Source organism: Lycorma delicatula, chromosome 6 (genome assembly GCF_047948215.1).
Source record: "Lycorma delicatula isolate Av1 chromosome 6, ASM4794821v1, whole genome shotgun sequence".
In the NCBI taxonomy this organism is placed as follows: Eukaryota; Metazoa; Arthropoda; class Insecta; order Hemiptera; family Fulgoridae; genus Lycorma; species Lycorma delicatula.
Genome location: NC_134460.1, coordinates 1631767 through 1762302, shown reverse-complemented (window position 1 = coordinate 1762302; position 130536 = coordinate 1631767). Strand labels below are relative to the sequence as shown.

Genomic DNA, 130536 nt, shown 5'->3' with positions numbered 1-130536 from the left:
TACTTTGTTTTAAAAGAAGAGTTAGCTTCCACTTAAAAAGATTATTCCCTTTCATTTTTGACTGTAGAAAAGTGGGCTGCTGAATTTAAACATGGTCGTATATATTCCATTCAAGATGTTGAATACTCAGGACATCCCAAAAATCACTATGACTGACTAAACCATTAAAAAAATTCAGTGCCATATTAAATTTGATTGCCGACTGAAAGTACTCAACCCTAGTGTAAATAGTTTAGAAAATAAAATATAAATAGTTTAGATTGTTAAATATTAAATAGTTGAGAAGATATGAAATAAGATCAACAGCCAAAGTGACATTTAATAAAGTTGTTCTCTTAGAGCTTTCAAGTTAAAGTTAGTTTGCTGCTATTTATTAATAACTAATGACCATACCAATTCAATGAGACACTTATATGAATAATACAGTTAGTATTATTGATTAGGTCCAGGATTAATAACTGCTGTATATTGTAATATTTATGTTACAATGAAGCAGTTTTCATTATTTTTAATTTTTAATTGGGTCTTTGTTCAGATGGTCAACAGTATGTGGAATCTAGACTAGTTAAACAGTTAGAAGCGATGGGATTTTCTCGTTTTATGGCGATCGAAGCTTTAAGGCACACTAATAATGCTGTAAATGATGCAATAAATTTAATACATCAACAACCAGAGTTATTGCAAGCGACATTGTCTGGCAATATTGACAGTCCTTTTTTTAAAGAACTTATTAATCGGGTAAGCATATCGGTTTAATTCATGGTTTTTAATTATCTGCTGAATGAATAAAAACCTGTTATTTAACTTTTTTTTTTTGTTTTGAAACAATTATTGCTGCATATTGATTTCAACCTAACATTTACATTTCAGATGTCCTGATTCTTTGAACTTTTCTTTATTTCCTTTTTTTATCTATCATTCTTCAACTACTGTTTCTGGAAAAAATTTTAAATTCCACTGATATTAAGGATGTTTTATTTTTAAGGATCCAAGTAATAGCATTTTGGCGGTTAACCAAAAGGCTGAAGCAGATTACAATATAAAAGTTTGTTTACCATCAAAGTAAGTCACCTTTTAGAAGCTGAATTAAAGTCATAGATTGTTTCTTGTTACCTTACAGTTCCAGTAAATTAAAGAAACTTTATCACACAAAATCTCAGAACATTTTATAAAAGGATATGCAATCTTTATCTCCAAATGAAACTTTATAATTTTGTTTTAAAAGGGAAATATATTTTTTTGAAATGTAAGTTCTATGAGGGCTGTTCAGAAAGTAACTTCCGAATCGTTTTAAAAAAAAACACCAATAAATAAATAAATTTATTATAAATTATATATATATATATATATATTTATGTTATTATTTTTATTTAGCTACTTTTCTTCATAATTGCCATCTAAATTAAGGTACTTGTCATATCTGTAAACAAGTTTTTGAATACCCTCATCATAAAACTACTGTCTGAATTAATCCAGGTAACAACACTGTTTTTCAACTCCTCACAATACCGAGTCCTAGAAGTTAATTTCTAAATAACCTTGAACTGAAATAATCCTGAAACTTATTGTGAGATGTTGCAGAAATTAAGAAAGGTCATACAAAACAAACAACGCGGCATGCTGAGTTCAAGCATTGTTTTCTTCATGACAACGGCAATCTGCAAACTGCCGTATGCACTCAACCCTAAATTAACAGTATCAAATGGGAGATGTTTAACCATCCTCCCATTTTTGGGAAAAGGTTTTGGTGTTAGAGTTTTGTGAAATTCATCTGCAGGTCACGTATTAAAAACTTGGGCCATTAATTACGATTTTGAGTAGTGAAAGACAAATTTAATTACATACAGAGGATGTAAAACGTTACGTATATAAATAATAAAAACGTACATTTTTTATTTTTATTTTTTACTTTGTTGAAAATGCCTGCTTATAATCGAAAAATTCATTTTTTGAATAGCAGTTTAATATGATTTTGAACTGAACCTAAAAAAATTACGAAAGATACTAAAAGCTGCATCGGCAGCCTCTATCTTATTTTAGGATTATTTTACTACGCTTCAGACGAGATATTCGCAGAACATATAGAGATATCTAAATAGTTCAATTTTTGCCGGCCTCCGTATCGCGAGAGGTAGTTCTCGGCCTTTCATCCGGAGGTCCCGGGTTCGAATCTCGGTCAGACATGGCATTTTCACACGCTACAAATTATTCATCTCATCTTCTGAAGCAATACCTAGCGGTGGTCCAAGAGGTGAAAGAAAAAAAATGCAATGTATGTACGATAGGTTTCTGAAGTCCATTAAAAGATGTGTATAAAATGGACATAATTGAAATAACTTAGATTAATTCTCTTGAACTGTGCTATGTTAATTATATCTAAAAAAATCTAAATTTATAATAAAATGTAATATGTAGTTCGGTATATTTGCAAATATATTTTCATTAAAATTAACTAAAAGATTGAGCCATATTAATCTTTTTTTCACGTAATTTAATAAAACAATATTTAAATAGCGAGATGGTTCTGGGTTCGAATCCCGGTCAGCTACGGTAACTTTTCATACGCTATCGATTTTCACCGGGCTAATGACCGTAGCTGTTGATACTCATTCTTTCATAAAAAGAAAAAAGTATATATATTTAAATATTTGTCGTTGTTTTTCGGAAGCTTACATAAACCTCTAAGTTTCAGTGATTTTAAAAACAACTCGTTTCTAATAATAAAAATAAAAATACTTTTTCAAAACCCTAATCAAAATAAATTTGAGAAAATTATCAATATTTGTCATTGAATCTGCAATTCTAAACAAGTTTTCAAGATGGCTCGTCAGGATCAAAATTTGCTGTTTGTAAATTAAGCCAATTTTTAAGTATTTTTCTTAAATAATTAATGAACAATAGATGTGTTGTTACGCATCAAATACGATTAACAAATTTAAAACTGTCCACATTCGTTGTGATCTGTGTAAATAAACAGATTTAAAATATTGCACTTTAAATAACTTCCTCAGTGTTCCATATATTGTTTGCTATTGAATTAAAGGCTTGTTGTTTAGCGATGTCAAAACTTAACAAGTAAATTAGAATAAAGTAAAACTGTACAATACAAGTACAAGTACCGGGCAAGTATTATTGTTATTAAATTTTTATTCTTTATTCATTATATATTGTTGGTTTTAGTTATTTCCAAAGAATTTCCATTTACGCCTGGTTTTATTGATTTCACATACCTATTATACGCCGTTCTCTCCTTGTATTGTATTTGCATGGGACTTGAGGTTCGATCTGTTTAAACTGGATGCCTATACTCTGAAATTTTTTAATTAAAAAATATATATATATATATATATATATATATAATCCTGAATAAATTTTTTTTAGTTTAAAATTTTATTGAACGTAAAATATTATTATTAGTAACAAAATGTAAATAATTTAAAGCTAGGATAAATAAAATCTAACTGAAATAGATTTTTGTATTGAGCATTTTTAAAAATTGCCTAAAATTGGTACCAATATTAATTAAAAAAAAAAAAAAAAACTATAATAATTAGTATACTACTTAATAATGCAAAGATTTGTACTTTAACATGGGCACCCCACTCTTTGGGCCATTCATCACGCGTATGAAAAAATTGACAAAAACATCAAATTTTTAACTTGAAGCTATGACTTTCACATAATCTTACATATCATCATCAAAGCTTGTTGTCAAATCCATTCTGAGATATCGTCCTAAAATTATTTTTTACCTTTTAGCACGTTTAATTTAAGAGTAATGTGTTTAATTTTTTTTTAATTTCTATGTTTTAGTTCATTTAATATAACACTGTTTTTTAAAAAAGTTGTTTTTATTTATTTTTTCATTTCTACTTCTTAGTCTTCAAAAGTTGATACTTTACAGCTGCACTAGCGCACAGGTTTGAACGATTATATGAAATTTGAATTTTTTTCTCGGCGGTAGAAAAAATACGTTCATTCAATCTAATCGATTGAAACGACAATATCATGTTACGAATTATTCATGTTTAATGGATAAATTAAACACGGATAATTCTTTCACTAAGAAAATATGCATGTAAACGAGGTTGCGTAAGTTCGAGAGGCATTTTTTTTCAGTTAGCAACTTAGGGGCGTCTTAGAGACTTGTAAATATTGTTAAAATATGTCATCAGGAGCAAACCTGTATGGAAAATTACAGAGCGAATGGTTAAGCGGAAGGGCTTCAAAATTCGATCGGAAGGTTCCGTACCGTGAATTTCACGTATAGTCGAAGACCGAGTTAATATAAGAGCGGTAAAAAATAACAGTAGAATAATTCATATTTTCACAGAAAACTAGTTACAATCAAATTTTTGTGTCGTAACTAATATACATGTATACATGTCTGTGTATTTGTACCGATATTTGTTGTAAATTATATGATTTGAAACGATCTAAATGGTTCTGTAAGTACGTATTTTTTACCATCTAAACTGCTTAATTTTAAATTTATTTGGATAACTTCATAATTTTTTAAGTAGTAACTTAAATCGAGATAATCACAAGTTTTAAACGTTTATTATTCGTGTAGTGATATTTTAAAACGCCGAGTAAATTACTTTCTCTAAGAAAAAAGTCAATGATTACACGACTGTCATAATTAATATTTACGATACGAACTTAAGCTTTTCTTTTTTGCATTGTTACTTTAAAAAAAAGCTATCCGTTCTGAAAATATAATACAAAATTAATTATTTCTATCTTCATAAGTAACAGGCAAGCGAGACGGTTTTTGTAGTCGACTCAAATATATTTATTCGTATAAAACAAAAGTTTTATTTTTCAGTAAGATAAAAACCCGTAACGTAAAACCGTAATGTAAAAGTCCATTTCCTCGACTTTCTTATTAGAGATTATAGACGAAAATATGTACAAATTTTAATAAAAATTTTTAGATAAATCTATTTTAATCCTGTTTAAAATTTGAGAAAAATTTCAACATGAAATTAGTAGGAGTCTCGTACAATTCGTAACAAAAAAATATTTTTCTCCCGCTTTTTGGTTAAAAGTTTAGAGAAAAAGAAGTAGGACAAAAATGTTAAACCTCCATGACGTTTTTTCACACGCTAGATAATATGTATTTCATCATCCCATGCCCAAGCTTCGAGCTTACGTGGTGAATTAATCATCAACCAAAAACAAAACAAAAAAAACTTAAATATTTATCAATTATTATCATTCGAAAAAGTTGAAAATACATAAATACATTCACGTAAATCCTGACCCTCGTAGAGGAAGATCTCGGACGCCATAACACCCCTTACGTTCCTAGTTCTGATGGGCTTTACCGGAGATCATCTTATAGACCCTCTGACTTTGATTACGTATCACAGTATTAGTTTGGCCTCTGTCGGGATACCATCGATGCGAATTCCTGGGCAGACATTTCCAGTGTTTTAATTCAACTTTACTATCCCTTTCGTTACTGGCTTTTCCAAATTTTTGCTCATCTACTCTTATTTGTAACTCTCAACTAATTAAATAACCGTTTCGCGGAAGCGTGATCCACGCGCCTAACTGAGTTATGGGAAATTTTGATTATATAACAGGAAAATGGTTATTTTGTGACCGAAGGTAACAAAATAACCGTTTCCCATAACTCAGTTTCAAACTAGACATCGTTATCTATATATAAGATTTCATTCGACTTTACTAGAAACATCTACATTTTTATTCTTATACTTCTTTAATAAATGATTATTGCAACAACGACAGTTTTGTTCAACATATATCCAAATCCATCTCAGTCTGTCAAAGACAATTATGAAATCTTAACACGAAACAAACACTAACTTACTCTGTTCTGATTCGTTTTTGGGAACGAGGAAACCTTCACCCTCCCGCACTTTAGCTCCATCACCGAATTTCTAACTTATTCTACTTCTGTCTTGAAGACGAATAACTAAACTAACCGTGGCTCGATGCCAAAACGCCTACCTTGGTGAAGTAAACGCCCAAACCGGCCCCTAGCCATCCGGGTTTCACTCTGTCTATTAGAGCAACAAACTCCTTTAGCCATCCTCTGCGAGGCCAGAAACCTAAGGAAGCGAGCAACTTTATTCTACACCCTTTGGGGTTTTCATTTGACAAATCTAAATTATAATTAATTCTCGGAAGTTCTCTTAACTATTCTAGTTCAGATTCGTATTTGGACAGACATACAGAAAACGATTACTTATTTAGAACATTTTAACTTTCTTTTTCCTGTTTAGCATCCCGTAACTACCGTTTAGATAATACTTCGGAGGATGAATGAGGATGCTGCTTATGAGTTTCAATGGAGTGCAGTCTTGTACAGTCTCAATTCGGCTATTTCCGAGATGTTTGGGTAATTGAAAAAACCCAACCGCCAAAGAACACCGATATCCACGATCTAGTATTTAAATCCGTATAACAGTAACTGACTTTACTAAGACTTGAACGCTGGAACTCTTGACTTCCAAATAAGCTGATTTGGGAAGACTCGTTCACCACTAGACCGACCCGGTGAGTTACTAACTTAGAACAAAATGAGGTAAACTGTTTTTGTTATACAAATCGGTTACAGTTTTGAGATTATTTAAAATTTAATTTCCGTTAGACATCTAGTCATAGATATCAGTGTGACTTATTTGTGAAAAAGGATAGGGCTATATATGAAAACTTTACAAAAACTCTTCTGTTGTTACGCATCTGGTGACTGACGATTGGCTGTTAGATGGGAGAATGTTTAGGTCAAGTGATGGTTTAAATTTCGTACATGGAGTCGATGCATCGCATGATGTTACTGTTCGCGACTGTGAGGTACGTTTTGCGATTCGTTATCTGTAACCTAGCAGAAGTTGTTTAATTACATAATCTGTCGCAATCACAATGCGGTGATGCATATAAAGCACAACACATGCAAGAGATAAAATTGCTTTCGCTTTCATTAAGAATATTGATTTACATACGCGACCGGTCCCAGTGTTGAACAGAGCGAAGGTGTCGCTTGTACAGGTGAAAGATTTCCTGCGTTTTAGTGGGGTGGCCTACTCTGGGTAGAAGACAACGGGTAATCGCTTCAGCCCTCGCTTTCCTTATTATGCCCGTCGTGAAATGCTTTTTTCTTGAGAACGGCAATGCCGTCTTGTGGGACTTGTATCACGTATCTTGTCGCATTCGATCCTTTGTTTACGGCAAATAAGCAAATGGACATGTATAAATGTCTATAAATATTTTATTGACTTTTTTCAAACTACAATTTCTTCTTAAGCAATTAGAAATAAAAAAAAAAATTATCGTATCGGCTGCGATTATCTATCGTGTTTTAAAATAAATATCTAAACTTCAATCGGGTTTAATGTAATTCTTAATTACAAAAAATTGTTCGGCTCTTCTTATGCGATGTTAGGACAAACGGATAAAAACCGGCAAGTTTTACTTTAGTAAAAATCTAAAGCTATCGTGAAAAGTCCTTTCTCCTCAATGTATAGAAAAATGTAGCATGTTTATGATTTCTGGTAATAAAAAAAAAAAACGTTGTCTAAATATTTTGTTATTTGGATCGCTATATCTTACAAACATATCTGCACTAAACTTTCGTCTAGTCGCTTTCCACTCTCGGGTACTTGTTGCACCACAACACCGACTTTTGTAGAAATGAATTTTGAAATGCACCACCCGTCCATTTCTGAGCACCTTGTTAGTTCATTATACCGATTAACAGACAAATCTTTATCTTAATAAAGAGAAGGTACTCAAGCATGTCCGGACAATAAAAATCTCCAACTTGAACCGACAACTAAAGTCTTTAAGTGGCCTACAGGGTAAGATTATGCATTTTCATTCAGACGAATAACAGCCATCGAGAGCAGCCGGCACCGTTTGATTTGTTTAGCATCCTTCAATTCATAATAAGATTCTGATATCGCTGCAGTCCCAAGCTCCATCAATTCTGTTAGTAGATTCTTTTGTTCCCGAAATGTTGCGACAATCGTTTTTCAGTTCAATAATATCATCTGAATCTGTACGGCTCACTTCTCTCTGATTTTCTGGCGTCATGTCGCGCTCATAATATTAGTATGAACATGAGATTATCATCTACCGATTTTAGTTTCACTGCTCGCTTGCTCACAAAAAATGAATTACAAAACACAGAATTACAATTTGGAAACGACGATATCATCGTGTCTTTCATCGATTGCTTCTTTACCAGCGCTAAACAGAATGAAGAAGCGTTTGAACAAGTTATTACATAATAAATTCCTGATCTGTGACTTCTGTGTTATACAAGTCGTGCAAGATATATAAGTGATAACATATAAAGTTGATTTCTTTACGTTTATTATGACACGATATAACCGTTCGATGCGATGAACAGAGTAAAAAGACTAATTTCAGGGCTGAATATCAGCTATAGTTTAGTCGGCTTCGTGCTGGTATGCAATCATTTTTGAGGGAAAGGCATCAGAAAAAAAATTAAAATAATATAAAATTAAATAATATCATAAAGCTTTACTTAGATAAGTTTAAAAAAATCCTTATCCAAAGAATAGTAAAAACTTTTCGATATTTTACTTAATAAGACAGTTACAGCGATATTTTGTTTTTTCGAAAGGCCCTCCCCCATTTCCAGTCCCATGATCCGATTTTGGCCGTTAACGAACTAGACCGAGATTTTCTGACGGGTTATTTTTAAGGAACAATTTGAAAAATTACGGCGGTTATAGTGTTCACAAGAAATTGAAATATACATATATAAAATTTTGAGTTGACGGTGGTTTTGGGGTCTGAGGCTGTGAAACGCCAAGATATGTCGAAATTTTCCTGAAATCAAATCATTGTATCCATTACAATACGTAGCTATCTTTTGAAATCTACTTAAAACATTAGATTGCAGAAAAAAATACTGAAATAAACCGTTTTGTAATTCGTGGGGTTGATAATTCATTCGCTTCGAAAAATAGATATTTTTCGTTTAAAACATCGTTTTAAAAGATGTGTTTCGCGACACATCGTTTAATTTCGCTCTGCTATTCAGGAACGGTGTGAGGATGAGTTTTGTAAGCGGCATCCTTAAGGTATCCCCCCACAAGAAAAAGTCAGGAAAGGATAAATCAGGAGACCGAGGGGGCCACAATCCCTTCGAAATCTATTGTCCACGAAAACACCGATACAAGAAAGTCGGCTATATGAGCCGTAACTTTGTGCTATTAAAACCACGTGTAATCTATCCGGTCTGCAGGTATAGTGTTTACAAATTGTTGCACCGTCTGTATGTAGCGCTCATATTTCACAGTGCCGGAAAGAATGTATGAAGTTTCGACTGCTGATATTGCACGCGAAACTCCCATTTTTTGTCCGCGGAGAGGAGACTAGTGCACCGATGTGGATTTCCGTACGCGAGATGCGTGAATTCTGTGCGTTCATGGTAGTTCCGTATTGCTGGAACCGTGCCTCGTCGGATCGAAACCGATCGTCAAATTCATCCCCGTCCGAGTTATGACGTGAACCGCTGACAGAAAGCTACACCTTTTCCAGTGTCTTCAGGTAACGACTCGTGAACGACAGCAATTCTGCGTGAACGCATCTTTAAACGCTTGTTCCATGCCGTGCGGGCGTTACCAAAAAAGATCAAAACGGTTAGATAGACGTAGCACAGATTTCTTGGCACTAACAGAATATAAAGCTTGCACGTCGATCGACTTTTCTGATGCTACCGTTTTCGGTCGAGCGCTTTTGGCTGCGTCTATCGCATTCCCTGTCTCTTGATTCTGCCGCTTGATGGAGAACTACTTTTCTGTGAAGGCGTTCTGGGTCTGGGCGTAACTGGCACATCTAATGTATCGGGAGACGACGAATATATTCTGCTGCATTTTGTAACCCGTTTTACCCGATTAAACTTGCAACAAAAGAAGAAAACATTCTTCCGTGAGATTGTGTCGCTCCTTGAACCGTCTGTATTTTAAATAAATGGCTCTAAGATTTTTTAAATCGTTTGATAATTTATTAAAAACGGCAAAGTAAACACGTATGAAGTATTTTATAAAACTTTACGCTTGACAATTATTAAATATGTACTATACTTATGTATATTGAATTTTAAAGTATAGTAAACCTCTTTACGGTTTCCCTAAAAAGTTAAAACAAATTTTCAAAATGAATAAATAGGCGCTAGAAAATTGTTTGGCGACGATAAATATGAATCGTGTAGATTGATATTTAGAAAATGAAATATTTTTAGTTATCCTTGAGTTTATATTTATGAATGTGCATTCTTTTCCAAAAATAGTCCCTTTTTAAAAAAATAACAATATCCGTGCTATCAAATCTGATAATAGAACTCTCTTTTTCTGTTTAGCTTCTGGAACTACTGTAAGGTATTACTTCAGAGGATGATATGTATGAATGTAAATGAAGTGTAGTCTTGTACAGTCTCGCATCAACTATTCCTGAGATGTGTGTTTAAATGAAACTCAACCATCAAAGAACACGGTATCCACAATCTAGTATTCAAATCCGTATAAAAGTAACTGCCTTTACTAGGATTTCAACCTTAGAACTCTTGACTTCGAAATCAAATGATTTACTATGATAAGTTCACCGCTAGACCCCGACCGGTTAATGCCGATAAAGAACTTCTTTCTTTTTCTGTTTAGCCTCCAGAACCACCGTAAAATATTACTTCAGAGGATGAATGAGGATGACGTGTATAAATGTAAATGAACTAAACTCTTTTAAAGTCTCTGGTCAGCCGCTCCTGAGATCGTTGTTAATTGAAACCCAACCACCAAAGAACGACGGTATCCGTGATCTCGTAATCAGATCTGTAGCCGATATTAGAACCGGTTTCATTTAACTCAGCGCAATACTTTGGCTTACGACAAAGGGCCTTATGCTTCTGTTGCGATTTTAAATAGATTACCAAATCGTTTAAAAACTTCTCCCGACAATTTATTTTAAATAGAATTAAAATATTCTGTTTTACTAAAACATAATATTAATTCTGAAAATAAATTTCTAAATAATAATTGAAAATGTTTAAAAAACTCTAAATTTTCTGCACCTTATTCAGCTTATTATTAATATGTACGTAAATATGGAGTAAAATAATTTTCGTTATGCCTTCTAAATTGTTAGTTATTTTTTATACTTTGTATCTCTATTAAAATACCATAACATTATTTCATGATTTTATTTTTTGCATTTAGGCCGACTACAAACCACACAAATGTCATTTCTTCCGCTTTCTTTTTCATTTCCTTCAACATTCTTTTGTTCTTTATATATGTTTGGCATTTATTTTTTTTTTACCGTTTCACTTTGGTATGTCTTTTCCTTCATCGCACATTTCTAACTCAATTTTACGTATTTTTTGTCAGATTAGCTTTCTATCTTTCGTTTCCTGTTCACGGATCCCTAAGTTCTGTAATTCTTTTTTCATCGTTGTAGGTCCCAAAGTCGCTCTTTTGTTCACAGATTTTAATGAAAATCTGTTTATTTAGTCGCTGTTCGTCCATTCTGTACACACGACCCAGGAATTTCAATCTCCACTTTCTTATTAATAAACTTAAAATATAAATACATGTAAACGGTTATTTTGTGACGCTAATCTGGATGGTTTTACTTTGGCTTTCTACGATTCATCCTGCAAAGGCTGCCACAGTTCCTTTTCTTTTTACACGGAATAGTATACGAGTACCGTTTATGAAATCATCTATATAATGTGTTGTTATGAATCGATCAGGATAAAAATTTTATTTATTTATGCTTCAGTTCAACAGAGGATTATTCTGTCTTTAACAAAATTTCTACAAAAAAACCTCCTTAATATTGCATAATTACAATGCGCGTGTTAAATCTTATAATTCACAATATATTACAAACAAACTGAATTATAATCTTTTTTTTCAGATATGTTTTTTAAAGAATGTAATTTAACTCATCTTAACGATTGCTTTATTACAATGTAATAATTCAGATGAGGATATTGCAGTCTGGTATGGAATTGATATATTTACACACCGAGGGGGACCTCGGACATTTCTTTAGAAATTATATTAGAAATGTTATGATGCCTGTATATCAACATCCACTAGCTATTATAAGGTCAGTAATATATTTGTTTTTATATTATTTACTACGTTTTTTCTTAATTTTTACGTAAATATTAGAATTTCCTGTTTAATTATATTATATTTTCTGTAAAAGACCCTGAAAAAGATATTTTAATTTTTTTATACTGTTAACAGCCTATGATTATCTTTGTCATTCTTTAGTACTTCTCTTCGTTATGATACTTTTCTATCATTTTTCTTAAATTGTTCTCATATATATATATAATTTTGATTATGGATTATTTGAATTTAAATTAACATACCTGAAGATGGAGTTACAGCTCCGAAAGTACTAGGATTTACACTTTTTAAATTGTTGGTTAGTAGAAATTAATTTATACAAAAATAATTTTCATTACAAAAATACTGTAGCCAACGTGATATAATGTGTTGATTTCCGGGACAGTTCGATTGCAGGGAAGTCCTGCATTTTATAAATTTGATTTGTTTATAAAGTCAAAGCCAAATTTTGTGTTGTTAATCTATAAAAATGGTGAAATTAGAAGGTCAGATCAGAATGTCAAAGTAACGTATTATTTGCTGTTAATAGATCGGTCGAGTGGCCGAAAACAAAATAAAACAAACTTAAGAAAAATAATAATGAAACCGATTTCAAAAGAAACACACTAGAGATAAAAATTGCTTTCTTAAATCTTTCAATTTTAACGTATTAGAAAAGTTTTAATTATTTTATTTTAACGTTTTTATAATTTTATTTTTATTTAAAATAAAAATATATCTACAAAAATTTGTCAGAAAAAATCAAAAGAAGCCAAGAAACTGCTACCTTCTGAGTTTGACATATGGTTCTGGTATGTAGAAATCTATATTATTTTTCTGTTGTACTAATTTTCTTGAATTTTGTTTGAAAATATATCCGACAGAAAATGACAACAAAATGTACGTTAGCATGTTATTATATTATAACATTCCAGTATTAAGTAATGTTAACGATAAATCTTATGTACAAAGCCAAAATTTTGTCTGTTTTAAGAAAAGAATTTCATCGATTATTATACGAGGGTTATTTTTTTTTCAAGGTCGATCGGTCACGAAATTAAAACCACGGTGATAATAAAAAATTTTTTATTTGTAACAAGTACTTACATAGTTACGCTATTTCTTTACATAGTCGCCACTCCGATTTAGACATTTGTCGTAGCGCGGTACAAAGTTTCCAATACACTCGTCATAGAACGGAGCCGCCTGTGTTTTCAGCCGTGTTTCTACGCCGGTCTGCAGCTGGATGTCTGTGCCAAAATTTTGTCCTCCTAGCCGGCGTTTCGTGTGAGCAAAGAGGTGAAAATCGGACGGAGCCAAGTCCGGGCTGTACGGTGGGTGATCAAACACTTCCCGACGAAAACGCTGCAGGAGCTTCTTTGTTACACAGCGCAGTGTGCGGCCGAGCATTGTCGTGGAGAAAGACAACGCCTGATGACTACATTCCTCTCCGCTTATTCTGAATCGCCCTTCGTAGACGTTGAAGAGTAACGCAGTATGAGGCTGCAGTGATGGTCGTGCCGCGTTCCATGAATTCCACCAAGAGAATTCCATTCCGGTCCCAGAACACAGTAGCCGTACGCTTTCTGTTGGAGAAGGTTCGCTAGAACTTCTTTGATTTACCGGGAGAATGAGAATGCATCCGCTGTTTGGATTGTTCTTTTGTTTCTTCAGTTTCGAAATGGACCCGTGTCTCGTCCATTGTGACAATTTTGTTTAAAAAAACTTTTTCATTGTGGTAACCCTGGAGAAACGTTAGGGAGGCGTCCGTTCTCATTGTTTTGTGATGGTCGGACAGCGGCCATCTCAAGACCCATCTCGCACACAGTTTACGGTACTGAAGTCTCTCACTCGCAACGGTGTAGAGAGCTGACCTTGAAATTTCAGGAAGCGAATCGGTCAATACAGAAATTGTGAACGACGATTTTCTCGAATCGCCTCATCCACTCGCTCAACGAGATCATCGGTTGACACTCGCTTCCTTCCCAGATCACCTGCATCATGAACATCTGTACGTCCTGTTTTAATGTTACTGCACATTGTCGCACTTTGCTGTCGCTCATTAAAGTTTCACCGTACACGTTACTTATTCGTCGATGAATTTAAGCCGCATTACACCCCTCAGCCTGAAGAAATCGAATTAACGCACGCACCTCACACTCGGCGGGAGATGCTATTGTTGTAGACATGTTTACGCGCTAGCTGCGTGTTCAGAACAAAACGAAGTGACGCGGCGTGATTGAAGGCCTTACTAGAAACGCTGCGTAACACATATGCGCAAAGGTTCATCCGATTTTTGCGAGGGTTTTTATTTCGCGACCGATCGGACCTTGAAAAAAAATAACCGTCGTAGATGTAATATGCCAAAGTTTGGTCAAATTCGGTGGAGTAGTTCTGGAAATACGAAGTGATTTAGGGTGTGAGACTTTTTTTTTGGTTTGTTTTACTTCCGGGTCCGCAGTTAAGCGATTCAATCCGCAGAGATGAGATGAATGTTTTGTATCGTGTGTGAAAAATGCCATGCCTGACCGGGATTCGAACCCAGGACCTCCGAGTGAAAGGCCGAGTTGCTACCACTCGCGCCACGGAGGCCGGCAAGGGTGTGAGACCTAACACCGAACACACACACACGTACATACCAACAACCGGAAAATTTCCATCCGGATTTTTGTTTTTTTCCGGTGAAAACCGCATACCCCAAAACTGGACCGATTACTATACTTTCCCTTCTGTAGTTATAGCTCTGTTATAAGCGCAAGGCGGGAAAGTAATAGTGAATATTTATATTTTCAGAAAGTGGAATAATTAAAACCTTTCGTATCAGTTTAAACGCATTAAATAATCCGAAATGTTTTTCTCCTGCCAAAAACTGATGCACCGATCATATAAACAGATTTAAAGAAATCTCTATTATAAATACTTCTTTTATTTATTTCTTGTAACAGATATTTCTTGTAAAAATGTTTATAATTTTGTTATTTGCTGTTCAATTGCGCAAGAGATAAAACATATTCGTTATCAGAAGACAATATCACTACGACTGAAAGCTTGTAAATTCTTTTACCCACCTACTCGACGTACACCACTATCACCACGTTATTTCCACACTGCGCCCACATCACCTCTTGGACGCCAAACCTAATTGTTCCAAATACGATTTAATTTTTAATGTAGAGCGTTTTTCTAAATATGTTTGTCTATTATTCAAGATTATAGAGAGGGAAGTAAGATTATAATAAATAATTGTATAATAAAATCTTACAGAAGAATTGAGAGGAGAGTGGAAGAAGTGTTAGGAGAAGACCAATTTGGTTTCAGGAAAAGTATAGGGACAAGGGAAGCAATTTTAGGCCTCAGATTAATAGTAGAAGGAAGATTAAAGAAAAACAAACCAACATACTTGGCGTTTATAGACCTAGAAAAGGCTTTCGATAACGTAGACTGGAATAAAATGTTCAGCATTTTAAAAAAATTAGGGTTCAAATACAGAGATAGAAGAACAATTGCTAACATGTACAGGAACCAAACAGCAACAATAACAATTGAAGAACATAAGAAAGAAGCCCTAATAAGAAAGGGAGTCCGACAAGGATGTTCCCTATCTCCGTTACTTTTTAATCTTTACATGGAACTAGCAGTTAATGATGTTAAAGAACAATTTAGATTCGGAGTAACAGTACAAGGTGAAAAGATAAAGATGCTATGATTTGCCGATGATATAGTAATTCTAACCGAGAGTAAAAAGGATTTAGAAGAAACAGTGAACGGCATAGATGAAGTCCTACGCAAGAACTATCGCGTGAAAATAAACAAGAACAAAACAAAAGTAATGAAATGTAGTAGAAATAACAAAGATTGAATGTGAAAATAGGAGGAGAAAAAATTATGGAGGTAGAAGAATTTTGTTATTTGGGAAGTAAAATTACTAAAGATGGACGAAGCAGGAGCGATATAAAATGCCGAATAGCACAAGCTAAACGAGCCTTCAGTAAGAAATATAATTTGTTTACATCAAAAATTAATTTAAACGTCAGGAAAAGATTTTTGAAAGTGTATGTTTGGAGTGCCGCTTTATATGGAAGTGAAACTTGGACGATCGGAGTATCTGAGAAGAAAAGATTAGAAGCTTTTGAAATGCGGTGCTATAGGAGAATGTTAAAAATCAGACGGGTGGATAAAGTGACAGATGAAGAGGTATTGCGGCAAATAGATGAAGAAAGAAGCTTTTGGAAAAATATAGTTAAAAGAAGAGACAGACTTATAGGCCACGTACTAAGGCATCCTGGAATAGTCGTTTTAATATTGGAAGGACAGGTAGAAGGGAAAAATTGTGTAGGCAGGCCACGTTTGGAGTATATAAAACAAATTGTTGGGGATGTAGGATGTAGAGGGTATACTGAAATGAAACGACTAGCACTAGATAGGGAATCTTGGAGAGCTGCATCAAACCAGTCAAATGACTGAAGACAAAAAAAAAAATAATTGTATAGAATATAGGAATAACGGTCTTCACCGCTAGCCTTAACTGTTATTTCATCGACTAAAACCATCGTTCCATGTTACGATATAACTTTATTAATAATAATTAAAGGTTACTTAACGATCACATCCTTTGTTTTTGCTACAGCTTGTAGCGAAAAGCAGGACTCTTATTTCATTTTCCCTTTTACAGTGGACTTATTAACAAATAGAAGATAACGAAACGATTTTATAATCTTTAGATATAAACCTGAAGTATAATTTGAATAACAGCGCTTGCGTAGCTACTTTATTGAACGTTTAATAAAGTTAACTCTAGCAGCTGCTTATCAGATGTTTACGTTTCATATAATCCCAAATTAAATTAACTTATTTTCTCGTCATGCGTCTCCGTATTTGCCCGGGAAATAATACAGATTTTAATGAAACTTGTAAAGATTACATACATGCTTTCAGCTATATTATTAAAATATTTATAGGGTGTCCAACCACTTATAATATTGTCAGCATGACAAAAAAAAAAAAAAATTAAATAAATTGAGAAATATTTAAAAAAAAATTTCTCTCTTCTCTCTCTCTCTCTATTTATCTATCTATCTGTGTCTGTCTCTCTGTTTCTCTCCTGTGAATGTGTAACTGTTTGTGTAAGCCGCGCATCAGAAAACAGTTTTCTGTTTATCGGTAATATTGTGTGTGTGTATTTTCGGTGTTAGTCCTCGCATATAATATCGGTTAAAAACACATGTATTTATATTTATGTACGTACGTAAATAACAGTAAATAATTTTTAACGGGATTTTTAATCGGTACCAACGGAAAGCTTTTATTCGTGATCTATTCACCGAGAATAATCGTAGGAAAACTTTAAAGAAACTTTTTACAACTTTTCAAGAGTAATTTTTTTATTTTTTATTTAACCGCTAAGGGTGAAGTTTGTTAAAATAAAATTTCAGTAAATAAAACAGGAAATGTTTCAAACACGGATTCTACAGATTGATTTTCACGAAAATTTTCATTTCGAACAAATCGCTAAGTAATAGACAAATAAAAAAACAAAAAAAAAAACATAGGAATAAAAATTGAACCAAGTAGAATTAAAAAAAACAATCTTTATGTGGATATGAGTATTACGCGTGATTGCGAGACGGTTTTTATTTACGAATGTTTGTTTTGTTAATGTAGCTTTGAGTTGCACACCGGTCTAATGACCGATGAAGAATGGTGGATCCTTGGTTTTATTGGAGTTTTTTGTGTTACAGTCAACTTTGTTATCGAAAAGTATTTGCATAATTAAATTAACTACTCGTCAATAAAGATGTTTGGTAATACTCGCATTATTTTTCATCTAAATATGCATTAATATCTTTAATAGGAACATTTCTGATATTTCAAAAACGTCTCTTTTTGGTAGAACGTTGTGTTTTTGTAATCCACTAGTTGGCGTCACAGATTTCACACGATAATAATAATATCGATTTTTTTAAAATTTAAATGAATGTTTTCTTTCCGGTTGGAAATTAAATAAGTTCTTTAAAGGACGCTGTTTATTTCAGTTAGTATATGAAGTATAATGTACCGATCGAACTGGAACTATAAAAGTCGAAATAATATAACTGAAATGGAGTGATCGATTGTTATATCTCATTTTTCTATTTGAGAGCCTCACGCCCCTCACGAGAAGTAACTGACTGTTAGTAATTATAAAGTAGGCGGAGGGGGATTTTATAGCTTAAATTACAGATAAATTTCATTAGAAATTTTATATTAAATCACGATCGGTGGTCAGTTACACGCGATCAGAATATTATTTTACTATTGCGATTACTAAACTTTAACGTGAGACTTCCTTAGGATGTGAAATGTAAATAAAATCAAAAAGTATAACCTTATAAAAATTCCTCTTACTATGTTGCCGCTTAGGTGAATAAATTTTTGTTTAAAATCAGGCTTATTGAGAATCGCTGTTTATCCTTTAAGATATAGGTAAACTTTGAAAAATATTATCCCGCAGCAGTGCAAGTTAATATTGCTAGTCGTACTGCCTTAACTTTATTTAAATCCAGGAATTAAAAAAAAAATCCCTTTCGGCACGCCGGAAGGCGGAGGTAGATTTCACCGGTGCTAAGTAAAAAGAAAAAAAGATTTCCTTCCTCCTTAAAGTTAAGAAAAACTTCAAATTTACTCGATACGACAACGGATGCATGTGAAAAAAAGTTTCACATGTTTAGCATACGACAGCCCCTTTTTTTACAATTGCAGCAAGATTTTGGTCTGCCTTGCCGTAAGGGTTGGTCATATCAAAAATTATTTCAGTTAAAGTTTTAGGTAATGTTTAGAGGACTAACGACCACTTTAAACCGATTCGACACAGCCTATTAAGGGAGGTATGATTCTTTTTTGTCTTCGAACCCCCATTTTTTCCACCCCCTAGGCCGACGGTTGCTGACATCAAATTTATATAAGTTTTAAGCCCTTATCCAAAGAATAGTAGGATCTTTAAACGAATTCGATATTTTACTTAATAAGAAAGTTGTAGCGATATAACTTTCCCGAAAAAGGTTTTCCCACTTCCACCCTCACGGTCCGATTTTGGCCATTCGACTGAGATTTTGGGACGAGTTATTTTTAATAAACAATTTGAAAGTGATTGCGGCAGTTATCCTGTCCACAAGAAACTGAAATATAACATGTATAAATGTATTTTAAACTTTTGAGCTGACGGTGGTTTTGGAGTCTGCGGGATGTGAAACGCGAAGATATACAGAAATTTTTCGGATGTCGAATCATTGTACCCGTTACAGTACCTAAAAAAGAATAAACATATGAAATAACTACTATTTAGTAAACGAAAGCATCGTAAACAAGTAATATATTTTATTTTTATTCATTACTGTACACCGATGATATAATTATTTTTCGAAATTATTAATTAATATTTAATTTTTTCATCCCAATTTCAACAATATACATGTAACATAACTTAAATTAGCTTTTTAATTATTAGATTTACGATAATTTACATTTAAGTTCATAGAATCTTTTTTTTATGGACGGGCGAAGAATAACAAAAAAAAATTACTAATACGTATTACAATAAAATTAAAATTAATTATAAAATCGACAAATAATAAAAGTAATAATTAAAATTGCTAACAAGCAGTGACAGCGACTTACAAATTCAAAAAGTAACAATTCAGAAATTATACAAATGAAAAAAGTAAAAAAAATAATTAATCAAAGCTAATATTATATTAATGAATGCAATTGAATCAAGAAATGAAAAAAAAAATTAAAGTAATCAGCTGAAATAATAAAAAAAAAACTCCCGTTCAAGTTCAAATATAGTAAATAATTAAATTAATTATTTAATTAGAAGAGAGAGTGCTAATTTGTTCCCATTCTCTAAGTGCACTTGTTGCAATTCGGAACAAAAACATTAAGGATGTCTTAATTTCAAACATCCTGTCCATTTTATACGTTTTAAATCAACGAGGACAGCGATGCATATTTGTATGGACTCCAGGGCATGCTGGTGTTACAGGTAATGAGAGCGCAGACGAAGCAGCCAGAAAGGCAACAGTCTGCGATGATTTGGATGCATTTCCTGTAAGAGTGGCAGACGTTAAAAATTGTCTAACTAACGTAGTAAAAGAACAAGTGGAATACTGAGTGGAGGAGTTTAAATACAAAATTAAACTCGGTGAAAACTTCTCCATATAAATGGAAAAGCGACGTGAAGTTGACTCGCCGAGAACAAGTAGCTGTGACCAGACTTAGAATCGGTCACACGCGATTAACAAATTCATATTTGTTAACCGGCGATGAGAGACCGATGTGCGGTGTTTGCAATAAAACACTTACAATTAAGCATCTAATAGAAGAGCGTACAATATATGAGGACCTCAGAAAGAGGTTCCGTCTAAGAAATTATATTACTACGTTGAACCTACGAGAACTACGTTGGTTGAACCGTTGCGTTATATATCGTCTCACCCTTCAAAAATTTTCAAAAACCCGAAAATGGTTTTTAGATATTTATCTGAACAGTATTTGCAAGCTCCAATCTAGTGAATATCGTGTTTAGTATAGTCGGGAATGGGGAAAATTTGTAATAAGTGTTAAGTGTAATAATTTTGAAAAATCTAGAAATTGTTTCTTTTTTTTTAGATATGTACATGAAAATTAAGCACTCCAAAACTCAAGTTGATATCTTCATCTCTTACCAAAAAGTTAAAAAAAAAATAACAGCCGTTTTTGAAAAAAAATTCAAAATCAATTTTAACTCTTTAAACTTGTAATTTCGAAAAATCTAGATGTTAGCTTTTAGATATTCATATGAAAATTAGACGAATCAAAAATCAAGTTGATACCTTAATTTATTACCAAGAAATTATAAAAAAGTAAATTTCATTGTTATTACATTTGAAACATAAACACTCTGAATTTCAAAAAATTATTTCTTAGTGTGTTCTTCCTAAGAAGAACGTGCATTAATTAAAATTTTCAATAATTTATCTTTAGTAGTTTTTACTGGGCGTTAATGATGAATCAATCGATTAGGTACAGTCAATGTTTTACAGATACAGATATTATTTATATGGTAAATGAAAATTGTTTTCCAAAATAATAATAATAATAAATAAATAAATAATTTTTAGTTAAATATATTACAAAAATTAATTTTTATTGAATAATTTAATAATTATTTGACCTCTTGAAAAAAAGATTTATTAATTTAAAAATATAATTTTATTTTCCTTCTCTTGAAATAAAGTAATAAAAACAATTTGTTATGTACATCTGGAACTCGGCTAACAAGATGAGTCAACAGTTGTATAGTTAAGAACGAAGATGACCGATTGTACGCGGAAGGGAACGAATGTAACAAACAGCCGACTCGGTCTAGTTAGTCATCGCTGGATATACAACGAAGTACGTGTAGTTAAATAAGGTACGTTTATTGATATATATATATATATATATATATATATATATATATATATATATTTCATAATTTCAACTCTTCTATTTTTTTTTGTTTGTTAATATTTAAAGGTTTTTTTTATTGTAACAGTAAGATGTACACTTTTTTGTCTGTATTTCATGATGTGTATGTTGCGCGTGTTTATGTGTGTGTGTGTGTGTGTGTGTGCGCGCGCGCGTCCACGTGTGTATATAGTCAAAAATCAAATTATTTATACTACTTATTTGTTGTATCCCCAACTATTACTTTGAATACCCCCCGGAACTGAGTACGCGTACACCACTTTCGAGACCACTGCTCTAAAGCTGTGGTGAAGAAAGAAATTATGGTAATAAGTCAAAAAATGTGGTATGGGTTATTTCACATTTCTTTACGTTTCATCACCCAGGAACCCCAGAAAACCTAATTAACTGTTGCGGGGAGGGGGGGTAATGTTCATACGTATATCAGTGCGTCTGTTGGCGTGTCGGAAGCTTAATAATTTTTGAATGGATAAATAGAGTTTGATGAAATTTTGTATAGAGATTCGTATGTCAGAGAATTTATTGGTAGAAGTTTTGGATCAACACCTCCGATGTGGAGTGGGTGTGCGGGGGCGGGGGGTTGAGGGTTCATTTTTCAAAATTTTGTAAACATAATGACACCGCTTTATAATAATTTCAGTACTTACGTGAGCGCAAGTATTTGTAAAATATATGCCATATTTTAAAAATTTTGCCGCAGAAATCGAAGAAAGGCCGAATTCTCGGTCTTCCGAAAAAAATACGCCGATGCAGAGGGCATAGGCATCACCGGGGCGGCCGTACGGTCTAAATGGCGTCGGTCCCGGTCGAATAGCTTCGATGCTGGCTGACATATACTTGTTTACGTCAATTTTCGTTTCGGCCGAATTCTCGGTTTTCCGAAAAATATACGCCGATACAGAGGGCATAGGCATCACCGGGGCGGCCGTACGGTCTAAATGGCGTCGGTCCCGGTCGAATAGCTTACATCCTGGCTGACATATACTCGAATTCGTCAATTTTCGTTTCGGCCGAATTCTCGGTTTTCCGAAAAATATACGCCGATACAGAGGGCATAGGCATCACCGGGGGGGCCGTACGGTCTAAATGGCGTCGGTCCCCGGTCGAATAGCTTCGATCCTGGCTGACATATACTCGAATTCGTCAATTTTCGTTTCGGCCGAATTCTCGGTTTTCCGAAAAATATACGCCGATACAGAGGGCATAGGCATCACCGGGGGGGCCTTACGGTCTAAATGGCGTCGGTCCCCGGTCGAATAGCTTCGATCCTGGCTGACATATACTCGAATTCGTCAATTTTCGTTTCGGCCGAATTCTCGGTTTTCCGAAAAATATACGCCGATACAGAGGGCATAGGAATCACCGGGGGGGCCGTACGGTCTAAATGGCGTCGGTCCCCGGTCGAATAGCTTCGATCCTGGCTGACATATACTCGTTTACGTCAATTTTCGTTTCGGCCGAATTCTCGGTTTTCCGAAAAAAATACGCCGACGCAGAGGGTATAGGCATCACCGGGGCGGCCGTACGGTCTAAATGGCGTCGGTCCCCGCTCGAATAGCTTCGATCCTGGCTGACATATACTCGATTACGTCAATTTTCGTTTCGGCCGAATTCTCGGTTTTCCGAAAAAAAATACGCCGATACAGAGGGCATAGGCATCACCGGGGGAGCCGGACGGTCGATATGGCGTCGGTCCCGGTCGAATAGCTTCGATCCTGGCTGACATATACTCGTTTACGTCAATTTTCGTTTCGGCCGAACTCTCGGTTTTCCGAAAAAAATACGCCGATGCAGAGGGTATAGGCATCACCGGGGGGGCCGTACGGTCTAAATGGCGTCGGTCCCCGGTCGAATAGCTTCAAAGCTGGCTGACATATACTTGTTTACGTCAATTTTCGTTTCGGCCGAATTCTTGGTTTTCCGAAAAAAATACGCCGATACAGAGGGCATAGGCATCACCGGGGCGGCCGTACGGTCTAAATGGCATCGGTCCCGGTCGAATAGCTTCGATCCTAGCTGACATATGCTCGAATTCGTCAATTTTCGTTTTGGCCGAATTCTCGGTTTTCCGAAAAAAATACGCCGATACAGAGGGTATAGGCATCACCGGGGCGGCCGGACGGTCTAAATGGCATCGGTCCCGGTCGAGTAGCTTCGATGCTGGCTGACATATACTTGTTTACGTCAATTTTCGTTTCGGCCGAATTCTTGGTTTTCCGAAAAAAATACGCCGATACAAAGGGTATAGGCATCACCGGGGCGGCCGGACGGTCTAAATGGCATCGGTCCCGGTCGAGTAGCTTCGATGCTGGCTGACATATACTCGTTTACGTCAATTTTCGTTTCGGCCGAATTCTCGGTTTTCCGAAAAAAATACGCCGACGCAGAGGGTATAGGCATCACCGGGGCGGCCGTACGGTCTAAATGGCGTCGGTCCCCGCTCGAATAGCTTCGATCCTGGCTGACATATACTCGATTACGTCAATTTTCGTTTCTGCCGAATTCTTGGTTTTCCGAAAAAAATACGCCGATACAGAGGGCATAGGCATCACCGGGGCGGCCGGACGGTCGATATGGCGTCGGTCCCGGTCGAGTAGCTTCGATGCTGGCTGACATATACTCGATTACGTCAATTTTCGTTTCTGCCGAATTCTTGGTTTTCCGAAAAAAATACGCCGATACAGAGGGTATAGGCATCACCGGGGCGGCCGTACGGTGTAAATGGCGTCGGTCCCCGCTCGAATAGCTTCGATCCTGGCTGACATATACTCGATTACGTCAATTTTCGTTTCGGCCGAATTCTCGGTCTTCCGAAATAAATACGCCGATGCAGAGGGCATAGGCATCACCGGGGCGGCCGTACGATCTAAATGGCGTCGCTCCCGGTCGAATAGCTTCGATTCAGGCTGACATATACTCGATTACGTCAATTTTCGTTTCGGCCGAATTCTCGGTTTTCCGAAAAAAAATACGCCGATACAGAGGGTATAGGCATCACCGGGGCGGCCGTACGGTCTAAATGGCGTCGGTCCCCGCTCGAATAGCTTCGATCCTGGCTGACATATACTCGATTACGTCAATTTTCGTTTCTGCCGAATTCTTGGTTTTCCGAAAAAAATACGCCGATACAGAGGGCATAGGCATCACCGGGGCGGCCGGACGGTCGATATGGCGTCGGTCCCGGTCGAGTAGCTTCGATGCTGGCTGACATATACTTGTTTACGTCAATTTTCGTTTCGGCCGAATTCTTGGTTTTCCGAAAAAAATACGCCGATACAGTGGGTATAGGCATCACCGGGGCGGCCGTACGGTCTAAATGGCGTCGGTCCCCGCTCGAATAGCTTCGATCCTGGCTGACATATACTCGATTACGTCAATTTTCGTTTCGGCCGAATTCTCGGTCTTCCGAAATAAATACGCCGATGCAGAGGGCATAGGCATCACCGGGGCGGCCGTACGATCTAAATGGCGTCGCTCCCGGTCGAATAGCTTCGATTCAGGCTGACATATACTCGATTACGTCAATTTTCGTTTCGGCCGAATTCTCGGTTTTCCGAAAAAAAATACGCCGATACAGAGGGCATAGGCATCACCGAGGGAGCCGGACGGTCGATATGGCGTCGGTCCCGGTCGAATAGCTTCGATCCTGGCTGACATATACTCGATTACGTCAATTTTCGTTTCGGCCGAATTCTCGGTCTTCCGAAATAAATACGCCGATGCAGAGGGCATAGGCATCACCGGGGCGGCCGTACGATCTAAATGGCGTCGCTCCCGGTCGAATAGCTTCGATTCTGGCTGACATATACTCGTTTACGTCAATTTTCGTTTCGGCCGAATTCTCGGTTTTCCGAATAAAATACGCCGATACAGAGGGCATAGGCATCACCGGGGCGGCCGGACGAACTAAATGGCGTCGCTCCCGGTCGAATAGCTTCGATCCTGGCTGACATATACTCGTTTACGTCAATTTTCGTTTCGGCCGAACTCTCGGTTTTCCAAAAAAATACGCCGATGCAGAGGGTATAGGCATCACCGGGGGGGCCGTACGGTCTAAATGGCGTCGGTCCCCGGTCGAATAGCTTCGATCCTGGCTGACATATACTCGAATTCGTCAATTTTCGTTTTGGCCGAATTCTCGGTTTTCCGAAAAAAATACGCCGATACAGAGGGTATAGGCATCACCGGGGCGGCCGGACGGTCTAAATGGCATCGGTCCCGGTCGAGTAGCTTCGATGCTGGCTGACATATACTTGTTTACGTCAATTTTCTTTTCGGCCGAATTCTTGGTTTTCCGAAAAAAATACGCCGATACAAAGGGTATAGGCATCACCGGGGCGGCCGGACGGTCTAAATGGCATCGGTCCCGGTCGAGTAGCTTCGATGCTGGCTGACATATACTCGTTTACGTCAATTTTCGTTTCGGCCGAATTCTCGGTTTTCCGAAAAAAATACGCCGACGCAGAGGGTATAGGCATCACCGGGGCGGCCGTACGGTCTAAATGGCGTCGGTCCCCGCTCGAATAGCTTCGATCCTGGCTGACATATACTCGATTACGTCAATTTTCGTTTCTGCCGAATTCTTGGTTTTCCGAAAAAAATACGCCGATACAGAGGGCATAGGCATAACCGGGGCGGCCGGACGGTCGATATGGCGTCGGTCCCGGTCGAGTAGCTTCGATGCTGGCTGACATATACTTGTTTACGTCAATTTTCGTTTCGGCCGAATTCTTGGTTTTCCGAAAAAAATACGCCGATACAGAGGGCATAGGCATCACCGGGGGGGCCGGACGGTCGATATGGCTTCTGTCCCGGTCGAATAGCTTCGATCCTAGCTGACATATGCTCGAATTCGTCAATTTTCGTTTTGGCCGAATTCTCGGTTTTCCGAAAAACATACGCCGATACAGAGGGTATAGGCATCACCGGGGCGGCCGGACGGTCTAAATGGCATCGGTCCCGGTCGAGTAGCTTCGATGCTGGCTGACATATACTTGTTTACGTCAATTTTCGTTTCGGCCGAATTCTTGGTTTTCCGAAAAAAATACGCCGATACAGAGGGCATAGGCATCACCGGGGGGGCCGGACGGTCGATATGGCTTCTGTCCCGGTCGAATAGCTTCGATCCTAGCTGACATATACTCGAATTCGTCAATTTTCGTTTCGGCCGAATTCTCGGTTTTCCGAAAAATATACGCCGATACAGAGGGCATAGGCATCACCGGGGGGGCCGTACGGTCTAAATGGCGTCGGTCCCCGGTCGAATAGCTTCGATCCTGGCTGACATATACTCGAATTCGTCAATTTTCGTTTCGGCCGAATTCTCGGTTTTCCGAAAAATATACGCCGATACAGAGGGCATAGGCATCACCGGGGGGGCCTTACGGTCTAAATGGCGTCGGTCCCCGGTCGAATAGCTTCGATCCTGGCTGACATATACTCGAATTCGTCAATTTTCGTTTCGGCCGAATTCTCGGTTTTCCGAAAAATATACGCCGATACAGAGGGCATAGGAATCACCGGGGGGGCCGTACGGTCTAAATGGCGTCGGTCCCCGGTCGAATAGCTTCGATCCTGGCTGACATATACTCGTTTACGTCAATTTTCGTTTCGGCCGAATTCTCGGTTTTCCGAAAAAAATACGCCGACGCAGAGGGTATAGGCATCACCGGGGCGGCCGTACGGTCTAAATGGCGTCGGTCCCCGCTCGAATAGCTTCGATCCTGGCTGACATATACTCGATTACGTCAATTTTCGTTTCGGCCGAAATCTCGGTCTTCCGAAATAAATACGCCGATGCAGAGGGCATAGGCATCACCGGGGCGGCCGTACGATCTAAATGGCGTCGCTCCCGGTCGAATAGCTTCGATTCAGGCTGACATATACTCGATTACGTCAATTTTCGTTTCGGCCGAATTCTCGGTTTTCCGAAAAAAAATACGCCGATACAGAGGGCATAGGCATCACCGAGGGAGCCGGACGGTCGATATGGCGTCGGTCCCGGTCGAATAGCTTCGATCCTGGCTGACATATACTCGATTACGTCAATTTTCGTTTCGGCCGAATTCTCGGTCTTCCGAAATAAATACGCCGATGCAGAGGGGATAGGCATCACCGGGGCGGCCGTACGATCTAAATGGCGTCGCTCCCGGTCGAATAGCTTCGATTCTGGCTGACATATACTCGTTTACGTCAATTTTCGTTTCGGCCGAATTCTCGGTTTTCCGAATAAAATACGCCGATACAGAGGGCATAGGCATCACCGGGGCGGCCGGACGAACTAAATGGCGTCGCTCCCGGTCGAATAGCTTCGATCCTGGCTGACATATACTCGTTTACGTCAATTTTCGTTTCGGCCGAACTCTCGGTTTTCCAAAAAAATACGCCGATGCAGAGGGTATAGGCATCACCGGGGGGGCCGTACGGTCTAAATGGCGTCGGTCCCCGGTCGAATAGCTTCGATCCTGGCTGACATATACTCGAATTCGTCAATTTTCGTTTTGGCCGAATTCTCGGTTTTCCGAAAAAAATACGCCGATACAGAGGGTATAGGCATCACCGGGGCGGCCGGACGGTCTAAATGGCATCGGTCCCGGTCGAGTAGCTTCGATGCTGGCTGACATATACTTGTTTACGTCAATTTTCTTTTCGGCCGAATTCTTGGTTTTCCGAAAAAAATACGCCGATACAAAGGGTATAGGCATCACCGGGGCGGCCGGACGGTCTAAATGGCATCGGTCCCGGTCGAGTAGCTTCGATGCTGGCTGACATATACTCGTTTACGTCAATTTTCGTTTCGGCCGAATTCTCGGTTTTCCGAAAAAAATACGCCGACGCAGAGGGTATAGGCATCACCGGGGCGGCCGTACGGTCTAAATGGCGTCGGTCCCCGCTCGAATAGCTTCGATCCTGGCTGACATATACTCGATTACGTCAATTTTCGTTTCTGCCGAATTCTTGGTTTTCCGAAAAAAATACGCCGATACAGAGGGCATAGGCATAACCGGGGCGGCCGGACGGTCGATATGGCGTCGGTCCCGGTCGAGTAGCTTCGATGCTGGCTGACATATACTTGTTTACGTCAATTTTCGTTTCGGCCGAATTCTTGGTTTTCCGAAAAAAATACGCCGATACAGAGGGCATAGGCATCACCGGGGGGGCCGGACGGTCGATATGGCTTCTGTCCCGGTCGAATAGCTTCGATCCTAGCTGACATATGCTCGAATTCGTCAATTTTCGTTTTGGCCGAATTCTCGGTTTTCCGAAAAACATACGCCGATACAGAGGGTATAGGCATCACCGGGGCGGCCGGACGGTCTAAATGGCATCGGTCCCGGTCGAGTAGCTTCGATGCTGGCTGACATATACTTGTTTACGTCAATTTTCGTTTCGGCCGAATTCTTGGTTTTCCGAAAAAAATACGCCGATACAGAGGGCATAGGCATCACCGGGGGGGCCGGACGGTCGATATGGCTTCTGTCCCGGTCGAATAGCTTCGATCCTAGCTGACATATACTCGAATTCGTCAATTTTCGTTTCGGCCGAATTCTCGGTTTTCCGAAAAATATACGCCGATACAGAGGGCATAGGCATCACCGGGGGGGCCGTACGGTCTAAATGGCGTCGGTCCCCGGTCGAATAGCTTCGATCCTGGCTGACATATACTCGAATTCGTCAATTTTCGTTTCGGCCGAATTCTCGGTTTTCCGAAAAATATACGCCGATACAGAGGGCATAGGCATCACCGGGGGGGCCTTACGGTCTAAATGGCGTCGGTCCCCGGTCGAATAGCTTCGATCCTGGCTGACATATACTCGAATTCGTCAATTTTCGTTTCGGCCGAATTCTCGGTTTTCCGAAAAATATACGCCGATACAGAGGGCATAGGAATCACCGGGGGGGCCGTACGGTCTAAATGGCGTCGGTCCCCGGTCGAATAGCTTCGATCCTGGCTGACATATACTCGTTTACGTCAATTTTCGTTTCGGCCGAATTCTCGGTTTTCCGAAAAAAATACGCCGACGCAGAGGGTATAGGCATCACCGGGGCGGCCGTACGGTCTAAATGGCGTCGGTCCCCGCTCGAATAGCTTCGATCCTGGCTGACATATACTCGATTACGTCAATTTTCGTTTCGGCCGAAATCTCGGTCTTCCGAAATAAATACGCCGATGCAGAGGGCATAGGCATCACCGGGGCGGCCGTACGATCTAAATGGCGTCGCTCCCGGTCGAATAGCTTCGATTCTGGCTGACATATACTCGATTACGTCAATTTTCGTTTCGGCCTAATTCTCGGTTTTCCGAAAAAAAATACGCCGATACAGAGGGCATAGGCATCACCGGGGGAGCCGGACGGTCGATATGGCGTCGGTCCCGGTCGAATAGCTTCGATCCTGGCTGACATATACTCGTTTACGTCAATTTTCGTTTCGGCCGAACTCTCGGTTTTCCGAAAAAAATACGCCGATGCAGAGGGTATAGGCATCACCGGGGGGGCCGTACGGTCTAAATGGCGTCGGTCCCCGGTCGAATAGCTTCAAAGCTGGCTGACATATACTTGTTTACGTCAATTTTCGTTTCGGCCGAATTCTTGGTTTTCCGAAAAAAATACGCCGATACAGAGGGCATAGGCATCACCGGGGCGGCCGTACGGTCTAAATGGCATCGGTCCCGGTCGAATAGCTTCGATCCTAGCTGACATATGCTCGAATTCGTCAATTTTCGTTTTGGCCGAATTCTCGGTTTTCCGAAAAAAATACGCCGATACAGAGGGTATAGGCATCACCGGGGCGGCCGGACGGTCTAAATGGCATCGGTCCCGGTCGAGTAGCTTCGATGCTGGCTGACATATACTTGTTTACGTCAATTTTCGTTTCGGCCGAATTCTTGGTTTTCCGAAAAAAATACGCCGATACAAAGGGTATAGGCATCACCGGGGCGGCCGGACGGTCTAAATGGCATCGGTCCCGGTCGAGTAGCTTCGATGCTGGCTGACATATACTCGTTTACGTCAATTTTCGTTTCGGCCGAATTCTCGGTTTTCCGAAAAAAATACGCCGACGCAGAGGGTATAGGCATCACCGGGGCGGCCGTACGGTCTAAATGGCGTCGGTCCCCGCTCGAATAGCTTCGATCCTGGCTGACATATACTCGATTACGTCAATTTTCGTTTCTGCCGAATTCTTGGTTTTCCGAAAAAAATACGCCGATACAGAGGGCATAGGCATCACCGGGGCGGCCGGACGGTCGATATGGCGTCGGTCCCGGTCGAGTAGCTTCGATGCTGGCTGACATATACTTGTTTACGTCAATTTTCGTTTCGGCCGAATTCTTGGTTTTCCGAAAAAAATACGCCGATACAGAGGGTATAGGCATCACCGGGGCGGCCGTACGGTGTAAATGGCGTCGGTCCCCGCTCGAATAGCTTCGATCCTGGCTGACATATACTCGATTACGTCAATTTTCGTTTCGGCCGAATTCTCGGTCTTCCGAAATAAATACGCCGATGCAGAGGGCATAGGCATCACCGGGGCGGCCGTACGATCTAAATGGCGTCGCTCCCGGTCGAATAGCTTCGATTCAGGCTGACATATACTCGATTACGTCAATTTTCGTTTCGGCCGAATTCTCGGTTTTCCGAAAAAAAATACGCCGATACAGAGGGTATAGGCATCACCGGGGCGGCCGTACGGTCTAAATGGCGTCGGTCCCCGCTCGAATAGCTTCGATTCTGGCTGACATATACTCGATTACGTCAATTTTCGTTTCTGCCGAATTCTTGGTTTTCCGAAAAAAATACGCCGATACAGAGGGCATAGGCATCACCGGGGCGGCCGGACGGTCGATATGGCGTCGGACCCGGTCGAGTAGCTTCGATGCTGGCTGACATATACTTGTTTACGTCAATTTTCGTTTCGGCCGAATTCTTGGTTTTCCGAAAAAAATACGCCGATACAGAGGGTATAGGCATCACCGGGGCGGCCGTACGGTCTAAATGGCGTCGGTCCCCGCTCGAATAGCTTCGATCCTGGCTGACATATACTCGATTACGTCAATTTTCGTTTCGGCCGAATTCTCGGTCTTCCGAAATAAATACGCCGATGCAGAGGGCATAGGCATCACCGGGGCGGCCGTACGATCTAAATGGCGTCGCTCCCGGTCGAATAGCTTCGATTCAGGCTGACATATACTCGATTACGTCAATTTTCGTTTCGGCCGAATTCTCGGTTTTCCGAAAACAAATACGCCGATACAGAGGGCATAGGCATCACCGGGGGAGCCGGACGGTCGATATGGCGTCGGTCCCGGTCGAATAGCTTCGATCCTGGCTGACATATACTCGATTACGTCAATTTTCGTTTCGGCCGAATTCTCGGTCTTACGAAATAAATACGCCGATGCAGAGGGCATAGGCATCACCGGGGCGGCCGTACGATCTAAATGGCGTCGCTCCCGGTCGAATAGCTTCGATTCTGGCTGACATATACTCGTTTACGTCAATTTTCGTTTCGGCCGAATTCTCGGTTTTCCGAATAAAATACGCCGATACAGAGGGCATAGGCATCACCGGGGCGGCCGGACGAACTAAATGGCGTCGCTCCCGGTCGAATAGCTTCGATCCTGGCTGACATATACTCGTTTACGTCAATTTTCGTTTCGGCCGAACTCTCGGTTTTCCAAAAAAATACGCCGATGCAGAGGGTATAGGCATCACCGGGGGGGCCGTACGGTCTAAATGGCGTCGGTCCCCGGTCGAATAGCTTCAAAGCTGGCTGACATATACTTGTTTACGTCAATTTTCGTTTCGGCCGAATTCTTGGTTTTCCGAAAAAAATACGCCGATACAGAGGGCATAGGCATCACCGGGGCGGCCGTACGGTCTAAATGGCATCGGTCCCGGTCGAATAGCTTCGATCCTAGCTGACATATGCTCGAATTCGTCAATTTTCGTTTCGGCCGAATTCTTGGTTTTCCGAAAAAAATACGCCGATACAAAGGGTATAGGCATCACCGGGGCGGCCGGACGGTCTAAATGGCATCGGTCCCGGTCGAGTAGCTTCGATGCTGGCTGACATATACTCGTTTACGTCAATTTTCGTTTCGGCCGAATTCTCGGTTTTCCGAAAAAAATACGCCGACGCAGAGGGTATAGGCATCACCGGGGCGGCCGTACGGTCTAAATGGCGTCGGTCCCCGCTCGAATAGCTTCGATCCTGGCTGACATATACTCGATTACGTCAATTTTCGTTTCTGCCGAATTCTTGGTTTTCCGAAAAAAATACGCCGATACAGAGGGCATAGGCATCACCGGGGCGGCCGGACGGTCGATATGGCGTCGGTCCCGGTCGAGTAGCTTCGATGCTGGCTGACATATACTTGTTTACGTCAATTTTCGTTTCGGCCGAATTCTTGGTTTTCCGAAAAAAATACGCCGATACAGAGGGCATAGGCATCACCGGGGGGGCCGGACGGTCGATATGGCTTCTGTCCCGGTCGAATAGCTTCGATCCTAGCTGACATATGCTCGAATTCGTATATTTTCGTTTTGGCCGAATTCTCGGTTTTCCGAAAAACATACGCCGATACAGAGGGTATAGGCATCACCGGGGCGGCCGGACGGTCTAAATGGCATCGGTCCCGGTCGAGTAGCTTCGATGCTGGCTGACATATACTTGTTTACGTCAATTTTCGTTTCGGCCGAATTCTTGGTTTTCCGAAAAAAATACGCCGATACAGAGGGCATAGGCATCACCGGGGGGGCCGGACGGTCGATATGGCTTCTGTCCCGGTCGAATAGCTTCGATCCTAGCTGACATATGATCGAATTTGTCAATTTTCGTTTTGGCCGAATTCTCGGTTTTCCGAAAAAAATATGCCGATACAGAGGGTATAGGCATCACCGGGGCGGCCGTACGGTCTAAATGGCGTCGGTCCCGGTCGAATAGCTTCGATTCTGGCTGACATATACTCGTTTACGTCAATTTTCGTTTCGGCCAAATTCTCGGTTTTCCGAAAAAAATACGCCGACGCAGAGGGTATAGGCATCACCGGGGCGGCCGTACGGTCTAAATGGCGTCGGTCCCCGCTCGAATAGCTTCGATCCTGGCTGACATATACTCGATTACGTCAATTTTCGATTCGGCCGAATTCTTGATTTTCCGAAAAAAATACGCCGATACAGAGGGCATAGGCATCACCGGGGGGGCCGGACGGTCGATATGGCTTCTGTCCCGGTCGAATAGCTTCGATCCTAGCTGACATATGCTCTAATTCGTCAATTTTCGTTTTGGCCGAATTCTTGGTTTTCCGAAAAAAATACGCCGATACAGAGGGTATAGGCATCACCGGGGCGGCCGTACGGTCTAAATGGCGTCGGTCCCGGTCGAATAGCTTCGATTCTGGCTGACATATACTCGTTTACGTCAATTTTCGTTTCGGCCGAATTCTCGGTTTTCCGAAAAAAATACGCCGATACAGAGGGCATAGGCATCACCGGGGCGGCCGTACGATCTAAATGGCGTCGCTCCCGGTCGAATAGCTTCGATTCTGGCTGACATATACTCGTTTCGTCAATTTTCGTTTCGGCCGAATTCTCGGTTTTCCGAATAAAATACGCCGATGCTGAGGGTATAGGCATCACCGGGGGGGCCGTACGGTCTAAATGGCGTCGGTCCCCGGTCGAATAGCTTCGATCCTGGCTGACATATACTTGTTTACGTCAATTTTCGTTTCGGCCGAATTCTCGGTTTTCCGAAAAAAAATACGCCGATACAGAGGGTATAGGCATCACCGGGGCGGCCGTACGGTCTAAATGGCGTCGGTCCCCGCTCGAATAGCTTCGATCCTGGCTGACATATACTCGATTACGTCAATTTTCGTTTCTGCCGAATTCTTGGTTTTCCGAAAAAAATACGCCGATACAGAGGGCATAGGCATCACCGGGGCGGCCGGACGGTCGATATGGCGTCGGTCCCGGTCGAGTAGCTTCGATGCTGGCTGACATATACTTGTTTACGTCAATTTTCGTTTCGGCCGAATTCTTGGTTTTCCGAAAAAAATACGCCGATACAGTGGGTATAGGCATCACCGGGGCGGCCGTACGGTCTAAATGGCGTCGGTCCCCGCTCGAATAGCTTCGATCCTGGCTGACATATACTCGATTACGTCAATTTTCGTTTCGGCCGAATTCTCGGTCTTCCGAAATAAATACGCCGATGCAGAGGGCATAGGCATCACCGGGGCGGCCGTACGATCTAAATGGCGTCGCTCCCGGTCGAATAGCTTCGATTCAGGCTGACATATACTCGATTACGTCAATTTTCGTTTCGGCCGAATTCTCGGTTTTCCGAAAAAAAATACGCCGATACAGAGGGCATAGGCATCACCGAGGGAGCCGGACGGTCGATATGGCGTCGGTCCCGGTCGAATAGCTTCGATCCTGGCTGACATATACTCGATTACGTCAATTTTCGTTTCGGCCGAATTCTCGGTCTTCCGAAATAAATACGCCGATGCAGAGGGCATAGGCATCACCGGGGCGGCCGTACGATCTAAATGGCGTCGCTCCCGGTCGAATAGCTTCGATTCTGGCTGACATATACTCGTTTACGTCAATTTTCGTTTCGGCCGAATTCTCGGTTTTCCGAATAAAATACGCCGATACAGAGGGCATAGGCATCACCGGGGCGGCCGGACGAACTAAATGGCGTCGCTCCCGGTCGAATAGCTTCGATCCTGGCTGACATATACTCGTTTACGTCAATTTTCGTTTCGGCCGAACTCTCGGTTTTCCAAAAAAATACGCCGATGCAGAGGGTATAGGCATCACCGGGGGGGCCGTACGGTCTAAATGGCGTCGGTCCCCGGTCGAATAGCTTCGATCCTGGCTGACATATACTCGAATTCGTCAATTTTCGTTTCGGCCGAATTCTCGGTTTTCCGAAAAATATACGCCGATACAGAGGGCATAGGAATCACCGGGGGGGCCGTACGGTCTAAATGGCGTCGGTCCCCGGTCGAATAGCTTCGATCCTGGCTGACATATACTCGTTTACGTCAATTTTCGTTTCGGCCGAATTCTCGGTTTTCCGAAAAAAATACGCCGACGCAGAGGGTATAGGCATCACCGGGGCGGCCGTACGGTCTAAATGGCGTCGGTCCCCGCTCGAATAGCTTCGATCCTGGCTGACATATACTCGATTACGTCAATTTTCGTTTCGGCCGAATTCTCGGTCTTCCGAAATAAATACGCCGATGCAGAGGGCATAGGCATCACCGGGGCGGCCGTACGATCTAAATGGCGTCGCTCCCGGTCGAATAGCTTCGATTCTGGCTGACATATACTCGATTACGTCAATTTTCGTTTCGGCCGAATTCTCGGTTTTCCGAAAAAAAATACGCCGATACAGAGGGCATAGGCATCACCGGGGGAGCCGGACGGTCGATATGGCGTCGGTCCCGGTCGAATAGCTTCGATCCTGGCTGACATATACTCGTTTACGTCAATTTTCGTTTCGGCCGAACTCTCGGTTTTCCGAAAAAAATACGCCGATGCAGAGGGTATAGGCATCACCGGGGGGGCCGTACGGTCTAAATGGCGTCGGTCCCCGGTCGAATAGCTTCAAAGCTGGCTGACATATACTTGTTTACGTCAATTTTCGTTTCGGCCGAATTCTTGGTTTTCCGAAAAAAATACGCCGATACAGAGGGCATAGGCATCACCGGGGCGGCCGTACGGTCTAAATGGCATCGGTCCCGGTCGAATAGCTTCGATCCTAGCTGACATATGCTCGAATTCGTCAATTTTCGTTTTGGCCGAATTCTCGGTTTTCCGAAAAAAATACGCCGATACAGAGGGTATAGGCATCACCGGGGCGGCCGGACGGTCTAAATGGCATCGGTCCCGGTCGAGTAGCTTCGATGCTGGCTGACATATACTTGTTTACGTCAATTTTCGTTTCGGCCGAATTCTTGGTTTTCCGAAAAAAATACGCCGATACAAAGGGTATAGGCATCACCGGGGCGGCCGGACGGTCTAAATGGCATCGGTCCCGGTCGAGTAGCTTCGATGCTGGCTGACATATACTCGTTTACGTCAATTTTCGTTTCGGCCGAATTCTCGGTTTTCCGAAAAAAATACGCCGACGCAGAGGGTATAGGCATCACCGGGGCGGCCGTACGGTCTAAATGGCGTCGGTCCCCGCTCGAATAGCTTCGATCCTGGCTGACATATACTCGATTACGTCAATTTTCGTTTCTGCCGAATTCTTGGTTTTCCGAAAAAAATACGCCGATACAGAGGGCATAGGCATCACCGGGGCGGCCGTACGGTGTAAATGGCGTCGGTCCCCGCTCGAATAGCTTCGATCCTGGCTGACATATACTCGATTACGTCAATTTTCGTTTCGGCCGAATTCTCGGTCTTCCGAAATAAATACGCCGATGCAGAGGGCATAGGCATCACCGGGGCGGCCGTACGATCTAAATGGCGTCGCTCCCGGTCGAATAGCTTCGATTCAGGCTGACATATACTCGATTACGTCAATTTTCGTTTCGGCCGAATTCTCGGTTTTCCGAAAAAAAATACGCCGATACAGAGGGTATAGGCATCACCGGGGCGGCCGTACGGTCTAAATGGCGTCGGTCCCCGCTCGAATAGCTTCGATCCTGGCTGACATATACTCGATTACGTCAATTTTCGTTTCTGCCGAATTCTTGGTTTTCCGAAAAAAATACGCCGATACAGAGGGCATAGGCATCACCGGGGCGGCCGGACGGTCGATATGGCGTCGGTCCCGGTCGAGTAGCTTCGATGCTGGCTGACATATACTTGTTTACGTCAATTTTCGTTTCGGCCGAATTCTTGGTTTTCCGAAAAAAATACGCCGATACAGAGGGTATAGGCATCACCGGGGCGGCCGTACGGTCTAAATGGCGTCGGTCCCCGCTCGAATAGCTTCGATCCTGGCTGACATATACTCGATTACGTCAATTTTCGTTTCGGCCGAATTCTCGGTCTTCCGAAATAAATACGCCGATGCAGAGGGCATAGGCATCACCGGGGCGGCCGTACGATCTAAATGGCGTCGCTCCCGGTCGAATAGCTTCGATTCAGGCTGACATATACTCGATTACGTCAATTTTCGTTTCGGCCGAATTCTCGGTTTTCCGAAAAAAAATACGCCGATACAGAGGGCATAGGCATCACCGGGGGAGCCGGACGGTCGATATGGCGTCGGTCCCGGTCGAATAGCTTCGATCCTGGCTGACATATACTCGATTACGTCAATTTTCGTTTCGGCCGAATTCTCGGTCTTCTGAAATAAATACGCCGATGCAGAGGGCATAGGCATCACCGGGGCGGCCGTACGATCTAAATGGCGTCGCTCCCGGTCGAATAGCTTCGATTCTGGCTGACATATACTCGTTTACGTCAATTTTCGTTTCGGCCGAATTCTCGGTTTTCCGAATAAAATACGCCGATACAGATGGCATAGGCATCACCGGGGCGGCCGGACGAACTAAATGGCGTCGCTCCCGGTCGAATAGCTTCGATCCTGGCTGACATATACTCGTTTACGTCAATTTTCGTTTCGGCCGAACTCTCGGTTTTCCAAAAAAATACGCCGATGCAGAGGGTATAGGCATCACCGGGGGGGCCGTACGGTCTAAATGGCGTCGGTCCCCGGTCGAATAGCTTCAAAGCTGGCTGACATATACTTGTTTACGTCAATTTTCGTTTCGGCCGAATTCTTGGTTTTCCGAAAAAAATACGCCGATACAGAGGGTATAGGCATCACCGGGGCGGCCGTACGGTCTAAATGGCATCGGTCCCGGTCGAATAGCTTCGATCCTAGCTGACATATGCTCGAATTCGTCAATTTTCGTTTTGGCCGAATTCTCGGTTTTCCGAAAAAAATACGCCGATACAGAGGGTATAGGCATCACCGGGGCGGCCGGACGGTCTAAATGGCATCGGTCCCGGTCGAGTAGCTTCGATGCTGGCTGACATATACTTGTTTACGTCAATTTTCTTTTCGGCCGAATTCTTGGTTTTCCGAAAAAAATACGCCGATACAAAGGGTATAGGCATCACCGGGGCGGCCGGACGGTCTAAATGGCATCGGTCCCGGTCGAGTAGCTTCGATGCTGGCTGACATATACTCGTTTACGTCAATTTTCGTTTCGGCCGAATTCTCGGTTTTCCGAAAAAAATACGCCGACGCAGAGGGTATAGGCATCACCGGGGCGGCCGTACGGTCTAAATGGCGTCGGTCCCCGCTCGAATAGCTTCGATCCTGGCTGACATATACTCGATTACGTCAATTTTCGTTTCTGCCGAATTCTTGGTTTTCCGAAAAAAATACGCCGATACAGAGGGCATAGGCATAACCGGGGCGGCCGGACGGTCGATATGGCGTCGGTCCCGGTCGAGTAGCTTCGATGCTGGCTGACATATACTTGTTTACGTCAATTTTCGTTTCGGCCGAATTCTTGGTTTTCCGAAAAAAATACGCCGATACAGAGGGCATAGGCATCACCGGGGGGGCCGGACGGTCGATATGGCTTCTGTCCCGGTCGAATAGCTTCGATCCTAGCTGACATATGCTCGAATTCGTCAATTTTCGTTTTGGCCGAATTCTCGGTTTTCCGAAAAACATACGCCGATACAGAGGGTATAGGCATCACCGGGGCGGCCGGACGGTCTAAATGGCATCGGTCCCGGTCGAGTAGCTTCGATGCTGGCTGACATATACTTGTTTACGTCAATTTTCGTTTCGGCCGAATTCTTGGTTTTCCGAAAAAAATACGCCGATACAGAGGGCATAGGCATCACCGGGGGGGCCGGACGGTCGATATGGCTTCTGTCCCGGTCGAATAGCTTCGATCCTAGCTGACATATACTCGAATTCGTCAATTTTCGTTTCGGCCGAATTCTCGGTTTTCCGAAAAATATACGCCGATACAGAGGGCATAGGCATCACCGGGGGGGCCGTACGGTCTAAATGGCGTCGGTCCCCGGTCGAATAGCTTCGATCCTGGCTGACATATACTCGAATTCGTCAATTTTCGTTTCGGCCGAATTCTCGGTTTTCCGAAAAATATACGCCGATACAGAGGGCATAGGCATCACCGGGGGGGCCTTACGGTCTAAATGGCGTCGGTCCCCGGTCGAATAGCTTCGATCCTGGCTGACATATACTCGAATTCGTCAATTTTCGTTTCGGCCGAATTCTCGGTTTTCCGAAAAATATACGCCGATACAGAGGGCATAGGAATCACCGGGGGGGCCGTACGGTCTAAATGGCGTCGGTCCCCGGTCGAATAGCTTCGATCCTGGCTGACATATACTCGTTTACGTCAATTTTCGTTTCGGCCGAATTCTCGGTTTTCCGAAAAAAATACGCCGACGCAGAGGGTATAGGCATCACCGGGGCGGCCGTACGGTCTAAATGGCGTCGGTCCCCGCTCGAATAGCTTCGATCCTGGCTGACATATACTCGATTACGTCAATTTTCGTTTCGGCCGAAATCTCGGTCTTCCGAAATAAATACGCCGATGCAGAGGGCATAGGCATCACCGGGGCGGCCGTACGATCTAAATGGCGTCGCTCCCGGTCGAATAGCTTCGATTCTGGCTGACATATACTCGATTACGTCAATTTTCGTTTCGGCCTAATTCTCGGTTTTCCGAAAAAAATACGCCGATACAGAGGGCATAGGCATCACCGGGGGGGCCGGACGGTCGATATGGCTTCTGTCCCGGTCGAATAGCTTCGATCCTAGCTGACATATGCTCTAATTCGTCAATTTTCGTTTTGGCCGAATTCTTGGTTTTCCGAAAAAAATACGCCGATACAGAGGGTATAGGCATCACCGGGGCGGCCGTACGGTCTAAATGGCGTCGGTCCCGGTCGAATAGCTTCGATTCTGGCTGACATATACTCGTTTACGTCAATTTTCGTTTCGGCCGAATTCTCGGTTTTCCGAAAAAAATACGCCGATACAGAGGGCATAGGCATCACCGGGGCGGCCGTACGATCTAAATGGCGTCGCTCCCGGTCGAATAGCTTCGATTCTGGCTGACATATACTCGTTTCGTCAATTTTCGTTTCGGCCGAATTCTCGGTTTTCCGAATAAAATACGCCGATGCTGAGGGTATAGGCATCACCGGGGGGGCCGTACGGTCTAAATGGCGTCGGTCCCCGGTCGAATAGCTTCGATCCTGGCTGACATATACTTGTTTACGTCAATTTTCGTTTCGGCCGAATTCTCGGTTTTCCGAAAAAAAATACGCCGATACAGAGGGTATAGGCATCACCGGGGCGGCCGTACGGTCTAAATGGCGTCGGTCCCCGCTCGAATAGCTTCGATCCTGGCTGACATATACTCGATTACGTCAATTTTCGTTTCTGCCGAATTCTTGGTTTTCCGAAAAAAATACGCCGATACAGAGGGCATAGGCATCACCGGGGCGGCCGGACGGTCGATATGGCGTCGGTCCCGGTCGAGTAGCTTCGATGCTGGCTGACATATACTTGTTTACGTCAATTTTCGTTTCGGCCGAATTCTTGGTTTTCCGAAAAAAATACGCCGATACAGTGGGTATAGGCATCACCGGGGCGGCCGTACGGTCTAAATGGCGTCGGTCCCCGCTCGAATAGCTTCGATCCTGGCTGACATATACTCGATTACGTCAATTTTCGTTTCGGCCGAATTCTCGGTCTTCCGAAATAAATACGCCGATGCAGAGGGCATAGGCATCACCGGGGCGGCCGTACGATCTAAATGGCGTCGCTCCCGGTCGAATAGCTTCGATTCAGGCTGACATATACTCGATTACGTCAATTTTCGTTTCGGCCGAATTCTCGGTTTTCCGAAAAAAAATACGCCGATACAGAGGGCATAGGCATCACCGAGGGAGCCGGACGGTCGATATGGCGTCGGTCCCGGTCGAATAGCTTCGATCCTGGCTGACATATACTCGATTACGTCAATTTTCGTTTCGGCCGAATTCTCGGTCTTCCGAAATAAATACGCCGATGCAGAGGGCATAGGCATCACCGGGGCGGCCGTACGATCTAAATGGCGTCGCTCCCGGTCGAATAGCTTCGATTCTGGCTGACATATACTCGTTTACGTCAATTTTCGTTTCGGCCGAATTCTCGGTTTTCCGAATAAAATACGCCGATACAGAGGGCATAGGCATCACCGGGGCGGCCGGACGAACTAAATGGCGTCGCTCCCGGTCGAATAGCTTCGATCCTGGCTGACATATACTCGTTTACGTCAATTTTCGTTTCGGCCGAACTCTCGGTTTTCCAAAAAAATACGCCGATGCAGAGGGTATAGGCATCACCGGGGGGGCCGTACGGTCTAAATGGCGTCGGTCCCCGGTCGAATAGCTTCGATCCTGGCTGACATATACTCGAATTCGTCAATTTTCGTTTCGGCCGAATTCTCGGTTTTCCGAAAAATATACGCCGATACAGAGGGCATAGGAATCACCGGGGGGGCCGTACGGTCTAAATGGCGTCGGTCCCCGGTCGAATAGCTTCGATCCTGGCTGACATATACTCGTTTACGTCAATTTTCGTTTCGGCCGAATTCTCGGTTTTCCGAAAAAAATACGCCGACGCAGAGGGTATAGGCATCACCGGGGCGGCCGTACGGTCTAAATGGCGTCGGTCCCCGCTCGAATAGCTTCGATCCTGGCTGACATATACTCGATTACGTCAATTTTCGTTTCGGCCGAATTCTCGGTCTTCCGAAATAAATACGCCGATGCAGAGGGCATAGGCATCACCGGGGCGGCCGTACGATCTAAATGGCGTCGCTCCCGGTCGAATAGCTTCGATTCTGGCTGACATATACTCGATTACGTCAATTTTCGTTTCGGCCGAATTCTCGGTTTTCCGAAAAAAAATACGCCGATACAGAGGGCATAGGCATCACCGGGGGAGCCGGACGGTCGATATGGCGTCGGTCCCGGTCGAATAGCTTCGATCCTGGCTGACATATACTCGTTTACGTCAATTTTCGTTTCGGCCGAACTCTCGGTTTTCCGAAAAAAATACGCCGATGCAGAGGGTATAGGCATCACCGGGGGGGCCGTACGGTCTAAATGGCGTCGGTCCCCGGTCGAATAGCTTCAAAGCTGGCTGACATATACTTGTTTACGTCAATTTTCGTTTCGGCCGAATTCTTGGTTTTCCGAAAAAAATACGCCGATACAGAGGGCATAGGCATCACCGGGGCGGCCGTACGGTCTAAATGGCATCGGTCCCGGTCGAATAGCTTCGATCCTAGCTGACATATGCTCGAATTCGTCAATTTTCGTTTTGGCCGAATTCTCGGTTTTCCGAAAAAAATACGCCGATACAGAGGGTATAGGCATCACCGGGGCGGCCGGACGGTCTAAATGGCATCGGTCCCGGTCGAGTAGCTTCGATGCTGGCTGACATATACTTGTTTACGTCAATTTTCGTTTCGGCCGAATTCTTGGTTTTCCGAAAAAAATACGCCGATACAAAGGGTATAGGCATCACCGGGGCGGCCGGACGGTCTAAATGGCATCGGTCCCGGTCGAGTAGCTTCGATGCTGGCTGACATATACTCGTTTACGTCAATTTTCGTTTCGGCCGAATTCTCGGTTTTCCGAAAAAAATACGCCGACGCAGAGGGTATAGGCATCACCGGGGCGGCCGTACGGTCTAAATGGCGTCGGTCCCCGCTCGAATAGCTTCGATCCTGGCTGACATATACTCGATTACGTCAATTTTCGTTTCTGCCGAATTCTTGGTTTTCCGAAAAAAATACGCCGATACAGAGGGCATAGGCATCACCGGGGCGGCCGTACGGTGTAAATGGCGTCGGTCCCCGCTCGAATAGCTTCGATCCTGGCTGACATATACTCGATTACGTCAATTTTCGTTTCGGCCGAATTCTCGGTCTTCCGAAATAAATACGCCGATGCAGAGGGCATAGGCATCACCGGGGCGGCCGTACGATCTAAATGGCGTCGCTCCCGGTCGAATAGCTTCGATTCAGGCTGACATATACTCGATTACGTCAATTTTCGTTTCGGCCGAATTCTCGGTTTTCCGAAAAAAAATACGCCGATACAGAGGGTATAGGCATCACCGGGGCGGCCGTACGGTCTAAATGGCGTCGGTCCCCGCTCGAATAGCTTCGATCCTGGCTGACATATACTCGATTACGTCAATTTTCGTTTCTGCCGAATTCTTGGTTTTCCGAAAAAAATACGCCGATACAGAGGGCATAGGCATCACCGGGGCGGCCGGACGGTCGATATGGCGTCGGTCCCGGTCGAGTAGCTTCGATGCTGGCTGACATATACTTGTTTACGTCAATTTTCGTTTCGGCCGAATTCTTGGTTTTCCGAAAAAAATACGCCGATACAGAGGGTATAGGCATCACCGGGGCGGCCGTACGGTCTAAATGGCGTCGGTCCCCGCTCGAATAGCTTCGATCCTGGCTGACATATACTCGATTACGTCAATTTTCGTTTCGGCCGAATTCTCGGTCTTCCGAAATAAATACGCCGATGCAGAGGGCATAGGCATCACCGGGGCGGCCGTACGATCTAAATGGCGTCGCTCCCGGTCGAATAGCTTCGATTCAGGCTGACATATACTCGATTACGTCAATTTTCGTTTCGGCCGAATTCTCGGTTTTCCGAAAAAAAATACGCCGATACAGAGGGCATAGGCATCACCGGGGGAGCCGGACGGTCGATATGGCGTCGGTCCCGGTCGAATAGCTTCGATCCTGGCTGACATATACTCGATTACGTCAATTTTCGTTTCGGCCGAATTCTCGGTCTTCTGAAATAAATACGCCGATGCAGAGGGCATAGGCATCACCGGGGCGGCCGTACGATCTAAATGGCGTCGCTCCCGGTCGAATAGCTTCGATTCTGGCTGACATATACTCGTTTACGTCAATTTTCGTTTCGGCCGAATTCTCGGTTTTCCGAATAAAATACGCCGATACAGATGGCATAGGCATCACCGGGGCGGCCGGACGAACTAAATGGCGTCGCTCCCGGTCGAATAGCTTCGATCCTGGCTGACATATACTCGTTTACGTCAATTTTCGTTTCGGCCGAACTCTCGGTTTTCCAAAAAAATACGCCGATGCAGAGGGTATAGGCATCACCGGGGGGGCCGTACGGTCTAAATGGCGTCGGTCCCCGGTCGAATAGCTTCAAAGCTGGCTGACATATACTTGTTTACGTCAATTTTCGTTTCGGCCGAATTCTTGGTTTTCCGAAAAAAATACGCCGATACAGAGGGTATAGGCATCACCGGGGCGGCCGTACGGTCTAAATGGCATCGGTCCCGGTCGAATAGCTTCGATCCTAGCTGACATATGCTCGAATTCGTCAATTTTCGTTTTGGCCGAATTCTCGGTTTTCCGAAAAAAATACGCCGATACAGAGGGTATAGGCATCACCGGGGCGGCCGGACGGTCTAAATGGCATCGGTCCCGGTCGAGTAGCTTCGATGCTGGCTGACATATACTTGTTTACGTCAATTTTCTTTTCGGCCGAATTCTTGGTTTTCCGAAAAAAATACGCCGATACAAAGGGTATAGGCATCACCGGGGCGGCCGGACGGTCTAAATGGCATCGGTCCCGGTCGAGTAGCTTCGATGCTGGCTGACATATACTCGTTTACGTCAATTTTCGTTTCGGCCGAATTCTCGGTTTTCCGAAAAAAATACGCCGACGCAGAGGGTATAGGCATCACCGGGGCGGCCGTACGGTCTAAATGGCGTCGGTCCCCGCTCGAATAGCTTCGATCCTGGCTGACATATACTCGATTACGTCAATTTTCGTTTCTGCCGAATTCTTGGTTTTCCGAAAAAAATACGCCGATACAGAGGGCATAGGCATAACCGGGGCGGCCGGACGGTCGATATGGCGTCGGTCCCGGTCGAGTAGCTTCGATGCTGGCTGACATATACTTGTTTACGTCAATTTTCGTTTCGGCCGAATTCTTGGTTTTCCGAAAAAAATACGCCGATACAGAGGGCATAGGCATCACCGGGGGGGCCGGACGGTCGATATGGCTTCTGTCCCGGTCGAATAGCTTCGATCCTAGCTGACATATGCTCGAATTCGTCAATTTTCGTTTTGGCCGAATTCTCGGTTTTCCGAAAAACATACGCCGATACAGAGGGTATAGGCATCACCGGGGCGGCCGGACGGTCTAAATGGCATCGGTCCCGGTCGAGTAGCTTCGATGCTGGCTGACATATACTTGTTTACGTCAATTTTCGTTTCGGCCGAATTCTTGGTTTTCCGAAAAAAATACGCCGATACAGAGGGCATAGGCATCACCGGGGGGGCCGGACGGTCGATATGGCTTCTGTCCCGGTCGAATAGCTTCGATCCTAGCTGACATATACTCGAATTCGTCAATTTTCGTTTCGGCCGAATTCTCGGTTTTCCGAAAAATATACGCCGATACAGAGGGCATAGGCATCACCGGGGGGGCCGTACGGTCTAAATGGCGTCGGTCCCCGGTCGAATAGCTTCGATCCTGGCTGACATATACTCGAATTCGTCAATTTTCGTTTCGGCCGAATTCTCGGTTTTCCGAAAAATATACGCCGATACAGAGGGCATAGGCATCACCGGGGGGGCCTTACGGTCTAAATGGCGTCGGTCCCCGGTCGAATAGCTTCGATCCTGGCTGACATATACTCGAATTCGTCAATTTTCGTTTCGGCCGAATTCTCGGTTTTCCGAAAAATATACGCCGATACAGAGGGCATAGGAATCACCGGGGGGGCCGTACGGTCTAAATGGCGTCGGTCCCCGGTCGAATAGCTTCGATCCTGGCTGACATATACTCGTTTACGTCAATTTTCGTTTCGGCCGAATTCTCGGTTTTCCGAAAAAAATACGCCGACGCAGAGGGTATAGGCATCACCGGGGCGGCCGTACGGTCTAAATGGCGTCGGTCCCCGCTCGAATAGCTTCGATCCTGGCTGACATATACTCGATTACGTCAATTTTCGTTTCGGCCGAAATCTCGGTCTTCCGAAATAAATACGCCGATGCAGAGGGCATAGGCATCACCGGGGCGGCCGTACGATCTAAATGGCGTCGCTCCCGGTCGAATAGCTTCGATTCTGGCTGACATATACTCGATTACGTCAATTTTCGTTTCGGCCTAATTCTCGGTTTTCCGAAAAAAAATACGCCGATACAGAGGGCATAGGCATCACCGGGGGAGCCGGACGGTCGATATGGCGTCGGTCCCGGTCGAATAGCTTCGATCCTGGCTGACATATACTCGTTTACGTCAATTTTCGTTTCGGCCGAACTCTCGGTTTTCCGAAAAAAATACGCCGATGCAGAGGGTATAGGCATCACCGGGGGGGCCGTACGGTCTAAATGGCGTCGGTCCCCGGTCGAATAGCTTCAAAGCTGGCTGACATATACTTGTTTACGTCAATTTTCGTTTCGGCCGAATTCTTGGTTTTCCGAAAAAAATACGCCGATACAGAGGGCATAGGCATCACCGGGGCGGCCGTACGGTCTAAATGGCATCGGTCCCGGTCGAATAGCTTCGATCCTAGCTGACATATGCTCGAATTCGTCAATTTTCGTTTTGGCCGAATTCTCGGTTTTCCGAAAAAAATACGCCGATACAGAGGGTATAGGCATCACCGGGGCGGCCGGACGGTCTAAATGGCATCGGTCCCGGTCGAGTAGCTTCGATGCTGGCTGACATATACTTGTTTACGTCAATTTTCGTTTCGGCCGAATTCTTGGTTTTCCGAAAAAAATACGCCGATACAAAGGGTATAGGCATCACCGGGGCGGCCGGACGGTCTAAATGGCATCGGTCCCGGTCGAGTAGCTTCGATGCTGGCTGACATATACTCGTTTACGTCAATTTTCGTTTCGGCCGAATTCTCGGTTTTCCGAAAAAAATACGCCGACGCAGAGGGTATAGGCATCACCGGGGCGGCCGTACGGTCTAAATGGCGTCGGTCCCCGCTCGAATAGCTTCGATCCTGGCTGACATATACTCGATTACGTCAATTTTCGTTTCTGCCGAATTCTTGGTTTTCCGAAAAAAATACGCCGATACAGAGGGCATAGGCATCACCGGGGCGGCCGGACGGTCGATATGGCGTCGGTCCCCGCTCGAATAGCTTCGATCCTGGCTGACATATACTCGATTACGTCAATTTTCGTTTCTGCCGAATTCTTGGTTTTCCGAAAAAAATACGCCGATACAGAGGGCATAGGCATCACCGGGGCGGCCGGACGGTCGATATGGCGTCGGACCCGGTCGAGTAGCTTCGATGCTGGCTGACATATACTTGTTTACGTCAATTTTCGTTTCGGCCGAATTCTTGGTTTTCCGAAAAAAATACGCCGATACAGAGGGTATAGGCATCACCGGGGCGGCCGTACGGTCTAAATGGCGTCGGTCCCCGCTCGAATAGCTTCGATCCTGGCTGACATATACTCGATTACGTCAATTTTCGTTTCGGCCGAATTCTCGGTTTTCCGAATAAAATACGCCGATACAGAGGGCATAGGCATCACCGGGGCGGCCGGACGAACTAAATGGCGTCGCTCCCGGTCGAATAGCTTCGATCCTGGCTGACATATACTCGTTTACGTCAATTTTCGTTTCGGCCGAACTCTCGGTTTTCCAAAAAAATACGCCGATGCAGAGGGTATAGGCATCACCGGGGGGGCCGTACGGTCTAAATGGCGTCGGTCCCCGGTCGAATAGCTTCAAAGCTGGCTGACATATACTTGTTTACGTCAATTTTCGTTTCGGCCGAATTCTTGGTTTTCCGAAAAAAATACGCCGATACAGAGGGCATAGGCATCACCGGGGCGGCCGTACGGTCTAAATGGCATCGGTCCCGGTCGAATAGCTTCGATCCTAGCTGACATATGCTCGAATTCGTCAATTTTCGTTTCGGCCGAATTCTTGGTTTTCCGAAAAAAATACGCCGATACAAAGGGTATAGGCATCACCGGGGCGGCCGGACGGTCTAAATGGCATCGGTCCCGGTCGAGTAGCTTCGATGCTGGCTGACATATACTCGTTTACGTCAATTTTCGTTTCGGCCGAATTCTCGGTTTTCCGAAAAAAATACGCCGACGCAGAGGGTATAGGCATCACCGGGGCGGCCGTACGGTCTAAATGGCGTCGGTCCCCGCTCGAATAGCTTCGATCCTGGCTGACATATACTCGATTACGTCAATTTTCGTTTCTGCCGAATTCTTGGTTTTCCGAAAAAAATACGCCGATACAGAGGGCATAGGCATCACCGGGGCGGCCGGACGGTCGATATGGCGTCGGTCCCGGTCGAGTAGCTTCGATGCTGGCTGACATATACTTGTTTACGTCAATTTTCGTTTCGGCCGAATTCTTGGTTTTCCGAAAAAAATACGCCGATACAGAGGGCATAGGCATCACCGGGGGGGCCGGACGGTCGATATGGCTTCTGTCCCGGTCGAATAGCTTCGATCCTAGCTGACATATGCTCGAATTCGTCAATTTTCGTTTTGGCCGAATTCTCGGTTTTCCGAAAAACATACGCCGATACAGAGGGTATAGGCATCACCGGGGCGGCCGGACGGTCTAAATGGCATCGGTCCCCGGTCGAATAGCTTCAAAGCTGGCTGACATATACTTGTTTACGTCAATTTTCGTTTCGGCCGAATTCTTGGTTTTCCGAAAAAAATACGCCGATACAGAGGGCATAGGCATCACCGGGGCGGCCGTACGGTCTAAATGGCATCGGTCCCGGTCGAATAGCTTCGATCCTAGCTGACATATGCTCGAATTCGTCAATTTTCGTTTCGGCCGAATTCTTGGTTTTCCGAAAAAAATACGCCGATACAAAGGGTATAGGCATCACCGGGGCGGCCGGACGGTCTAAATGGCATCGGTCCCGGTCGAGTAGCTTCGATGCTGGCTGACATATACTCGTTTACGTCAATTTTCGTTTCGGCCGAATTCTCGGTTTTCCGAAAAAAATACGCCGACGCAGAGGGTATAGGCATCACCGGGGCGGCCGTACGGTCTAAATGGCGTCGGTCCCCGCTCGAATAGCTTCGATCCTGGCTGACATATACTCGATTACGTCAATTTTCGTTTCTGCCGAATTCTTGGTTTTCCGAAAAAAATACGCCGATACAGAGGGCATAGGCATCACCGGGGCGGCCGGACGGTCGATATGGCGTCGGTCCCGGTCGAGTAGCTTCGATGCTGGCTGACATATACTTGTTTACGTCAATTTTCGTTTCGGCCGAATTCTTGGTTTTCCGAAAAAAATACGCCGATACAGAGGGCATAGGCATCACCGGGGGGGCCGGACGGTCGATATGGCTTCTGTCCCGGTCGAATAGCTTCGATCCTAGCTGACATATGCTCGAATTCGTCAATTTTCGTTTTGGCCGAATTCTCGGTTTTCCGAAAAACATACGCCGATACAGAGGGTATAGGCATCACCGGGGCGGCCGGACGGTCTAAATGGCATCGGTCCCGGTCGAGTAGCTTCGATGCTGGCTGACATATACTTGTTTACGTCAATTTTCGTTTCGGCCGAATTCTTGGTTTTCCGAAAAAAATACGCCGATACAGAGGGCATAGGCATCACCGGGGGGGCCGGACGGTCGATATGGCTTCTGTCCCGGTCGAATAGCTTCGATCCTAGCTGACATATGATCGAATTTGTCAATTTTCGTTTTGGCCGAATTCTCGGTTTTCCGAAAAAAATATGCCGATACAGAGGGTATAGGCATCACCGGGGCGGCCGTACGGTCTAAATGGCGTCGGTCCCGGTCGAATAGCTTCGATTCTGGCTGACATATACTCGTTTACGTCAATTTTCGTTTCGGCCAAATTCTCGGTTTTCCGAAAAAAATACGCCGACGCAGAGGGTATAGGCATCACCGGGGCGGCCGTACGGTCTAAATGGCGTCGGTCCCCGCTCGAATAGCTTCGATCCTGGCTGACATATACTCGATTACGTCAATTTTCGATTCGGCCGAATTCTTGATTTTCCGAAAAAAATACGCCGATACAGAGGGCATAGGCATCACCGGGGGGGCCGGACGGTCGATATGGCTTCTGTCCCGGTCGAATAGCTTCGATCCTAGCTGACATATGCTCTAATTCGTCAATTTTCGTTTTGGCCGAATTCTTGGTTTTCCGAAAAAAATACGCCGATACAGAGGGTATAGGCATCACCGGGGCGGCCGTACGGTCTAAATGGCGTCGGTCCCGGTCGAATAGCTTCGATTCTGGCTGACATATACTCGTTTACGTCAATTTTCGTTTCGGCCGAATTCTCGGTTTTCCGAAAAAAATACGCCGATACAGAGGGCATAGGCATCACCGGGGCGGCCGTACGATCTAAATGGCGTCGCTCCCGGTCGAATAGCTTCGATTCTGGCTGACATATACTCGTTTCGTCAATTTTCGTTTCGGCCGAATTCTCGGTTTTCCGAATAAAATACGCCGATGCTGAGGGTATAGGCATCACCGGGGGGGCCGTACGGTCTAAATGGCGTCGGTCCCCGGTCGAATAGCTTCGATCCTGGCTGACATATACTTGTTTACGTCAATTTTCGTTTCGGCCGAATTCTTGGTTTTCCGAAAAAAAAACGCCGATACAGAGGGTATAGGCATCACCGGGGCGGCCGGACGGTCTAAATGGCATCGGTCCCGGTCGAGTAGCTTCGATGCTGGCTGACATATACTTGTTTACGTCAATTTTCGTTTCGGCCGAATTCTTGGTTTTCCGAAAAAAATACGCCGATACAGAGGGTATAGGCATCACCGGGGCGGCCGGACGGTCTAAATGGCATCGGTCCCGGTCGAGTAGCTTCGATGCTGGCTGACATATACTTGTTTACGTCAATTTTCGTTTCGGCCGAATTCTTGGTTTTTCGAAAAAAATACGCCGATACAGAGGGTATAGGCATCACCGGGGCGGCCGGACGGTCTAAATGGCATCGGTCCCGGTCGAGTAGCTTCGATGCTGGCTGACATATACTTGTTTACGTCAATTTTCGTTTCGGCCGAATTCTTGGTTTTCCGAAAAAAATACGCCGATACAGAGGGTATAGCCATCACCGGGGCGGCCGGACGGTCTAAATGGCATCGGTCCCGGTCGAGTAGCTTCGATGCTGGCTGACATATACTTGTTTACGTCAATTTTCGTTTCGGCCGAATTCTTGGTTTTCCGAAAAAAATACGCCGATACAGAGGGCATAGGCATCACCGGGGGAGCCGGACGGTCGATATGGCGTCGGTCCCGGTCGAATAGCTTCGATCCTGGCTGACATATACTCGATTACGTCAATTTTCGTTTCGGCCGAATTCTCGGTCTTCCGAAATAAATACGCCGATGCAGAGGGCATAGGCATCACCGGGGCGGCCGTACGATCTAAATGGCGTCGCTCCCGGTCGAATAGCTTCGATTCTGGCTGACATATACTCGTTTACGTCAATTTTCGTTTCGGCCGAATTCTCGGTTTTCCGAATAAAATACGCCGATACAGAGGGCATAGGCATCACCGGGGCGGCCGGACGAACTAAATGGCGTCGCTCCCGGTCGAATAGCTTCGATCCTGGCTGACATATACTCGTTTACGTCAATTTTCGTTTCGGCCGAACTCTCGGTTTTCCGAAAAAAATACGCCGATGCAGAGGGTATAGGCATCACCGGGGGGGCCGTACGGTCTAAATGGCGTCGGTCCCCGGTCGAATAGCTTCAAAGCTGGCTGACATATACTTGTTTACGTCAATTTTCGTTTCGGCCGAATTCTTGGTTTTCCGAAAAAAATACGCCGATACAGAGGGCATAGGCATCACCGGGGCGGCCGTACGGTCTAAATGGCATCGGTCCCGGTCGAATAGCTTCGATCCTAGCTGACATATGCTCGAATTCGTCAATTTTCGTTTTGGCCGAATTCTCGGTTTTCCGAAAAAAATACGCCGATACAGAGGGTATAGGCATCACCGGGGCGGCCGGACGGTCTAAATGGCATCGGTCCCGGTCGAGTAGCTTCGATGCTGGCTGACATATACTTGTTTACGTCAATTTTCGTTTCGGCCGAATTCTTGGTTTTCCGAAAAAAATACGCCGATACAAAGGGTATAGGCATCACCGGGGCGGCCGGACGGTCTAAATGGCATCGGTCCCGGTCGAGTAGCTTCGATGCTGGCTGACATATACTCGTTTACGTCAATTTTCGTTTCGGCCGAATTCTCGGTTTTCCGAAAAAAATACGCCGACGCAGAGGGTATAGGCATCACCGGGGCGGCCGTACGGTCTAAATGGCGTCGGTCCCCGCTCGAATAGCTTCGATCCTGGCTGACATATACTCGATTACGTCAATTTTCGTTTCTGCCGAATTCTTGGTTTTCCGAAAAAAATACGCCGATACAGAGGGCATAGCCATCACCGGGGCGGCCGGACGGTCGATATGGCGTCGGTCCCGGTCGAGTAGCTTCGATGCTGGCTGACATATACTTGTTTACGTCAATTTTCGTTTCGGCCGAATTCTTGGTTTTCCGAAAAAAATACGCCGATACAGAGGGTATAGGCATCACCGGGGCGGCCGTACGGTCTAAATGGCGTCGGTCCCCGCTCGAATAGCTTCGATCCTGGCTGACATATACTCGATTACGTCAATTTTCGTTTCGGCCGATTTCTCGGTCTTCCGAAATAAATACGCCGATGCAGAGGGCATAGGCATCACCAGGGCGGCCGTACGATCTAAATGGCGTCGCTCCCGGTCGAATAGCTTCGATTCAGGCTGACATATACTCGATTACGTCAATTTTCGTTTCGGCCGAATTCTCGGTTTTCCGAAAAAAAATACGCCGATACAGAGGGCATAGGCATCACCGGGGGAGCCGGACGGTCGATATGGCGTCGGTCCCGGTCGAATAGCTTCGATCCTGGCTGACATATACTCGATTACGTCAATTTTCGTTTCGGCCGAATTCTCGGTCTTCCGAAATAAATATGCCGATGCAGAGGGCATAGGCATCACCGGGGCGGCCGTACGATATAAATGGCGTCGCTCCCGGTCGAATAGCTTCGATTCTGGCTGACATATACTCGTTTACGTCAAATTTCGTTTCGGCCGAATTCTCGGTTTTCCGAATAAAATACGCCGATACAGAGGGCATAGGCATCACCGGGGCGGCCGGACGAACTAAATGGCGTCGCTCCCGGTCGAATAGCTTCGATCCTGGCTGACATATACTCGTTTACGTCAATTTTCGTTTCGGCCGAACTCTCGGTTTTCCAAAAAAATACGCCGATGCAGAGGGTATAGGCATCACCGGGGGGGCCGTACGGTCTAAATGGCGTCGGTCCCCGGTCGAGTAGCTTCGATGCTGGCTGACATATACTTGTTTACGTCAATTTTCGTTTCGGCCGAATTCTTGGTTTTCCGAAAAAAATACGCCGATACAGAGGGTATAGCCATCACCGGGGCGGCCGGACGGTCTAAATGGCATCGGTCCCGGTCGAGTAGCTTCGATGCTGGCTGACATATACTTGTTTACGTCAATTTTCGTTTCGGCCGAATTCTTGGTTTTCCGAAAAAAATACGCCGATACAGAGGGCATAGGCATCACCGGGGGAGCCGGACGGTCGATATGGCGTCGGTCCCGGTCGAATAGCTTCGATCCTGGCTGACATATACTCGATTACGTCAATTTTCGTTTCGGCCGAATTCTCGGTCTTCCGAAATAAATACGCCGATGCAGAGGGCATAGGCATCACCGGGGCGGCCGTACGATCTAAATGGCGTCGCTCCCGGTCGAATAGCTTCGATTCTGGCTGACATATACTCGTTTACGTCAATTTTCGTTTCGGCCGAATTCTCGGTTTTCAGAATAAAATACGCCGATACAGAGGGCATAGGCATCACCGGGGCGGCCGGACGAACTAAATGGCGTCGCTCCCGGTCGAATAGCTTCGATCCTGGCTGACATATACTCGTTTACGTCAATTTTCGTTTCGGCCGAACTCTCGGTTTTCCGAAAAAAATACGCCGATGCAGAGGGTATAGGCATCACCGGGGGGGCCGTACGGTCTAAATGGCGTCGGTCCCCGGTCGAATAGCTTCAAAGCTGGCTGACATATACTTGTTTACGTCAATTTTCGTTTCGGCCGAATTCTTGAATTTCCGAAAAAAATACGCCGATACAGAGGGCATAGGCATCACCGGGGCGGCCGTACGGTCTAAATGGCATCGGTCCCGGTCGAATAGCTTCGATCCTAGCTGACATATGCTCGAATTCGTCAATTTTCGTTTTGGCCGAATTCTCGGTTTTCCGAAAAAAATACGCCGATACAGAGGGTATAGGCATCACCGGGGCGGCCGGACGGTCTAAATGGCATCGGTCCCGGTCGAGTAGCTTCGATGCTGGCTGACATATACTTGTTTACGTCAATTTTCGTTTCGGCCGAATTCTTGGTTTTCCGAAAAAAATACGCCGATACAAAGGGTATAGGCATCACCGGGGCGGCCGGACGGTCTAAATGGCATCGGTCCCGGTCGAGTAGCTTCGATGCTGGCTGACATATACTCGTTTACGTCAATTTTCGTTTCGGCCGAATTCTCGGTTTTCCGAAAAAAATACGCCGACGCAGAGGGTATAGGCATCACCGGGGCGGCCGTACGGTCTAAATGGCGTCGGTCCCCGCTCGAATAGCTTCGATCCTGGCTGACATATACTCGATTACGTCAATTTTCGTTTCTGCCGAATTCTTGGTTTTCCGAAAAAAATACGCCGATACAGAGGGCATAGGCATCACCGGGGCGGCCGGACGGTCGATATGGCGTCGGTCCCGGTCGAGTAGCTTCGATGCTGGCTGACATATACTTGTTTACGTCAATTTTCGTTTCGGCCGAATTCTTGGTTTTCCGAAAAAAATACGCCGATACAGAGGGTATAGGCATCACCGGGGCGGCCGTACGGTCTAAATGGCGTCGGTCCCCGCTCGAATAGCTTCGATCCTGGCTGACATATACTCGATTACGTCAATTTTCGTTTCGGCCGAATTCTCGGTCTTCCGAAATAAATACGCCGATGCAGAGGGCATAGGCATCACCAGGGCGGCCGTACGATCTAAATGGCGTCGCTCCCGGTCGAATAGCTTCGATTCAGGCTGACATATACTCGATTACGTCAATTTTCGTTTCGGCCGAATTCTCGGTTTTCCGAAAAAAAATACGCCGATACAGAGGGCATAGGCATCACCGGGGGAGCCGGACGGTCGATATGGCGTCGGTCCCGGTCGAATAGCTTCGATCCTGGCTGACATATACTCGATTACGTCAATTTTCGTTTCGGCCGAATTCTCGGTCTTCCGAAATAAATATGCCGATGCAGAGGGCATAGGCATCACCGGGGCGGCCGTACGATATAAATGGCGTCGCTCCCGGTCGAATAGCTTCGATTCTGGCTGACATATACTCGTTTACGTCAATTTTCGTTTCGGCCGAATTCTCGGTTTTCCGAATAAAATACGCCGATACAGAGGGCATAGGCATCACCGGGGCGGCCGGACGAACTAAATGGCGTCGCTCCCGGTCGAATAGCTTCGATCCTGGCTGACATATACTCGTTTACGTCAATTTTCGTTTCGGCCGAACTCTCGGTTTTCCAAAAAAATACGCCGATGCAGAGGGTATAGGCATCACCGGGGGGGCCGTACGGTCTAAATGGCGTCGGTCCCCGGTCGAATAGCTTCAAAGCTGGCTGACATATACTTGTTTACGTCAATTTTCGTTTCGGCCGAATTCTTGGTTTTCCGAAAAAAATATGCCGATACAGAGGGTATAGGCATCACCGGGGCGGCCGTACGGTCTAAATGGCGTCGGTCCCGGTCGAATAGCTTCGATTCTGGCTGACATATACTCGTTTACGTCAATTTTCGTTTCGGCCAAATTCTCGGTTTTCCGAAAAAAATACGCCGACGCAGAGGGTATAGGCATCACCGGGGCGGCCGTACGGTCTAAATGGCGTCGGTCCCCGCTCGAATAGCTTCGATCCTGGCTGACATATACTCGATTACGTCAATTTTCGTTTCGGCCGAATTCTTGATTTTCCGAAAAAAATACGCCGATACAGAGGGCATAGGCATCACCGGGGGGGCCGGACGGTCGATATGGCTTCTGTCCCGGTCGAATAGCTTCGATCCTAGCTGACATATGCTCTAATTCGTCAATTTTCGTTTTGGCCGAATTCTTGGTTTTCCGAAAAAAATACGCCGATACAGAGGGTATAGGCATCACCGGGGCGGCCGTACGGTCTAAATGGCGTCGGTCCCGGTCGAATAGCTTCGATTCTGGCTGACATATACTCGTTTACGTCAATTTTCGTTTCGGCCGAATTCTCGGTTTTCCGAAAAAAATACGCCGATACAGAGGGCCTAGGCATCACCGGGGCGGCCGTACGATCTAAATGGCGTCGCTCCCGGTCGAATAGCTTCGATTCTGGCTGACATATACTCGTTTACGTCAATTTTCGTTTCGGCCGAATTCTCGGTTTTCCGAATAAAATACGCCGATGCTGAGGGTATAGGCATCACCGGGGGGGCCGTACGGTCTAAATGGCGTCGGTCCCCGGTCGAATAGCTTCGATCCTGGCTGACATATACTTGTTTACGTCAATTTTCGTTTCGGCCGAATTCTTGGTTTTCCGAAAAAAAAACGCCGATACAGAGGGTATAGGCATCACCGGGGCGGCCGGACGGTCTAAATGGCATCGGTCCCGGTCGAGTAGCTTCGATGCTGGCTGACATATACTTGTTTACGTCAATTTTCGTTTCGGCCGAATTCTTGGTTTTCCGAAAAAAATACGCCGATACAGAGGGTATAGGCATCACCGGGGCGGCCGGACGGTCTAAATGGCATCGGTCCCGGTCGAGTAGCTTCGATGCTGGCTGACATATACTTGTTTACGTCAATTTTCGTTTCGGCCGAATTCTTGGTTTTCCGAAAAAAATACGCCGATACAGAGGGTATAGCCATCACCGGGGCGGCCGGACGGTCTAAATGGCATCGGTCCCGGTCGAGTAGCTTCGATGCTGGCTGACATATACTTGTTTACGTCAATTTTCGTTTCGGCCGAATTCTTGGTTTTCCGAAAAAAATACGCCGATACAGAGGGCATAGGCATCACCGGGGGAGCCGGACGGTCGATATGGCGTCGGTCCCGGTCGAATAGCTTCGATCCTGGCTGACATATACTCGATTACGTCAATTTTCGTTTCGGCCGAATTCTCGGTCTTCCGAAATAAATACGCCGATGCAGAGGGCATAGGCATCACCGGGGCGGCCGTACGATCTAAATGGCGTCGCTCCCGGTCGAATAGCTTCGATTCTGGCTGACATATACTCGTTTACGTCAATTTTCGTTTCGGCCGAATTCTCGGTTTTCAGAATAAAATACGCCGATACAGAGGGCATAGGCATCACCGGGGCGGCCGGACGAACTAAATGGCGTCGCTCCCGGTCGAATAGCTTCGATCCTGGCTGACATATACTCGTTTACGTCAATTTTCGTTTCGGCCGAACTCTCGGTTTTCCGAAAAAAATACGCCGATGCAGAGGGTATAGGCATCACCGGGGGGGCCGTACGGTCTAAATGGCGTCGGTCCCCGGTCGAATAGCTTCAAAGCTGGCTGACATATACTTGTTTACGTCAATTTTCGTTTCGGCCGAATTCTTGAATTTCCGAAAAAAATACGCCGATACAGAGGGCATAGGCATCACCGGGGCGGCCGTACGGTCTAAATGGCATCGGTCCCGGTCGAATAGCTTCGATCCTAGCTGACATATGCTCGAATTCGTCAATTTTCGTTTTGGCCGAATTCTCGGTTTTCCGAAAAAAATACGCCGATACAGAGGGTATAGGCATCACCGGGGCGGCCGGACGGTCTAAATGGCATCGGTCCCGGTCGAGTAGCTTCGATGCTGGCTGACATATACTTGTTTACGTCAATTTTCGTTTCGGCCGAATTCTTGGTTTTCCGAAAAAAATACGCCGATACAAAGGGTATAGGCATCACCGGGGCGGCCGGACGGTCTAAATGGCATCGGTCCCGGTCGAGTAGCTTCGATGCTGGCTGACATATACTCGTTTACGTCAATTTTCGTTTCGGCCGAATTCTCGGTTTTCCGAAAAAAATACGCCGACGCAGAGGGTATAGGCATCACCGGGGCGGCCGTACGGTCTAAATGGCGTCGGTCCCCGCTCGAATAGCTTCGATCCTGGCTGACATATACTCGATTACGTCAATTTTCGTTTCTGCCGAATTCTTGGTTTTCCGAAAAAAATACGCCGATACAGAGGGCATAGGCATCACCGGGGCGGCCGGACGGTCGATATGGCGTCGGTCCCGGTCGAGTAGCTTCGATGCTGGCTGACATATACTTGTTTACGTCAATTTTCGTTTCGGCCGAATTCTTGGTTTTCCGAAAAAAATACGCCGATACAGAGGGTATAGGCATCACCGGGGCGGCCGTACGGTCTAAATGGCGTCGGTCCCCGCTCGAATAGCTTCGATCCTGGCTGACATATACTCGATTACGTCAATTTTCGTTTCGGCCGAATTCTCGGTCTTCCGAAATAAATACGCCGATGCAGAGGGCATAGGCATCACCAGGGCGGCCGTACGATCTAAATGGCGTCGCTCCCGGTCGAATAGCTTCGATTCAGGCTGACATATACTCGATTACGTCAATTTTCGTTTCGGCCGAATTCTCGGTTTTCCGAAAAAAAATACGCCGATACAGAGGGCATAGGCATCACCGGGGGAGCCGGACGGTCGATATGGCGTCGGTCCCGGTCGAATAGCTTCGATCCTGGCTGACATATACTCGATTACGTCAATTTTCGTTTCGGCCGAATTCTCGGTCTTCCGAAATAAATATGCCGATGCAGAGGGCATAGGCATCACCGGGGCGGCCGTACGATATAAATGGCGTCGCTCCCGGTCGAATAGCTTCGATTCTGGCTGACATATACTCGTTTACGTCAATTTTCGTTTCGGCCGAATTCTCGGTTTTCCGAATAAAATACGCCGATACAGAGGGCATAGGCATCACCGGGGCGGCCGTACGGTCTAAATGGCGTCGGTCCCCGGTCGAATAGCTTCAAAGCTGGCTGACATATACTTGTTTACGTCAATTTTCGTTTCGGCCGAATTCTTGGTTTTCCGAAAAAAATACGCCGATACAGAGGGCATAGGCATCACCGGGGCGGCCGTACGGTCTAAATGGCATCGGTCCCGGTCGAATAGCTTCGATCCTAGCTGACATATGCTCGAATTCGTCAATTTTCGTTTTGGCCGAATTCTCGGTTTTCCGAAAAAAATACGCCGATACAGAGGGTATAGGCATCACCGGGGCGGCCGGACGGTCTAAATGGCATCGGTCCTGGTCGAGTAGCTTCGATGCTGGCTGACATATACTTGTTTACGTCAATTTTCGTTTCGGCCGAATTCTTGGTTTTCCGAAAAAAATACGCCGATACAAAGGGTATAGGCATCACCGGGGCGGCCGGACGGTCTAAATGGCATCGGTCCCGGTCGAGTAGCTTCGATGCTGGCTGACATATACTTGTTTACGTCAATTTTCGTTTCGGCCGAATTCTTGGTTTTCCGAAAAAAATACGCCGATACAAAGGGTATAGGCATCACCGGGGCGGCCGGACGGTCTAAATGGCATCGGTCCCGGTCGAGTAGCTTCGATGCTGGCTGACATATACTCGTTTACGTCAATTTTCGTTTCGGCCGAATTCTCGGTTTTCCGAAAAAAATACGCCGACGCAGAGGGTATAGGCATCACCGGGGCGGCCGTACGGTCTAAATGGCGTCGGTCCCCGCTCGAATAGCTTCGATCCTGGCTGACATATACTCGATTACGTCAATTTTCGTTTCTGCCGAATTCTTGGTTTTCCGAAAAAAATACGCCGATACAGAGGGCATAGGCATCACCAGGGCGGCCGGACGGTCGATATGGCGTCGGTCCCGGTCGAGTAGCTTCGATGCTGGCTGACATATACTTGTTTACGTCAATTTTCGTTTCGGCCGAATTCTTGGTTTTCCGAAAAAAATACGCCGATACAGAGGGCATAGGCATCACCGGGGGGGCCGGACGGTCGATATGGCTTCTGTCCCGGTCGAATAGCTTCGATCCTAGCTGACATATGCTCGAATTCGTCAATTTTCGTTTTGGCCGAATTCTCGGTTTTCCGAAAAACATACGCCGATACAGAGGGTATAGGCATCACCGGGGCGGCCGGACGGTCTAAATGGCATCGGTCCCGGTCGAGTAGCTTCGATGCTGGCTGACATATACTTGTTTACGTCAATTTTCGTTTCGGCCGAATTCTTGGTTTTCCGAAAAAAATACGCCGATACAGAGGGCATAGGCATCACCGGGGGGGCCGGACGGTCGATATGGCTTCTGTCCCGGTCGAATAGCTTCGATCCTAGCTGACATATGATCGAATTTGTCAATTTTCGTTTTGGCCGAATTCTCGGTTTTCCGAAAAAAATATGCCGATACAGAGGGTATAGGCATCACCGGGGCGGCCGTACGGTCTAAATGGCGTCGGTCCCGGTCGAATAGCTTCGATTCTGGCTGACATATACTCGTTTACGTCAATTTTCGTTTCGGCCGAATTCTCGGTTTTCCGAAAAAAATACGCCGACGCAGAGGGTATAGGCATCACCGGGGCGGCCGTACGGTCTAAATGGCGTCGGTCCCCGCTCGAATAGCTTCGATCCTGGCTGACATATACTCGATTACGTCAATTTTCGTTTCGGCCGAATTCTTGATTTTCCGAAAAAAATACGCCGATACAGAGGGCATAGGCATCACCGGGGGGGCCGGACGGTCGATATGGCTTCTGTCCCGGTCGAATAGCTTCGATCCTAGCTGACATATGCTCGAATTCGTCAATTTTCGTTTTGGCCGAATTCTTGGTTTTCCGAAAAAAATACGCCGATACAGAGGGTATAGGCATCACCGGGGCGGCCGTACGGTCTAAATGGCGTCGGTCCCGGTCGAATAGCTTCGATTCTGGCTGACATATACTCGTTTACGTCAATTTTCGTTTCGGCCGAATTCTCGGTTTTCCGAAAAAAATACGCCGATACAGAGGGTATAGGCATCACCGGGGCGGCCGGACGGTGTAAATGGCATCGGTCCCGGTCGAGTAGCTTCGATGCTGGCTGACATATACTTGTTTACGTCAATTTTCGTTTCGGCCGAATTCTTGGTTTTCCGAAAAAAATACGCCGATACAGAGGGTATAGCCATCACCGGGGCGGCCGGACGGTCTAAATGGCATCGGTCCCGGTCGAGTAGCTTCGATGCTGGCTGACATATACTTGTTTACGTCAATTTTCGTTTCGGCCGAATTCTTGGTTTTCCGAAAAAAATACGCCGATACAGAGGGCATAGGCATCACCGGGGCGGCCGTACGGTCTAAATGGCATCGGTCCCGGTCGAATAGCTTCGATCCTAGCTGACATATGCTCGAATTCGTCAATTTTCGTTTTGGCCGAATTCTCGGTTTTCCGAAAAAAATACGCCGATACAGAGGGTATAGGCATCACCGGGGCGGCCGGACGGTCTAAATGGCATCGGTCCCGGTCGAGTAGCTTCGATGCTGGCTGACATATACTTGTTTACGTCAATTTTCGTTTCGGCCGAATTCTTGGTTTTCCGAAAAAAATACGCCGATACAAAGGGTATAGGCATCACCGGGGCGGCCGGACGGTCTAAATGGCATCGGTCCCGGTCGAGTAGCTTCGATGCTGGCTGACATATACTCGTTTACGTCAATTTTCGTTTCGGCCGAATTCTCGGTTTTCCGAAAAAAATACGCCGACGCAGAGGGTATAGGCATCACCGGGGCGGCCGTACGGTCTAAATGGCGTCGGTCCCCGCTCGAATAGCTTCGATCCTGGCTGACATATACTCGATTACGTCAATTTTCGTTTCTGCCGAATTCTTGGTTTTCCGAAAAAAATACGCCGATACAGAGGGCATAGGCATCACCGGGGCGGCCGGACGGTCGATATGGCGTCGGTCCCGGTCGAGTAGCTTCGATGCTGGCTGACATATACTTGTTTACGTCAATTTTCGTTTCGGCCGAATTCTTGGTTTTCCGAAAAAAATACGCCGATACAGAGGGTATAGGCATCACCGGGGCGGCCGTACGGTCTAAATGGCGTCGGTCCCCGCTCGAATAGCTTCGATCCTGGCTGACATATACTCGATTACGTCAATTTTCGTTTCGGCCGAATTCTCGGTCTTCCGAAATAAATACGCCGATGCAGAGGGCATAGGCATCACCGGGGCGGCCGTACGATCTAAATGGCGTCGCTCCCGGTCGAATAGCTTCGATTCAGGCTGACATATACTCGATTACGTCAATTTTCGTTTCGGCCGAATTCTCGGTTTTCCGAAAAAAAATACGCCGATACAGAGGGCATAGGCATCACCGGGGGAGCCGGACGGTCGATATGGCGTCGGTCCCGGTCGAATAGCTTCGATCCTGGCTGACATATACTCGATTACGTCAATTTTCGTTTCGGCCGAATTCTCGGTCTTCCGAAATAAATATGCCGATGCAGAGGGCATAGGCATCACCGGGGCGGCCGTACGATCTAAATGGCGTCGCTCCCGGTCGAATAGCTTCGATTCTGGCTGACATATACTCGTTTACGTCAATTTTCGTTTCGGCCGAATTCTCGGTTTTCCGAATAAAATACGCCGATACAGAGGGTATAGGCATCACCGGGGCGGCCGGACGGTCTAAATGGCATCGGTCCCGGTCGAGTAGCTTCGATGCTGGCTGACATATACTTGTTTACGTCAATTTTCGTTTCGGCCGAATTCTTGGTTTTCCGAAAAAAATACGCCGATACAGAGGGTATAGGCATCACCGGGGCGGCCGGACGGTCTAAATGGCATCGGTCCCGGTCGAGTAGCTTCGATGCTGGCTGACATATACTTGTTTACGTCAATTTTCGTTTCGGCCGAATTCTTGGTTTTTCGAAAAAAATACGCCGATACAGAGGGTATAGGCATCACCGGGGCGGCCGGACGGTCTAAATGGCATCGGTCCCGGTCGAGTAGCTTCGATGCTGGCTGACATATACTTGTTTACGTCAATTTTCGTTTCGGCCGAATTCTTGGTTTTCCGAAAAAAATACGCCGATACAGAGGGTATAGCCATCACCGGGGCGGCCGGACGGTCTAAATGGCATCGGTCCCGGTCGAGTAGCTTCGATGCTGGCTGACATATACTTGTTTACGTCAATTTTCGTTTCGGCCGAATTTTTGGTTTTCCGAAAAAAATACGCCGATACAGAGGGCATAGGCATCACCGGGGGAGCCGGACGGTCGATATGGCGTCGGTCCCGGTCGAATAGCTTCGATCCTGGCTGACATATACTCGATTACGTCAATTTTCGTTTCGGCCGAATTCTCGGTCTTCCGAAATAAATACGCCGATGCAGAGGGCATAGGCATCACCGGGGCGGCCGTACGATCTAAATGGCGTCGCTCCCGGTCGAATAGCTTCGATCCTGGCTGACATATACTCGTTTACGTCAATTTTCGTTTCGGCCGAACTCTCGGTTTTCCGAAAAAAATACGCCGATGCAGAGGGTATAGGCATCACCGGGGGGGCCGTACGGTCTAAATGGCGTCGGTCCCCGGTCGAATAGCTTCAAAGCTGGCTGACATATACTTGTTTACGTCAATTTTCGTTTCGGCCGAATTCTTGGTTTTCCGAAAAAAATACGCCGATACAGAGGGCATAGGCATCACCGGGGCGGCCGTACGGTCTAAATGGCATCGGTCCCGGTCGAATCGCTTCGATCCTAGCTGACATATGCTCGAATTCGTCAATTTTCGTTTTGGCCGAATTCTCGGTTTTCCGAAAAAAATACGCCGATACAGAGGGTATAGGCATCACCGGGGCGGCCGGACGGTCTAAATGGCATGTGTCCCGGTCGAGTAGCTTCGATGCTGGCTGACATATACTTGTTTACGTTAATTTTCGTTTCGGCCGAATTCTTGGTTTTCCGAAAAAAATACGCCGATACAAAGGGTATAGGCATCACCGGGGCGGCCGGACGGTCTAAATGGCATCGGTCCCGGTCGAGTAGCTTCGATGCTGGCTGACATATACTCGTTTACGTCAATTTTCGTTTCGGCCGAATTCTCGGTTTTCCGAAAAAAATACGCCGACGCAGAGGGTATAGGCATCACCGGGGCGGCCGTACGGTCTAAATGGCGTCGGTCCCCGCTCGAATAGCTTCGATCCTGGCTGACATATACTCGATTACGTCAATTTTCGTTTCTGCCGAATTCTTGGTTTTCCGAAAAAAATACGCCGATACAGAGGGCATAGGCATCACCGGGGCGGCCGGACGGTCGATATGGCGTCGGTCCCGGTCGAGTAGCTTCGATGCTGGCTGACATATACTTGTTTACGTCAATTTTCGTTTCGGCCGAATTCTTGGTTTTCCGAAAAAAATACGCTGATACAGAGGGTATAGGCATCACCGGGGCGGCCGTACGGTCTAAATGGCGTCGGTCCCCGCTCGAATAGCTTCGATCCTGGCTGACATATACTCGATTACGTCAATTTTCGTTTCGGCCGAATTCTCGGTCTTCCGAAATAAATACGCCGATGCAGAGGGCATAGGCATCACCGGGGCGGCCGTACGATCTAAATGGCGTCGCTCCCGGTCGAATAGCTTCGATTCAGGCTGACATATACTCGATTACGTCAATTTTCGTTTCGGCCGAATTCTCGGTTTTCCGAAAAAAAATACGCCGATACAGAGGGCATAGGCATCACCGGGGGAGCCGGACGGTCGATATGGCGTCGGTCCCGGTCGAATAGCTTCGATCCTGGCTGACATATACTCGATTACGTCAATTTTCGTTTCGGCCGAATTCTCGGTCTTCCGAAATAAATATGCCGATGCAGAGGGCATAGGCATCACCGGGGCGGCCGTACGATCTAAATGGCGTCGCTCCCGGTCGAATAGCTTCGATTCTGGCTGACATATACTCGTTTACGTCAATTTTCGTTTCGGCCGAATTCTCGGTTTTCCGAATAAAATACGCCGATACAGAGGGCATAGGCATCACCGGGGCGGCCGGACGAACTAAATGGCGTCGGTCCCCGGTCGAATAGCTTCAAAGCTGGCTGACATATACTTGTTTACGTCAATTTTCGTTTCGGCCGAATTCTTGGTTTTCCGAAAAAAATACGCCGATACAGAGGGTATAGGCATCACCGGGGCGGCCGGACGGTCTAAATGGCATCGGTCCCGGTCGAGTAGCTTCGATGCTGGCTGACATATACTTGTTTACGTCAATTTTCGTTTCGGCCGAATTCTTGGTTTTCCGAAAAAAATACGCCGATACAAAGGGTATAGGCATCACCGGGGCGGCCGGACGGTCTAAATGGCATCGGTCCCGGTCGAGTAGCTTCGATGCTGGCTGACATATACTCGTTTACGTCAATTTTCGTTTCGGCCGAATTCTCGGTTTTCCGAAAAAAATACGCCGACGCAGAGGGTATAGGCATCACCGGGGCGGCCGTACGGTCTAAATGGCGTCGGTCCCCGCTCGAATAGCTTCGATCCTGGCTGACATATACTCGATTACGTCAATTTTCGTTTCTGCCGAATTCTTGGTTTTCCGAAAAAAATACGCCGACACAGAGAGCATAGGCATCACCGGGGCGGCCGGACGGTCGATATGGCGTCGGTCCCGGTCGAGTAGCTTCGATGCTGGCTGACATATACTTGTTTACGTCAATTTTCGTTTCGGCCGAATTCTTGGTTTTCCGAAAAAAATACGCCGATACAGAGGGTATAGGCATCACCGGGGCGGCCGTACGGTCTAAATGGCGTCGGTCCCCGCTCGAATAGCTTCGATCCTGGCTGACATATACTCGATTACGTCAATTTTCGTTTCGGCCGAATTCTCGGTCTTCCGAAATAAATACGCCGATGCAGAGGGCATAGGCATCACCGGGGCGGCCGTACGATCTAAATGGCGTCGCTCCCGGTCGAATAGCTTCGATTCAGGCTGACATATACTCGATTACGTCAATTTTCGTTTCGGCCGAATGCTCGGTTTTCCGAAAAAAAATACGCCGATACAGAGGGCATAGGCATCACCGGGGGAGCCGGACGGTCGATATGGCGTCGGTCCCGGTCGAATAGCTTCGATCCTGGCTGACATATACTCGATTACGTCAATTTTCGTTTCGGCCGAATTCTCGGTCTTCCGAAATAAATATGCCGATGCAGAGGGCATAGGCATCACCGGGGCGGCCGTACGATCTAAATGGCGTCGCTCCCGGTCGAATAGCTTCGATTCTGGCTGACATATACTCGTTTACGTCAATTTTCGTTTCGGCCGAATTCTCGGTTTTCCGAATAAAATACGCCGATACAGAGGGTATAGGCATCACCGGGGCGGCCGGACGGTCTAAATGGCATCGGTCCCGGTCGAGTAGCTTCGATGCTGGCTGACATATACTTGTTTACGTCAATTTTCGTTTCGGCCGAATTCTTGGTTTTCCGAAAAAAATACGCCGATACAGAGGGTATAGGCATCACCGGGGCGGCCGGACGGTCTAAATGGCATCGGTCCCGGTCGAGTAGCTTCGATGCTGGCTGACATATACTTGTTTACGTCAATTTTCGTTTCGGCCGAATTCTTGGTTTTTCGAAAAAAATACGCCGATACAGAGGGTATAGGCATCACCGGGGCGGCCGGACGGTCTAAATGGCATCGGTCCCGGTCGAGTAGCTTCGATGCTGGCTGACATATACTTGTTTACGTCAATTTTCGTTTCGGCCGAATTCTTGGTTTTCCGAAAAAAATACGCCGATACAGAGGGTATAGCCATCACCGGGGCGGCCGGACGGTCTAAATGGCATCGGTCCCGGTCGAGTAGCTTCGATGCTGGCTGACATATACTTGTTTACGTCAATTTTCGTTTCGGCCGAATTTTTGGTTTTCCGAAAAAAATACGCCGATACAGAGGGCATAGGCATCACCGGGGGAGCCGGACGGTCGATATGGCGTCGGTCCCGGTCGAATAGCTTCGATCCTGGCTGACATATACTCGATTACGTCAATTTTCGTTTCGGCCGAATTCTCGGTCTTCCGAAATAAATACGCCGATGCAGAGGGCATAGGCATCACCGGGGCGGCCGTACGATCTAAATGGCATCGGTCCCGGTCGAATAGCTTCGATCCTAGCTGACATATGCTCGAATTCGTCAATTTTCGTTTTGGCCGAATTCTCGGTTTTCCGAAAAAAATACGCCGATACAGAGGGTATAGGCATCACCGGGGCGGCCGGACGGTCTAAATGGCATGTGTCCCGGTCGAGTAGCTTCGATGCTGGCTGACATATACTTGTTTACGTTAATTTTCGTTTCGGCCGAATTCTTGGTTTTCCGAAAAAAATACGCCGATACAAAGGGTATAGGCATCACCGGGGCGGCCGGACGGTCTAAATGGCATCGGTCCCGGTCGAGTAGCTTCGATGCTGGCTGACATATACTCGTTTACGTCAATTTTCGTTTCGGCCGAATTCTCGGTTTTCCGAAAAAAATACGCCGACGCAGAGGGTATAGGCATCACCGGGGCGGCCGTACGGTCTAAATGGCGTCGGTCCCCGCTCGAATAGCTTCGATCCTGGCTGACATATACTCGATTACGTCAATTTTCGTTTCTGCCGAATTCTTGGTTTTCCGAAAAAAATACGCCGATACAGAGGGCATAGGCATCACCGGGGCGGCCGGACGGTCGATATGGCGTCGGTCCCGGTCGAGTAGCTTCGATGCTGGCTGACATATACTTGTTTACGTCAATTTTCGTTTCGGCCGAATTCTTGGTTTTCCGAAAAAAATACGCCGATACAGAGGGCATAGGCATCACCGGGGCGGCCGTACGGTCTAAATGGCATCGGTCCCGGTCGAATAGCTTCGATCCTAGCTGACATATGCTCGAATTCGTCAATTTTCGTTTTGGCCGAATTCTCGGTTTTCCGAAAAAAATACGCCGATACAGAGGGTATAGGCATCACCGGGGCGGCCGGACGGTCTAAATGGCATGTGTCCCGGTCGAGTAGCTTCGATGCTGGCTGACATATACTTGTTTACGTTAATTTTCGTTTCGGCCGAATTCTTGGTTTTCCGAAAAAAATACGCCGATACAAAGGGTATAGGCATCACCGGGGCGGCCGGACGGTCTAAATGGCATCGGTCCCGGTCGAGTAGCTTCGATGCTGGCTGACATATACTCGTTTACGTCAATTTTCGTTTCGGCCGAATTCTCGGTTTTCCGAAAAAAATACGCCGACGCAGAGGGTATAGGCATCACCGGGGCGGCCGTACGGTCTAAATGGCGTCGGTCCCCGCTCGAATAGCTTCGATCCTGGCTGACATATACTCGATTACGTCAATTTTCGTTTCTGCCGAATTCTTGGTTTTCCGAAAAAAATACGCCGATACAGAGGGCATAGGCATCACCGGGGCGGCCGGACGGTCGATATGGCGTCGGTCCCGGTCGAGTAGCTTCGATGCTGGCTGACATATACTTGTTTACGTCAATTTTCGTTTCGGCCGAATTCTTGGTTTTCCGAAAAAAATACGCCGATACAGAGGGTATAGGCATCACCGGGGCGGCCGTACGGTCTAAATGGCGTCGGTCCCCGCTCGAATAGCTTCGATCCTGGCTGACATATACTCGATTACGTCAATTTTCGTTTCGGCCGAATTCTCGGTCTTCCGAAATAAATACGCCGATGCAGAGGGCATAGGCATCACCGGGGCGGCCGTACGATCTAAATGGCGTCGCTCCCGGTCGAATAGCTTCGATTCAGGCTGACATATACTCGATTACGTCAATTTTCGTTTCGGCCGAATTCTCGGTTTTCCGAAAAAAAATACGCCGATACAGAGGGCATAGGCATCACCGGGGCGGCCGTACGATCTAAATGGCGTCGCTCCCGGTCGAATAGCTTCGATTCTGGCTGACATATACTCGTTTACGTCAATTTTCGTTTCGGCCGAATTCTCGGTTTTCCGAATAAAATACGCCGATACAGAGGGTATAGGCATCACCGGGGCGGCCGGACGGTCTAAATGGCATCGGTCCCGGTCGAGTAGCTTCGATGCTGGCTGACATATACTTGTTTACGTCAATTTTCGTTTCGGCCGAATTCTTGGTTTTCCGAAAAAAATACGCCGATACAGAGGGTATAGGCATCACCGGGGCGGCCGGACGGTCTAAATGGCATCGGTCCCGGTCGAGTAGCTTCGATGCTGGCTGACATATACTTGTTTACGTCAATTTTCGTTTCGGCCGAATTCTTGGTTTTTCGAAAAAAATACGCCGATACAGAGGGTATAGGCATCACCGGGGCGGCCGGACGGTCTAAATGGCATCGGTCCCGGTCGAGTAGCTTCGATGCTGGCTGACATATACTTGTTTACGTCAATTTTCGTTTCGGCCGAATTCTTGGTTTTCCGAAAAAAATACGCCGATACAGAGGGTATAGCCATCACCGGGGCGGCCGGACGGTCTAAATGGCATCGGTCCCGGTCGAGTAGCTTCGATGCTGGCTGACATATACTTGTTTACGTCAATTTTCGTTTCGGCCGAATTTTTGGTTTTCCGAAAAAAATACGCCGATACAGAGGGCATAGGCATCACCGGGGGAGCCGGACGGTCGATATGGCGTCGGTCCCGGTCGAATAGCTTCGATCCTGGCTGACATATACTCGATTACGTCAATTTTCGTTTCGGCCGAATTCTCGGTCTTCCGAAATAAATACGCCGATGCAGAGGGCATAGGCATCACCGGGGCGGCCGTACGATCTAAATGGCGTCGCTCCCGGTCGAATAGCTTCGATCCTGGCTGACATATACTCGTTTACGTCAATTTTCGTTTCGGCCGAACTCTCGGTTTTCCGAAAAAAATACGCCGATGCAGAGGGTATAGGCATCACCGGGGGGGCCGTACGGTCTAAATGGCGTCGGTCCCCGGTCGAATAGCTTCAAAGCTGGCTGACATATACTTGTTTACGTCAATTTTCGTTTCGGCCGAATTCTTGGTTTTCCGAAAAAAATACGCCGATACAGAGGGCATAGGCATCACCGGGGCGGCCGTACGGTCTAAATGGCATCGGTCCCGGTCGAATAGCTTCGATCCTAGCTGACATATGCTCGAATTCGTCAATTTTCGTTTTGGCCGAATTCTCGGTTTTCCGAAAAAAATACGCCGATACAGAGGGTATAGGCATCACCGGGGCGGCCGGACGGTCTAAATGGCATGTGTCCCGGTCGAGTAGCTTCGATGCTGGCTGACATATACTTGTTTACGTTAATTTTCGTTTCGGCCGAATTCTTGGTTTTCCGAAAAAAATACGCCGATACAAAGGGTATAGGCATCACCGGGGCGGCCGGACGGTCTAAATGGCATCGGTCCCGGTCGAGTAGCTTCGATGCTGGCTGACATATACTCGTTTACGTCAATTTTCGTTTCGGCCGAATTCTCGGTTTTCCGAAAAAAATACGCCGACGCAGAGGGTATAGGCATCACCGGGGCGGCCGTACGGTCTAAATGGCGTCGGTCCCCGCTCGAATAGCTTCGATCCTGGCTGACATATACTCGATTACGTCAATTTTCGTTTCTGCCGAATTCTTGGTTTTCCGAAAAAAATACGCCGATACAGAGGGCATAGGCATCACCGGGGCGGCCGGACGGTCGATATGGCGTCGGTCCCGGTCGAGTAGCTTCGATGCTGGCTGACATATACTTGTTTACGTCAATTTTCGTTTCGGCCGAATTCTTGGTTTTCCGAAAAAAATACGCTGATACAGAGGGTATAGGCATCACCGGGGCGGCCGTACGGTCTAAATGGCGTCGGTCCCCGCTCGAATAGCTTCGATCCTGGCTGACATATACTCGATTACGTCAATTTTCGTTTCGGCCGAATTCTCGGTCTTCCGAAATAAATACGCCGATGCAGAGGGCATAGGCATCACCGGGGCGGCCGTACGATCTAAATGGCGTCGCTCCCGGTCGAATAGCTTCGATTCAGGCTGACATATACTCGATTACGTCAATTTTCGTTTCGGCCGAATTCTCGGTTTTCCGAAAAAAAATACGCCGATACAGAGGGCATAGGCATCACCGGGGGAGCCGGACGGTCGATATGGCGTCGGTCCCGGTCGAATAGCTTCGATCCTGGCTGACATATACTCGATTACGTCAATTTTCGTTTCGGCCGAATTCTCGGTCTTCCGAAATAAATATGCCGATGCAGAGGGCATAGGCATCACCGGGGCGGCCGTACGATCTAAATGGCGTCGCTCCCGGTCGAATAGCTTCGATTCTGGCTGACATATACTCGTTTACGTCAATTTTCGTTTCGGCCGAATTCTCGGTTTTCCGAATAAAATACGCCGATACAGAGGGCATAGGCATCACCGGGGCGGCCGGACGAACTAAATGGCGTCGCTCCCGGTCGAATAGCTTCGATCCTGGCTGACATATACTCGTTTACGTCAATTTTCGTTTCGGCCGAACTCTCGGTTTTCCAAAAAAATACGCCGATGCAGAGGGTATAGGCATCACCGGGGGGGCCGTACGGTCTAAATGGCGTCGGTCCCCGGTCGAATAGCTTCAAAGCTGGCTGACATATACTTGTTTACGTCAATTTTCGTTTCGGCCGAATTCTTGGTTTTCCGAAAAAAATACGCCGATACAGAGGGTATAGGCATCACCGGGGCGGCCGGACGGTCTAAATGGCATCGGTCCCGGTCGAGTAGCTTCGATGCTGGCTGACATATACTTGTTTACGTCAATTTTCGTTTCGGCCGAATTCTTGGTTTTCCGAAAAAAATACGCCGATACAAAGGGTATAGGCATCACCGGGGCGGCCGGACGGTCTAAATGGCATCGGTCCCGGTCGAGTAGCTTCGATGCTGGCTGACATATACTCGTTTACGTCAATTTTCGTTTCGGCCGAATTCTCGGTTTTCCGAAAAAAATACGCCGACGCAGAGGGTATAGGCATCACCGGGGCGGCCGTACGGTCTAAATGGCGTCGGTCCCCGCTCGAATAGCTTCGATCCTGGCTGACATATACTCGATTACGTCAATTTTCGTTTCTGCCGAATTCTTGGTTTTCCGAAAAAAATACGCCGATACAGAGAGCATAGGCATCACCGGGGCGGCCGGACGGTCGATATGGCGTCGGTCCCGGTCGAGTAGCTTCGATGCTGGCTGACATATACTTGTTTACGTCAATTTTCGTTTCGGCCGAATTCTTGGTTTTCCGAAAAAAATACGCCGATACAGAGGGTATAGGCATCACCGGGGCGGCCGTACGGTCTAAATGGCGTCGGTCCCCGCTCGAATAGCTTCGATCCTGGCTGACATATACTCGATTACGTCAATTTTCGTTTCGGCCGAATTCTCGGTCTTCCGAAATAAATACGCCGATGCAGAGGGCATAGGCATCACCGGGGCGGCCGTACGATCTAAATGGCGTCGCTCCCGGTCGAATAGCTTCGATTCAGGCTGACATATACTCGATTACGTCAATTTTCGTTTCGGCCGAATGCTCGGTTTTCCGAAAAAAAATACGCCGATACAGAGGGCATAGGCATCACCGGGGGAGCCGGACGGTCGATATGGCGTCGGTCCCGGTCGAATAGCTTCGATCCTGGCTGACATATACTCGATTACGTCAATTTTCGTTTCGGCCGAATTCTCGGTCTTCCGAAATAAATATGCCGATGCAGAGGGCATAGGCATCACCGGGGCGGCCGTACGATCTAAATGGCGTCGCTCCCGGTCGAATAGCTTCGATTCTGGCTGACATATACTCGTTTACGTCAATTTTCGTTTCGGCCGAATTCTCGGTTTTCCGAATAAAATACGCCGATACAGAGGGTATAGGCATCACCGGGGCGGCCGGACGGTCTAAATGGCATCGGTCCCGGTCGAGTAGCTTCGATGCTGGCTGACATATACTTGTTTACGTCAATTTTCGTTTCGGCCGAATTCTTGGTTTTCCGAAAAAAATACGCCGATACAGAGGGTATAGGCATCACCGGGGCGGCCGGACGGTCTAAATGGCATCGGTCCCGGTCGAGTAGCTTCGATGCTGGCTGACATATACTTGTTTACGTCAATTTTCGTTTCGGCCGAATTCTTGGTTTTTCGAAAAAAATACGCCGATACAGAGGGTATAGGCATCACCGGGGCGGCCGGACGGTCTAAATGGCATCGGTCCCGGTCGAGTAGCTTCGATGCTGGCTGACATATACTTGTTTACGTCAATTTTCGTTTCGGCCGAATTCTTGGTTTTCCGAAAAAAATACGCCGATACAGAGGGTATAGCCATCACCGGGGCGGCCGGACGGTCTAAATGGCATCGGTCCCGGTCGAGTAGCTTCGATGCTGGCTGACATATACTTGTTTACGTCAATTTTCGTTTCGGCCGAATTTTTGGTTTTCCGAAAAAAATACGCCGATACAGAGGGCATAGGCATCACCGGGGGAGCCGGACGGTCGATATGGCGTCGGTCCCGGTCGAATAGCTTCGATCCTGGCTGACATATACTCGATTACGTCAATTTTCGTTTCGGCCGAATTCTCGGTCTTCCGAAATAAATACGCCGATGCAGAGGGCATAGGCATCACCGGGGCGGCCGTACGATCTAAATGGCATCGGTCCCGGTCGAATAGCTTCGATCCTAGCTGACATATGCTCGAATTCGTCAATTTTCGTTTTGGCCGAATTCTCGGTTTTCCGAAAAAAATACGCCGATACAGAGGGTATAGGCATCACCGGGGCGGCCGGACGGTCTAAATGGCATGTGTCCCGGTCGAGTAGCTTCGATGCTGGCTGACATATACTTGTTTACGTTAATTTTCGTTTCGGCCGAATTCTTGGTTTTCCGAAAAAAATACGCCGATACAAAGGGTATAGGCATCACCGGGGCGGCCGGACGGTCTAAATGGCATCGGTCCCGGTCGAGTAGCTTCGATGCTGGCTGACATATACTCGTTTACGTCAATTTTCGTTTCGGCCGAATTCTCGGTTTTCCGAAAAAAATACGCCGACGCAGAGGGTATAGGCATCACCGGGGCGGCCGTACGGTCTAAATGGCGTCGGTCCCCGCTCGAATAGCTTCGATCCTGGCTGACATATACTCGATTACGTCAATTTTCGTTTCTGCCGAATTCTTGGTTTTCCGAAAAAAATACGCCGATACAGAGGGCATAGGCATCACCGGGGCGGCCGGACGGTCGATATGGCGTCGGTCCCGGTCGAGTAGCTTCGATGCTGGCTGACATATACTTGTTTACGTCAATTTTCGTTTCGGCCGAATTCTTGGTTTTCCGAAAAAAATACGCAGATACAGAGGGTATAGGCATCACCGGGGCGGCCGTACGGTCTAAATGGCGTCGGTCCCCGCTCGAATAGCTTCGATCCTGGCTGACATATACTCGATTACGTCAATTTTCGTTTCGGCCGAATTCTCGGTCTTCCGAAATAAATACGCCGATGCAGAGGGCATAGGCATCACCGGGGCGGCCGTACGATCTAAATGGCGTCGCTCCCGGTCGAATAGCTTCGATTCAGGCTGACATATACTCGATTACGTCAATTTTCGTTTCGGCCGAATTCTCGGTTTTCCGAAAAAAAATACGCCGATACAGAGGGCATAGGCATCACCGGGGGAGCCGGACGGTCGATATGGCGTCGGTCCCGGTCGAATAGCTTCGATCCTGGCTGACATATACTCGATTACGTCAATTTTCGTTTCGGCCGAATTCTCGGTCTTCCGAAATAAATATGCCGATGCAGAGGGCATAGGCATCACCGGGGCGGCCGTACGATCTAAATGGCGTCGCTCCCGGTCGAATAGCTTCGATTCTGGCTGACATATACTCGTTTACGTCAATTTTCGTTTCGGCCGAATTCTCGGTTTTCCGAAAAAAATACGCCGACGCAGAGGGTATAGGCATCACCGGGGCGGCCGTACGGTCTAAATGGCGTCGGTCCCCGCTCGAATAGCTTCGATCCTGGCTGACATATACTCGATTACGTCAATTTTCGTTTCTGCCGAATTCTTGGTTTTCCGAAAAAAATACGCCGATACAGAGGGCATAGGCATCACCGGGGCGGCCGGACGGTCGATATGGCGTCGGTCCCGGTCGAGTAGCTTCGATGCTGGCTGACATATATTTGTTTACGTCAATTTTCGTTTCGGCCGAATTCTTGGTTTTCCGAAAAAAATACGCCGATACAGAGGGCATAGGCATCACCGGGGGGGCCGGACGGTCGATATGGCTTTTGTCCCGGTCGAATAGCTTCGATCCTAGCTGACATATGCTCGAATTCGTCAATTTTCGTTTTGGCCGAATTCTCGGTTTTCCGAAAAACATACGCCGATACAGAGGGTATAGGCATCACCGGGGCGGCCGGACGGTCTAAATGGCATCGGTCCCGGTCGAGTAGCTTCGATGCTGGCTGACATATACTTGTTTACGTCAATTTTCGTTTCGGCCGAATTCTTGGTTTTCCGAAAAAAATACGCCGATACAGAGGGCATAGGCATCACCGGGGGGGCCGGACGGTCGATATGGCTTCTGTCCCGGTCGAATAGCTTCGATCCTAGCTGACATATGATCGAATTTGTCAATTTTCGTTTTGGCCGAATTCTCGGTTTTCCGAAAAAAATATGCCGATACAGAGGGTATAGGCATCACCGGGGCGGCCGTACGGTCTAAATGGCGTCGGTCCCGGTCGAATAGCTTCGATTCTGGCTGACATATACTCGTTTACGTCAATTTTCGTTTCGGCCGAATTCTCGGTTTTCCGAAAAAAATACGCCGACGCAGAGGGTATAGGCATCACCGGGGCGGCCGTACGGTCTAAATGGCGTCGGTCCCCGCTCGAATAGCTTCGATCCTGGCTGACATATACTCGATTACGTCAATTTTCGTTTCGGCCGAATTCTTGATTTTCCGAAAAAAATACGCCGATACAGAGGGCATAGGCATCACCGGGGGGGCCGGACGGTCGATATGGCTTCTGTCCCGGTCGAATAGCTTCGATCCTAGCTGACATATGCTCGAATTCGTCAATTTTCGTTTTGGCCGAATTCTTGGTTTTCCGAAAAAAATACGCCGATACAGAGGGTATAGGCATCACCGGGGCGGCCGTACGATCTAAATGGCGTCGCTCCCGGTCGAATAGCTTCGATTCTGGCTGACATATACTCGTTTACGTCAATTTTCGTTTCGGCCGAATTCTCGGTTTTCCGAATAAAATACGCCGATGCTGAGGGTATAGGCATCACCGGGGGGGCCGTACGGTCTAAATGGCGTCGGTCCCCGGTCGAATAGCTTCGATCCTGGCTGACATATACTTGTTTACGTCAATTTTCGTTTCGGCCGAATTCTTGGTTTTCCGAAAAAAATACGCCGATACAGAGGGTATAGGCATCACCGGGGCGGCCGGACGGTCTAAATGGCATCGGTCCCGGTCGAGTAGCTTCGATGCTGGCTGACATATACTTGTTTACGTCAATTTTCGTTTCGGCCGAATTCTTGGTTTTCCGAAAAAAATACGCCGATACAGAGGGTATAGGCATCACCGGGGCGGCCGGACGGTCTAAATGGCATCGGTCCCGGTCGAGTAGCTTCGATGCTGGCTGACATATACTTGTTTACGTCAATTTTCGTTTCGGCCGAATTCTTGGTTTTTCGAAAAAAATACGCCGATACAGAGGGTATAGGCATCACCGGGGCGGCCGGACGGTCTAAATGGCATCGGTCCCGGTCGAGTAGCTTCGATGCTGGCTGACATATACTTGTTTACGTCAATTTTCGTTTCGGCCGAATTCTTGGTTTTCCGAAAAAAATACGCCGATACAGAGGGTATAGCCATCACCGGGGCGGCCGGACGGTCTAAATGGCATCGGTCCCGGTCGAGTAGCTTCGATGCTGGCTGACATATACTTGTTTACGTCAATTTTCGTTTCGGCCGAATTCTTGGTTTTCCGAAAAAAATACGCCGATACAGAGGGCATAGGCATCACCGGGGGGGCCGGACGGTCGATATGGCTTCTGTCCCGGTCGAATAGCTTCGATCCTAGCTGACATATGCTCGAATTTGTCAATTTTCGTTTTGGCCGAATTCTCAGTTTTCCGAAAAAAATATGCCGATACAGAGGGTATAGGCATCACCGGGGCGGCCGTACGGTCTAAATGGCGTCGGTCCCGGTCGAATAGCTTCGATTCTGGCTGACATATACTCGTTTACGTCAATTTTCGTTTCGGCCGAATTCTCGGTTTTCCGAAAAAAATACGCCGACGCAGAGGGTATAGGCATCACCGGGGCGGCCGTACGGTCTAAATGGCGTCGGTCCCCGCTCGAATAGCTTCGATCCTGGCTGACATATACTCGATTACGTCAATTTTCGTTTCGGCCGAATTCTTGGTTTTCCGAAAAAAATACGCCGATACAGAGGGCATAGGCATCACCGGGGGGGCCGGACGGTCGATATGGCTTCTGTCCCGGTCGAATAGCTTCGATCCTAGCTGACATATGCTCGAATTCGTCAATTTTCGTTTTGGCCGAATTCTCGGTTTTCCGAAAAAAATACGCCGATACAGAGGGTATAGGCATCACCGGGGCGGCCGTACGGTCTAAATGGCGTCGGTCCCGGTCGAATAGCTTCGATTCTGGCTGACATATACTCGTTTACGTCAATTTTCGTTTCGGCCGAATTCTCGGTTTTCCGAAAAAAATACGCCGATACAGAGGTTATAGGCATCACCGGGGCGGCCGTACGATCTAAATGGCGTCGCTCCCGGTCGAATAGCTTCGATTCTGGCTGACATATACTCGTTTACGTCAATTTTCGTTTCGGCCGAATTCTCGGTTTTCCGAATAAAATACGCCGATACAGAGGGCATAGGCATCACCGGGGCGGCCGTACGATCTAAATGGCGTCGCTCCCGGTCGAATAGCTTCGATCCTGGCTGACATATACTCGTTTACGTCAATTTTCGTTTCGGCCGAACTCTCGGTTTTCCGAAAAAAATACGCCGATGCTGAGGGTATAGGCATCACCGGGGGGGCCGTACGGTCTAAATGGCGTCGGTCCCCGGTCGAATAGCTTCGATCCTGGCTGACATATACTTGTTTACGTCAATTTTCGTTTCGGCCGAATTCTTGGTTTTCCGAAAAAAATACGCCGATACAGAGGGTATAGGCATCACCGGGGCGGCCGGACGGTCTAAATGGCATCGGTCCCGGTCGAGTAGCTTCGATGCTGGCTGACATATACTTGTTTACGTCAATTTTCGTTTCGGCCGAATTCTTGGTTTTCCGAAAAAAATACGCCGATACAGAGGGTATAGGCATCACCGGGGCGGCCGGACGGTCTAAATGGCATCGGTCCCGGTCGAGTAGCTTCGATGCTGGCTGACATATACTTGTTTACGTCAATTTTCGTTTCGGCCGAATTCTTGGTTTTTCGAAAAAAATACGCCGATACAGAGGGCATAGGCATCACCGGGGGGGCAGGACGGTCGATATGGCTTCTGTCCCGGTCGAATAGCTTCGATCCTAGCTGACATATGCTCGAATTCGTCAATTTTCGTTTTGGCCGAATTCTCGGTTTTCCGAAAAAAATACGCCGATACAGAGGGTATAGGCATCACCGGGGCGGCCGTACGGTCTAAATGGCGTCGATCCCGGTCGAATAGCTTCGATTCTGGCTGACATATACTCGTTTACGTCAATTTTCGTTTCGGCCGAATTCTCGGTCTTCCGAAATAAATACGCCGATGCAGAGGGCATAGGCATCACCGGGGCGGCCGTACGATCTAAATGGCGTCGCTCCCGGTCGAATAGCTTCGATTCAGGCTGACATATACTCGATTACGTCAATTTTCGTTTCGGCCGAATTCTCGGTTTTCCGAAAAAAAATACGCCGATACAGAGGGCATAGGCATCACCGGGGGAGCCGGACGGTCGATATGGCGTCGGTCCCGGTCGAATAGCTTCGATCCTGGCTGACATATACTCGATTACGTCAATTTTCGTTTCGGCCGAATTCTCGGTCTTCCGAAATAAATATGCCGATGCAGAGGGCATAGGCATCACCGGGGCGGCCGTACGATCTAAATGGCGTCGCTCCCGGTCGAATAGCTTCGATTCTGGCTGACGTATACTCGTTTACGTCAATTTTCGTTTCGGCCGAATTCTCGGTTTTCCGAATAAAATACGCCGATACAGAGGGTATAGGCATCACCGGGGCGGCCGGACGGTCTAAATGGCATCGGTCCCGGTCGAGTAGCTTCGATGCTGGCTGACATATACTTGTTTACGTCAATTTTCGTTTCGGCCGAATTCTTGGTTTTCCGAAAAAAATACGCCGATACAGAGGGTATAGGCATCACCGGGGCGGCCGGACGGTCTAAATGGCATCGGTCCCGGTCGAGTAGCTTCGATGCTGGCTGACATATACTTGTTTACGTCAATTTTCGTTTCGGCCGAATTCTTGGTTTTTCGAAAAAAATACGCCGATACAGAGGGTATAGGCATCACCGGGGCGGCCGGACGGTCTAAATGGCATCGGTCCCGGTCGAGTAGCTTCGATGCTGGCTGACATATACTTGTTTACGTCAATTTTCGTTTCGGCCGAATTCTTGGTTTTCCGAAAAAAATACGCCGATACAGAGGGTATAGCCATCACCGGGGCGGCCGGACGGTCTAAATGGCATCGGTCCCGGTCGAGTAGCTTCGATGCTGGCTGACATATACTTGTTTACGTCAATTTTCGTTTCGGCCGAATTTTTGGTTTTCCGAAAAAAATACGCCGATACAGAGGGCATAGGCATCACCGGGGCGGCCGTACGGTCGATATGGCGTCGGTCCCGGTCGAATAGCTTCGATCCTGGCTGACATATACTCGATTACGTCAATTTTCGTTTCGGCCGAATTCTCGGTTTTCCGAAAAAAATACGCCGATACAGAGGGTATAGGCATCACCGGGGCGGCCGGACGGTCTAAATGGCATCGGTCCCGGTCGAGTAGCTTCGATGCTGGCTGACATATACTTGTTTACGTCAATTTTCGTTTCGGCCGAATTCTTGGTTTTCCGAAAAAAATACGCCGATACAAAGGGTATAGGCATCACCGGGGCGGCCGGACGGTCTAAATGGCATCGGTCCCGGTCGAGTAGCTTCGATGCTGGCTGACATATACTCGTTTACGTCAATTTTCGTTTCGGCCGAATTCTCGGTTTTCCGAAAAAAAAACGCCGACGCAGAGGGTATAGGCATCACCGGGGCGGCCGTACGGTCTAAATGGCGTCGGTCCCCGCTCGAATAGCTTCGATAATGGCTGACATATACTCGATTACGTCAATTTTCGTTTCTGCCGAATTCTTGGTTTTCCGAAAAAAATACGCCGATACAGAGGGCATAGGCATCACCGGGGCGGCCGGACGGTCGATATGGCGTCGGTCCCGGTCGAGTAGCTTCGATGCTGGCTGACATATACTTGTTTACGTCAATTTTCGTTTCGGCCGAATTCTTGGTTTTCCGAAAAAAATACGCCGATACAGAGGGCATAGGCATCACCGGGGGGGCCGGACGGTCGATATGGCTTCTGTCCCGGTCGAATAGCTTCGATCCTAGCTGACATATGCTCGAATTCGTCAATTTTCGTTTTGGCCGAATTCTCGGTTTTCCGAAAAACATACGCCGATACAGAGGGTATAGGCATCACCGGGGCGGCCGGACGGTCTAAATGGCATCGGTCCCGGTCGAGTAGCTTCGATGCTGGCTGACATATACTTGTTTACGTCAATTTTCGTTTCGGCCGAATTCTTGGTTTTCCGAAAAAAATACGCCGATACAGAGGGCATAGGCATCACCGGGGGGGCCGGACGGTCGATATGGCTTCTGTCCCGGTCGAATAGCTTCGATCCTAGCTGACATATGATCGAATTTGTCAATTTTCGTTTTGGCCGAATTCTCGGTTTTCCGAAAAAAATATGCCGATACAGAGGGTATAGGCATCACCGGGGCGGCCGTACGGTCTAAATGGCGTCGGTCCCGGTCGAATAGCTTCGATTCTGGCTGACATATACTCGTTTACGTCAATTTTCGTTTCGGCCGAATTCTCGGTTTTCCGAAAAAAATACGCCGACGCAGAGGGTATAGGCATCACCGGGGCGGCCGTACGGTCTAAATGGCGTCGGTCCCCGCTCGAATAGCTTCGATCCTGGCTGACATATACTCGATTACGTCAATTTTCGTTTCGGCCGAATTCTTGATTTTCCGAAAAAAATACGCCGATACAGAGGGCATAGGCATCACCGGGGGGGCCGGACGGTCGATATGGCTTCTGTCCCGGTCGAATAGCTTCGATCCTAGCTGACATATGCTCGAATTCGTCAATTTTCGTTTTGGCCGAATTCTTGGTTTTCCGAAAAAAATACGCCGATACAGAGGGTATAGGCATCACCGGGGCGGCCGTACGATCTAAATGGCGTCGCTCCCGGTCGAATAGCTTCGATTCTGGCTGACATATACTCGTTTACGTCAATTTTCGTTTCGGCCGAATTCTCGGTTTTCCGAATAAAATACGCCGATGCTGAGGGTATAGGCATCACCGGGGGGGCCGTACGGTCTAAATGGCGTCGGTCCCCGGTCGAATAGCTTCGATCCTGGCTGACATATACTTGTTTACGTCAATTTTCGTTTCGGCCGAATTCTTGGTTTTCCGAAAAAAATACGCCGATACAGAGGGTATAGGCATCACCGGGGCGGCCGGACGGTCTAAATGGCATCGGTCCCGGTCGAGTAGCTTCGATGCTGGCTGACATATACTTGTTTACGTCAATTTTCGTTTCGGCCGAATTCTTGGTTTTCCGAAAAAAATACGCCGATACAGAGGGTATAGGCATCACCGGGGCGGCCGGACGGTCTAAATGGCATCGGTCCCGGTCGAGTAGCTTCGATGCTGGCTGACATATACTTGTTTACGTCAATTTTCGTTTCGGCCGAATTCTTGGTTTTTCGAAAAAAATACGCCGATACAGAGGGTATAGGCATCACCGGGGCGGCCGGACGGTCTAAATGGCATCGGTCCCGGTCGAGTAGCTTCGATGCTGGCTGACATATACTTGTTTACGTCAATTTTCGTTTCGGCCGAATTCTTGGTTTTCCGAAAAAAATACGCCGATACAGAGGGTATAGCCATCACCGGGGCGGCCGGACGGTCTAAATGGCATCGGTCCCGGTCGAGTAGCTTCGATGCTGGCTGACATATACTTGTTTACGTCAATTTTCGTTTCGGCCGAATTCTTGGTTTTCCGAAAAAAATACGCCGATACAGAGGGCATAGGCATCACCGGGGGGGCCGGACGGTCGATATGGCTTCTGTCCCGGTCGAATAGCTTCGATCCTAGCTGACATATGCTCGAATTTGTCAATTTTCGTTTTGGCCGAATTCTCAGTTTTCCGAAAAAAATATGCCGATACAGAGGGTATAGGCATCACCGGGGCGGCCGTACGGTCTAAATGGCGTCGGTCCCGGTCGAATAGCTTCGATTCTGGCTGACATATACTCGTTTACGTCAATTTTCGTTTCGGCCGAATTCTCGGTTTTCCGAAAAAAATACGCCGACGCAGAGGGTATAGGCATCACCGGGGCGGCCGTACGGTCTAAATGGCGTCGGTCCCCGCTCGAATAGCTTCGATCCTGGCTGACATATACTCGATTACGTCAATTTTCGTTTCGGCCGAATTCTTGGTTTTCCGAAAAAAATACGCCGATACAGAGGGCATAGGCATCACCGGGGGGGCCGGACGGTCGATATGGCTTCTGTCCCGGTCGAATAGCTTCGATCCTAGCTGACATATGCTCGAATTCGTCAATTTTCGTTTTGGCCGAATTCTCGGTTTTCCGAAAAAAATACGCCGATACAGAGGGTATAGGCATCACCGGGGCGGCCGTACGGTCTAAATGGCGTCGGTCCCGGTCGAATAGCTTCGATTCTGGCTGACATATACTCGTTTACGTCAATTTTCGTTTCGGCCGAATTCTCGGTTTTCCGAAAAAAATACGCCGATACAGAGGTTATAGGCATCACCGGGGCGGCCGTACGATCTAAATGGCGTCGCTCCCGGTCGAATAGCTTCGATTCTGGCTGACATATACTCGTTTACGTCAATTTTCGTTTCGGCCGAATTCTCGGTTTTCCGAATAAAATACGCCGATACAGAGGGCATAGGCATCACCGGGGCGGCCGTACGATCTAAATGGCGTCGCTCCCGGTCGAATAGCTTCGATCCTGGCTGACATATACTCGTTTACGTCAATTTTCGTTTCGGCCGAACTCTCGGTTTTCCGAAAAAAATACGCCGATGCTGAGGGTATAGGCATCACCGGGGGGGCCGTACGGTCTAAATGGCGTCGGTCCCCGGTCGAATAGCTTCGATCCTGGCTGACATATACTTGTTTACGTCAATTTTCGTTTCGGCCGAATTCTTGGTTTTCCGAAAAAAATACGCCGATACAGAGGGTATAGGCATCACCGGGGCGGCCGGACGGTCTAAATGGCATCGGTCCCGGTCGAGTAGCTTCGATGCTGGCTGACATATACTTGTTTACGTCAATTTTCGTTTCGGCCGAATTCTTGGTTTTCCGAAAAAAATACGCCGATACAGAGGGTATAGGCATCACCGGGGCGGCCGGACGGTCTAAATGGCATCGGTCCCGGTCGAGTAGCTTCGATGCTGGCTGACATATACTTGTTTACGTCAATTTTCGTTTCGGCCGAATTCTTGGTTTTTCGAAAAAAATACGCCGATACAGAGGGCATAGGCATCACCGGGGGGGCAGGACGGTCGATATGGCTTCTGTCCCGGTCGAATAGCTTCGATCCTAGCTGACATATGCTCGAATTCGTCAATTTTCGTTTTGGCCGAATTCTCGGTTTTCCGAAAAAAATACGCCGATACAGAGGGTATAGGCATCACCGGGGCGGCCGTACGGTCTAAATGGCGTCGATCCCGGTCGAATAGCTTCGATTCTGGCTGACATATACTCGTTTACGTCAATTTTCGTTTCGGCCGAATTCTCGGTCTTCCGAAATAAATACGCCGATGCAGAGGGCATAGGCATCACCGGGGCGGCCGTACGATCTAAATGGCGTCGCTCCCGGTCGAATAGCTTCGATTCAGGCTGACATATACTCGATTACGTCAATTTTCGTTTCGGCCGAATTCTCGGTTTTCCGAAAAAAAATACGCCGATACAGAGGGCATAGGCATCACCGGGGGAGCCGGACGGTCGATATGGCGTCGGTCCCGGTCGAATAGCTTCGATCCTGGCTGACATATACTCGATTACGTCAATTTTCGTTTCGGCCGAATTCTCGGTCTTCCGAAATAAATATGCCGATGCAGAGGGCATAGGCATCACCGGGGCGGCCGTACGATCTAAATGGCGTCGCTCCCGGTCGAATAGCTTCGATTCTGGCTGACATATACTCGTTTACGTCAATTTTCGTTTCGGCCGAATTCTCGGTTTTCCGAATAAAATACGCCGATACAGAGGGTATAGGCATCACCGGGGCGGCCGGACGGTCTAAATGGCATCGGTCCCGGTCGAGTAGCTTCGATGCTGGCTGACATATACTTGTTTACGTCAATTTTCGTTTCGGCCGAATTCTTGGTTTTCCGAAAAAAATACGCCGATACAGAGGGTATAGGCATCACCGGGGCGGCCGGACGGTCTAAATGGCATCGGTCCCGGTCGAGTAGCTTCGATGCTGGCTGACATATACTTGTTTACGTCAATTTTCGTTTCGGCCGAATTCTTGGTTTTTCGAAAAAAATACGCCGATACAGAGGGTATAGGCATCACCGGGGCGGCCGGACGGTCTAAATGGCATCGGTCCCGGTCGAGTAGCTTCGATGCTGGCTGACATATACTTGTTTACGTCAATTTTCGTTTCGGCCGAATTCTTGGTTTTCCGAAAAAAATACGCCGATACAGAGGGTATAGCCATCACCGGGGCGGCCGGACGGTCTAAATGGCATCGGTCCCGGTCGAGTAGCTTCGATGCTGGCTGACATATACTTGTTTACGTCAATTTTCGTTTCGGCCGAATTTTTGGTTTTCCGAAAAAAATACGCCGATACAGAGGGCATAGGCATCACCGGGGGAGCCGGACGGTCGATATGGCGTCGGTCCCGGTCGAATAGCTTCGATCCTGGCTGACATATACTCGATTACGTCAATTTTCGTTTCGGCCGAATTCTCGGTCTTCCGAAATAAATACGCCGATGCAGAGGGCATAGGCATCACCGGGGCGGCCGTACGATCTAAATGGCGTCGCTCCCGGTCGAATAGCTTCGATCCTGGCTGACATATACTCGTTTACGTCAATTTTCGTTTCGGCCGAACTCTCGGTTTTCCGAAAAAAATACGCCGATGCAGAGGGTATAGGCATCACCGGGGGGGCCGTACGGTCTAAATGGCGTCGGTCCCCGGTCGAATAGCTTCAAAGCTGGCTGACATATACTTGTTTACGTCAATTTTCGTTTCGGCCGAATTCTTGGTTTTCCGAAAAAAATACGCCGATACAGAGGGCATAGGCATCACCGGGGCGGCCGTACGGTCGATATGGCTTCTGTCCCGGTCGAATAGCTTCGATCCTAGCTGACATATGCTCGAATTCGTCAATTTTCGTTTTGGCCGAATTCTCGGTTTTCCGAAAAAAATACGCCGATACAGAGGGTATAGGCATCACCGGGGCGGCCGTACGGTCTAAATGGCGTCGATCCCGGTCGAATAGCTTCGATTCTGGCTGACATATACTCGTTTACGTCAATTTTCGTTTCGGCCGAATTCTCGGTCTTCCGAAATAAATACGCCGATGCAGAGGGCATAGGCATCACCGGGGCGGCCGTACGATCTAAATGGCGTCGCTCCCGGTCGAATAGCTTCGATTCAGGCTGACATATACTCGATTACGTCAATTTTCGTTTCGGCCGAATTCTCGGTTTTCCGAAAAAAAATACGCCGATACAGAGGGCATAGGCATCACCGGGGGAGCCGGACGGTCGATATGGCGTCGGTCCCGGTCGAATAGCTTCGATCCTGGCTGACATATACTCGATTACGTCAATTTTCGTTTCGGCCGAATTCTCGGTCTTCCGAAATAAATATGCCGATGCAGAGGGCATAGGCATCACCGGGGCGGCCGTACGATCTAAATGGCGTCGCTCCCGGTCGAATAGCTTCGATTCTGGCTGACATATACTCGTTTACGTCAATTTTCGTTTCGGCCGAATTCTCGGTTTTCCGAATAAAATACGCCGATACAGAGGGTATAGGCATCACCGGGGCGGCCGGACGGTCTAAATGGCATCGGTCCCGGTCGAGTAGCTTCGATGCTGGCTGACATATACTTGTTTACGTCAATTTTCGTTTCGGCCGAATTCTTGGTTTTCCGAAAAAAATACGCCGATACAGAGGGTATAGGCATCACCGGGGCGGCCGGACGGTCTAAATGGCATCGGTCCCGGTCGAGTAGCTTCGATGCTGGCTGACATATACTTGTTTACGTCAATTTTCGTTTCGGCCGAATTCTTGGTTTTTCGAAAAAAATACGCCGATACAGAGGGTATAGGCATCACCGGGGCGGCCGGACGGTCTAAATGGCATCGGTCCCGGTCGAGTAGCTTCGATGCTGGCTGACATATACTTGTTTACGTCAATTTTCGTTTCGGCCGAATTCTTGGTTTTCCGAAAAAAATACGCCGATACAGAGGGTATAGCCATCACCGGGGCGGCCGGACGGTCTAAATGGCATCGGTCCCGGTCGAGTAGCTTCGATGCTGGCTGACATATACTTGTTTACGTCAATTTTCGTTTCGGCCGAATTTTTGGTTTTCCGAAAAAAATACGCCGATACAGAGGGCATAGGCATCACCGGGGGAGCCGGACGGTCGATATGGCGTCGGTCCCGGTCGAATAGCTTCGATCCTGGCTGACATATACTCGATTACGTCAATTTTCGTTTCGGCCGAATTCTCGGTCTTCCGAAATAAATACGCCGATGCAGAGGGCATAGGCATCACCGGGGCGGCCGTACGATCTAAATGGCGTCGCTCCCGGTCGAATAGCTTCGATCCTGGCTGACATATACTCGTTTACGTCAATTTTCGTTTCGGCCGAACTCTCGGTTTTCCGAAAAAAATACGCCGATGCAGAGGGTATAGGCATCACCGGGGGGGCCGTACGGTCTAAATGGCGTCGGTCCCCGGTCGAATAGCTTCAAAGCTGGCTGACATATACTTGTTTACGTCAATTTTCGTTTCGGCCGAATTCTTGGTTTTCCGAAAAAAATACGCCGATACAGAGGGCATAGGCATCACCGGGGCGGCCGTACGGTCTAAATGGCATCGGTCCCGGTCGAATAGCTTCGATCCTAGCTGACATATGCTCGAATTCGTCAATTTTCGTTTTGGCCGAATTCTCGGTTTTCCGAAAAAAATACGCCGATACAGAGGGTATAGGCATCACCGGGGCGGCCGGACGGTCTAAATGGCATGTGTCCCGGTCGAGTAGCTTCGATGCTGGCTGACATATACTTGTTTACGTTAATTTTCGTTTCGGCCGAATTCTTGGTTTTCCGAAAAAAATACGCCGATACAAAGGGTATAGGCATCACCGGGGCGGCCGGACGGTCTAAATGGCATCGGTCCCGGTCGAGTAGCTTCGATGCTGGCTGACATATACTCGTTTACGTCAATTTTCGTTTCGGCCGAATTCTCGGTTTTCCGAAAAAAATACGCCGACGCAGAGGGTATAGGCATCACCGGGGCGGCCGTACGGTCTAAATGGCGTCGGTCCCCGCTCGAATAGCTTCGATCCTGGCTGACATATACTCGATTACGTCAATTTTCGTTTCTGCCGAATTCTTGGTTTTCCGAAAAAAATACGCCGATACAGAGGGCATAGGCATCACCGGGGCGGCCGGACGGTCGATATGGCGTCGGTCCCGGTCGAGTAGCTTCGATGCTGGCTGACATATACTTGTTTACGTCAATTTTCGTTTCGGCCGAATTCTTGGTTTTCCGAAAAAAATACGCTGATACAGAGGGTATAGGCATCACCGGGGCGGCCGTACGGTCTAAATGGCGTCGGTCCCCGCTCGAATAGCTTCGATCCTGGCTGACATATACTCGATTACGTCAATTTTCGTTTCGGCCGAATTCTCGGTCTTCCGAAATAAATACGCCGATGCAGAGGGCATAGGCATCACCGGGGCGGCCGTACGATCTAAATGGCGTCGCTCCCGGTCGAATAGCTTCGATTCAGGCTGACATATACTCGATTACGTCAATTTTCGTTTCGGCCGAATTCTCGGTTTTCCGAAAAAAAATACGCCGATACAGAGGGCATAGGCATCACCGGGGGAGCCGGACGGTCGATATGGCGTCGGTCCCGGTCGAATAGCTTCGATCCTGGCTGACATATACTCGATTACGTCAATTTTCGTTTCGGCCGAATTCTCGGTCTTCCGAAATAAATATGCCGATGCAGAGGGCATAGGCATCACCGGGGCGGCCGTACGATCTAAATGGCGTCGCTCCCGGTCGAATAGCTTCGATTCTGGCTGACATATACTCGTTTACGTCAATTTTCGTTTCGGCCGAATTCTCGGTTTTCCGAATAAAATACGCCGATACAGAGGGCATAGGCATCACCGGGGCGGCCGGACGAACTAAATGGCGTCGCTCCCGGTCGAATAGCTTCGATCCTGGCTGACATATACTCGTTTACGTCAATTTTCGTTTCGGCCGAACTCTCGGTTTTCCAAAAAAATACGCCGATGCAGAGGGTATAGGCATCACCGGGGGGGCCGTACGGTCTAAATGGCGTCGGTCCCCGGTCGAATAGCTTCAAAGCTGGCTGACATATACTTGTTTACGTCAATTTTCGTTTCGGCCGAATTCTTGGTTTTCCGAAAAAAATACGCCGATACAGAGGGTATAGGCATCACCGGGGCGGCCGGACGGTCTAAATGGCATCGGTCCCGGTCGAGTAGCTTCGATGCTGGCTGACATATACTTGTTTACGTCAATTTTCGTTTCGGCCGAATTCTTGGTTTTCCGAAAAAAATACGCCGATACAAAGGGTATAGGCATCACCGGGGCGGCCGGACGGTCTAAATGGCATCGGTCCCGGTCGAGTAGCTTCGATGCTGGCTGACATATACTCGTTTACGTCAATTTTCGTTTCGGCCGAATTCTCGGTTTTCCGAAAAAAATACGCCGACGCAGAGGGTATAGGCATCACCGGGGCGGCCGTACGGTCTAAATGGCGTCGGTCCCCGCTCGAATAGCTTCGATCCTGGCTGACATATACTCGATTACGTCAATTTTCGTTTCTGCCGAATTCTTGGTTTTCCGAAAAAAATACGCCGATACAGAGAGCATAGGCATCACCGGGGCGGCCGGACGGTCGATATGGCGTCGGTCCCGGTCGAGTAGCTTCGATGCTGGCTGACATATACTTGTTTACGTCAATTTTCGTTTCGGCCGAATTCTTGGTTTTCCGAAAAAAATACGCCGATACAGAGGGTATAGGCATCACCGGGGCGGCCGTACGGTCTAAATGGCGTCGGTCCCCGCTCGAATAGCTTCGATCCTGGCTGACATATACTCGATTACGTCAATTTTCGTTTCGGCCGAATTCTCGGTCTTCCGAAATAAATACGCCGATGCAGAGGGCATAGGCATCACCGGGGCGGCCGTAGGATCTAAATGGCGTCGCTCCCGGTCGAATAGCTTCGATTCAGGCTGACATATACTCGATTACGTCAATTTTCGTTTCGGCCGAATTCTCGGTTTTCCGAAAAAAAATACGCCGATACAGAGGGCATAGGCATCACCGGGGGAGCCGGACGGTCGATATGGCGTCGGTCCCGGTCGAATAGCTTCGATCCTGGCTGACATATACTCGATTACGTCAATTTTCGTTTCGGCCGAATTCTCGGTCTTCCGAAATAAATATGCCGATGCAGAGGGCATAGGCATCACCGGGGCGGCCGTACGATCTAAATGGCGTCGCTCCCGGTCGAATAGCTTCGATTCTGGCTGACATATACTCGTTTACGTCAATTTTCGTTTCGGCCGAATTCTCGGTTTTCCGAATAAAATACGCCGATACAGAGGGTATAGGCATCACCGGGGCGGCCGGACGGTCTAAATGGCATCGGTCCCGGTCGAGTAGCTTCGATGCTGGCTGACATATACTTGTTTACGTCAATTTTCGTTTCGGCCGAATTCTTGGTTTTCCGAAAAAAATACGCCGATACAGAGGGTATAGGCATCACCGGGGCGGCCGGACGGTCTAAATGGCATCGGTCCCGGTCGAGTAGCTTCGATGCTGGCTGACATATACTTGTTTACGTCAATTTTCGTTTCGGCCGAATTCTTGGTTTTTCGAAAAAAATACGCCGATACAGAGGGTATAGGCATCACCGGGGCGGCCGGACGGTCTAAATGGCATCGGTCCCGGTCGAGTAGCTTCGATGCTGGCTGACATATACTTGTTTACGTCAATTTTCGTTTCGGCCGAATTCTTGGTTTTCCGAAAAAATACGCCGATACAGAGGGTATAGCCATCACCGGGGCGGCCGGACGGTCTAAATGGCATCGGTCCCGGTCGAGTAGCTTCGATGCTGGCTGACATATACTTGTTTACGTCAATTTTCGTTTCGGCCGAATTTTTGGTTTTCCGAAAAAAATACGCCGATACAGAGGGCATAGGCATCACCGGGGGAGCCGGACGGTCGATATGGCGTCGGTCCCGGTCGAATAGCTTCGATCCTGGCTGACATATACTCGATTACGTCAATTTTCGTTTCGGCCGAATTCTCGGTCTTCCGAAATAAATACGCCGATGCAGAGGGCATAGGCATCACCGGGGCGGCCGTACGATCTAAATGGCGTCGCTCCCGGTCGAATAGCTTCGATCCTGGCTGACATATACTCGTTTACGTCAATTTTCGTTTCGGCCGAACTCTCGGTTTTCCGAAAAAAATACGCCGATGCAGAGGGTATAGGCATCACCGGGGGGGCCGTACGGTCTAAATGGCGTCGGTCCCCGGTCGAATAGCTTCAAAGCTGGCTGACATATACTTGTTTACGTCAATTTTCGTTTCGGCCGAATTCTTGGTTTTCCGAAAAAAATACGCCGATACAGAGGGCATAGGCATCACCGGGGCGGCCGTACGGTCTAAATGGCATCGGTCCCGGTCGAATAGCTTCGATCCTAGCTGACATATGCTCGAATTCGTCAATTTTCGTTTTGGCCGAATTCTCGGTTTTCCGAAAAAAATACGCCGATACAGAGGGTATAGGCATCACCGGGGCGGCCGGACGGTCTAAATGGCATGTGTCCCGGTCGAGTAGCTTCGATGCTGGCTGACATATACTTGTTTACGTTAATTTTCGTTTCGGCCGAATTCTTGGTTTTCCGAAAAAAATACGCCGATACAAAGGGTATAGGCATCACCGGGGCGGCCGGACGGTCTAAATGGCATCGGTCCCGGTCGAGTAGCTTCGATGCTGGCTGACATATACTCGTTTACGTCAATTTTCGTTTCGGCCGAATTCTCGGTTTTCCGAAAAAAATACGCCGACGCAGAGGGTATAGGCATCACCGGGGCGGCCGTACGGTCTAAATGGCGTCGGTCCCCGCTCGAATAGCTTCGATCCTGGCTGACATATACTCGATTACGTCAATTTTCGTTTCTGCCGAATTCTTGGTTTTCCGAAAAAAATACGCCGATACAGAGGGCATAGGCATCACCGGGGCGGCCGGACGGTCGATATGGCGTCGGTCCCGGTCGAGTAGCTTCGATGCTGGCTGACATATACTTGTTTACGTCAATTTTCGTTTCGGCCGAATTCTTGGTTTTCCGAAAAAAATACGCTGATACAGAGGGTATAGGCATCACCGGGGCGGCCGTACGGTCTAAATGGCGTCGGTCCCCGCTCGAATAGCTTCGATCCTGGCTGACATATACTCGATTACGTCAATTTTCGTTTCGGCCGAATTCTCGGTCTTCCGAAATAAATACGCCGATGCAGAGGGCATAGGCATCACCGGGGCGGCCGTACGATCTAAATGGCGTCGCTCCCGGTCGAATAGCTTCGATTCAGGCTGACATATACTCGATTACGTCAATTTTCGTTTCGGCCGAATTCTCGGTTTTCCGAAAAAAAATACGCCGATACAGAGGGCATAGGCATCACCGGGGGAGCCGGACGGTCGATATGGCGTCGGTCCCGGTCGAATAGCTTCGATCCTGGCTGACATATACTCGATTACGTCAATTTTCGTTTCGGCCGAATTCTCGGTCTTCCGAAATAAATATGCCGATGCAGAGGGCATAGGCATCACCGGGGCGGCCGTACGATCTAAATGGCGTCGCTCCCGGTCGAATAGCTTCGATTCTGGCTGACATATACTCGTTTACGTCAATTTTCGTTTCGGCCGAATTCTCGGTTTTCCGAATAAAATACGCCGATACAGAGGGCATAGGCATCACCGGGGCGGCCGGACGAACTAAATGGCGTCGCTCCCGGTCGAATAGCTTCGATCCTGGCTGACATATACTCGTTTACGTCAATTTTCGTTTCGGCCGAACTCTCGGTTTTCCAAAAAAATACGCCGATGCAGAGGGTATAGGCATCACCGGGGGGGCCGTACGGTCTAAATGGCGTCGGTCCCCGGTCGAATAGCTTCAAAGCTGGCTGACATATACTTGTTTACGTCAATTTTCGTTTCGGCCGAATTCTTGGTTTTCCGAAAAAAATACGCCGATACAGAGGGCATAGGCATCACCGGGGCGGCCGTACGGTCTAAATGGCATCGGTCCCGGTCGAATAGCTTCGATCCTAGCTGACATATGCTCGAATTCGTCAATTTTCGTTTTGGCCGAATTCTCGGTTTTCCGAAAAAAATACGCCGATACAGAGGGTATAGGCATCACCGGGGCGGCCGGACGGTCTAAATGGCATCGGTCCCGGTCGAGTAGCTTCGATGCTGGCTGACATATACTTGTTTACGTCAATTTTCGTTTCGGCCGAATTCTTGGTTTTCCGAAAAAAATACGCCGATACAAAGGGTATAGGCATCACCGGGGCGGCCGGACGGTCTAAATGGCATCGGTCCCGGTCGAGTAGCTTCGATGCTGGCTGACATATACTCGTTTACGTCAATTTTCGTTTCGGCCGAATTCTCGGTTTTCCGAAAAAAATACGCCGACGCAGAGGGTATAGGCATCACCGGGGCGGCCGTACGGTCTAAATGGCGTCGGTCCCCGCTCGAATAGCTTCGATCCTGGCTGACATATACTCGATTACGTCAATTTTCGTTTCTGCCGAATTCTTGGTTTTCCGAAAAAAATACGCCGATACAGAGGGCATAGGCATCACCGGGGCGGCCGGACGGTCGATATGGCGTCGGTCCCGGTCGAGTAGCTTCGATGCTGGCTGACATATACTTGTTTACGTCAATTTTCGTTTCGGCCGAATTCTTGGTTTTCCGAAAAAAATACGCCGATACAGAGGGCATAGGCATCACCGGGGGGGCCGGACGGTCGATATGGCTTCTGTCCCGGTCGAATAGCTTCGATCCTAGCTGACATATGCTCGAATTCGTCAATTTTCGTTTTGGCCGAATTCTCGGTTTTCCGAAAAACATACGCCGATACAGAGGGTATAGGCATCACCGGGGCGGCCGGACGGTCTAAATGGCATCGGTCCCGGTCGAGTAGCTTCGATGCTGGCTGACATATACTTGTTTACGTCAATTTTCGTTTCGGCCGAATTCTTGGTTTTCCGAAAAAAATACGCCGATACAGAGGGCATAGGCATCACCGGGGGGGCCGGACGGTCGATATGGCTTCTGTCCCGGTCGAATAGCTTCGATCCTAGCTGACATATGATCGAATTTGTCAATTTTCGTTTTGGCCGAATTCTCGGTTTTCCGAAAAAAATATGCCGATACAGAGGGTATAGGCATCACCGGGGCGGCCGTACGGTCTAAATGGCGTCGGTCCCGGTCGAATAGCTTCGATTCTGGCTGACATATACTCGTTTACGTCAATTTTCGTTTCGGCCGAATTCTCGGTTTTCCGAAAAAAATACGCCGACGCAGAGGGTATAGGCATCACCGGGGCGGCCGTACGGTCTAAATGGCGTCGGTCCCCGCTCGAATAGCTTCGATCCTGGCTGACATATACTCGATTACGTCAATTTTCGTTTCGGCCGAATTCTTGATTTTCCGAAAAAAATACGCCGATACAGAGGGCATAGGCATCACCGGGGGGGCCGGACGGTCGATATGGCTTCTGTCCCGGTCGAATAGCTTCGATCCTAGCTGACATATGCTCGAATTCGTCAATTTTCGTTTTGGCCGAATTCTTGGTTTTCCGAAAAAAATACGCCGATACAGAGGGTATAGGCATCACCGGGGCGGCCGTACGATCTAAATGGCGTCGCTCCCGGTCGAATAGCTTCGATTCTGGCTGACATATACTCGTTTACGTCAATTTTCGTTTCGGCCGAATTCTCGGTTTTCCGAATAAAATACGCCGATGCTGAGGGTATAGGCATCACCGGGGGGGCCGTACGGTCTAAATGGCGTCGGTCCCCGGTCGAATAGCTTCGATCCTGGCTGACATATACTTGTTTACGTCAATTTTCGTTTCGGCCGAATTCTTGGTTTTCCGAAAAAAATACGCCGATACAGAGGGTATAGGCATCACCGGGGCGGCCGGACGGTCTAAATGGCATCGGTCCCGGTCGAGTAGCTTCGATGCTGGCTGACATATACTTGTTTACGTCAATTTTCGTTTCGGCCGAATTCTTGGTTTTCCGAAAAAAATACGCCGATACAGAGGGTATAGGCATCACCGGGGCGGCCGGACGGTCTAAATGGCATCGGTCCCGGTCGAGTAGCTTCGATGCTGGCTGACATATACTTATTTACGTCAATTTTCGTTTCGGCCGAATTCTTGGTTTTTCGAAAAAAATACGCCGATACAGAGGGTATAGGCATCACCGGGGCGGCCGGACGGTCTAAATGGCATCGGTCCCGGTCGAGTAGCTTCGATGCTGGCTGACATATACTTGTTTACGTCAATTTTCGTTTCGGCCGAATTCTTGGTTTTCCGAAAAAAATACGCCGATACAGAGGGTATAGCCATCACCGGGGCGGCCGGACGGTCTAAATGGCATCGGTCCCGGTCGAGTAGCTTCGATGCTGGCTGACATATACTTGTTTACGTCAATTTTCGTTTCGGCCGAATTCTTGGTTTTCCGAAAAAAATACGCCGATACAGAGGGCATAGGCATCACCGGGGGGGCCGGACGGTCGATATGGCTTCTGTCCCGGTCGAATAGCTTCGATCCTAGCTGACATATGCTCGAATTTGTCAATTTTCGTTTTGGCCGAATTCTCGGTTTTCCGAAAAAAATATGCCGATACAGAGGGTATAGGCATCACCGGGGCGGCCGTACGGTCTAAATGGCGTCGGTCCCGGTCGAATAGCTTCGATTCTGGCTGACATATACTCGTTTACGTCAATTTTCGTTTCGGCCGAATTCTCGGTTTTCCGAAAAAAATACGCCGACGCAGAGGGTATAGGCATCACCGGGGCGGCCGTACGGTCTAAATGGCGTCGGTCCCCGCTCGAATAGCTTCGATCCTGGCTGACATATACTCGATTACGTCAATTTTCGTTTCGGCCGAATTCTTGGTTTTCCGAAAAAAATACGCCGATACAGAGGGCATAGGCATCACCGGGGGGGCCGGACGGTCGATATGGCTTCTGTCCCGGTCGAATAGCTTCGATCCTAGCTGACATATGCTCGAATTCGTCAATTTTCGTTTTGGCCGAATTCTCGGTTTTCCGAAAAAAATACGCCGATACAGAGGGTATAGGCATCACCGGGGCGGCCGTACGGTCTAAATGGCGTCGGTCCCGGTCGAATAGCTTCGATTCTGGCTGACATATACTCGTTTACGTCAATTTTCGTTTCGGCCGAATTCTCGGTTTTCCGAAAAAAATACGCCGATACAGAGGGCATAGGCATCACCGGGGCGGCCGTACGATCTAAATGGCGTCGCTCCCGGTCGAATAGCTTCGATTCTGGCTGACATATACTCGTTTACGTCAATTTTCGTTTCGGCCGAATTCTCGGTTTTCCGAATAAAATACGCCGATACAGAGGGCATAGGCATCACCGGGGCGGCCGTACGATCTAAATGGCGTCGCTCCCGGTCGAATAGCTTCGATCCTGGCTGACATATACTCGTTTACGTCAATTTTCGTTTCGGCCGAACTCTCGGTTTTCCGAAAAAAATACGCCGATGCTGAGGGTATAGGCATCACCGGGGGGGCCGTACGGTCTAAATGGCGTCGGTCCCCGGTCGAATAGCTTCGATCCTGGCTGACATATACTTGTTTACGTCAATTTTCGTTTCGGCCGAATTCTTGGTTTTCCGAAAAAAATACGCCGATACAGAGGGTATAGGCATCACCGGGGCGGCCGGACGGTCTAAATGGCATCGGTCCCGGTCGAGTAGCTTCGATGCTGGCTGACATATACTTGTTTACGTCAATTTTCGTTTCGGCCGAATTCTTGGTTTTCCGAAAAAAATACGCCGATACAGAGGGTATAGGCATCACCGGGGCGGCCGGACGGTCTAAATGGCATCGGTCCCGGTCGAGTAGCTTCGATGCTGGCTGACATATACTTGTTTACGTCAATTTTCGTTTCGGCCGAATTCTTGGTTTTTCGAAAAAAATACGCCGATACAGAGGGCATAGGCATCACCGGGGGGGCCGGACGGTCGATATGGCTTCTGTCCCGGTCGAATAGCTTCGATTGTGGCTGACATATACTCGAATTCGTCAATTTTCGTTTCGGCCGAACTCTCGGTTTTCCGAAAAAAATACGCCGATACGGAGGGCATAGGCATCACCGGGGGGGCCGTACGGTCTAAATGGCGTCGGTCCCCGGTCGAATAGCTTCGATCCTGGCTGACATATACTCGAATTCGTCAATTTTTGTTTCGGCCGAATTCTCGGTTTTCCGAAAAATATACGCCGATACAGAGGGCATAGGCATCACCGGGGGGGCCGTACGGTCTAAATGGCGTCGGTCCCCGGTCGAATAGCTTCGATCCTGGCTGACATATACTCGTTTACGTTAATTTTCGTTTCGGCCGAATTCTCGGTTTTCCGAAAAAAAATACGCCGATACAGAGGGCATAGGCATCACCGGGGCGGCCGTACGATCTAAATGGCGTCGCTCCCGGTCGAATAGCTTCGATTCTGGCTGACATATACTCGTTTACGTCAATTTTCGTTTCGGCCGAACTCTCGGTTTTCCGAAAAAAATACGCCGATACGGAGGGCATAGGCATCACCGGGGGGGCCGTACGGTCTAAATGGCGTCGGTCCCCGGTCGAATAGCTTCGATCCTGGCTGACATATACTCGTTTACGTCAATTTTCGTTTCGGCCGAATTCTCGGTTTTCCGAAAAAAAATACGCCGATACAGAGGGCATAGGCATCACCGGGGCGGCCGTACGATCTAAATGGCGTCGCACCCGGTCGAATAGCTTCGATTCTGGCTGACATATACTCGTTTACGTCAATTTTCGTTTCGGCCGAACTCTCGGTTTTCCGAAAAAAATACGACGATACGGAGGGCATAGGCATCACCGGGGGGGCCGTCCGGTCTAAATGGCGTCGGTCCCCGGTCGAATAGCTTCGATCCTGGCTGACATATACTCGAATTCGTCAATTTTCGTTTCGGCCGAATTCTCGGTTTTCCGAAAAATATACGCCGATACGGAGGGCATAGGCATCACCGGGGGGGCCGTACGGTCTAAATGGCGTCGGTCCCGGTCGAGTAGCTTCGATGCTGGCTGACATATACTTGTTTACGTCAATTTTCGTTTCGGCCGAATTCTTGGTTTTCCGAAAAAAATACGCCGATACAGAGGGTATAGGCATCACCGGAGCGGCCGGACGGTCTAAATGGCATCGGTCCCGGTCGAGTAGCTTCGATGCTGGCTGACATATACTTGTTTACGTCAATTTTCGTTTCGGCCGAATTCTTGGTTTTTCGAAAAAAATACGCCGATACAGAGGGCATAGGCATCACCGGGGGGGCCGGACGGTCGATATGGCTTCTGTCCCGGTCGAATAGCTTCGATCCTAGCTGACATATGCTCGAATTCGTCAATTTTCGTTTTGGCCGAATTCTCGGTTTTCCGAAAAAAATACGCCGATACAGAGGGTATAGGCATCACCGGGGCGGCCGTACGGTCTAAATGGCGTCGATCCCGGTCGAATAGCTTCGATTCTGGCTGACATATACTCGTTTACGTCAATTTTCGTTTCGGCCGAATTCTCGGTTTTCCGAATAAAATACGCCGATACAGAGGGCATAGGCATCACCGGGGCGGCCGTACGATCTAAATGGCGTCACTCCCGGTCGAATAGCTTCGATTGTGGCTGACATATACTCGAATTCGTCAATTTTCGTTTCGGCCGAACTCTCGGTTTTCCGAAAAAAATACGCCGATACGGAGGGCATAGGCATCACCGGGGGGGCCGTACCGGATAACTATCTAACCGACCTGATGTTTGCAGTCGGCAGCGCCATATTTGCTGCCAGTGATGCCGAGATATTTCGTATGAGATCTCCAGTGTAGCAGAGTCCTTTGGACCGAGGATCAATGTTGACGAAACGAAGGTACTAAAAACTGACGGCTCAAAGTCCATCGTTTACCTCGGAGGAGCTGAGATCGAACAGATACAATAATTCACATATCTCGGATCGCCGGTCCAGTAAAACAAAGCGGCATCTACAGCTGAAATCCACGCCAGGATCGGGCAGGCAGCTACAGCTTTCGTCTCGCTAAAATGGTGCCTACGAAAGCGAGCAAAGATTACCATGCAGACAAAAATCCGCCTCTTCTGCACGCTTATCATCCTAATTCTGCTCTACGGATCAGAAATTTAGACCCTCTTCCAAACAGACTTGAACCGGCTACAGGGTTTCCAAATGCGGTGCCTGCATCTGATCATACGGGTCTAGCTTTACGACCGCATCCGAAATGAAGTCATCAGATCACCAGATGCGGGCAGGAACCGACAGTCGAAGAGCAGATCCAATTGCGGAGGCTGAGACGGCTTGGTCAACCGCGTACCGGATGGATCCAGATCGCTTGCCGCACAGACTCCTCTGTAGGCGACTTGCTACAATTCAAAGAGCTGCACCAAAGAAAATCTGGATAAAACAAATTGCAGATGACCTGAGGAATCGGCGAGTTGATCTCGACCAGGCCAGGATCATCGCTATAGACGGTAAAGCACGGAAAAGTGTTGTGAACAAAGTTCGGAAAAGTGCGGCACTCACAGCATCGTATACCGGTTGCGCGGCCAGTCTCTCCCTCCAGTCGCCAGCTAGGGATCAAAGAAAAAGAAGAAAAGATATTTTTGTTATTACAAGTTAACCCCTGTAGCTTTATAATTTTTTTCAGAACAGTGTCGACCTTCTTGCGATGTTTATGATAATTCTATCCCGTAAATAGTTACTACCAATACGGGTGTTGATTTTTTAACAGGCGATCTAATAATAAACGATATTTTTTAATTTGGAAGTTAAAAACCGTATAGATATTTTATGCGAATCATAAAACAAACAATTTTTTGTCTGTTTACATAAGTAAAACAAATGTAAAAGAAAATTATTTAGCCGAACCTAACTTTAGATTCCTTTTTATTTAATAAAACTATCGAAAAAAAAGCATACCTTAATTAGTAATATGTTAATCGTCGGCACTGTCGGCTCAAATATAGAAATACAAAGAGAATAAAACATTTATTGACGTGTAATAGCAGCGCATTTATTGCTTGTGCTAACGCAACATCTTAAAACTGTATTTTCAAACCTACATGGTGGGATGTAATACTTTTATGTGATTCCGGTCTACCGGTTGAAGCGAGCAAAGGTTTATAATTTATTAGTTATGTATTTTTCTCTTTTCAGTGATAGGGCGGAAAGAAAGAGTTTCAAAACGAGCGCATTTATGAAAAAATATAAACTTGGAAAACCAATCGCCGGGAATTATTTTGTAGCAAAATCGGCAAAATAATTTATGTATTTTTAATTTTGTAAAGATAATAATGTAATATAATAATGCAAATTTTGATCGCTGATTTTTGTCACCTAAATTATTATATATTGTGAGATTTTGCAAGTTAAAAACAAATAAAAATGATTTATTTTATTAATACAGTACATATATTTAAAAAAATTATTTTATAATTTGCAATAAAAGTAGGTTTTTACTTACTTGTACAAAGTATAGGAAGTATTGTGATGGAGAAAAATTTCGGTTTTCAGATTTCAACGGAAATATTCATTTTACCATCCCTAAATCCATTTTGACTAGTTTCGGCATGACGTCTGTACGTACGTACGTATAGAACTTCAACCGTTGCCTTGAAAAGGACTGATCCCCGCTGATTTTAGCTACGAGCCGCTACTGATAATGAAAATGTGAAGAGCGGTTGGCGAAGCCGGTTAAGAGATTCAGATCTATCTTATCAGTACTAACCACCCAGGCTGTGAATAAGGGAAAAACTGTTTCGTACTCGTATACCTGTATTAAAAAAGTAAAATTAAGTAAAAGGCTTTAAGTAAACTTAACTTTAGTAAAAAAAATAACATTTTTATTTAAAGTTTTCAGTTTAATAATTAGTAATGTTTAAAAATATTTAAGAGGCATTTAAATAACAATCGTAATGTGTAGTACGTGACTTATCGGTTATTTGCTTAACTATCATTTCAGTTTATTAATGTACCGCATAAATACGTTGGCCGTACTACCAATTAATTCTTAAAAATAAGCAGAAACGGGTAAATTTTTTTATTAAAAGAAATATGCCAAAATCAGGATTTTTAAATCCAACACTAATTTGTAAGTAATCATCATTCGCCATGTTTCAGTATAATTATGTAAATAATTCTAAACGACAGTATATTTTTAAATATAGATTTAAAAAAATTATCGTCACCAACCGACCAGCCGATCGGCATTCGGAAACGATTTTATTAGATATATGATTTTTGCTTTTAATTCTTACTTCGATAAAAAATTTATATAAAAAAGAGTATTTGGCTAAAGGAAAAACGTTGAATGATGTGTCAGGTAATTAGATATAGTTTTTAAATTAAGTTATTTTTGTGAAAAAAAAAATTATTTGCGGTATATGAACGCGAACAACAAATTTATCTAAACGAATCGCATTATAAAAACATTTTTTGATAGGATAGGAAAAATTCAATCTACAGATAATATAAATTTTTTTAAAATTATAATTCATAAATGCGACGTAAAAGAGGTAACTTGAACCGGTCGGTGAAGGCGTTTTGATCGGTACGAGTGTAACACTGATTTATCTTAAAACTCGTTTGTTTTCTGAGGCGTGCACAGTCACGAACGGTGTTGTCAAAGTTAGACTAGGCGCGGGATTCGCGGTTTCGGTTAGTTAGTCTGAGGAAATGATGCTAGGTCGGATGTGAAGATGTCCGTTTGAGGCCTACGTGAAGGCAAAATTTGATTTGTATTTTACCGATGCGATGTCTGCCGAGGCATTTACATCGGTGGGATCCCGACCGAGGCCTGGCTGATGACTGAGAGAAGTAATCGGTTAGAGGATCTCAGGGCTCGAAACGGAGGGGGTGGTGCGGCGACCGGTAACGTCACAAGGTGGATGTCTTCCCCCTACCGGGTTGGTGAAGGCATACAGAATTTAAAGCCGTAAAAAAACGAAATTTTAATTTGCGTTTTGCAGTTTTTATTTATACAATTAAATTTCTCTAAAATTGTAACTAGGGTAAAAGTAATGAAATACCAAAAACATTTTATATCGGTTTGATGGTTTTCGGTAAATAGAATTACTTGACAGACCTGTGATCTATGTAGACTGTTGTACCTTAACCCTCTTACAAAAAGGAAATATTTTATTCGACGGAATCAGAAAGTACATTCTACGCTCGACTATTCGAATTTCAAACCTTATAAAAACACAAAACTCCCCGTCCGATTCTCGAAAACAAGCCGAATCAAAATTAACATAATTTCATTCTGCGTTTGATGATGTTAAACGTACTTTAAAATTCATTTTTAAATGTATATTTTTGCTGTCATAATGGAAAAGGGCACCAGTTTTTTAGTCTTCTGTCGCGTAGCTTGATTTCAATCGCTTGTCGTAAAAAACTACTCTTACGAATCTCGCTCAAAGTTTTATACAAGCCCGTACAATTAATTTATCACCTCTTAAACTTCAGGTCGCATCTTTAACAGTTTACGAATCGTTTTTCGGTTTATATCTCCGTAAATAATGAATAAGTCAATTTTCCACTTCGACTGCATCGCGTTGGAACGTAAAGGAGTATTGCGATGACGAAAAATTTCGTTTTTCAAATTTCAACGGAAATATACACTTTGACCATCCCTGAATCCATTTTGACTAGTTCGGCGTGACGTCTGTACGCACGTATGTAAGTATGTATGTATGTATGTATGTATGTATGTATGTATGTATGTAGGTACGTACGTATGTATCTCGCATAACTCAAAAACGATTAGCCGTAGGGTATTGAAATGTTTGATTTAGGACTGTTGTAACATCTATTTGTGCACCTCTCTTTTGATTGAAATCGACTGGACCAAAAGTGTCCAAAAAAGCTCAAACTACAAAAAAAACTGGATTTTGGACTTTTTCTTAACTGCAGTAATAAGCCCTCATTCGGAGAGAGCTTTTCAGCGATATATCATAAGCGGTACTTATTTTCATCGGTTCAAAGTTATAGACAAGTAAAATGTTAATTAATGAAATATTTGGATCTTACACGGGGAAGGCGGTTTAAATCAGACTTTTTCTTCTTTTTTTTTTAATTTAAATATATCGATTCATTAATAATTATTAACCTCTGATTGTAAAAAATAATCGATACGATAAATATAATTTAATAATAACAATAACAAAAAAAAGGATGAAAAAATATCACAAGTTATTTATAAAATAAAATTTTATATACATTTTCATTAAAAAAAAATGTGTATATGAAATTTAATAGGCGTACAAGGAAGTCATGTGGTTCCCACATCAGATTTTTTCTGTCTCCGGAGCCACCGTAAGGTGTATGTGTTAAAATTAATGAAACGTAGTCGTGTACGCTCTCAGGTCGACCGTTCCTGAGATGTGTGTTTAATTGAAACCCGACCGTCAAAGAACACCGGTATCCACGATCTAGTAGTATTCAAATCCATATAAAATTATGTAACTACCTTTACTAGGATTTGAACGTTGGAACTCTCGACTTGGAAATCGGCTGATTTGCGATGCCGCTAGACCAACCCGGTGGCTTGTATATAGTATTGAGCCAAAATATCTGCAGCCATGTCGTTACCAACCTAACCGAAAATATCGTGCTTGGCTGACACCTGTAGTACGGCTAATGTAAACTGCAGAACTAACATTCGTCAAAATTAAACTATTTCATAATACACCTCATTAATACGTAATTTAGAAATAATTATTATGAATTCGTTAATTAATATATTTAGTTGATATTAAAATCAAAATACGATCTTAAAATAAGGTACTTTATCTATAGCATAAACTACACGTATTACTTTAAATCCAAATTTATCCGATAAAATGCGAAATTAATTAATAAAGTACGATGACTAAGTACGTTATTGTAATAGAAAACAAAATAATTAGGTAGTGTAATATTTAAAAACATATTTTCTGCCGATTAATTACAACTATTATTAACTATTTCATAAATTTTATTATAATAGTAAAATATTTTACTGCAATTACCCTACAACGAAACGGTAAGAAAATGATACGGTTTTATTTATCACCTATCACTTAACTATTAGCACTACGTTAACGATTAAGGATAATAAAAAAGTATTAATCAAGGCTATCCGCTCGAGTGATCATGTCGTAAGGAAGAAAGAAGATGACAGGAGAACAAAGAAAACAAACGAATTTGAACAGCGTTCCCTTAATACCATTTTGGTGTTACAAAAATGCCAAACAATGCCTACTCGTTCTCGTAACCTCAGTAGATGTTATTTTTTCCTAAGGAAGTTCCTAAATCCAAAGTGTACGTAAATAGACCCCTAATTTGGATGAACTTCAGAAGACTATAAGAAAGGAAAATGCTACCGTAACGCAAACGGTTGTGTTTTATGAGAGATTTGGTGAAAGGCTTGAAGTATGTCTAATGAAAAATATACGTCTTCTGGATGACGTCATTTTCAAAAGTTAAACTTTATTTTTTCATATCTTTTGTATAATCGAGAAATGGACGTATATATACGTCCGAATTAGGTTAATTTTAACAACATATTGTTGGTAGTTTCCAGTGTTGATTGTTACTTTATCACCAAAGCATGCAAGTGTGGGTTAGTCGGGTATCTGTCCCTCCCTAAAAAAAATTATTTTTCCCAAGTAGTGAGAAAATTTATCCTAGGTCTTTTTTTACTAGTAAAGTAGAAATAAAACAAAGATAAATTACTAATATTTTTTATTAGTTTCACTTTCGTTAATTTTAAATATAGAAACAAGTGAAACTTATTTAACGTATGAAGTACGTATGAAGCACCGATAAAGATTTTCAGTGTCCTCTTTATTTTGTATATCAACCGATTTGCGCATACAACGGAGACAGAACTATGACGTATAAAACTTTTGACTCTCTTTGTGACATGTTGCTGAAAAATTGCAAGCTATTTGGATCACAAAGTAAGTTAGACAATTTCATGATTGTATAGCCTTAATGCAATGAATAATGCTGACTGTAAAACGTTATGCGTTAATTCAGATGACACAAAAAAGAATGGGAACTTTAGAATTCCCTCTGTGTACCCTCCAAACTCTCATTAGTTTTGTAAAACATTTTTACGGCAAAAGCCCTCGACTTTCCACTGCTCCATGAAGACTGAGTGGCAAGTTTGCCTTTGCGTAAAGTAGTGCTGCCGACTGTACATGGCAGCCATTCATTACGCATTTCACTTTTTGTATGTATATATACTATATAATTGCTTTAATAATCGTAAAGTTACCTTTTAAAAAAAATGCATCTCTAAAAGTCATCTACTGAGTTTTTTTCTTTAAATTTTTTGTTTGATTTTTTGCAATATAACAGAGCGTTTCTAAAACGGTGGGCTGGCTTACTTTTCCGGATTCTACTTGTAAAACTAATTTTGTATAAAAATTTATATCTCAAGTTCCGACGGACGAATCGCATTAATATTTGGCAAGCGTCTTGATATTGAAGTTTTAAAATTAGAAAAAAATCGGGACTTAAATACCTTCGCAAATTACAAAATGGAGGCCATGTTTATTTTTCAATTCTTTACATCTCAGTAAATATTAGTTTTATCAAAATTTATGTTATTTTCTAAAATATTAAGCCTTTTATTTTAAACAAAATGACATTTTAATTTTTAAAATCGGTTGACAAATAGCCGAGTTACTAGAGAAAATTGATGTTGTAATTATGTGTCTGTTTTCATGACCTCCACTTTACGTTCAATTCGATGAAATATTAATTGTTTCTATTTATTGTTAATTCTAGTACTGTAAATTTATATCAAATAAGTAATAATTTTCTCACAATAATACACCTAATAATTATACACAAAACTTCAACGAAAGTTTTTTCCCGTAACTCGACTATTTGTTAACCGATTAAAAAAAAAAATAAAACATCATTTTGTTCAAAGGCTTAATATTTTAGCAAATAATATAAATTTTGATAAAACTAATATTTATTGAGATAAAACGGATTGGAAAATAAACATGGCCGCCATTTTGTAATTTGCGAAGGTATTTAAGTCCTGTTTTTCGCTAATTTTAATACTTTATTACCAAGACGCTTACCAAATATTAATATGATTCGTTTTTCCGAACTTGAGATATACATTTTTATATAAAAATCACAAGATGGCGGACCGTGGGAGAACGAAGGAGAAATTGCCATTTTTCCTAACGGTATTTTTTGTTTGGTTTTACGATTAGAATCCTAAAAAGTGCAGCCAGCCCACCGTTTTAGAAACGCTCTGTCTCATAAGTAATTACACTGTGAGGATTACACTGTAAGGATACACTGTGAGGGTGTTTTAATGATGCATTAATTTCAGTTTCTAACTTCTATATAAGGAATACAATATTTAAAGATTTATAGATTGTAGTACATTATTTACATACACAAAACTTTGTCGAACGGAAATATCTAAAAAACACCCATCTCTAAAGCGGAGCGTAGCATCACCGCATTTCAACTACAATCGAGGTAAGAATTTTCATTCGCTTTAAATTTCAACGTTTAACTTTTTTTAGCAGGTCTGTGGCAGGAAAAGGTGATGCGTCTGGTTGCCAGATTACTACCGGACTGCGGGGGACCGAGGCAGCAGAGGAGGAAGCTTCTGTCTGGAGTGATATACTCCACGTTACTGTACGGTGCCGAGATATGGGGAGGGATCACTAGATACGGCGTATACAGGGGTACTTTTGAGTCGGTACACAGAAGGAGCTGCCTCCGTATTACAGCTGCACATCGCACATTTTCTCGAGAGGCAGTCCAAGTGTTGGCGGGAATATTACCGACCTGGAGATCACCCGCAGGAAGAAGTTTAAAGAGCAACGGGTGTCAACACCTGCGGAAAAAAGGAGACTGGCTAACTCCATTATGGAAGAAACGAGGAGAGAATGGGAGATGCGGTGGGACACTAGCGATACAGACCGATGGACACACCGCATTAACGGGGACCTAAGAAGTTGGTGCGAGAGGTCTCATGGCTCGTCGGATTACAGTCTCATACAGTTTCTAGCGAGCCACGCTGGGTTAAGAGAATATAGTTTTTGGTTTAAGCTTGATCGTTCCGCTAGTTGTCCGGTGTGAGTAAACGAGGAAGAGACAGCGTATTTCGTCTTCCTTTGTTGTCCCCGATTTGAGGATGCGAGGAGAGAAATATTGGACACCATAGATAGAAGGGAAATGCAGCAGATCATGTTGGAAAGCGCGGAAAACTGGACGGCTGTAGCAAGGTTTGTTAGGAAAATCATGGGGGAGCTGTACATCTGGAAGGAGTCTCGCAGGGGTAGAAGAAGTGGTCGTCGGAGGGTTCGGAGGTGGACAGGCACGCGGCTGAGAGCCTAGGGGGTTCCCCGTACGTGTGGGAGTCGCCTGGGTGTGATGAGGTCGTGGGCACCCCGCTCCCGCGTCCGATTAGTTACCCGTGAGTTAAGTACGCTGTAGTGTTCGATTGCCTGTGAGGTGTTTGTTTATGCGATCGGATGCGACCGACCGATTGTGGCACGATGTGTGGACTGTGAGGCGTGAGGCATTCTGGAGCGATGATTGGATGTCGTGGAGTATGTGGTGTGATTTTAGTCTGATGTGAGGTAACTTGTGGTCGTGTGAGGTCAGTGTCTGTTGACTGTGGTGTCTGAATGTGTGTGAGGGCGCATTCCCCCCTTCCAGAAGTAGTGCACACCAGCTGTACCAGGAAGTTTGAGTAGCCAGGGGTGGAGGTTTAGTCGGTAGTGCGCAGGAACACATACGTATTTAATAACACCTTGCGAAACCTGTTTGCGAACTCGACACTGCCAAGGCGTCCGACAAGGTCACTTACTAAGACAATAAGTGCTATTACAATGCAAATATGGGACTGGTTAGAGGAAGAAGTAGTTTACTTATGAGAAAAAAATGCCATTAAAAAAACATTAATGTACTAAAACTGTAACAAAATTTCCTTACTGTTTTGTCACTTATTACTTGGTAAAAAGTGTAAAAATTTTTTCTTTCATTGAGCTTTCCTTTGTACAAGTTTGCTTTAAATTACTTTTGGTACAAACAACGTTTTATTTATTTTTAAGCTATTTAGTGTAACTAATCGATAATAATATGTCTGTAACATAAATATACCTGTACACATATCGGTTTTATTTTTTCAGAGTGGAAAATAATAAGCGATGAAGAATGTTAATTATGCAACAACCATGATTTTTAAATTTAATAATAACCGCATAGTACATTTAAATTGCAAAATAGTATTGTATTATAAATCGTACTTACAAAAGTCAATACTATGTGTATACACATGTTTTGCGGTATAATCATATATCATCAGAGATCTAATATTAAAACTTTTAACATTTGTATCGTAAATTTGTCATCAAAGAGTTCTAAATAATAGTTTAGTTCTTTTTATTTATTTATCTTTTACATTAATCCTTTGGAAGGCGTTTCAACAATCTGTTGTAATTGGTATTGTTTCCGCTTAATTCAGCTGATTATGACGATTCGTGTAGATTTAAACCTGTTTACACCCATTCCTGTTTTTCCCTTAAAATTTTTAATAAAATATTATTTACACATCTAACAGCAACTTTATTTTCAAATAAATATTAGTCGCAAAGAAAATAATTCCTTTCGGCACGCCGGAAGGCGGAGGTAGATTTCACCGGTGCTAAATAGGGGATAAAAAAGATTTCCACCTTAAAGTTAAGAAAAACTTCAAATTTACTCGATACGACAACGGTTGCATGTTAAAAAAATTTCACATGTTTATCATAAGACAAGGCGCATCTTACAATTCCAGCAACATTTTGGTCATCCCTTGCCGTAAGGGTTGGTCATATCAAAAATTGTTTAAAATATAAGTTTTAGGTAATGTTGTTCATACGACTAACGACCGCTTTAAACAGATTCGATACTGTGCCTATTAAGGGAGGTATGATTCTTTTTGTCTTCGAAATCCCATTTTTTCAATCCCCTGGGCCAATGGTTGGTGATATAAAGACAATTTACTTTGAAAAATTTTAGGCTCTTATCCAAAGAATAGTAGTAACTTTAAACGAATTCGATATTTTACTTAATAAGAAAGTTATAGCGATATTTTTTTTTTCGAAAAAGCCTCCCCATTACTACTCCCACGGTCCGATTTTGGTCGTTAACGAACTCGAACGAGATTTTCGGACGAGTTATTTTTAAGGAACAATTTGAAAGTGATTAGTGCAAAATTACGGCAGTTATCGTGTACACAAGAAAGTGAAATATATATATATATATATATATAATAAAGCTTTATTTATGTATAGCCTTCTTATGAAACCTACCTAAAAACATTTAAAGAGTTACAGTATTATGAAAAATAACAATTTACTTCATCGCTTTGCTAATTAAAAAACAAAAATATATTATATGGTGCTAATTCCATTATTTATTTAAACTTAAACAAAATATTGATTTGTTAAGGGAATACATTAAGCAATTTTGTTAGTACATACAAGCAAAAAATCAGTACATACTCGTATATTTAAAACCGCTTTTTTTCTTAATAATTTCATTCTGAAATTATTGGGAGAAGGAAAATATAACTTTTTTAATTAAATAGCAACAATAATAATTTTCTTCGCTTACTATAAATTTGACTTTTTAAATGTAGTTTTTTATAAAAATTAAAATATATAAAGATGATCTGACAGCAATTTATATCTTTCATTTAAATTTAAATTTTTTCCCGAGATTAAAAAGGAATTTTTGAGTGGAAAGAACATCCAGATTAATCTTGACATCCACCAAATTCTCACCGCTGATTGCTAGCAGCAGAATTTTTCAACACCGGAATCACCAATACCTCTCCTGATTCTTTCTTTGATGTCAAAGATTATTATAAAAAATTACTTTAGACATATTACCTTTGTAAAAATAAAGTAAGGCAAGATTTTGTCATAAATAGATAACGATAAACCTTAATCAAAGCAGCATCACAAAATGTACAATTAATAATAAAGTATATATTTATCCGTCGTAAAAAATGGAGCGACCATTTGATGCGTATATCGCTTTGTAGGCTTCCTTCTCAAGTATGGAGGTACAAACCGAGGAGAAGAAGAGATATTGGATGCCCAGGAAAGCGATGGATGCCGGAACAGGCCGATGAGCCTTATCCGTGACGGATGAGGATGGTAAAATATATATACGGTTTAAGTTCAAATTAACTATTTGAAATAGAAACATATAGACACGACGATAATAAATAGGAGCTCGGCTGTTAAATTTTGCACACTAGGGTGCTACACGAATACAAAAGGTACTTTCGAGTTAGGCGTGGCAGCACACGATAGCTAAAATCTCCCTCTATAAACCTGCGATAATGCGTTGAAATCCGTTTAATCAGACGAGGGATCCCGTATAACCCATAAGCAACAGCTTTGTTGCTGCAAGGACTGTAGTCCTTGCTGGTTTTTATAAATTTATAAGGGAGGTTGCCGATTCAATCTTTCTTCTCGGTCGAGGCTTGATGGACAACCAGGTTGTTTAATTCTACATCGGTGTTCGTCAATGAGTTCCTCTATCGCTATTTTTCCATATTCTTTATGAACCGTCATTGATTTTGCTTGCTTCTGTAAATTCATGTTAAGCAGCAGTTAGCTATTTACAATTGACACATCCAAGAACCAAAAACATAACTACCTCCACCACTCGAGTGATTTTCGAGAAAAATTGTACGATGAAACGTAACGATCAAGTTTGTCTACAACACCCGTGTACATGTTATAGTCACAAATTACGTAAGGTTTCAATATTTTATCTTCTCCTTTATCTTTTACCTTTCTTTTAATTATTTTTGATTTATTATTATGAAAAGAAGACAAAATAATGATGTTTCTTTTATCCCGCCATGCAAAAACAAGAACGTCATCCTCTGGACTTTGAAATGTTTTTTTTTTTTTAGTTTTTGGAGCGCTTTCAAATTTTTACCTTTTACTTCTTCCGACAAGTCAATACGATTACTCGTTACTACGCCAGTGAAATGAATTTTCATTCCTTTCAGAGCCATAGCCAGCGATAAACTTGTGTAATACCGGTCCGTGTACATGTGAAAACCACATCCAGGAAAACTTTGAGATAAACTTTAAGTTTTGTAACACAACACGAGCTGTTACACCCGGATCTGGTCTACAAAGTTGTGGTAGAAACGCAAATATATAACCAGAACATGCATCTGATAAGACCCCCGCTTAGTCGGTTTATTTTTATTATAAGATTTTAAATAAATTTGCCCTTTGAAACCCGCTGTACTTTCATCGATTGAAATACGATATGAAGCGTAAAATACTGTTGTAATTTATTCTGAAGGAGAGCGACTAAATTTTTTATCTTGCCGCTTCTGGTACGCCCTTGATTTATGGGGTTTGCAGGACAGATATGGAAAGCCCAGAATATCTGCTGGAACCGTTCGCTTGAAAAAACATCAGTAAAACGATTCTGTTTATAAAGTCATTTTATAGAAAAATACTCTTCAATATGTAGTTTATTATTCAATGCCGTATTCAAAATAATATCAAGAAAAGCTTTTATTTCAGGGAATGTAACGTTACTCCAAGAATACCATACAGATCGATTACTTGAAGGTTCTTTCCCAGGCCTCTAACTAATTTTTCTTGAGCGTAACGGTTAGTTTCATTTACTGCTCCTGTCAGAAGTTAATCTGTGAAAAATTACTAAATAAACTCAAGAGAAGATTGTGGCTCATAATGTTGCGGTCTTTATAGCCCTGCCGCATGAGTAAAGAAGAATATCAAAATTAGAACCGTTACGTTTATATATGTTCCGCATAAAAACAGGGGCATGATTACCGCCTGCTGCAGGAACAACAATTGAAACAGCATTAGAATCATCAGATTCGTTTTCTGAATCAGAAATATTCTTAAGAGCAGGTAATACAAAATCACTGTCTGAAGAACTAAAGCTACTATAACCAGACATACTAGTACCAACAAATGCAGAAATTTCTGCTTCAGCAAGTTTTTTGCATGTACTTGCCATATTATAAAATAAAAAAGAGTACAAAAAAAATACAAATCACAAAGTAAATAACAAACTTATAAATTAGTTTTATTCCGACACTAACCTATAAAAAATAAGCACAAACTGCATTTTACACAGAACGTTCCTATAAAACGAAAAATAAAAATACCGGTATTGCTAACGCTAAAAAAATTACAAAGATTTTATAAATATTGAAAAATTAACTAGTGTGTTTCTTAGTTATAGACTAACGGACACAATACTTAAGTAGTAGACAAAAAAACCGAAGATAAATGTAAAACTATTAACCTACGTCGCTCATTAAAAACACGAAAACAACATTATAGTTTGACATCGAGGTATATAATCAATAGGTCGAAAGAAATCGATTATGAACGATAGTATCGCAATACAATTGTCTACAAGTGTGTAATCTTACTCTATGAATCACGAAACTTTGCCGATGGCGAGAGGGCTTGAGCACTCGGTGATACAGAGTAGCTGGACCGTAGGTGCAACCGTATCGGAGAGGTATCTGTTGAGAGCCAGATTAAGGAATGATTGCTGAAAGAAGGCATCCCAACCCCGTAGGGGGAAGACATTCACTTTGTAAAGTTACCGGTCGCCACACCGCCCCTTCTGTTGCGAGCCCTGAGGGGCTTTACCGGAGGTCGTCTTTAGACCCTCTAACTGATTGCAGCTCACAGCCGTCAGCCAGGCCTCGATCGGGATCCCACCGATGTAAATACCTCGGCAGACATTTGCATCGGTAAAATACAAATCAAATTTTGCCTTCGCATAGGCCTCAAACGGACATCTTCACATCCAACTTGACATGATTCCCTCAAACTAACCGACCGAAACCTCGGAAGCGCGAACCCCGCGCCTAGTCCAGATTTGACAGCACCTTTCGTGACTGTGAATGCCTGAAAAAACAAACGAGTTGAAAGGTAAATCAGTGCTACACTCGCAAAATTATGTCTCGCGCAACGTAGAAATTCAGACATACACCCTAATAAGTCAACCGGTTTAAGGTCACCTAACAAGGGATACGTAACCTCATTACGGTCCGCGCAGGAGCCGGGGACAAACCCCGTACGTCCAACCGGTCCCATCATGGAGTCTCGTGTGGGACAAGTCACCATCAGCACCGCCACCGGCGGAACGAAGCCACGCCCCCGGTAGCACGGGCTACCATACCCCGGCGGCGCGGCCACCCCCACCGGCGAGAGCCCCAAATCGAATCATAAACAACACCAATATAACCGCGGCACGATGCCAATGCGTCTACCTCCAACCGATCCAATACCTAAGCCGGAACCCTACCCGCTTGGGGTCCTACCACGATCGAGTACCTCTTTCAGTAGTTGTTAAGGGCGTAGGTCATAACTTAAAGGCCGTATAAACATCACTCAATCTTCTGAGTACTGCGCAGCTGAAAGCAATGGATAACTGCTGTTGTCTTTTTTCCAAAAAAAATGTAGCTCTGCATTTTCACGTAACAAAAATGGAGGCGCCTTCCTTGGTAAAATATTCCGGAGGTAAACAAGTCCCCGGTTCGGATCTCCGGGTGGGAACTACTAAGGAAGAGGTCACCAGAAAATTAAAAAATAACATTCTACGAGTAGGAGCGTGGAATGTTGAGTCTAAAAAAGTTGGTAGGTTAGAAAATTTATAGAGTGTTCAAATTAGATGTATAATTTTGGTATATTAATGTGTACCTAGGACATTGTACAGTACATACTGATTAAATACAACATTGAGTACTATATAAAGTACCTCATTCTACTATGCGTTACTGTATTGGTGTAATGGTTAAACAAATTCTAACACTAAATGTTAAGGAGTTAAATCTTAACCATAAAACTTTTTTTAAACATTAATTCCATTAGGAAATACATGGAATAAAATAGAATATAAAAGTGGTATTTTATATAAATTACATATTTTGTGTGTGTGTGTGTGTGAGAGTGAGAGAGAGAGAGAGAGAGAGAGAGAGAGAGAGAGAGAGAGAGAGAGAGAGAGAGGGGTTAAGATAGACATTTTTAATTAATTTCTATCTTGGAAAAGAATGGAGATATAAAACTGCTGGATCAAGTGAAAAATGAGGAGGTGCTTAGAAAGATTGTTGAGGCGATGCAATCCTACACACAATCAGAAGAGAAAAGAAAATTGGAAAATTTTTTTATTTTGAAGTAATAATAATAATAATAAGTGTTCTGCCGAAAGGCAGGTTTTCACATGGCCGCCCTCCATTCTGCTCGATTCTGTGCCATCCGTTTCATTTTATAGTAACTTCTTCCCTTTTTATATCGTCTACCGTTTTCATTCTTCTCCGACCTCTTGCTTTCCTCTCCGTTACAAATCCTTCCAATGCCGTCACCAACAGACAGTCACGTCTCAGCCAAAGTCCCAACCGACTGAATTTTCTTCTTTTTATTATTTCAATAATCGCCATCTCTTCTACCATTCTACGAAGCACCTCCTCATTCCGAACTTTCTCCGACCAGCCGATCTTTTCCATCCTCTTCCAAATCCACATTCCAAAGGCCTCCAGTCTTCTGTCCTCTCCCTTCCTAATAGTCCATGTCTCTGCCCCGTAAAGGGCTACACTCCACACAAAACATTTCGCAAGTTTTTTCCTTAGTAACGACTTAATACTACTTAATAACGACTTACATACGACGAATGAGTTTTAGTTTTTTCATTTTAAGAATAATATAAAAGTATTTTGAGTTTCTGAAGATGGATTTGGTATCCGAAAGTACTTGAACATATATAAAAAAAGTTTGTCGGTAAGTGGTTTTTATAAATTATTATTATTGTATAATCGTTTGATAAAATTATCGCAGTAACGAATCACAAATATGTTCAATCTGAGCACCTTTTTCCCGCGGCTAACATCAAACCGATACGAGAGTTCGTCACGTGCTTTAACTGGCATATCTGGAGTAACAAAAGCGACAGCGGCTTCTATCCTTACCTCAAACGGAGTAGATTAGCAGGTAGCGAAGCCAAATACGAGATAGCTTTTATAAAATCTTAAAGAAAAAGATTTCACGGGGTCAGATCGGGTAACTTAGAGGTCTTTGTCATCGGGTCTATGTATACTGATGCAGCGGTCGGAGAAAATATCATTCGACCGATCACGACTATCTTGTTGCCAAATTAAATTCTTCGGTCCATATTGCGGTCGAGGAAAAAGGTATGTACGGAGCATATCTAGATACACAACTCCTGTTCTCTCAGCGAAAAAGAACGGTCCGGGCGAACTTGCCATCGGGATATGCCACGGAAAACATTTAATTTGGAGAATCCCTTTGGCATTGTAACACTTGACGGGGAATTTCTGACCTACACCTACGTACATTATGAGCGTTAACGTTTCCACTAAGATGAAATGACGCATTATTAAACACGTAACGATCAAGAAAGTCATCGTTTTATGCTACAACATTTCGAACGCGAAGTCGACACGCGTAATAGATAGGCCTCAGAGCCTGTAACAGCTGCAAACGGCGTGAAACATTATACAATATTATCACCGGCATTGCTGGTTCACGGCCGGCCTTCCAAAACAGACGTTTTTTAGGACTACGTAGGAATAACTCCCTTATAAGTTCAATATTTTATTCAGACACCGTCGATCGTCCCTTTAAGAAACATCAGGTCATTTCAAACCGATTTTGCCATCGGCGAGTGTTATTATCATTCGAAGGATCACAATTAAACTTTCTACGCAACGCATGCTGAACGGTAACTACAGATTTACATTTAGCCGACTGCAAAGGACAGAAGGCTTTCTGTTCAGGAGCTATCGAGTGAAAAGATAGAGAGAGAATCAAACTTTTTTCAAAATATGTTATATTTCAGTTAAGATTATTAAAATTTATTTGTAAATTATTTTCCCCCTTTCCTAGTATTGTTACTCCAACATTCGTAGTTCACGCGTTTCGGAGTACCTCAATTCTCAAAACTACGTACTTTTAGCACTCTGTAGTGCTAAAAGTAGTAATCCAAAGTAGTACTAAAAGTAGTGACAAAACTGGAAAAGGCAGAAAATAACACTCAAATCAGTAGGTAATCAATTTACGGCCATGCGCGCAACTAAAACTGTCCTCCTTGCTCTTTGATTCTCGCTTTAAATCAACACAAACAGGTATAACAAATTACAAATCCAGAATTTTTAACCTATTCTAAATACACAGACAAAATAAGAAGAAAACTTATTTAAAATACCGATGCTTTTACATGACTAACAAAAAGGTTTTCTCGATTCGATTCACATGCTGGCCTGATTTTATTGATTTTTCTTTTATATTGTAGAGGAAATTTCCCAGATAACTTAGGTGAGTGTATTATGTGTATATACTTGTGTGTGTGTGTGTGTGTGTGTGTGTGTACACAACTTTTTTTTTAATCATACGTATATCTTATTTTTATACTCGTACAATGAGTGTACGAAAAAGAAATCCGGGGTTTCAAGAACGAATATAGTTTTACGTGGACAACAGTTAGGTTTTAATTTAATTTACGCATCGTCTGTCATGTAGCTGCTGAATTAGACTGTTGCACGGACCAAGCTGTTATGAGCCTGGTAAGTGGCGCCACCGTAACCAGCTGTTCTCGCCACCGTAAGTGGCGAGAACAGTTTTCGGAAGTAGGAAGCCTTTTGAAAGGACAGTCATTTGTAAAGGAAAAGCGTTTTGTAAAAAAAGTGCCAAAGACAGAGAGGCCAAGTCCAAAACTTTCAGTTCGTAGTGTCAGTCCGTCAACTAAACATCCGTAAGCGCTGCGTACGGTATTTGCAAGGAATTGAAACTTCGAGCTTATAAACCGCAGCTACTTCGTGAAGTTAAACCTAACGATAAGCCACGAACAGTTCAATTTGTAACGACCTTGTTTTAGTTTATTTCTGTTGCGCATTTTATTTTTTGATGAAGGATCATTTCATATTCATCGAGTCGTGTGAATCTGTGTGAGCATGCGCTCAGAATATACATACAAATCTGTGAAATTCGCCCGCAACTGTCCGAAAGTGAATGTCTGGTACGGTATCATGCATAATCGAATTTTTGGGTCATTTTTCCACGATCAGACTATTACGAGCATATTAAGAGAACTTTTTGTTTCGACAAACTGATAATTTGGAAGGCCTAATTTTCCAATAACATAGAACCTCTCCATATTAAGCAAAAAGTTTGCAGACTGCGTGCGCTCAACGACAAAATGAATCGACAAAAATCCGATCCCAGAAGATCGGATCTGAAGAGATGTTGTCATCGGTTGCAACCACGAAGTTCCGTTTTGACGGCAAGGTCTTTCTTTTTTCTTTTTTTTGATATACGTAAAATACATTGTACACCAAAAAAACTCAGTCGCTCGATTATCTGAGCCGAAGAATGACAGCAGCCGTGGAACCGTTTCCTGCATACTTGCTTGCCAGAGTGGATTATCGGGATAATCCACCTGGATTATCCCGACGTCTGCAGGGCTGTAAATGGTGCTCATGTTGAGTTACATTTAGAGGTTAAAAAAAATCTTTACTTTGTACTTTCATGTAATAAAATAGGTACATTTGTAATTAAATGTGATAAAGAAAAATTTAATTTAAAACCACGGAGCGGTTTTTAACAGACAGCCGACAAATTTTATAAATATATATACAGCAAAAGGATAATGTCATTTGATATTCTAAGTATAGTCGCATGAAACTTGAAGAAAATAGTTATAGAATTTAGGCTAAATAAAACACAATCCCATATTCCAGACGTACTCAAGACTTTAATTTACTGTCAGTGATGAGCTCTCGACATTTTGTTGAGATTTTTTTTTCATCATTATAAATGTCTTTTCTTGCATTTCTAGCTAACAGATTTTTTCTAATACAATACTATATTTAATAGAGATATAAACTTCAAGAAAGAAAGAAAACGATTTAAATTTTTTTTTTTATTTTAAATTACAGATAAAATATTCTTTAAATTTTAAAGTAATTTATTCCTTTTACGAATGTGTATTAGTAAATTTTAATCGTGTTTTGTAATCTCATGTTTTGTAAAAGTGTTACACTTTTCCCTTTGGATAACTACCCGGGTGGCAGATTGGGAAATATCAGATATAGTGAGAATTGTAACGATATATGATAAATAATATCCTCAGTATGTTAGGATTAACACAAAACTGATAATTTTAAATAAAATTTGGTTTTCACCCAGATCTCAATTTATTTCGTTATTAATAAAGTTTTGCAGAATTTTATTTATCAGTAAAATATATATATATATATTTTGTTATTTTATATCAAACAAAATTATCTTCATTAATTATAAAATTCGAACAACAGTTGTTACTAGATTTGTATAAATAAAACTACAGTTAATATTATTATCACTTTAAAAATAATGGCAGTTAGACAAAGCAATAGTTCAACAATGTATTGATTAAGAATAACATAAACACTGTGTTGAAAAGTTTGACAGAAAGTAAACAAATACTGGTACCGGTTGTATTGTAAATTTACCGATAAATCTTCTTAAGACAGATTTCAATTTAACTAATAAACGTAACATAATTATGTAAATGATTACCTTTCAAACAAGTAAATAAAATACTGAAAGCACATAAATATATTCTGAAAAGTAATCATTTGCTTACTGCACACACGTACTGAGTATATACAGTTTTTCCACAAATTATTCCGATCGGAACTAAACCTACACGTGTTAAATATGTTATGTTATTTGATCGATTAGAAAATGTTAAAAAATATTTTACGTACTTTGAGTATGACTTTAATCATCTTAACCGCGATTGAAGGAGAATGTTTGAAAAACACTACTTTCAAATCAGCATGCCCTTTTCAAAATATAGTTTTACTAACGTTTGATAATATTAATTTCCATAGTTCAAAGTGTAATAAAATAGTGAATAAAGCGCACTTTAAATATCCACCGAAAAGAAACATATTAAATGCTAATGAGGTAATAACACTTAATATTAAAGTCATTTTGATAATGTCAAAATATTTGTTTGTTTGAATTGATATTATTAAAAATTAAAAAAACCGCTTGACCGATTAAAATTTTTTCTTTCACTGTTTTCACAAATTACATTACTAGGATCGGTAGTAAAGCTTAAGAGTTACCTTTTTTTAGGTTTGTAAAATAAGTTACGGTTCACGTCTTCTTTTACAATGTCATTTATCTTGTAGCAATATTTTGAATCTTTAATTAAATCGCTTTCTGTAGAAAGTAGTATGATTTTCAGGAGTGAATTTGTACCGGCTGTACAAAATATAAGAGTTGACCCCAGTCATTGCGTCAAGCAACGTGAAAAAAGTAGCCATCGGCCACCTTCGTGTTTTCCGGCTTGATGAGTAGTCGGCGAATTTTTTGTCGACTGTCAACTCCACCTTTCGTGACATTATAATTCCACTATCTCTTATTTTCCGGTCGACGGGTGTGTACAAGTCTTGTGGTGCATTGAAGATATCAGCACGACCGCTTTATTCCTATCCGAAACAAATAACAGCGTCATGTCTTCTGTGAACCCGTACAGACTTTGTTTGATAAAAACCGAAGGGGAATCTTCCTTTTATTTTTCTTCGTAGACCCGGCTTACGTAATACCTCTTTTTAACAATTCTGCGATTAAATCTACGGAAGTTAGATTTCGTCGGGTATTCTCAATAGGCGGGATAGATTGTAAAACGGACTGAGTAGGTATTGAAATTTTTTTTCCATTTCTCTCTTCCAAGGTAATCCCGTCACTATCATTTCAGGCGTATATGTAAACATTATATAGATAATTCGTCCTTGCATCTGTGAGGCGTTGCACTTTTATGCCGATTATGGCCGGCTTGCTCGGCATGTACATCCGAAATCGGCACCGCCCGAATGAAACCAACTTTTCGTCTATGAAGACATAGGCAGCCGTGAAATATAAACGTTTGCTATTTTCTATGAACGTAGAAAAAATATTGGAAATCGGTGCGGTTGGGTCTTGTATTTTCCTTTCTTCACGATCACTTTCTTTCTTTCTTTTTCCTGTTTAGCCTCCGGTAACTACCGTTTAGATAATACTTCAGAGGATGAATGAAGATGATATGTATGAGTATAAATGAAGTGTAGTCTTATACATTCTCAGTTCGATCGTTCCTGAGATGTGTGTGGTTAATTGAAACCCGACCACCAAAGAACACTGGTATCCACGATCCGTGTAAAAATAACTGGTTTTATTAGGACTTGAACGCTGGAACTCTCGACTTCCAAATCAAATGATTTGGGTAGACGCCTTTACCACTAGACCAACCCGGTGGGTTTTCTTCACAATCACGGGGGTTATCAAACCGTAAACATGTCAAAATAAACAATAATCTTTGTTTTGACATGGTATATCTGAAAATGTTCTGTACAGTACCATCCATATAAACTGTGAACCGACTCGTCTTCTGATTTGAACGCAGATGTGAAAATAAGGAAACCAAGGAATGCCTTTACTTCAATGATATTCAGGTCTTGAAACCGGTTCAATGTTTTCCTCGAGTATCGAGCTTTTTCAATTTTCACGTCGGTCCATTTCAAAATCTCTTCCAAAATGTTCTCGGTAAAATAAAGTGACCGTATTTTTTCATACGGGGAGACTCTCCAAATATTTTTACTGGAGGCCATGGCCCTGGTAATTGTGTTATTATATTGTGCTGCCTGGCTGTCCTTTCCTCCATTTGAAGCAACGTTTTTTTCCAAAATAAAATAAATTTTAAGGCTCGCCTCCTTTTTCTCCAAAGTCTTGTTCAACTTCTAGGTCATCGATGATTTCCCCTTCATTGTCAACTAAATCATCATATTCGTGTTCACTTCGGATTTCAAAGTCGGGGTCATTGTTGCTGTCTGTAGGGGATGTAGCGTTTCATTATTTTCACCCGATATCTGTTCAACATATCACATTTGGGGCCATCAGCAGACCGCATGGAAGGAGTCTGTGTAGATGGATCTTCCAGTGATTCTTCTTTTCGATTTGATATCATCTAAAATAACAAACACTCATTTGATGTCTAATGTAACAAGAAATACAAGATAAAGATAAAAGAAATCAATAAGGTACCTGCTGTCGCTTCGTCCATGACGTAAAAGAAAATAATAATTATAGTAATTCTATGAAAATAATAATCGAAAGAACGTCTTCAAAAGTTAAAAGGAATTAGTTAGACGAATCAAAATGATTAATTCTGTCGCAATACATAAAAAAAGTTACATAATCACTATCGTTCATCTACGGGATCGCTAGACAAACTCAAATAAAGATGTTCACTCACCAGAACGCACAACAGAAACGACCTTGCACGATATTAAAGTCGGTACTGAGAGTAAAAGGTTAGGAGGAGGTAGTGGCCTAGACCAAAGGGAATTGGCACGGTTACTATATTCCTGAGATGTGGGGTCTGACACTTACGGGTTAAAATTACCGATGTGCCCTCTAAGAAAAACAGATTTAGGGCTTTATCGATTCACAATGTGCTTTCCAAAAAAAAAGTAATAGGTAAAATTAAAAACTTGATTTAATTTTGGCGGAAGAGAAATTTTTACTAAGAAAATATTTAAGGCGCTCCAACTAATCATGTCATACTGCACGTGCAATGTGCCATACTTAGAGATCCAGTTTCTAGCATGCTCCTCCTTGGCTATATTGTCAATGTACTGTTTTGATCAACTTGTTCTGTTTTATTAATGGTTTTTTTAACTCGTTTTTCTGATCACTCTTAAACATCAGTCTTATATTTGGGATATGATTTTAATGTTCGTATCAGATTTCCTATCACGGAATTTTTAAGTCGCCTACACTGTTGCATTGTTTTAACTTTCATTTGACTTGTTTAGTCGACAAAAGAAGGCATCATCTGACTTTCTGCGATTATAAATTTACAACCTTATAAGTTTAGAACAGTTTATACCAAATGAAAGCTACTTCTATTTTACATTATTTTAAAAATAATTATTTATACTGTAAGAAACCCAACATTATGTAGAAATCACAGGAAAACTGAATTCCGTTATTTTTATTTTTATTTTTTTTGCTAACATATTTTTCAAGCTCTATAACTCTGATAAAATTTTGTAAAAATGTGGTCATCATTTACGCTAAAATATCGATTTTTATCTTTAGCCTCCTAAAATTTTTATCTGTTTGTTATTTTGGTGGCAGTGGTGTGTTTGAAAAAATCTTCCTTTATCCCTATAACATTATTAAATCATTTGAAATCATTTACGGTAAACAGTTTTACCAAATAAATTTATAAATTTCATAGTTTATAAACCTGGAGGAGTGATTAAATAGGAGTGAAATTAATGAAAGTAGAAATTCATTTTTTACTCTTTTAGTTTATATCGAACCGGTTTACTCTTATTCACTCTATCGGTTGAGCGATTAGCCAAGAAAACTACTAGCGCCAAATTTATTGAGGATCATATAATTCTTGCAAGTCTTATGAAATTTAAATAATATTCCCAATAATACATTTAAAAAATTTTACCAATGCTATACCAATAATGAAATTGTAAATCGGATGTGTAATAAAGACAAAATAACTGCTAACAGTGTCGAGGCTATTGTAGATATCCAGTTTTTAAACTGATAAGAGGGTTCTTCCTAGATATTTTTTAAGGATTTTCATTTTAAGGACTTGAACAGTCCTGATATTTATATCATGACATGATAGTATTTAAAACAACACTAATAATAAATAAACTTGGATATATCATGAATTTCCGGCTTAATTATTTGAGGAGAACGGTTTATTTTTAAATCCCTATCGCAGTTTTAAGAAGGGCAGATCAACTATAGTTATCAAGGCCTTTTTTTTATAGAGGCTCTTTTTAGAAAGTATCTACTTGGGTATGAAGAATTAATCATGCTCACGCTCCGCAATTTGATTTGCTTTGGATTGCGTCAGTGAAACATAGACGGTTGGATTTGTTCAACTTGCGATCTAATCGGTTCTACAATTTCTGTTTTCTTGCTATTTAAAAGATTAGTGGATTATCATAGCATCCTCAGTCTATTCAAAATCCTTTGGGGAAATTTTTTCTTTAGAACCATAGATTTGGAAGCTATGATGAATTTATTTTATCTTAAATGGATTTTTTTTTAAATAAATTTTTGTATTTATATTTTATGAAAATAATTAATTATTGTATTACAGACAGAACAATACGGAGAGATTCTTTAACAACAAAATCACATTACCCGATAACGATTCATTGGATTGTTTACAATTTAAGTGTAAGTTAATTACTGCATTTATTAATATTCAATATAATTATAAATATTAAAATTAATGTTAATAGTAACCTGTTTGACAAAAATATAAATTTGTCACAATGTCAGTCGGTTCTTAATAGTTTCATTAAAAATGAAGCTCATGCTATTTCTCATTTCTATTATAAGTATTCTTTTAAAAATACAATTAATAAATAAATTCAATAAACAGTTATTTGATCTTATTGTACCGTAGTGATCATGTGATGTTACCATATTTTTTCTAATTATTATAATTATTTAAAACTAAAATTTAAAATGACAAATCCACATTTGGTGAGCTTCTGGTTTGTTTCTATTAGATTTCTGGCAAATGTTAACTGAGAATTGTTTATGTTTGTTAATTTGACATATTTTTTTGTTTCGCTTACTTTTGTTTTTATTTATTTTTTGTAAGAGATGTCAGTGTGTATTAAGTATTTTATAATGCTGAATTCTTTTGTATGGTTTACAGGTGACACTGCTTTTTGAACAATCTGTGTATCGTATTTCTAAACGTAGATATTATATGTGAGGTCGGGTAGTTTGGCATATTATGAATGAGTATCATTATTGGCTTTTTCCACAGAGTGATTTGTGAAGAATGTGATAAACTTTCAGGACATGATCAACCGGTGAAAATAAAGAAGGGAGTTCAGTTCATAATAGGTTCGGAAACGCTTCATTAACTGGCAAAAGATTTCGCCCAGATTTTTGCACCTATGGTAATTTTTGGAACCCAGTTAAAAGGAAAATATAGAAGTTTTATAAAAAATCTGACGTGAAAAATTAAACAAAAAAATAGGTCCCAGAACTTTATTTTTAATAATTTTCGAGGAATCTGGGGTAAATAGAAAAAATTGAGTCGAAAAGTGGGATTTTCGTCACCATTATTTTGTCTTAAGGGGGTAAGTAAACCCATATTTTGACTACTAAAATATTATTTTTTTTGTTAAAAAAAAATAATTTTTTGTGTCATTTATTGATTATTTAAAATCTGCTTTTTAGTGTGATATAATTATTTTTTTCTAAATTTTAACTCTCTCTCTCTCTCTCTCTCTATATATATATATATATATTATAGATCATTGCTAGATAAAATTGACTCACATTTAAGAAATTTGCAGAAATACAGATCAGGTTCTTTGTAAATTATACAGTAAATTACTGTACTTTATTTTACTATTACAGTGTCAATGTACCACTATTTTAGTGATATTACAGTACAATGTATGTATTTATAAAGAAAAAAATATGTACCATTTATTTATTTTCTCCTTTCAGTGACACTATCTAACAACTAACTACAACAACAACTGACTATCTACAGATCGGCTGGGGGCGTCTTTAAAAGTACCATATTTTTTGCTTCCAATTGTGTTGTTCATGTACATGTACATTTCATAATAGGGTTGCAATGGGATCATGTTAAAAAATAATTAGGTACACCAGAATATTCCAATTTTTCCTCCTCTGTGGCAGTTGCTAATTGATATACAGTCAATGAAAACCCTTCCACTCTTTCAGACTGGGTCACTTGATAGACAGAAGAGTAGCATGCACTCCTAGTGCCAACAAAAGAATGTATATGTTTCTTCCTGTTGAGATAAGTAAAGTAATATTCAGTCTAGATCATCTCTTGGAAAAGAAGGTTTGGTGGTGCACTCCCAAGAGAATTGATCATATCTATAATGTGAAACAAAAAAATATTTTTTTCAGACTTCAGTCGCTCTTTGTTACTAAGCTTGCTTTTCTCTACATATTTGCAGTTTTATGACTAATTCATCATAGTCTTGGACCAGAATACAGTGACCAGCATGGAACCATCAACTTCTATAGCTTCAAGTAAAATGTACTGTTGCAATCCATTTGAAAAGTCAAAGTCATAAATCCTGTAAGAAAAACCTGAGAAGTGCAAGCAAGAATTTGGTGCGTACATTTACTTTTCTTAAACAAGGTTACAAAATTTGTAGTACTTGCCGCAAACAGATTAAAGCTTCTGCTAAAAATAATGCTGAAGAAACTACTTCTGATGAAGAATTTCAACAATTAGATCCTTTGTATACCCCAGAAAAAATGAAGCTGTAAATGCTCTCATCAAAAGTTTGATTGTTTTAAATGAATCACCTATTCAGAAAAAAAGGACTATGTGAGAGAAAATACTCTCAGGAAAAGGTTAAGAAAGCAGCAGTAATGTTGAAAAGCAAAATATTGAACATCGATTCAGATTCTGAACAAGAAGCTGTTCCTCTCATCTGACTGTGAAATTATCAACCGATTGAAAGAAAAATGTAATACTGCAGATAATAAGAGCATAAAAAGTAACTAATCTGTATGAGAGTGAAGAAATAATTGTATGAGGGTGAAGAATCGATTGATGCCTGGAAAAAAGATTTTATTTCACTTTAGATAAATGGAAGATTGAGCATGTTCAGAAATAAATTAATTTTGTGTTATCTCCGTGAAGCTTTTGCATCGTTTAAACAGAGATATCTGTTGCTGAAATTAGGATTTTCAAAGTTCTGTGAACTCAGGCCTAAGTACTGTGTTCTTGCAGTTGCGAGTAGAACCCACAGTGTTTGTGTATGGGTCAATCCATTTTAAGTGTCCCAAAAAAACATAAGCTGGTTGCTTCACCGATTAAAAAAAAAAGCCACTTTCAATTCAATTCAAAATACCCACTTGTTTTCTACACGTTTCAGGACCTTAAAATTACTTTTTAAAATTTTTTATTTAAGCAGTTTACCTGTGGTGGCCATTTTTGTTATGGTGTGCACACCTATTTTTGTGATTTTAAGGGTTTACAGAAAAAATTATAACTAAAAAACTATTGGTCCTGTAAGGATGAAAAAAGGCAATTTATTCATATTTTTTCAAGGTAAAATACTGATTCAGTGGTTTATTTACCTATCTCCCTTTTTTCTATGAAAAAATTACAAATAAATTTGAACATGAAAGATTGTGAAATTTCACTTTTGTTAATTATTTTTCAAGATGCAGGGATGGCAAACACAGTTTGAATTATTTTTTTATGTGTAGGTATATGTTAGTATTATTACCATAAGTAATATCAATGGTGATATACTTGCCCCTAAATTTTCATGAATTTTTGAAAATAATTTTTATTAAAAACTTAAAATTTTGTCTTTAAATAACTCTGATGGGGCTGGTGATAAAAATCTCAAATTTGCACAACTTGCAGTGTTTTTGTGTAGATGCTTATGGTAAATAAAAAAATTTCTTGTGTATTGTACTATTAAAAACATTATCTCTCTCAAAACTCATGAAAAACCTGTTAAAAGCGATACCATTTTGATTTGCTAAATAAGTGCTCCAAGGGGGGGGGTTTCTTGTCTTCTTTACACTTTACATTTTTTATATTTAGCCCCTATGTTGTTGAAGTTGATGTTCACAATATTTTTAAAATAGCTTTTTTTTTTTAATTATTAATGATATGTCGCATAATTTAAGCAGCATTCAATTGTTCAGTATTGTGATGCGGGACAATGCAATTTTCTTGGTCTTTGCGTTCATGTAGTTGTTTGTTCTGCTGAAAAAAAAAACCTTTTGAAACAGTTAACACAAAGAGACATTCCAGGAACTAAATTTAAATTTGGAAAAATGTGTTTTTTAAGAGCTTGCTTTAATGTTATTTGTTCTTAAGTTTTTCTTAATTGTTTTTATGAGTTCTCAAAGGGTCACAACAGAAGTGTCCATACAGGTGACTGAATTTTTACATAAGCTTTTTTCATAATATTTACAAACACTAGTGACATCTGAATTAACATGGAAAAAAGTAAGTTGTTGGTTTTCATCACCAAATTCACAAATTTTAATCAGTTCTTTTGACACTGTACCATACATGTTTTTTAACACTCTTCATTCACATAAATTCCTATGGTATGTTGTTCTTCCCTTGTTATTGAAATTACTTGAAAATAATGTAAAAATTTAACTGATTTTAAGATTATAATAATATTAAGTAAAACTTATTTATTTAATAAACACTTCCAAGCACAGGATGAAATTTGAGACATTCAGTAAGATGTGAACAGGTCACTGACTGACGTCAAACTGACCAGTCTGTAACTGCAAAGCCAAATGATGCAATAAGCATAAATGAGCATGTTGCAACATGAATTTCCCTGACGACTGGAAATGACTTCAAGTGCCTGTTATAAATGAACACTGCAGTTGAACGGTTCAAACAAGTCTATTTCAACTATAGTAATAAGTATAAAATTATTAAAGCGCCAAGAAGACAAGAAACCTCCTTGGAGCCCTTATTTAACTGACTTCTTTAGTAGAATATAAAAGCATTGCTGCCTTTGATGTAAAAGGTTCTTGGTTTGAATCGCAGTCAGGCGTGGCATTTTTCACTTATTACAAAGTAGCAATGATAAGTCTACATAAGAAGCTCACTACAGCAATTATTTGATCAAATAAATTGAGATTCTTGACTTGACTTTCACTATTTCATTGATTTTGAGCCAGTTACAGCCAAATGTGGATTTGATATGAAATTCTGAATTGGAGTTCTTAGCTGTTAGGTGAAACAATGAATGCATAACAGTTTTTGATCAAATTTCCCATTTCAATATGGTGGCAGTAATATTTCTTAAATTGAGTATTTTTTTTCTTAGAAATTTACAAAAAATTGAATTTAATGTATAAAAATGTTTTAATATATTTATTTTAATAACCGTTATAATTTTATTAAATTTTTAATATTTCTAATACAAAAATATTATAAATATGTTATTATCTTTATTTAAAATAGATTGATGATCTGGCTGGAAAATTACCTGCGAATTCAGTTGTGGGAAGTAAGTAAATTTTTTTTGTTTTCATTATAACTTAGTATTTATTGTTAATTTGACATTAAATTTTCATACTGATATTACCGTTAATTTTTTCAGAATACCAGGCTCCAAATCCACCGAGCAGGAAAGCAGGTTATTACATTTATATGTTTGTTGTATTTCGCCATGAGAAAGTTTACAATGTATCATTTACAAGATTAGAAGGTAACAGTAGATGAACAGTTCTAAGTAACTGGTTGAATCGAATTAAAAGTAATATCAACTTATGCGGCCCAGTTGCTGGTTTTCAGTTTAGAGCTGCCAATTTTTGTTCTGATTTTAGAACAGTAAATAAAATAGAACGTACATTTGTATTTTTAATTTTAATTTTTATTACATTAAAAGTTATTTAAAATTGAACTGTTAAACATATATATCTATTAAATATGTATATCAGCTGCAGATACCTTTATAATAATTTTTAACTTAAGTACGACTATTTTTTTATTCCTTGTATGACAATTACACATTGTTTTTTAGGAGAAGGATCTTACATGTAAAAATTTTATTAATATTCTTGCATATAAAAACAAGGAAACACAACCTGCCAACATGATTTAATATTCAATCTTAACTACATAATTCATATATCATGCGTTTAACAAGTAAATGACGATATAGCGATTTTCTATCTTTGTATATTTTATTAAATATAATTTCTTTGCTGTGACTATAAATTAATATAATCTCTTTTGTATCACCTTAACAATGTACTTTAATTGAAAAAATCCTTGTGCAAAGTTTCATCATCCACTCTTGTTTATAACATTTGGTTATTAAAAGAAATATCACATTCACTGTTACCGACTGGTATTCCTGTAATTTAATAAAAAAAACTACAAAAATGCTTTTATAAAAATAAAAGCTTAATTTTATGTTATGAAACTTTGTCATAAATCTTGTAATTTTCCCAAAACATATATTCAAATCGAATCGATTGTTGTGAAAAGGGCATCGCTTAGAATTTTTGACAAATTCAGGTTATGTAGGATTCATATTCTACACACACCTAAACACATGAAAATGTGTAAGAAAAGCATCAGGGAAAAAATCTGTTGGGCATGAGTCAGTGACCTTTTCAATACAAAACTGTTTGTAAGACTGTATGTCAGGTGAACATTTGATAATTTATTTCTTCTTTATTTCAGCCTTATAAGAAAAGATTTAGCCGTATAAGAAAGAGTAAGAAATCTTACAATAGATTAAATGAAATTCAGAATCGTTTTAAGAAAATAAAAATATTGCACGGTGTGCACTGATGCAAAACTTTCATGCAACTGACATGCAAAACTTTCCCTCTCCATGCATTCCCCTTCAAGAGGTATTCTATATGTGCAAACTGTGATTGATTTACACGGCATTTATTCCGCCACCATCCCATTCGGTCGCCTTAAAGCATAAGACTGAACGGTTGTGCTACAAACAGCTACTGAGCTTCAAATCAGTTTAGCGACCGGTGAACTAAATAGTTCCTAGAGCTAACCTAATTGCGTTAGCAAACTAAGCATGGTGCCACACACCACTTGCTTCATGTCCCACTGCTCACTTGTCATTATTCTAAAATGGGTAGGCGCACCC

The 130536-nt window shown here is 44.1% G+C and overlaps 1 long non-coding RNA gene across 1 annotated transcript; it reads left to right on the top strand.

Annotated features, from left to right (window-relative positions):
* Window positions 1-21157: 21157 nt before the first annotated feature.
* On the top strand, window positions 21158-129359 carry LOC142326678 (uncharacterized). The gene is made up of 4 exons (XR_012756838.1): window positions 21158-21549; window positions 124002-124081; window positions 128877-128922; window positions 129016-129359. It is a non-coding gene; the product is annotated as an uncharacterized LOC142326678 (long non-coding RNA).
* Window positions 129360-130536: the final 1177 nt, after the last annotated feature.